General features: G+C 34.6%; 11 protein-coding genes and 2 long non-coding RNA genes across 24 annotated transcripts; 5 read left to right on the forward strand and 8 right to left on the reverse strand.

Moving 5' to 3' along the window:
* Positions 1-1,911: 1,911 nt before the first annotated feature.
* On the reverse strand, positions 1,912-4,902 carry PUB9 (plant U-box 9). Its single transcript, XM_088215843.1, has 3 exons — positions 4,740-4,902; positions 4,357-4,664; positions 1,912-3,201 (listed from the first exon to the last, which is right to left on the reverse strand). The coding sequence occupies exons 2-3, from the start codon at positions 4,639-4,641 to the stop codon at positions 2,113-2,115; spliced, it is 1,374 nt and encodes a 457-aa protein (XP_088071969.1). The 5' UTR covers positions 4,642-4,664; positions 4,740-4,902; the 3' UTR covers positions 1,912-2,112.
* Positions 4,903-14,568: 9,666 nt separating this feature from the next.
* On the reverse strand, positions 14,569-15,510 carry LOC148266708 (uncharacterized). The gene is made up of 2 exons (XM_088216037.1): positions 15,441-15,510; positions 14,569-15,131 (listed from the first exon to the last, which is right to left on the reverse strand). The coding sequence occupies exons 1-2, from the start codon at positions 15,508-15,510 to the stop codon at positions 14,569-14,571; spliced, it is 633 nt and encodes a 210-aa protein (XP_088072163.1).
* Positions 15,511-20,134: 4,624 nt separating this feature from the next.
* Positions 20,135-21,373, reverse strand: LOC110821854 (sulfate/thiosulfate import ATP-binding protein, putative (DUF506)). Its single transcript, XM_022051824.2, has one exon. The coding sequence runs from the start codon at positions 21,265-21,267 to the stop codon at positions 20,395-20,397; it is 873 nt and encodes a 290-aa protein (XP_021907516.2). The 5' UTR covers positions 21,268-21,373; the 3' UTR covers positions 20,135-20,394.
* A 972-nt stretch (positions 21,374-22,345) lies between these two features.
* LOC110821834 (uncharacterized) lies at positions 22,346-24,941 on the reverse strand. Of its 3 annotated transcripts, none has more exons than XR_015817802.1 (5): positions 24,640-24,941; positions 23,809-24,177; positions 23,212-23,369; positions 22,831-23,124; positions 22,346-22,751 (listed from the first exon to the last, which is right to left on the reverse strand). It is a non-coding gene; the product is annotated as an uncharacterized LOC110821834 (long non-coding RNA). The 3 variants fall into 3 exon arrangements; XR_015817801.1 differs by having other exon boundaries at positions 23,212-23,428; XR_002541132.2 differs by lacking the exon at positions 23,212-23,369 and having other exon boundaries at positions 22,350-22,751; positions 24,640-24,938.
* Positions 24,942-33,369: 8,428 nt separating this feature from the next.
* On the forward strand, positions 33,370-36,494 carry LOC110821720 (transcription factor bHLH62). The gene is made up of 8 exons (XM_022051642.2): positions 33,370-34,581; positions 34,707-34,937; positions 35,043-35,108; positions 35,207-35,275; positions 35,405-35,476; positions 35,578-35,802; positions 35,897-35,996; positions 36,078-36,494. Exons 1-8 carry the CDS (start codon positions 33,703-33,705, stop codon positions 36,113-36,115), a joined length of 1,680 nt encoding a protein of 559 aa, XP_021907334.1. The 5' UTR covers positions 33,370-33,702; the 3' UTR covers positions 36,116-36,494.
* A 3,681-nt stretch (positions 36,495-40,175) lies between these two features.
* On the forward strand, positions 40,176-45,449 carry LOC110821845 (Peptidyl-tRNA hydrolase family protein). Of its 10 annotated transcripts, none has more exons than XM_022051799.2 (9): positions 40,176-40,350; positions 41,053-41,189; positions 41,272-41,356; positions 41,462-41,529; positions 42,428-42,478; positions 42,606-42,679; positions 44,265-44,323; positions 44,415-44,491; positions 45,106-45,449. In XM_022051799.2, the coding sequence occupies exons 2-9, from the start codon at positions 41,070-41,072 to the stop codon at positions 45,235-45,237; spliced, it is 666 nt and encodes a 221-aa protein (XP_021907491.1). In that variant the 5' UTR covers positions 40,176-40,350; positions 41,053-41,069; the 3' UTR covers positions 45,238-45,449. The 10 variants fall into 10 exon arrangements, with proteins under 10 accessions (XP_021907491.1, XP_088071975.1, XP_021907494.1 ...); XM_088215849.1 differs by having other exon boundaries at positions 40,210-40,350; positions 41,053-41,209; positions 45,020-45,449; XM_022051802.2 differs by having other exon boundaries at positions 40,210-40,350; positions 41,053-41,209.
* A 1,338-nt stretch (positions 45,450-46,787) lies between these two features.
* On the forward strand, positions 46,788-52,865 carry CSLC6 (Cellulose-synthase-like C6). The gene is made up of 5 exons (XM_022051532.2): positions 46,788-47,732; positions 48,981-49,289; positions 50,391-50,681; positions 50,762-50,875; positions 51,666-52,865. Exons 1-5 carry the CDS (start codon positions 47,022-47,024, stop codon positions 52,302-52,304), a joined length of 2,064 nt encoding a protein of 687 aa, XP_021907224.1. The 5' UTR covers positions 46,788-47,021; the 3' UTR covers positions 52,305-52,865.
* Positions 52,866-55,382: 2,517 nt separating this feature from the next.
* LOC110821826 (small ribosomal subunit protein eS8) lies at positions 55,383-58,145 on the reverse strand. Its single transcript, XM_022051780.2, has 5 exons — positions 58,006-58,145; positions 57,810-57,882; positions 56,481-56,814; positions 55,913-56,085; positions 55,383-55,721 (listed from the first exon to the last, which is right to left on the reverse strand). Exons 1-5 carry the CDS (start codon positions 58,007-58,009, stop codon positions 55,634-55,636), a joined length of 672 nt encoding a protein of 223 aa, XP_021907472.1. The 5' UTR covers positions 58,010-58,145; the 3' UTR covers positions 55,383-55,633.
* Positions 58,146-65,352: 7,207 nt separating this feature from the next.
* On the reverse strand, positions 65,353-70,077 carry LOC110821762 (peptidyl-prolyl cis-trans isomerase FKBP62-like). The gene is made up of 13 exons (XM_022051707.2): positions 69,714-70,077; positions 69,538-69,624; positions 67,860-68,120; positions 67,694-67,768; positions 67,523-67,603; positions 67,242-67,436; positions 67,060-67,149; positions 66,789-66,964; positions 66,571-66,693; positions 66,301-66,447; positions 66,087-66,214; positions 65,866-65,986; positions 65,353-65,634 (listed from the first exon to the last, which is right to left on the reverse strand). The coding sequence occupies exons 1-13, from the start codon at positions 69,892-69,894 to the stop codon at positions 65,584-65,586; spliced, it is 1,716 nt and encodes a 571-aa protein (XP_021907399.1). The 5' UTR covers positions 69,895-70,077; the 3' UTR covers positions 65,353-65,583.
* Positions 70,078-71,254: 1,177 nt separating this feature from the next.
* Positions 71,255-75,922, reverse strand: LOC110821862 (FK506-binding protein 2-like). The gene is made up of 6 exons (XM_088215850.1): positions 75,762-75,922; positions 75,556-75,605; positions 74,958-75,020; positions 73,012-73,102; positions 72,830-72,934; positions 71,255-71,617 (listed from the first exon to the last, which is right to left on the reverse strand). The coding sequence occupies exons 1-6, from the start codon at positions 75,823-75,825 to the stop codon at positions 71,499-71,501; spliced, it is 492 nt and encodes a 163-aa protein (XP_088071976.1). The 5' UTR covers positions 75,826-75,922; the 3' UTR covers positions 71,255-71,498.
* Positions 75,923-76,603: 681 nt separating this feature from the next.
* Positions 76,604-78,579, reverse strand: LOC110821861 (Tetratricopeptide repeat (TPR)-like superfamily protein). Its single transcript, XM_022051831.2, has one exon. It carries the CDS (start codon positions 78,547-78,549, stop codon positions 77,323-77,325), a length of 1,227 nt encoding a protein of 408 aa, XP_021907523.1. The 5' UTR covers positions 78,550-78,579; the 3' UTR covers positions 76,604-77,322.
* A 1,336-nt stretch (positions 78,580-79,915) lies between these two features.
* Positions 79,916-81,982, forward strand: LOC110821866 (O-Glycosyl hydrolases family 17 protein). Its single transcript, XM_022051839.2, has 3 exons — positions 79,916-80,321; positions 80,416-81,717; positions 81,820-81,982. Exons 1-3 carry the CDS (start codon positions 80,273-80,275, stop codon positions 81,855-81,857), a joined length of 1,389 nt encoding a protein of 462 aa, XP_021907531.1. The 5' UTR covers positions 79,916-80,272; the 3' UTR covers positions 81,858-81,982.
* Positions 81,983-115,720: 33,738 nt separating this feature from the next.
* On the forward strand, positions 115,721-118,083 carry LOC148266709 (uncharacterized). Its single transcript, XR_015817484.1, has 3 exons — positions 115,721-116,244; positions 116,326-116,841; positions 117,856-118,083. It is a non-coding gene; the product is annotated as an uncharacterized LOC148266709 (long non-coding RNA).
* The last annotated feature ends 26,096 nt before the right edge of the window (positions 118,084-144,179 follow it).

The raw sequence follows: 144,179 nt of genomic DNA on the forward strand, positions 1-144,179 counted from the left end.
TTTAATTATATATTATCTGCTAATAAAAAATTACAGAAATAATTATTGATGGTCTAATTTTAAAATTAAAATATTAAAATAAAAATTAAGAATAACCACGTGTATTAATTACATAACGAGTAGGTAGAAATTATAGAATTTTAATGTAAAAGAGAAGAAAAAAGGGGGACGACATTCTTGATTTGGTTTGGTAAGTTCAACGGACGAAACATCACGTTTTTAAATTCATTAATTAATTTTATTTTTTAAATAAAAAATATACAAATACACATACACATATACCGTATTGTTGTCTTTTTCTCTGTTTTATCCAATTGAGTATCCGAAAAAAAGGTCACCTGTTTAATTATTAGTCCAATTTGATTTTCATTGTTTAAAAATTTAATTTTGATTATTATTGGGTTTTTTTTTTTTTTTTTTTTGAATGATTTATTAAACTACCATTAATTACATTTTATTTAGTTATTTATGAGTGGTGCATCTCCATACTCTTGCATTTTCAAGTAGATTTAGTTTGATAGCTCTCAAAATTGGTACTTTTATTTATGGCCATCGGACATTCATATCACATACTAATTTGATTACCTAACATGATTTATATCACCTACCTTTTTTCTTTTATAAAACATCATATCATTATCATTCATTTCAACTATATAATAATTAAATATAACTTTTTTAAAAAAAAAATTGAATGATCAATTAATACATTACCCAAATAATCATCTTAAAGATCATGGTTTCTCTTAAAAATTGTGGTTGAAGAAACAAAATTTTAAAATTTAAAATATCAATTGTCATTTGTTGGTCAATAATAAAATAGTTTGAATCACTTAGAAAAATGGTAGAAAACAATAAAATATATTTTAATAAAACCCTTATTCAATAATTCAATCGTCACCCATTACAATTAACTAACAATTACATTTGTCTTGGGGCAAAAAAAAAAAAAAACAAATATAATTAGGGGAACAAGAACAAGTCATCTAGCATTACAAGACAAAAACAAATGGTGTGAGCACCTTCAAATCTCACGGATCTTCGGTAATCATGAGAAGAAAAAGTATTTGACTAAACAAATCAAAGTTTGTAAAAAATATAGTCGGTGTCGGCAGTCCAAAAATAAAAATTAATAACACAAAAAAGAGACAGAGCTACAGCCTAAAAATTAAGGAATTAAAAATGTTAAGAAAATATTCATTCAAGACTCTTTGAGTACTGTTCCTCCATTCAAGACTTGAAACACAAGAGGGGAGGTTAGCTTTGGATGGATGGACCACAACACCAGAAATTACACCACCATTCAATTTGCCCTTTCCTGAACCTTCGTTCATTTATTGCATGACCATGAGGTCCAATCTTTATGCTACTTTTGACTTTAGCCCCTAAACTTTAATCTTAAACGCATGTAGAATTCTATCTCAGATACTTTTATAACTATTAAGCTTCTTAACCTTACTACATCATCTCCGAGTCAAATTTAAAGGAATATTCTATATGAGACATAAATATATTCCATCCGGGAAATATATTCCGTGCAGACAATTTTACAGGTCAAGTAGCAGATAAAAAAATCTGAATGCATGGTCCAGCAGCGACCCACTGGCTTTCCGTGAAATGGAAAGGAGAGACCATTGCAAAGATTCCAATTAAGTTAGAGATGAAATTAATTCTTGGGTAGCTTCTAAATAAGCCATGTGGGTCATGAAGCGCAGGAGAGGACAAAGAGGACGGTGTTTGTCTACACGAGTGAAAAGGAAATAACTCAATAACAGTACAAAGTCGTGCTAGCAAACAAGCAAAGAAGGCAAAAACTGCCGCTAGCAGTAAAATTATAAAGCATCAACATTCTACAAAAAACAAGGAATGCAAAAAGAAGAAGGATTATTTGGACCAAAAAGGAGGAGAAAATTGCATTGATAAAGCTCCCGGTATATTTATTCACATAAAAGACAAACTCATGAACCTGAGTTGGGATTCTGGCAAAGAGAATTTACAAAAATGATTTGATCCAGGATGACTTCTAACATGCCCAGACTTGCAAAATATGACCACAGTTCAGGAATCAGGTAGAATTTACAACTGGTGAGGATGATGCTTGGGAATGGCATCTCATGCAGTATATGTAATATTAACAGACCTCTTCAATCTATCAAGAATACCATTAGCCTTTCTCTTGGCCCTCGAAGTTCCATCTTGAGCAAGCTTGGATATTGTTCCATTGGCATTCTCCTCTTCTCTCATTTCCTTCCACTTGGTTCGATCGCTGAGAAAAATTGTGTGGAGGATTGCAATGCAATTCTCTTTATTGCGTTCACAGTTGCTCTCCCTGATAATTCTAAGCAAGCAAGGAACAGCTCCTAGCTCTCCCATTTCTTCAATAGCCCTTTGGTTACTTGAAAGCATAGCAAGGATGGCTAATAATTCGTCAACATGAATGCCCTCCGTAATCTTCTTCAGGATCACTCTAACTGCACCTTCCTTCACAGCTCTTGCCTTATTTTCATGGATCATGCACAAGTTAAACATTGCAGAAGCAACATCTTTCATTGCCAGTGGATGCCCATCTTCTAAAAGATCAACAAGCGGTTGCAAGGCACCAGCTTTCCCAATAAGTGCTTTGTTGGAATCAAGTGCTGACAATGTAAAAAGAGCTGCGGCAGCATTGCTTCTTGTTTCAACGGTTCCAGACCTCAATGCTTCCATAAGAAGGGGAACCACCACTGGGGTTTCAGCAACAAGCTTCTTGTTGTTGTCATGTATTGAAAGATTCAGAAGTGTTGTGATCACATCTTCCTGGAGATCAGGTTGGATCCCACTATGGGATTTGCTTCCTGAGAGCGGAGCAAGCAACCGAGGAATGCTGTCAACAGACTCTCCAAAAAGTGCCCTAAAAGAAGGCATCTTCTTCGTCAATAACCGAAGCTCCCTCGCAGCTGCCTTTTGTTCAGTGATTGTAGAAGACATCTTCTCTAGCAAGGAAAGAAAATGGTCTCTATCTACTTCTGTGTTACCATCCTCATTAATATGCTGAACAGAATCAGAGAATTCTATGCCCCCCCGGCTCTTGCACCATTGTGAAATCATCTCCCTTATTAGGTGATTGGGAGTCAGAATTGTGTGAGAGAGAACTTGCTGGGTTCTAGGGCATGTTCTGTTGCCAGCTTTCAGCCACTTCTGGATAAAGGGCCGATCATAAGTCTGCATGTAAAGTTTACATAGAAAACATCAAGAACAAGAAGCAGCATAGTAAGCACCAATTGAATCAACATAAACAAAGATGGATCCATGAATAATATAAAACTATTTACTGATGACTCAAGAACTGCCTGTCTGTTATTGCGAAGGAAGATGGATTTATTTAAAGGTCCATCTTCTTCCGTCTTTTTTCCTTTTCAAGAGGAGGCGAAGTAGAATCCTTTTTGTAGCATTCCATCTCTGAAAACAACATATTTAATACCAACATAATAACATTGACAAATTCAGAGGCAAATTGTCCAGAATTCGACATATCAGACAATTACCAATCCTGCTAATAGGCAATAATGAGAACAAAGTGAGCGCCACGCTTTAATGTTCACCAACCATTAGAAGTCAAAATCTCTCACAATAGTAACAAATTTCAAACCAAAAGAGTTGTTACAATAGAACACACTTGCAACAGATAAGCAAATGAACCAAAGCTCCTGTTTCCACCATTTGGAATAAGCAACCAGAACTAGCTACCAATTTGATTTTGGTAATTGGAAATCAAACTGTATCAAAGGTATGCTAAATTTCTTAGAGAATTTAGATTTACTAGGTAAAAAATATTGAGAACTTTAAAAATTACGATAATTAGTCATTTCCACAGAAATATCTCAGAGAGACGGAAGGGAACAACGTTTTAGTATAAATGAACTTCAAAAAGCAGAGTTCATCTCATAAATCGTAGAGATAATTAAAACAAATTATTGAAAGAAAAAGAAAAGAAAAAACTTAATTGAAGAATATAGACTTAATTCCACGCAGAAATGCCCCACAACAATACGTTTGGTTGCTGAGAAATCAAAATCAAAAGAAGATTAACATCTTGATTCTCATTCATTCGTCATATAACTGCAGTTTCAACATAAAGAAGAACAGATACCAATATGTGCAGGTTATCGAGTTAATAGTTATGTTCGCTAAGCCACTCGGAAAAGGGTCTATTCTTCTAAGAATGAAAAGAAAAAACACATTAATTTTAATTTTTTTTTTAAAATAAAAAACGCTCATGAACATCAAATTATTTTATATTCTTTTTTCTCTTTCCAAACCTCTCTCATCAACCAAACTAAAGCAACGCAAACCAATTGCGAAAATCCGAATACTAACCTGACCAGAGGCCAAAATGACAGGATCTCTCATTAGCTCATTGGAAAGCGGGCAACGAAACTCCTCCGGGCAGGGAACCGTGTCCGGTAGCTTCAAGGAGAGGGACCTCTTTCTCGTCTTAAGTTCCTTCAAAGCGGAGAGCGTTTCCAGGGCTTGATCGACGGCTTGGATACTATAATCCTCATCGTCGGAGATAATCCTGACCAATTTCTGCAACTCCTTCTTAAGCTCCGTCGCCTTAGCCATCACCGTCGGATCGGAATCGAATACACCCGTTTTCGCCATGGCGGATCGAAAGGATCAATAGGCTGTTGATTGTGACGAAGGAGGATGTATCAAATGCTGGTCCGAGTGAAAAAACAGAGCAATGGGAAGGAGATTACCTTCTGCTTCATGTTCGTCCACCACTCACTGCCTCATGCTTTCGTATGCCGCTTGCCTTCTCTCTAGTGTTTTTATTTAGAGGAAAAAAAATAGAAAAATTGATGCGGCTCAATCCATTCTCAGTAATTCCATGAAGTAGGAGAGAAAGCAGAAATACCTGTTTCTGTGTAAGAGAGGAAGAAAATTCTGACGAGGACCTTTTAAAAGGGTTGTCAATATTTTATCCTTGCCTTCCCTTGGAATTTTGCCACGTAAGCCCACCGGACTGCCGACTGCTCCACATATTCCCTAATTTTTTTCAATTATTTCTTTTTCATTTTATATTTTATCATAAATTATAAGTGAATCTTAAAAATTAATAATGAATTTTACAATTTGATTCATTTTTTTTAATCTACTCAAATTTAATTTAAAAAATTAAAAAAAATTGTTTTAATATTTATTTTGTTAAATTGAAATTTATTGAGACATCACTTTATTATATTGATTACTTTACAAATATTTTTCTTAAATTGTTTCTTACAAAAAATACTAAACAATCTAATTAAATATAATTGGATCACAATAATTTTTTTTTTTTTTACTTTAAACCTCTATGAATTATATGATTCTGTGTTTATATATTTATTTAAGAAATAATGGGGTATGATTGATTGAACTTTTTTTTTTAATAAAACAAGTCGGTCCACGTATGTCCAGCAAAATTATTTGATAGATCAAATAATGCAGGAGGCAGGAGGCAGGAGGCAGATTATATAGTATGCTAATTATTTAATTCTGTACGAGTGAATTTTGGTTGTAACTTTTACTGAAGGATTTTAAATCCGAATTATTTTCATCATTAAACACTCATATCCCAATTGTATATCTTTTTTTTTTTTTCCTTCTCTATGTAATATCTAATTATATTAATTATTTAATTAATATGATAAATTTATAAATCAAATGAATTTTTTTAAAAAATGGTAAAGAGTATTTCCAGAAATAAACTGTAAAAATAAAGAAGACTGAGGGGGAAGAGTAAATGAACGAGAGGCGGTGTGGAGTGGGACCGTCGACCGACGTGATCCACCATGCACGCAATCACGGAATCCAGGCCAGGCCCTGTACAGCTGGCATAACGCGTGGAAAAAAAATTAGCCCACTGCTCTCGCTAACCCAAATTTTAACTGTTTAATCACCTTAAATTTCTATATTTAAAAATATAATCATTACGCATTTTTAAAATAAAATTTAATTTGCATGTACAAGGAGGTCCTAGATTCACTTATTGCTCTGAATCCAGGTGGCATAATGACTAATTTTCTTTTTGAGAAGAAAAGGAAAAACAAAGACCATGTGTCGTGTCAGAAGACAGAGAAAGAGGACACGTGTCGGAGTATGGCGCTTGCATGGGTGAGCGTTTGGAGGAAGAGAAATGCGTCGGTGGTGGCGGATGTAACGTGTCTAGATGGTGTCAACCAATGGGGTCTGGTCAAATCGCTTCTTATGCACTTTGCAAGCACAAATCCTGGTTCAAGAACCACCTGAAGTTATAAAAAAAAAAAAAAAGTGAATTAAAAAGCTCGATTTTATTTTATTTTTTAAAAAATCGAGTTTAATTTAATTGGCGTGTTACGGAAGATTATAGAATTAAACGTCAAAGTTGGTGACAAATGATGACCGTTTTGAAAACCAACCTAAATTTCAGTCCATGCGTTTTGTGTTTATCATATCATATTATGCTTAAAATGACAAGTTTAACCCTTAACTTAACCACTACGCTTTACTCTTGTTCCTTTTTTTTTTTTTTTTTTTTTTTAAAAAAATTTTTTTTTAAACCTTTTAATTAAAAGATATTTAGCTAAAATTAGCATTTCCATTAATGACATAACCGATCGTATTTTATAAACTAATGAAATGTATTAATTTTAAGAAAATGAAAATAAATAATTGTTTTTTTAAAAAAAAAAAATAGAAATTCCCCGGTATTGTTAGTGGGGGAGGTTCCATGTCACGAATAAAGCCTGATTTTAAATAAAGCATTCCTCATGCTTATCTTGAATCTTGAATTAAAGAATTTATTTTTTCAAATATATTTTTCGATCCCATATGTTCATTCCCTTTCACAATCCTTTTTTTTTTTATTTTCCCTTCTACTAATAATATTCTTTAATAAATGTCAACCGATCAACGATCGGTATATCCCACAACATACATTGATCCTAGAATATGCGTGAATTTGACCGCACAATAACAACCCCCCCTCTTCCCAAACTTTAATTTTTAATTATTAACATAAGTAAGAACTTATCTTTAATTAATTTTTAGTTTTATTAGACTTGCAAAATATATATATATACGGGGGGGAGGAGAGTAAAGATATGCCTTTTGGCGGGAGACAATGATAGTTTAGATGGGGATGATTGGTGTTTCGGCGGCCTATGATAGTTGATGAGGACGAGATACATCAGTCATCACTGGCTTTATTGGAATGAGGTGGAGGTGGGTCCCGTCTGCCAACTAGGATTCATGTCTCGTCCCGTAGGTGGGACCGACGACACCACGTGTACATAATTGGTGTTCCCAGCATGTTCTAACTGTCGAACTTGCCGCTCGTCGTTTTGTGATGACGCGAATCACTCCCCAACGAAACATATCAGAAGATTATTTTTCTTCCTGTGGTGGTTATCTTAAAACCTCATGTGACCAAATTATAATTTGTTTTTTTTTTTTTTTAAAAAAGTGTCTTTTCCCGTAAAAAGTTTTAAAAAAATTAAATTTTCTTTTGTTATTTATATGTTTTTGTTGTTTCGTATATTCTCTGTTATACATTAATGAAGTGTCAATGTTATAACGAGTTTTAGTCTTATTTATTATATGTTAATAAAAGAGCATGTGAAAAAATTAATTAAAAATATCTTATAAAAATAATAAGCGGGGATAATAACTATTAATTTTTTTTTTTTTGTATACATATCAATTTTGTTTTCACTCAAAAAATTTTAATTTATTAATATTAGATTTTTAACTATTTATACGAGTTGCATTGTACTTATTAATGTTGTGTTGCTAACAAAATTCTATTACATTTAATAATTAATTTTTTTTTAAAAAAAAAAAAAAAAAAAAAAACCTAAATTTTGAAATTTAGAAAAACATACATTTATTACAAAGTTAGGCAGTAGGGGCAAAACTTAGCTTTTAATCATACGGCGATTAATTTATGACTTTGGGTCAAAGTTTTGAACGCCAAATCAATGGCTTATTTCACAGTAAGAATTTAATAATTTCCTGAATCCATGGAATCTTAAAGATCAATTATGATATTCCCAATTCCAATAATCTAATTAATGTCGTATATTATTTATTTAATTATTGACAGGAGTATGTAATCATATAATTAATGTACATGTTTTTAAGATTGGACGGTATTATTGGTTTTTAGCCATGTGAGGTGTCTAAACTCGGTAAGATAATCAGTTTTGAAATTTAGTACAAGTAATTTGAGTGCGTTAATTTTCTTTTGGCATGGAAATTTTAATTGATGACAACCAATTCAGAAGATTTAAATTTTGGGTTTGTGTCTAATTATTATCTTCACTAAATATTTGTGGGTGTGAGGAATTGGTTCATTAAAGACGCAATCTCTCCTTTACATATATTTTTATTCTTTACAAAAAAACTTTTAATCTCTCTCTCAATTATTACACTTGAATTCTACAAACCCTAATGTCAGTTTGATTTTAGCAGAAAAAGTATTTTTTGGTAAGCTTTTGTGCATCATAATTAAATTTTTTATAATAAAATTTCGTACATCAATCAAATCAATAAACTACGCGTAATATCTTAATCTTAAAAACTGTTTTTTGCACTCGCAGGCATCAAAGAAGTCTTAAGAAAACAAGGGAATCCCCGGCAACGGAGGAGCACGAGGTTAATACAAAACACAGGCATCATGCCCACAACTCTAACTTATATAACTAATATATATGTATATATGTATGTATGTGAGATGAGAGAGTTTGGATGTTAATTATTATTAAAAGAAGATGAATGTGGATAGGGAAATGTGAAGGAAATTATTAAAAGGATCGTGTAATCCATCATATCATTTTTTATGGACAACTTTTGTTGCCTTTTAAAGCTGTAACAATGATTTTTACTTTGTGTTGTTGTCGTTTTGGAAAATAAATGCACCTATTTAATTTTGAAATCGTCTTAACTTAGTAGATCATATTCGAAATTTTGGAACATCTTATTCACAGATGGAAAAGCGAACCAAATATTATTGGGGTCTCTGTTTTTTCTTTTTTCTTCTTCTTCTTCTTCTTTATACTTGGTAATTATTGATAATCAATTATTTATAATTTAGTCGACAATACAATACAATACAAATCTAGCGTACAAATGAGACAATTGAAGAAAAGTAGCAGATTGAAGAGCAATTAGTGTGATGTTTCTTGGGAGCACCATGCAACATGGGCAGCTATAATATTACCCACTTTTATAATTAAAAAATATCATTTTGCAAAATTAAACTCTATTCTTACCAATCATTATCTCTATACTCATTAATTTATAGTATTATTTCCAAGGTCTTAAAAGGGTAACGTACACCTTAGTTCACTCGCAATTGTTTCCGTTAACTATTAATTTTTTTTTTTTTTTGAGAAAAAATTAAATTAACAATAGACATTTTACGTTGGGACTTAATTAGGATTTTGAGGGAGTAAATAGTTTATATTTATTTATTTATAACGAGATAGATTTGTTTAGGGTAAAACTTGAACTTGACTTATATACTCATCTTCTAACAGTAAAGACATTTAACTATTTTTAATCAATATTCAAACAAAATTAGTCGGATAGAAACATGAATTCCTTCTGTCACTTTAAATACGAAGATAGAAATTAGCCTGATTAGATTAGTTACATTGCCCTCACAAAAAGAGCGATAATTATACAAAGTAAATTACAATTTCTTTTTTTTACTCTATTTGTTTTTGGAAAATAAATATAAATATTCAAATCTGTTTCTCTTTTAAATGGGTAAAAATATAATTTCCTCAGCCCAAAAATGGTTTTAGCCCATTAATGTAGAAGAATTTAGTTTATAGCCTCAACCCAGGAGCCTGAATTCTTTGGAGTCAGAAATGGGCTTTCTTTTTTCATAATTTTCTTATGGGAAGCAAATGATTTTCCGTTTCCAATTTAAAATTTTTACATTCAAACATATATTAGTTAATAGATATGTGGCTAATTATGTCGCCGTCAGTCATACTACACTTACAAAATTGTGAGCTTTATGTATTTGATAATATTAGAATTTATGACTTTTAAATAATATATATATATATTAACTATTATATAATCGGTATTATGAGTAGTATAATTATATTATTGATTAAATATTTTACATTTAATTTTTGTCAATTAAAATAAAAAGTTAGCTTATTTAGTTGAATATGATGGGTTTATTTGTAGTACCCGGTCCCAAAAATCGGCTCAGGATGAATTTTTTTATTTTATTTATTTATAAAAAAATTATAAAAATAATTAATTTAATTTGTTTTAATTTAGTTTTATTACATTTTTGAGAAAAAATAAATAAAGGATGAAATTGAAAATAATTTTAAAAAAAATTGGTAAAATTTTAAATTTGGTAGGTATTTTTTAAAAAAAAATTTAAAAATAAGGGGTTAAAATGAAAAAAAGAAAAGTTTGACCACGTGGGACAGCTCGGTCAGCAGCTCCCAACGAACCAGAGCACGTCGTGTGGCAACCACGCTGACATCGGCACCACGTGAGAAGCCACGCAAGCGCTCCGTGTGTCTAGCGATCCAACGGTCTAGATCTCATCTCCCGCGCGTCAACGGTCTAGATGTGTTCCCCTTTTAGGCGCGATCGAACGGTCATATTTAGCCCGATCATGCGATCCAAATTCATTCTCCGATAAGATAGATCCAATGGACGAGAGAGAGCCATGTATCCCCAAATGAACAGTCCAGATCAACACGGGATGAGTATTTAAATATCGCATTCCAGGGAACCCTAACCCTAGCCGCACCTGCCCTCGCCGGAGAAGAAGAACCAAATACTGGAGAAGGAGATCGACCGCCAACTGCCACTGCATCAGAGCCACCGTTGACCGTCAAAAAAGGAAAAATTTTGACCTCCCCACTCGAAATTCAATTTTGAGCCTTCCTGTGCCCATATCAGAGCAAAAATGGATGACAGATAAGAAGAAAACCGTGGGCAAAGCCCGACATAGCTGTTGCAGCCAAAATCCTGAACCCTATTCGATGAACCCCTTATCGTTTCCCATTTCACATAATTCTTTAACTTTATGTTCACCATCCTTTTCTGTGTAAGTTAGCCAAAGAAGAAATCCCAGCTGCGAAGGAGAATCGGTGAAACCGCTGCACTCGGAAACCCCCTGCTAGTAGGTTTGATTTTTTTATTTTTTTGGTCAATCGAGACTTTCAAACGTATTTTTTCGTAGGGATACGTGTAAAATTGGCCAAAACTGACCAGGTCGAGGCGAACTGCCATCGTGGGCGGCGGAGTCGGCGCCACTGTGCCGGAACCCTAAAATTAAACGGAAAGTGCCGATTTTATATTTTTTAGGTATTTTTGAATACTGACGAGTATTTTGATTTTCACATGGATAATTCAAGAAACTCGAGACCCGTAGGGAAGCGTAGTGGGTAGTACAATACGTCAAAACACTAATCTGAGTAAGGATCACTCACCCTATTCCCTGTTACGGTAAACGGAGGTTTAATAAATCGGTAATCTTGTGTTTTATAAAAATTAGAAAAAACTCTAATAGTAATTACAGATCATTGGTGGAGTTAAAAAATTAGTCAATGTACAATTGCTCTAAGCTCATCTATGTGTCTATTTATTTTTTTATACTGCCTAAATTGCTTATTATTCCGGTGTATGATTAAATTATTACATTTAATTGCTTCCTTGTTATTGATTGTCTGATTGTGATTTTTATCTAATTGATTGATTTGAAATAGAGACCCTAATTACGTTTCTTAATTGTTGAGGTATACAAAAATATATTGTTTGCTTAAATATCGATTGATTGATCTGCGAATATAAAATGAAATGTTAGTAGGCAATTGGTGATTATTTATTGATGGAGATCTATATATAAAGGCTTACTGGGTACCTTAAGAAAGGATGGACGAACCCGGTATATAGAAAAAATCCTACCGTAGACAATATCTCAACTGGACGGAGCAGATAGCTCCCATAGCGGAAGAGTTAGGAGATATGGTTCACCTTCATATCGGACGGCGCATTGAGGTGATGGTGTGTTTGACGCCCATTACCGGACGGGGTACGGAGACTGTCGGGTAAATTAAAAATTTTAAATATTGGGTTTATTAGTAGGGAGATATCTCTATGAACCTCCAAGAGTCCTAGTAAGCAGGTAAAAAGGGAGAATAATCGACTTTACTCACTTGTACGTAAAATTATAAGTGTTATATGAGTATTTGTCTTATAGTTTGGTTTTGAAAAACTCGTAACAATAAGTGTGAAAATAACGTTTTAATGTTAAATGAATTTACTTAAATTAAGAGCTCCATTAGTTATTTTGTAATTTTTACCAACATTTATTTTCTGTATAAGTGATTAGCGTAATATTTTTAGTGGAATAGTGTAACTCACTCTTCTATTAACTATTTCAGATCAAGAGAATCAAGATCCAGATCTCGATCAATAAGAAGGTTGTGTGTAGTTTACTTCCTGAATTCCTTTAAGATCTAGTAAAGTTTAACTTCTATGTTATTTATCTATTTAGTTTAAATCATTCATTTGCTTCTTTTTACGAGACGTTGTATTAGGGACATTCTCGTAACTCTATTAAGCATTCTAATTTACCGTGTAAGAAAGGCAAAACATAACTTTATTGTTTGCTTCTGTCTTTAGATAATAAATTATTTTCTTTTAGTTTAAGTCTTTACATTAGTGGATTATTAATTTATCACGTAGATCTTGTATATCTAAGATATGATTGTTAATTTTTGAAAGAAAAAAAATATTCGAATAAATTATTAATTAGAAATTATATTAAAAGCACCTTTGGGTCAACATATAAATATTTATACAAACCCACCAATGAGTTACTTGCCATAAATAACTTGCGTATATAAAAAATCAATCCACTCTCAACTTTTAAAATATACCAAATGCCATTATTCTAATTGTATAAAATCAGATTGCATCATTGAACGAACATTAAAAAAAAAAAATTATATGTATTTGTATATACATAACTTCCAAGACTTAGCAATACAAAGTAAAAACCCGTATTTGATTTTAGAGAGAGAATATCTTAATTTAAATAATTTATTTTGAGATTTTCCAGACTCCACATATCTTTATTAAATAATAATTATTAAAAATATTTCAGTTGTGAATTATTAATATTTTTAGGTTTGAAGTTAGAATGGAGGAATTCTGTAAAGATTGACTACACGGAGCTTTCAGACTGTATGGCAGGACTTCATTCATAATCCAAATATAAACATGAGGATGAGATGGCCCACGTTCTCTACTCCACTTTTTTTTTTTTCTTTCCTTTTTCAATTGCTTTTATCATTTGTCACTTTTTATTTCCAATAATTTTTATATATTTTTTAAATTATAATAATATCTCCGGTAAAATTTTGTAGTTATCACGGTGACACGTAAGAATTTCAAAATCTAAATCTTAATAGAGTTTAAATTAATATGTAATTTTTTAGAGTTTAATTTATATTTACATTAAAATTGATATATATTAAACTTGTTTGAAGTTTACATTTAAAGATTAAAAAAAAAAAGCTTTATTTAAAATTTTATTAAGTATTAAAGTTTATCCAATTTAATTTTATTTCCATAATTGAAAATTCTATTTTTGCCTCCAATCGATCATACGGATTAAAAATTTAAACAATATCATTACTATGTGAATTTATAAGACTCAAGTATAATAGATTATTTTAACAAAGAAAATAACATCTATTTCCCTTTGCCAAAAAATATAGTAAAATTCAAATTCAATAATATTTTAGTACCTCTTTATCAATTGAGCAATCAAATTTGGTAGTTAACAACAAATTATATCCTCTCTATTTCCTTGCACCATCTTCTACAACCATCTATTGAAAAAAATCAACATCAAGCCATTAATTGATTGATAAAGCACCTAATTGCATGTCAAAAAATCACCAATTATTCAAACTTAGTCAGTTCTTTTTTTTTTTTATATAAAGTTTGTTCATATTCTAGTTGGACTTTTGTTAAAAGCATTTAATGTTTGGTCCCAATCAAAGCTTGAAGAAAAAAAAAATAGGAAAATATTTTCTGCTTAAGGTGAGAAAGAAAATGAGTTGAAATTTTTACCTGCATTCCATCTAAAATTACAGGTTTTAAATAGCCAATAAGTGATTACATGATAATGATAAAATTCTACATTTACTGCATGAAGAATAAAAGGATAAGGATCGTGGTCACTTCTGTTGTGGGGAGCTGCTGCTATGGAGTGGAGCAGTTCTTCAGTTGGAAGTGATATTGTGGGGAGCTGTTGTTGTAGAGCTAGACTGGCTCTTCCGTTATAGGTGGATAAGTGAGGCCGGTTCTGTGGTGCACGTGTTGTTGACCCAGTCATGCTCCATCACAATACTTTGGGTTCTTTGTGGGGACCCGTTGAGATCTATAAATCCTAACATCACTCTCTCCTTTTTTAGTGACCTTATCTTCAAGGTTCGGACATTGGGTGATGGTGTCGGTCGTGTTTTCCCATATGGCATCTTCGGTGGGCAAATTTTTTCAGTGAACCAAGTTTTATTCTACAAATTTACCGCATTTCTTCAGCCAACGTGTGTCCAGGATTTGATGTGGGTGGACTAAGATAGTACCTTCCTCGGTAGTAGTGGGGAGATCCTTGGTGGTGAAAACTGATTTGCCTACTTGCTTTTTGAGTAAGGACACATGAAAAACTGAGTGGATTCGAGTCTCGATTAGTAGTTTGAGTTTATCGGCGACTGGACCAATGCGCCGTTCAACTTGGAAAGATCCATAGTACCGACAAGCCAATTTCTGAAGGGCCCTGCGGAAGACAGTCTGTTGGCGATAAGATTGTAACTTGAAAAAAACCCAGTCTCCTTTCTGGAATTCCAAGTGGCCTTTCTTGGTGTTAGTGTAATGTTGCATGCTATTCTGGGTAGCATGGAGATTGGTTTTCAGTTGTTGCAATAATTCACTTCGCCCCATTAATTGTTGATCTACTTCGTTGACCGAAGTCATCCCTGAATGATAATACGGTATGGCGGGGGGAGGTCGCCAGTAAAGAGCTTGAAAGGAACTCATTTTGATGGCGGCATGATAAGTAGTATTGTACCATGATTCTGCCCATGAAAGCAGGAAGCTCCATTTATTAGGTCTTTGGTGACCTAAACATCTTAGGTACTACTCGAGACATCAGTTGACTACCTCGGATTGGCCATCCGTTTGGGGGTGATAAGTTGAGGTCATTTTTAGTTAAGTGGCTGATATTTTGAAGAATTCCTTCTAGAAGTGACTAACCAATATCAGGTCTCGGTCACTAACTATGGTGCGGGGCATCCCATGTAGCTTAACTATTCTCTCTACAAATTTCTCAGCCACTGTCCTAGCTATATAGGGGTGAGCTAGTGTCAGGAAGTGTGCAAACCTACTGAGGCGGTCGACTATTACCAGAATGGTGCTCTTGCCACTAGAAGAAGGTAAGCGTTCTATAAAATCCATCGTGATATCTTTCCACACTTGTCATGGAATGGGTAAAGGTTGGAGGAGACCTTCAAGTACTAGTGTTTTTTTCTTACTCTCTGACAGGTTTCACAAGCGGACACATATTCTTAGACTACCTTTTTCATAGATGGCTAATAAAATTGCTGGGTCAATCTTTTGTAGGTGCGAAGGATTTCGGAATGCCCCCCTAAGGGTGAATCATGGTAAGCTTGTAGAAGTTGTGATATCAAATGAGACTTAGGGGATAGGATTGCCCGATGCTTATAATAAATCAGTTCATTTCTTGTGGTATATGACCCACCCTTTTACTCTTTTATTAGTTTACTAAGCTTCTGCATAATAGGGGTGTGTTTCTGTTTCTTTCCTTATGTCATCCCAAATCTGATTCTGATGGATGAATAGGGCATTCAAGGACGGCCCTATAACGTTTCTCGAGAGGGCATCTGCTGCTGTATTTTTTTTGTCTAGCTTATACATGATCTCATAATCGTACCCAAATAGTTTAGATACCCATTTATGTTATCCTAGAGTGGTGATTCGCTGTTCAAGTAGGTATTTAAGACTGCATTGGTCTGTCTAAATAAAAAATTTTTGCCCATCATATATGGTCTCCAAGTTTGTACTGCAATGACAATGGCCAACATTTCCTTGGCATAAGTATACCAAGAGTGCTTCGCGACTCCCAAAGCTCTGCTTAAGTAAGCTATGGGTTTCTCTTGTTGACTGAGGATGGCTCTTATCCCTACTCCTGAGGCATCAGTCTCAATAGTGAATGACTCACTAAAGTTAAGTAGAGCCAGTGTGGAGGTGGAGGTCATGGCCTGCTTTATGTTTTTGAAGGTTTTCTCTGCTTCATCGTTCCATTCAAATTGCCCTTTTTTGAGGAGCTGTGTCAATGGCCTGGCAATGAGCCCATAATCTTTTATAAATTTTCTATAGTAGCCGATTAGTTCTAAAATTTATGGAGTTCTATGACAGTGGCCAGGCTTAGCCAATCTAACATTACTTGAATCTTACTCTGATCGACTTATACCCTATTTGGTGTAATGATGTGGCCTAGATATTCTAATTCTTGCTGGCCAAAGACACATTTCTTGAGCTTGACAAAGAACTTATTCTGTCTTAAAACTTCAAGCACTTGTCACACATGCATTAGGTGAGATTGCCAGTCAGAGTTGTATACTAGAATATTATCAAAAAATACTAACACAAATTTGTATAAATATGGCCGAAATATGGCATTCATAATAGCTTGAAAAGTATATGGGTTGTTGTAGAGTCCGAAAGGCATTACCAGATACTCGTAGTGGCCATTGTGAGTTCGGAACATTATTTCATGGACATCCTCATGGTGGACTTTGATCTGGTGGTATTTGGATGTTAGATTTAATTTGGTGAAGTGAGTGGCACCATATAACTCATCTAACATGTCATTGGTCATTAGAATAGAAAAACGGTCTTTGATGGTGACTACGTTGAGTGCCCAGTAGTCGGTGTAGACCTCCAAGTGTTGTCTTTCTTTCTTACTAACAAAACCAATGATGAAAATGGACTAGTGCTGGGTCAGATGAGTCCGGAAGTAATCATCTCGTATACTTGTTTTTTAATTTTGGTCTTTTGGAATTACGCGTACCAATACAGTCGAACATTGACGGGTTCACTTCCTTTCTTGAGGTTGATGTAGTGTGAGACTTCTTTAACTGGGGGAAGTCGATCGAGCTCCTGAAAAAGACTTGAAAACTCAGCCAACAACTTTTGTAATTTTGGCTTGGCAGTGGTAGAATCGGTTGTGCCGATGGAGTACAAGTAAATCGTATACAGAGAAAGTCGTCTACTGGCTTTCTTGTTGATCTCTTCCAGTGAGGTGGCCTGAATAGGAGGGGCATCTAGACCTTGCAAAAGCTACTTCTGATGATTCTATTGGAATGCCATAGTGAGCCTCTTCCAATCACAGGTCACGGTGCCGAGGTTTTCTAATCATTGGACACCCAAAACAACATCCAACCCCATTAGTGGTAAAGAAAAGAGTGTGAGTGAAAATGAGGTACCTTGGATTTATAAGAGAACGTTGTCAAACCATCCTTGGCGCTTCAGGGTGTTGTCGTTGGCCACATTCACTAAAAACGAGGTTGTTGGAACGACCGAAAGCCATAATTGGCTTGCTACCTTTTCACAAATGAAATTGTGCGTGGAGCTGCTATCGATGATAATGACTATTTCCTGATGTCCGATGGTGGCGGGGACTCGCATGGTGTGAGCTGGTGTCCAACCCTTAAAGGTGTATAAGGAGATTTTGGGCTCAAGACCATCTGTTTCTTTGTCTTCTTTGCTGCGTCCTTCAAGTAGCAAGAGCTGCGGTTTGCGACAACGGTGGCTAGCCGTGAAGTGCTAGTCACAGTTGAAGCACAACCCTTGAGATCTCCGTCATTGCATTTCTTCTTAAGTGAGCCTTTTGGGTGCTGTGAGCGTGGCGACTAGGGTTCGTAGAAAAGGATCAGGTAAGGATGACAGGTGCTGGGCTGGTTCGGCTCTCTCGGGTCAGGTCAGTAAGTTTTGTTGACCCACTTGCTCTTTCTGCATTTGGGCCAGGCCCATAGCATCTCTAAGTGTCTTGGGCTTAAACATCCGAATCTCATCCGCTATCTTGGGCTTGAGCCCACCAATAAAGGCTCCAACTAGGGTCCGTTGAGGCCACCCATGGACTTTGTTGCCCAATTTTTTGAACCCCCTCTGGTAATCACAGAGCAGGCTGGTCTGACAGATGTGGGCTAGAGCCTCATCAAAGTCTTCAAACTCGGTCAGTCTGAATCGTGCCCACATCTCCTCTTCAAACCCAGTCCAGGTGAGTTCTCTTCCCTCTTCTTTATAATTTTGGTTCAGCCATTACCACCACTGATTGGCCTCTCCTTCCAGGTGGTAGGCTGTTAGAGACACTTTGTGTTGCTAGGTGGTGCCTTGATAGGAGAAGAATTGGCTGACCTGACACAACCATTCAGTTAGGTCGCCCCTGGCGAAGACCGGGAACTCTAGCTTGGAGATTTTGGAATAGAATGAATTGCTGTTGTTCTCTTCGAGTGGTGGATTTGCATCGTGGTTGGCATGAGGTGAGCTGGGAAGAAAGGGGTGGCAACTACTAGAGTCCTCTCTGCCAAATGCGATGGAGTTCGTGAGTCGTTAGATGAATTCTTCAAGCGCCCGAAATCAGTCGACCATTCTGATTTCCATTCAGCTTAAATGATCTTGCATTCCTCCGAGGCTAGCCTCCAAATTCTCAATCTGTTCCTTGTTGGTCAACATAGTAACTTGCTTTGATACCAATGTTTGGTCCCAATCAAAGCTTGAAGAAAAAAAAACATGAAGATACTTTCTACTTAAGGTGAAAAAAAAACCAGAATCTAAGTTAAAATTTTTACCTATATTCCATCTAAAATTACAGGCTTTAAATTACTAACAAGCGATTACATGATAATGATAAAGTCCTACATTTATTGCATGAAAAATTAAAAGGATAAGGATCATGGTCACTTCCGTTGCGGGGAGCTACTGCGGTGGAGTGGAACAATTCTTCCGTTTTTGGTGGATAAGTGAGGCTAGTTCTATGGTGCACGTGTTGTTGATCCGATCATGCTCCATCACAATACTTTGGATTTTTTGTGGGGGACCCGTTAGGATCTACGGATCCTAACATTTAATATGATTGCTCCTTGTTTCTGTTACGATTGGGATACTTGCTAACAACATATTTTTTTGAATTTTTTTTTTATATTTTAGTATATGTTACAAGAGGAACATTCAACTCAATTATGCTAAAGGGGCATCAAAAGTGAGAATTAGGTGATAAATTCTAAGGGTGAGAAAAAAATCAGATTTAGCACATAGATAGATAGAATTATGTAATATTCAATGGAAAATAATAAAAAAAAAGCCTGATGTATTAGTCTAATTACCATTTACAATTACATAGTTATTCAAAATCCAAATTGGGATTAATTTTTAACCAGCCTAATCCACTCCACATGATGCAATATTCAAAGTTGTTATTATTTATGCTTAGCAACATAAACCATGTCCTTGAAGAAATCAAATGGATGAATCATCAAGTTAGATTTTAAAAAAAGTTGACAAGTGACTCATGAAACACACCGTTTTGAGAAGCCTGTCGTTGTAATTAAAACCAAACACATCCCAATCTGGTACTTGACGACTGCCCGCTTTCTATTGGGCCACTTCACCACTCCTTTACCCCAAAGGACAAAACTCACTCCCACCATAATTACTTTCCCCCCTTATCTTGTCTCTTTAAATCATTTTAAATATAAAAACCTTATCCAAAACTCGCACTCCGTTTTCCACGTCTCCCCCTCATTATTTCGGGGGTTGGGGCCACCTATCAACTACACGACGACCCTCTTCCTATGTTTAATGTCAAGTCCCTATATCCTTTATCTATCGCCACGTCATATCCTTCCCCCTCACTAGATGACATAGGTTTGCCACGTCATCACTTTTCTGGTGTCTCCTCTATAAAACGAAGCTAATTCTTCCTGCTGTTAGTCTGTAGGTTTTCCTATTTACGCAGTCAATTTCTAGCCGTTTGATTGGAGCTTAAAATAATCGTTGGTGAAATCAAGTGGCCAACATTTCTTTAATATCTGATTTTGTTGCATGTATATGATACATCCTATAATGCGCCCGCCATGTGCACATTGTGCATTTGCCGCGTAGCACTATTCCTTTTATCCAATTTATCTCACTTCTCTCCCGTTTTCTTTTTTAAAATTATTATATTTATGAAACAAAGAAAAAATAAAAGAGCGACAATCCTTTTTTTTTTTTTTTCTTTTTTTTTTTAAATGAAGACTTGAAATCTCCGTCGTGGACTCATCTAGTACGGACAAAATGATGGCCGTTGACGGCGTCGTCGAACCCTACCGATCTGCATTTAACGGCGTTGACGGCGGGGATTGACGGGGTGAAAGAGGATGCAGGAGTGGCACTGGAAGTTCGTCTGTACGGACCCAACCACTTATTCTGCATGTAACAGTTCTTCCTCCACGGAGGCTGAGACAGGCCTCTGCTCTTGAGCGATCTCCTAGCTGCGTCGCTCATGATCCGCACGATCCTCTTCAGCTCCTCGCTCGTCGCCACAAAAACCCTGGGAAGCGCCTGCAAGAGACGAGGATACTCATCCGTCGGCCTAGCAATCTCGAACTCCGATGCGAAGTCCACCTCCACGAAGTAACGAACCTGACATGCGGGGCCGCGGGAGTAGACGACATCGACAAACTCGTAGTTTCCGGCGGTAAGCCCGCCCGAGGAGTCCCACTTAGTCTTGCAGATCGCCGCATTGTGGCCCATTTCGCGAAGAAACAACATCAAATTCCGCCTGAAAATGGGTGGTTGTGATCTGAAACACGCAAACATTTCCGTCGCCTTGGAGATGTGTTTCCAGAGCAGGTTCCTGTACGGATCGACATTGCTTGTGGCTACGAATCTCTCAACTTCCTGGATCAGCTCCGTAAAGTCGACGGTGGAATCAATTTTGTCGGAGCCAGAGTCGTAGCCGGAGGGCTCAGCCCTGGGATCGTCCTCAAGGAAGCCATGAACGAGCTCGGAAAGACAAGGGGAGTCATCTTCGGCTGAGTGTTCGCTGCCGCTGCTTCCGTAGCTGAGGTGGTGACCGCCGAAGAGCTGTGCCCTAACCTTGTCGCGAAGAGGGTCGGTGACTCTCTTGGGTCTGGGAAGACCTGCCATTTCCTGTTTGGAAGAATAATATAAATATTATTTAGTGGGTATATCTCGGGGGAGTGGGATGGAGGAAAAGGATTAGGCTTTTATAAAGAGGATTTTTAATTTTGGGAAAGAGAGTCCCGGGGGCGCAGAGGTATTTTGATATGGAATATTCTTGAGACGTGGCAATAGTCAAACCTGGGGAGTTTAATTAAAGAGAAAAGAAAAAGGATATACCGGATAAAACCCGAGTGGGAGCATATCCAACGGCAGCTGTGGATTATTCGAGGTGACGTGGACGGATGTGATTTGATGGGGATGAAAGGAAGTGAAAATAGAAAGAGGGGAAGTGAAGTGACATGAGGGGGGGGGGGGGGGTGGGGCCAAGATGGTGGGGTTTGGCTCTTCATGGAGGGAAGGGTGAGGAAAGCGTGAGGGGTTCATCATGTTAATTGGATTACGATTCAGGATTTAGTTTTCATTTTATGAAAAGTTTTGTTCTAAAAAAATTTATTTTTAATGCAAAATAATGCTAATTGCAATTTTCCTTAATAATAATTTTGGGGATTAATTTGCAATTTTTCTTGTCAAATTAACTCAAGATAAAGTTTTGGATGTTTCATGCTTCTTATATACATTCTTTATATGATTTATTTTTTTACATAATTAAATCCCTCCAAACACAAAAAGAGAAAATGATTTTTCAATAATTATGTTCTTAATTTAATTGTACATATATACATATATATTTCTTAATTCGCCATCTTAGTTTAGTTTAGATTTTATTTTATTCTACTTGAAAATCTTTCGTTCAATTCAATATTGCAAATTCATTATGTATTTTTCTCCACAAATTTCAGATATATAATTCCAAAATAAACAAAGCTCTACGACCTGAAATTAGCAGACGTCTTCAAGTAAACAAAAAGCCCAAAAACCTCGTCAGTCTTCGCCAGGGAGTTCCAACGGTTCAAATTGAATTGATACATTGGATTGAAGAATGAAATATAAAATTTCAAGTTTACTTTTAAAATACAATAATATTTAAACTTTTGTTATAATTCTTTTAAAACATTAATAATAACATACACTTATGTAAAATTAATATTCAAATAAATGTTATTTAAACCAAAAATACCATTTCGTGAATTTCATAAAAACTCAAGGATCCAGATTTTTGGGAAAACAAAAAAGACCATCTTAGTTGGAACAATTTGCAAAAAAGCTTGTAGGATGTTTCCTTCAACAATCCATATCTGATCTGATACTCTTTTGGCCTTTACAACGTTTTCAGTGGTATTAGACTGCATACAAACAGGAAACTTGCTGGGATCCTCAAACTTGAGAGCATCACCAGCTTGACAGCAGTCATGGCGTTTGTTAAGTCTATATCTATTGCCTTCACCACCAGTACAGTTTACAGAGTCTCTCATCAGTGCTCCTACTGCTCCTGTAAGACCTCTCCCTCTTTCCAAGCCAGGTCTGAAGAACTCGTTGCTGTTCATTGACTGAAAAACACAAAACTGCTTCATCTTCAGACCTGTCAACTTATCTATTGTTAATAAAATAACCAGTAGTATTCATTACCTTGCGAAATTTCTCCTCTCAAGGCTATTTTTCCTCTTAAGCATGTCCAGTTTCTGAAAGTAAATCACAAACAGAATATAGGAGTTCAGTTTCATAAGACAGAACATGGTGCATATCCTGAGTTAATTGTCAACTCCTTCACTAACTTCTTTGATTAACACATGCTCCTCTCTCTTTTTCCCAATAATCTGCATTGATTCAAAATGCTTGTGGTCAACTTTTCTCTCCACACCCTTTTCTGAAGATGGTGACTTCCTCTTGATAGAATCTTCATACTCTTTTAAGTGTCATTTGCTGCAAACAATGAGAAATATGCTGGGTTTAGTAAATTGTATGAATCATAAAATGCTGCAAACAGCTTTCAATTGCCACTAACTCTACCTTAGCTTCAGTATTATTCTTTACTTCAAGCTTCCTGCTGTCCGATTTAGGCTTAACGACAGGCATTCTCCGGTAGATCAGATAAGTTATGGGAAATCATTAATCCTACTTCTCATGAAAGCTAGCAAACACAGATCTCCTTCAAAGGTATTGTTTTCCTTCAAATAGTTTCATCACAAAACTCTAAAACACAATGCCTTGATATCCCAAAATGGTGCTGTACATTTATGGAATTTTTAGAAACAACTTGGAAAGGAACAAAGTTTTGGAGGATAAAATTTTAATGTTATATAAACAAAGAGTAGATAGAATTACAGAAATGATTAAAAGAAGTTCCTCCTAATCTCCATGATCAACTAGAAATATAAAAGAACTTGGCAGGTTAATCCATCACTAGTCACAACATTGTTTGCAAGCTGACAACGGAGAAAGTATGAAAACTTCCAAGCATCACACCATTATTCAAAGATTTTGATTATAGTTAACAGATAGCAAAATCTAATTAATTCTATTAATTTGTTAAAGGAATAGTAGTTACAAGAGAATCCAACAAATTTCTACAGCCTGATCTATTATGAGGATAAAGAAGAATTTTACCTTTCAGCATAATTGTAATTTCTTGGCCTCCATTCACATATGCGATTCATACGATTGAGTCCTCGATGGCGACTGTATCTTATTTCCCGTCAACCATCACCATCATCAGTAACTGTTGAATTTCCAGCAAGACCATTGCACCCAGTCTGTTCATTACCAATTGACCTTTCATGGTTCCTCTGGTGCCTCTCTCACTTGCTTCATTATAAGCTTCACCGCTGTTACTTAGATGGTCCCTACCATTATGATTTCCCCGATGGCCATTGCATGATCTGAAACAGCACCGACAACGGTTACCAGGTCCACACCCAGTTTCCGAATCATTAGCCTCGGCACTTATTTGCTGGTCTCCGTGGATTTTGATCTCAGCTGAGCCATAGACATTGCCATTCACGGCAGTTAATAGTCAATAAAAAAAAAAAACCCATGAATTCATAAATACAGTCGTTCCAATGAAAACGCAAGAAAGCAGAACAGTATTGGCATGAAATTGCCAAAAGAATTAAACTTTTTGTTATTTAAATGGAACCCAGAAAGTAATAAGGACCCCTGAAAACCATATATATATGTATATGGAAAACTTTTCTTCCCTTTAAGTTTTCTTTCAATTTCCCAGTAACCAAACAGGAAAAAGAAGAACAAGAACATGATAAGACTTCCATATAACAAGACAGTAACCCTTTTTGTTGCGGATATGGTGAATAAAACAAGCTCTGCATCAAAAAGATCCACAGGCAGGAAAAAGAAAAAAGAATGGTTCTTTCCTTTCTTAATATCGCTTGGAGGCAGCCGAAAACACAGAAGAGATATAGCCAGAAAATGGGTACTTACTTCGAACGGGAAGAATAAGAGACCTAGCACCCATCATCCCATTATCGGGCAGAAACTTTTGTTTCTTGGGTTTTTTGGAGGTGCTTCGTGTATTTTTCATTCTTCTTGACGAGATTCTTCTCGTCAGTAGAAAATGTAGGCCGAGACTCATCTCTCACAGAATCCGGTCCGGGTACGAGCTCGTCGTCGGAGAACGTGGACAACAACAAGGACAGGTTTATAGTTGGGTGTGTGTTAGCGTTATAGAAGAAAGGTCGGTGGTTTTTTGCTTGGTTGGCAAGTATTTATTTGCCCTCGAGAGAATGATTATAAATTAATATTTTATTTCAGTTTACATTTTATTATATAGAATAATGTAGCTTTCATATACTAAAAAAAAAATTAAAATTAATTATATGAATGGTAAAGTTTGAATTAGAATAGTATTTTTGATATAATATATAAGTTGATTTAGTTACATGTGCCATCCATATATTAATAACTTATAATAATTTTAATCTAATTAATTCAGCGGGGAATCAAAGATAAAATTATAAATTTTATTATAATAGATTGGAAAAAGGTAATAAAGAATGATTTTCTTGATGTTAAAGGCAATTGGATCCTCTATTAGATTCTGCTCGGCCCACTTTTTAAATGATTGTGGGTTGGGCCTGGACAAACACATATTAAAAATACATGATACATAATACAAATATATACGTACATATTTGGACTAATTAATTAATAACATATGAATATACAGCGTTAAAAATACGTAAAGAATAAACGCCACGGTCCACGAATATCATACAAGGAGTATTGGGCCTCTCCCAGCCCGAATTATCAGATTTATTTTTTAGTTGGGGATCTGCAGCCTGTGAAGTTCTGTTAATTCTTATCAAGAAATATGTTAATTACATACTTATAGTATAAGCTAAACAAAACTTTAATCCAATGATTATCTATTCTTTTTATTTATATTGAACAGTAAGTTTTAGTCGTGTGTAAATGTTTTATATATTTTTATAGCACAGAATACTAAGTATTATATTTTAAGAAATAAATACTTACAGACATAATAAACAGGTAAGGAAATTTCAAAAGTACATGTATTAATTTATGTATTCCACACTTGATTCAATGATGACCAAAAAGAGAGTAGTGAATTCTTAAAAAACAAGTGAAAAAACTTTCTATGCTTCTCGTCAGTGCTCATAATTTCTCCATCAACAATGTCAATTGTTCTTACATTTTCTTCCCTACCTTTTTTATTTTTAATTTTTTTTCAAAAAGAAATACATATATCATACTAAAAGCACGAGTAAAGAATGTTTGCTTGCTTGCCATAAGCATTTATTTTGTGGGTTAAATTAATTTGTGTTTTAATGGTACATCAGAGTAAATTTAGAAAGACAACAAGAAAATGAAGAGTCTCACTTCCACACGTTGAGTTGAAAAAGTTTCTCTACAAATTTCTCCCGTATTTTTGCCAATTTTAAATTTGGTTTTTGAGTTTTATAACTTTGAAATTTGGAAATAAATGACAAAATATTTTAAAATATTATGTAATAAGATTTTAATTATTTTCGACAACGTAAAAATATTATATATATTTGAAAAATAAATAGTTATGTTGTGTTTAAATTCAGTTGTGAATGTCCTAATTAAAGAAATATAATCAACACAAAATATTTTTAATATTCATAATAATTAAAATAAATTCGTTGAGATTTATCATAATTTAGTCATTACAACTTCAACGATATACTAATAACAATAAAGGTTTTATTATGTCAAGATAGATTCCAACTCAGTAATTACAAATAAAATATAAGACTGTATGTACTAAGAATTAAAATAAAAAATAATATAAATTAAATAGCTAATTTTACAATATAATTAATTAAAAACGTAATTATACGTATTAAAGATAATAAAAAATTGCGGTGCTGACCTTGACCTAGACCTATTAATTTTCCCAGAAACTCCAGACCTGAATGGTCTGCGATGTAGCGTCCCCTACCGAGCAGGAAAAGTTCGTCAGTTCTGATTTCCTCCGCCACTAGTTTTCATCAACCAGTGGTTTTCGACAGGACACCGACCATCTCTTTAATTTCAATAAACAAATATTTAACTTAAATGTATTTTACAAATATATTTAACTTAATTAATCACCCTAATCAAACATTGCATATTTTTCATTATTAAATTACATTTTAAATAATTGCATAATTTAATACATTAAACTATAACAACTCCTCCAAACCAAGTACCAGTTTTTAAATTAATTAAGGTACTGAACCCAATTAGACGAGGAAATTAATTAATTAATTAAAGTGAAAGCTCCATCTAAAATTGTCTTAAACAACACTAGTCATTCTCTTTTTTGTTAATTAAATTTAATTTTTTTATTTGTGGGTTCGTGTTTTTTATTAGCTTACTTTACTTTTTATGTTTGTAGTGGTAAGTACAGGACAGGTGACAGACAAACAGGAAGAGAAGCCATTCATCACTAGCCTAAACTAATATTTTTTGTTAAGGGTGCGTACAAAACATGATGCATGGATACAAGATTAAGAAATAATTATGTTTGCAGAACAATTAGTTTACATATAAGTGATTACAGTGTTGATCGGTATATGTATATGTATTTATACAGATAATGAAGGTGGCATGCACCTGCCTGATGTGTCGGATTTATTGTTGTCGACTGGCTTGACATAAAAGTATCTTGGATTGAACTTTAGCAGCTTCCTTTCAGTTTAATTTAATTGGGTGACTAATTTTTAATTTCTGACAAATTGATGGAATTCAGGAGGGATATATAATTTGATATTAATGTGTTAATCTAAACCAATTATTCTATTAATTATACACACCAAACTAAAATTAACGAGAAGGGTAGGGTTTTAATTAAACTATCAGTACCCAACAACACAGGGGAGCTCAAAGAAACAAGAAATAAGAATACAGAATTATATACCTCGGTATATACATATATAATTGGCAAAATCAATTAATATTGTACGTCACCCAAATTTGAATTTTGATTGTGCATCGAATTGATAAGTGGAAGAGACAAAAGAGCACCCATAAAATTTGACCCATTTAATTTTCTTTCTCAAGATCAAGATGCAGGCGGTTCTTAATAAAATATAAAAAAATTTACCGAATTAAATATCACGAGTTTATAAAATATAATGCAAAAAACATGTATTATAGTTTTTGTAGTGAAAATTATGAAGATGCTAATGTATGGAAAGAAATTCATATCGTGAATGTTTGTTCCCATATTGGTTGAATATTGACTATGGCATACTCAGTTTCAGAGTATGGTTAATTAGCTCGTGCCAAGCCGCAGTGATAATGGACACATACACACACGTGCATGCATTGTGTATATACATAATAATTTACGCATGCAGTGATTAACGTTAACTAATTTGAATGCCATGTGGAATTAGAGTAGTGGCCCAGGCATGGTACGGTAAATTAATCTCGTTTTAAGTGTAGTAAAAATCATTGAATTGGGACAGTTTGGCCCCTCTGGATTGAATTGTTAAGTTGTAACACTCATCAATAAAGCTTCAATTCCACAAGAAGGTTGTTTTTTTTTTTCTTAATTTAATACCAAAATTGTTAAAATAATTCGGAATTTTGTAAATATTGACATTTTTTCAACATTTAAAAAATGATGTTATAACTCTCAGATTTGCAGTAACTTATGTTTTATATATATATATATATAGTTAAAGCGTGTGTATGTGTGTGTGTATATATATGTATATATCATGCATGCATGCATGCATGCAATGCGGAAAGGCAAGAGTTCTTAATCTCATTAATTGTCAAAATCGCATGATCACAACAAGAGATCAGGTTCATCAATAACATGGACGGTGGATTTTCCTGGTCAGCCATGCCAGTGTAGTAGTGTACCCAATATAATTATTATCCGGCATTTATTAACTTTTGACCACATTTCATCAAATATCTTTTATCGTTTTTTTCTTAAAAAAAATCAGAACTTTATCAGCTTCATCAATTCCGTGCATGTATATATATATATAGATATACACGATATTATTATATATATACTGCTCACTAAATTTAAATTAAGTACAATACGATAACTCGGGTGATTTGATTTTTACATATAATACACATCATTTATATTGTAAGCTTTTTAGGTTTGGTAATGGAGGTAGAATTTGAGATCTGGGTGACCCAGAGAAAAATATTCATATAAGTCGGAATATATACTTGAATGTATTCTCATCATCAGAGTCAGGAAATTCTGGCAGACCAATTTTAAAACGTGCATTTTCAATATTCATATATGTATATTTAAATGTGAAGCTGGCCGCCATAACCCCCATGAAGGTTCCCGCTATACACACATCTGTGATCTTCCTGCCTTTGCGACCTATACCTACACCTATAATCACTGTTAAGTTGGTTGGTATACGTAAATTTAGTAAATAGAAAATGCATGCCCCATAAATCGTAAATTTAATTTATTAAAATCAAGTTGTTCGCACATTTATTTTACCAGTCAAAATTGGGAGCCTATACATACATACGTCCACTTCTTTAGAACAATATTCGACACGACAGTACTACCAAATTTTTATATAATTAATTTAATATATGAATTTTCGTTATATATCTAATATTTCTTTATTTTTTTGGTCTTGAGATATATATATATATATATATGTACACTGAATCCCCCTAATTCGTATGACATTCACAAATGATGGACGAGGATGATCACGAGGGTTTGCAAAACTCTCTTATTGAATAGTATTATTTTGAAAATTAATATTTAAAATAATTAAAAGCAGAAAGTATTTCAAGAAAGTGACAAGTAATTAACCAAACAATAATGCCCTGGTCAGACATGCATGAATTAATTCAATTTCCTTTTGAATGAAGTTTTTGGACCATCCATCAAAATCCCAAAAAGATTTTTGCTCCCAACATTAATAATATAAATCATGAATATCATTTATATATATATATATGTGTGTGTGTGTATAAAACATTTTATGTCAGATATACATACATGGATGTTGATCTTCAATTTGTTCAACTTGAAAGATACATGACGGATGCGATTTAAAAAGAAAAAGAAAAGATACGTTGATAAGAGAATTAATGGTGGACATAAAACCAGAATTATTCATAGATATTTTGTATTAATTAAATTTAGTATTTGACAGGCAAATATTAGGTTTTATCATCTTGTGCATACCCACCAGCAGATTAATTTTTAATTTCTTGTTTAATTTTATCTTCGGATCCCATTAATTTAGCAGAACGTAGATCGTATAGATTTGGCTTTAATTAGCTGCAAAATGACCACAAGTGATGTACCTAGAAACAATTTAAGCCAATGTAATTATTTGTGTTTTGTATTTTAGCTAATTATCTTTTTAATCGAGCTCCATGTTGAGATATGGCATTGATTGATTGATTGATATATATTTATATATATATATATATGTACATACAAATACATACTCATATATCCATAAAGAGGTCAGTATCTTTTTTGTGGTTATCCCCAGAGAGTGATCTTAATTAATTCCTAGCTACGTATGTGCCATACTTACAGACAAAATAAAGACGATATAGGAGAGAGAAGATACATATATATATATATATGTATATGTGTTTATGCTTCATAATTTTTATATTTTTAATTAAATTACATTACATTACTTAGTGTTACAATGATTTGTTTAACAATCGGTAAAAAATTATATGAGATCGAATTATAATGTAAAATTTACTTTAATATCATATTATGTATATTATTACTCAAAATATACAGAGTATTGGTATTAATTTCTCGATAAATACATAAATTATTACTAATTTTAAATGTGAGATTGCATTTTATAACAAGAATTATATATGTTGCATTCGTGCAAAGAGATGTTGAAACGACAATCAATGGATAACGAAGAGCAATCTCTTGCAATCATCAAATATACATATATATATATATATATATGGTAGTTCGTGATTTTGGGAAGATTTAGATATCTATTTTATTGATTGATGGCAATTTTTTGAGCATTGTCAGTATATGCACGTAGATATATGGGTGGTTAAAAATTTATTCTTATTTAACATTCTCATTCTTGTTGACTATAATTAAATATATTATATATATATGTATAATTAAGAGATTGAAGGCACATAATTTGACCACAATTAATTTGTCACAAGGCGTGGAGGACAAGTTTTAGTTTTCTTCTGGAGAGAGGATTCAAGATTTAATGCACACTTCCACGCTGGATTTTAGTTACTTGTCTAATCGATCAATGTATATTAATATAATTTTTTTAAAAAAAATAATAATTATTCTACCACTGCAAGAATTTGGAGAGAGAGAGAAAAAAAAAAAAGACTGTAATATCATAATTATTAAATATAAATAAAATTATAATTACATTAATCAGGTCTTGGGATCATAGAGATTAAAGACTGTTGGTGAGTATAATAAAGTAAAGCCTTTTCAAGGCGTCTCCCGTGTATTATTTCAGCGATCAAATAAAGCCCTTTTTTAATTAATGTGTCCAAGTTATATTAATGATTGTGGCACGCCCATTCAGTCAAGCCAACAATGAAGATCACACAATTAATTGCAGATTAGATTAGGCATAATGATGAATGAAGAGAAAATAAAACGAAGAAATCTAAATTGGGTTATTATCATTAATTGACACAAAGAGAATAATCATGATTTTGTTTAAGCTCGCAATCATATTAGGGGGGGGGGCATCCGATACACAATTATATAGATTAATTAAATAATCATGGTTTCACACATTGTTTTTAATCCAGTGTGGCTAATGTTAATACATTAGAATTTTGAAATGTTTTATATTTCGATAATTAAATTGTGTGTTTTAATTTAATCTATGAGTTGGTAAAATTAGGCTTGCTAATGATGACAATAATATTAATCCTATCCCAAGACTGCAAGTGGCTACCTAGTAGATATGATGAAAGGAAATTTTATTATTAGGTTGTTTGATTTCTTATTCCACTAATTGGATTCTGATTACCCATTTTAAGCTACATAAATCAAACCTTAAAAACATTATATATTTCTTAATTAAATTCCATCCCGATAGTCAAATTTTTTATTTTCACTGTACGTGTGAATTTCTAAATTTTGTATTAATTATTATTTTCTTAATATATGTAAAATGTTTGTGAATTTATTACATGTGAAATCTATACAAAATTTCTAACATATAAACTTTGTTTAGGAAATTAGACACGACTTGTTTTACGGGGACATGAATTTCCCGTTAAGGAAAACAGCATATATATGCTTCTTTGATGATACAAACAGTAACAGGGGAAGTGATTGCTTTTAGGCATATTGGCAGTAGCAATACATATGTATGCATGCATACACGTATATACATATACACATACACATACACATATGTATAATCAAACTATATACCGACATGTCCTTGCTTACATATAGGACCACATAATCCTTTTTGCCCCAGCCAAGGCAGCCATTCTCATCATTCCCTTCTCTCATTGCCGTTATACTCGAAACATATATACTTTTTTTTTTTTAAATAGTTATGTATCTCTAACTTTGAATCTATACATTTTTATATATATTTTTTAAAATTTATTTCACAGTAATAATATTTTTATCTGTTTTCAAGGGAGTGTATGTATTTGGGATGACCGCTATATATGGCTGTATATATAATATAAATTAACATATAATAATGAGCTCCCTTAGCGCCTTATAAGTTTCGCCCTCTGGTTAAAAAATTCTATACGTAAATTTATAGTCCCAACCATTATATTGATTAAATGTAGAATATTAAAAAATGTTGCCGTCTTTCTAAATGAAGTGCTTTACAAAAAATAATAATAAAAGTAAGACATAAATATTTTTTTATTGGAACATAATATTTATGATGAATGTTATATACTCCATCTTAATATTATGTTTGTGGAGAGCTTCAGAAATTCAAGATTATTTTACGTGGTTACTTCATATAATAATAATATATATTATATGATTTAGTCGGTCTGATATGTGAACCCGACCAAGGCCGAGCTAACCGGCGAGCTGAGAAATTAATGCAATGATTGACCAAACCCTCAAAACGTTGAAGTTTCTGCATTTTAATTTTTTAGATATATAAGCGTGGATTTAATTATTATTAATTTTTTTTTTTTTTTAAAAAAAAAGAATTTACCCTGAGAATAAAAGAAGGTAGTTTGTATTTTATTTACGTTTGACTTTTATTCCCAGCAAACCAATGGGCTTTTGGTTTGACTCCAATGATTACCAAGTGGGAGAATAGAATTAGGGGGGATAAAAATAAAAATGTATTACCAGCTAATCCATAGTGGGTTCCTTCAAGTGTGTGTAATTAAATTAGGAACACAGATACCACAAAGTCCTATTAACCTAAATCTTAGCCCTAATCATAGTCTTAAGGACCTAATCTCGCAACAACTGTTGAAACCACTAATGGGTTAAGCAAAAAATGCCAAATTATAATTTAACAATAACAAAAAGAATCTATTGAATTAGAGTACTCAGAGAGAATTAATACAATAATGCAAAAACAGAGTGATTATAGAAGAAAAAATATATATATTATATATATATATATATTTTTTAATAATAATAAATATTATTTTTTTATGGGATTAAAAATGTTGAAAGGGAAAAGGGTGCGATGCTTTGACGTCCAAGGCCCGGCAACAACTGCCCTTCTCCGCCTTTTACGGGGGAAATCCACTCAACAATTACCTTTATATACGTACTTATATTTTTATTAACATTAATTATTTTTAAGAAACAGTACCTTTTGTTTTACATCTATATATCTTCCATTGTAACCCAAAACCATCCCCCCTTTCTCTGCTTCTTCTTCCTTCCATTTCTATTCAAATTCAACACAGAAACAAACGGGATTTTTGTTTCTTATCTACTGCTCTTCTTATTCTTCCTGTTTCGAGAACCCAAAGTGAATACAGAAAGGATTTGTGAGGATTAACCGAGAGTCGGACTTAATGGATAGTGAATTCTTTCTAAATGCAGGAATCCCTCCTCAACCACAGCTACCCTCATTGCATTTTGAACCAACCCCATCTTCTTCATCAATGCCGACTTGGAATTCATTCTCTCCCCCCATTGACCAACTCAATTCTGTCGACTGCTTCTTCAACCCCGCATGGGAAAAGTCAACGGACCACACTCTTCATTTCGACTCGGCCCTCAGCTCACTCGTCTCCTCGCCGGTCGCCTCCAATTCTAACGTCTCCACCGACAGCCTTCTTGTCAGAGAGCTCATAGGGAAGCTCGGAAGCATTGGCAAATCCGGCGACATCTCCCCCCATTCCCAACCGCTGTTGGGTACTACTTACATCAACACCCCCAACAGCACCAACACTTCCTGTTACACTACTCCTCTTAGCTCTCCTCCTAAGCTAAGTTTGCCCATGGTGAAGGAAAAAATACCCAGTTTGGGAAAATCAATGCCGTTGACCTCTGAATTCGTAGCTGACCCGGGATTTGCAGGGAGGGCAGCCAGGTTTTCTTGCTTTGGCAGCAGGAGCTTCAATGGCAGAACAGCTCAGCTGGGATTAAACAACCGTGACTTTGCTAACAGATCTAATCCAATCATGGCAAATGGGAAGCTATCGCGAGTCTCGAGCAGTCCCTCTCTCAAAGCAATTGGATCCCAGCCAGGCAACAAGACCACCTCGCCATCGCAGGATCGACCAGAATTGGCGAATTCCCAAGATGAATCCACCATTTCTGAGCAGATTCCAAATGGAGATTCACCTCCCAAAGTCCCCAATGATTTAAATTCCAGGAAAAGAAAAGCTGCCTCCTCTAAAGGAAAATCCAAGGAGCCTGTCGCATCCCCATCACCCAATGCCACAAAGGTATTGTTCAGTTTCCGTTTTTTCTTAACCACTTAATCCAAAAAAAACCTGTCAAATTGTTCAGTTCCCATGTTTGTCAAAACCCGAAGAGTACTGACTGAATACGTCCAAATTTTCCTTTTCAGGCATCTGAACCCAACAATGATTCCAACCCAAAACGGAGCAAGCAAACAGAGTCAAACGGAAATGTGGACAGTCCTGTTAAAACAGAGGAAGAAGCTCAACCAAATACCGGGGACCAGAAACAGAACAAGACGAACAACAACACCACAAAACCTCCCGAGCCACCCAAGGACTACATTCATGTCAGAGCCAGAAGAGGACAAGCCACAGACAGCCATAGTTTGGCCGAAAGAGTAAGAATTTCCATTACCCAATTACCGCAATTTAACCCAAAAAAAAAAAAAAAAAATCAGTCAATTTAACCAGCTAGCAATATGAACATATCTGAATTTGGTCAGGTCCGAAGAGAAAAGATTAGCGAACGAATGAAGCTTCTTCAAGATCTTGTGCCTGGTTGCAATAAGGTACTGCGTGCCGGGTGGATTCTCATTCTCAAATTTCTTTTTTTAAAAATGATTGATATAAAATGGACTTTGATTCCCATATTTTCTTTTGTTAATAGGTTACGGGAAAAGCACTTATGCTTGATGAAATTATTAACTATGTTCAATCATTGCAACGCCAAGTTGAGGTAAGTTGATGAATTAACATTTCTTAATCATCAACTTCCAGGACGAAGACTAATTTTATAACAATATATTAATGGGATTTCTTTTTCTTTTTTTTTTTTTTTTTTTTTTTAATTTCTCCCTAATTGCAGTTTTTGTCGATGAAATTGGCTTCCGTCAATACCAGACTGGACTTTAGCGTGGATACTTTAATCGCAAAGGATGTAAGTCTTAATGATTTTCTTTTATTTTTTGAAATTTTAATACTCCTAATTTTGTCAATTACGTCCAAATTTCAATATGTTGACTTTTTTTTTGGGGGCAGATAATTCAATCAAACAATGGCTTGCCACATCAAGTATTTCCAATAGATTCCTCGGCAGAAGCCTTTTTCGGTCACCCCCCCCTGCAAAATCCACCACTACTACAAGGCAACATTTGTAATGGGTCAGTCCCACCGTGCCCCATGGACCCATCAGAGCCTTCACTATGTCGAAACCTTAACATTCAATTACCCTCCCTCGACCAATTTCTTCCTAATCTTCCTCAGGTACGTTATTATTTAATACGATCTCTTCGGCAAATTTCAAATTATCTATAACTAATTAGTTTTTTTAAAATTTTGTTCTTAAAAATTCATCCAGTTCCCAACTTTCTGCGAGGATGATCTGCAAACCCTTGTCCAAGTGGGTTTTGGTCAAAATCCGATCGGGGGAGCCGATATAAACTCCGAGAATTTTCATGGTAACGAATTAAGCCCAACTAATTGAAATCAAATACTTATATTAATTAGTGATTTAGTGATGTGAAATTGTGATACTGCAGGCTCGAGTAAAGTATCCCATATGAAAATTGAGCTTTAGTCAACCATTTAGTTTGGTCCTGGATTCAAGGTATAAAAGGACAGTAAAAAAGGCCGCTGTAAATACAAGAATTTCATAACGGACCGAAGCATCAGTTACCCACTAGGCCATTTTTATGTTTAGTTTAAGTCTAATGAAGAGGGCTTATTATCTCTACATATATATATATATATATATTATTTTTAATTGGTATATTATGTCATTTTTTTTATGAATTTGTATTCTAATTTTTTTTTCCCCTGTGGAATTTTATCCACTGTAAAATCCTAGAACTGATTATTATGTAATTTGGTGGCAACAAAAATTAAGCCTCCATCGCACCATCACATGTAAGATACCAAGTACAATAATTAGAGGAAGAATTGTTATTATTTTTCAATAGTTGTCAGAATATTTTTTTGAATTTTCTTTTTTTTTTTTTTTTTTTTAATATAATTAAAGACAGATTATTTATATTAATAATTTTATTTGAAAATATAAAATGTGTCCGACAAATTAAATGTTTGGTTATTAATAAATTTTTTGCGCTTTATTCTCAGAAACGTTAACATCAAAATTTAATAGAGAGAATTAAATGTATCAATTGGTCAACATCAATTGAGGTATTATTAGATCGCGTAATCTTGTGGATTTGATTCTTACTAGTGTTAACCAGCTGTATGTGTTGGCCTTTTTATATATATATATAACTATAGTCTAATTTTTTAGTTGTTATTATTATGACATTAGTTTGTTTATGTTGGGCTGGGGGTCAAACTTGATTTCTGGCAATATCTGGGCACCTCATGTAATTATAATTTTTCATAGCTTAAACGATTTATTTTTAAAAAAAAAATAAAACAAGATTAGAAGTTGTAAACGACTCCCTTTTTTTTAAAAAAAAAAAAAATTAATTTATAAAATTAACTTTTTACTAATCTCTTTTTAATTATTTAATTTACTAATGAAGAGCATTAAAAAAGAATCCCAGGTTGGCAATTGGTGAGATTGTGACTAGACCCAATTAATCAATCAAATATTAAAAGTTAATTAAAGGAGGTAGTGGAGTTCAGGTATGGAAAGATGCCCCTAAACAGATAGGGTAATCTTTAATTATGCTGAGAAAGAGGTTTGGTGTGTAAAAAATCCGTCCAGTTTCTGGGCTTCTGGCATTTGCAGCCTTATTCATTATTTTATTAACCACCCTTTCCTTCCATTATTGCTCTGCAGATTAGGGTTTATTTAATTTATCACAATCAAATTTTTTTCCCCCTTTAAAAGATGCTTTGAATCTGCTGCTTAATTGTGTACGCAGCAGTATACAACATATACATATATATTAGTAATGACAGTGTTCATGTGACAGTCTTGTCGTCTCCATCTTCTTCTTTAAAAAAAGACCCCTATGATTTTAGGGATTTATCCCTTAAATCAAAATTTATGGTGCTTTATTATTTATTAAAATCATACACCCATTTATTAACTATTCAATTTGAATTATAATTTGAGGGTCAATGTGAAAATTACATGAACAACACTGTGGATTTCGAGAATTTCATACATTTCTGCAACATATATAATCTTGACAGAGACTGGGCTGAATGATCAGCTGGTACCCAAATAGAAATTAATTTATTAAATTAAGGGTGAATGAAATCTTTGAATAAGATATGGTGTGACCTTCTTCGTGAACCTTGTAAAATCTGAAGGTGACATAAGAAAGTTAAATCAAACAAGCTGTACGTTTATAATGAAATTAATTTCCAAAAATAAGATCTCATGCAAAATTAATTTAGTTGACATGTCAATTCCAAAAAAGTAAGAAACTTTTAAGATATCCTAAAATGATTTTTTTTTTTTTTTTAATAATTACAAAAACTACAGGATCTGGGAGAAGAATTATTTGTATGGGATTAGATGTTTAGATATTCAATTTTTATCATGAATATCACATTTTTGTGTTCCCACAAAAAAGTATATGTGTGCTTATAAATATTGAAATTTATAAATAAGCATATAATAATATCATTATCAATATGAATTCATCACATAATATAAAATTTTATTTGTACTAAAAAGTCAAATTTTCATCACAGACATTACTTATAAATTAAGTTGATAATTCAATTATTTCTTAATGAAGTCAATCTAAAACGTTTTCGTAAATTCTTTATTTATAAGTAGGTAGATTATCTATATGATATATAATTTAATTTCAAACGTAAACGTAATATAACTTATTATAAGATGATACGATAACAAAAAATAACATGATCATCTTATAAATTTTTTGGGATGTAAGATTTAAGTTTCATTTGCTTTCGTTCTCTTTTTTTTTTTTTTTTTTTATCAACATATATATATATATAAATTGAAACATATATAAAAAAAGAACATCATTCATTTTTTTCTCTTTTTCTTTTTCTATTCCCCTTTTGCAATCACTTTTTTGTGTGCGTGTGTGTGTTAATTTAGTTTTCCATCATTCACTTTTTCTCATCTTTTATTTTTCCATGCAACCAAACAATATATTCCAAAATTTAAAAAGCAAACAAATAGTACTCCTGTTTCCTATTTCTTTTTTTTAATAATAAGTCATGAGATCGATTTAAATTGTACTTTTATTTGTGTTATTATTTAAATATTATTTATAATGTATTATAATTAGTATGTGCGTGTATATATATATATATCACTCAATAAATAAATATACTAATTAAAAACTTAATTTTATAACATAATAAAAAATAAATAGTAAAAATTAATATTAGAGTAAGATTATAGAGGAAGTTTAATATAAGGGAGGAGAATTTATTTGGTCAATTGTCATAATCAAATCCTGAAATCCATGTGCTTAATGGAAGGAAAAAGGGTAGGATATATATATATATATATATATCTTCCCCACCATATATATATATATATATATGTACATAGTGAGGTCCCTACCCTCCAACTAAGACACATATTAGGACCATATGGGCTTGGTTGTAGGGTATTATAACGATCATTAGGGTAGGTGCCCTATAATTAACCATTAAAAAAAAAAAAAAAAAAAAAAAAAACATAGTTCCTTGTTTGGATGGTTGTCTTTTTCACCTTGCATTTGAAGCTTTTAGTTTTTAAGGACACTAATATTTTCACTTGGGAGCAATCCAATACATCATTTCTTTCACCAAACACTGCATTATTTCATGCTCTCCACCTGTAAACGTGTTGTTAATTGAAAAAAAAAGTCTGTCTTGCAATATTTCAAAGCTTCTTTTGGTCAAATCTATATGAAATTATAATAGAGATTTGGTCACTATCACTTTGGATTAGTGGAATATAGCTTTTCGGAAGTGAAATAATGCAAATAATGTATTGTTACTACGAATAACCAAATACTTGTTGGACTTACTCGTAGTAATCATATATATATATATATATATATAGATGTACGTGTGTATTATATAATTATGTGGGATTAAATTTTTAATGTTGGTATACTTGCACTTTTCAACACGTGAGATGTATTGTTTGGGTCCCATCCGTGCAAAATTTTGAGATTGAATGTAAGCCTTGATTTGAGGCTTTGACAGCATATTATTGTACTAATGTCATATATTTTGTTATTTTCTTCATCTATTTTTGTTAACAAATTTATTATTTATGTAATTTTTTTGCCATTTTATTAATTTCTCAAACTACAAATATATATATTTTTTTAATCAACCACCCACTGTTTATACTGTACGAATTAATAAGAACACGGTTAATCCAATAGATTTTCACTTTTACTTTTTTTTTTTTACGAATTTATCGATTTCACAGACATGTAAGGTAAAAAACACTAATAAAATGGCCGCTGTACAAGATTAATTTTGAAGGAAGCATTACTATTATTATTAAAAAAAAAACAGAAGTAAAAGACAAGTCCAGAAATGGCCCTCAGAGGCCCAACATTCTAAAACTCGGGCCAGTATGGTCCCAACATTTTAAAATTCGGGCCAGTATAGGCCCAACATTTTTAAAACTCGGGCCAGTAGAAGCCCAACTGCGGCGATCTTCAAATGCTTTCGTTCTTCCTCACTAATTTTTTACTCTCTCCAAAGTCCAACTCCAGTAAGCCCGAAAATACGCAGCTCCAGCAAGCACATCCCCACGAGGCCACCGCTGCAAATCCCTCACGCACAAACACAAGAAAGAATCGGGGAGCCACTTCCGGAATCAGAGGTGAAAATCAAAATCAGGAGAGCTTTTGGGTTGCTCACATGGTGAGACACCTCTACTTGATCCATTGATTTTAAATGAAGAATATTGGATGTTCACTCCTCTGTTCTCACTGCAGCATGTTGCTTTCCGTCTTTAAGTTGTTAATTTTCCTTCTCTTAGCTGGGAGTATCAAATGAGATATTTAGTTTGTAAGCCTTAGTCATAATCAACTACGTACAGGACGTGCTTGTTAAAATGCTTGTAAAAACTTCAACTCGATGCTTTGGTGATACATGGAACTATTTTGCCTTTCATTCTTTTAAAAATTTTGCTGTTTCTTTTTTGGCTCACTCTTTTCTTTATTGCACATATATTAATGTATACTTCTAGGTGTGAAGTTCCATATACTTTCTTGATCATGGAAATGACTTACGTTGTCTCTGTTTTATTTTCTTCATAATGTTTTAGTGGGTAACTTTTGTATATTAAGCATGAATTTGCTGGAATTTTTTTTTTTTTTCCATCGAAAAATTATGTAGGGTCACTGAAACAAGATTTCCTGGGAATTTGGTTTTTAAAACTTGTCCGGAAAGATGTTATTTTGAAGAGGAAACCCTGAATGAGAAACTTTGAATTAACTTTGGCTTATTTTTTTCTTTTATTTCTTCATATATGCTCATATACTATCATAGTTTGCAGTCAGGCATACCAAGGGCGACTGTGAAGGAAAGTGAACTTTTCTTCATTTCTTGTGTTTTATCCAGGCTTACGGAATTTGTGGATGGTGAACCAAATGCTGAAAACATTTCGTAGCCGTCATTTCTGCACTGCTGCCTCACGGCCATGGCTCTTTGTGGGCTTGGGCAACCCGGGTGATAAATACAAAGGAACCAGACACAATGTATAACACGTTACTAGCAGGTACTTGTGAACTATCACTTCACCTTCCCTGACGAAATCTAACTATTTCACAACTAGGGCAGGTGGGATTTGAGATGATTGATGCATTTGTTGAATCACAAGGGATTCCAATGAACACAATTAACTGCAAAGCGATTTTTGGACAAGGTCGGTGAACTAATTCTATCCCACCTCATATATATGTGTGTATTTAACTGCGGAGCAATCTGTTTTCTTTATGCAAAGCTGAGAGGTATTTAGTTGTATTCTCAGGTTTTGTCGGTGATGCTCCCCTTCTTCTTGCAAAGCCCCAAACTTACATGAATTTGAGTGGTGAATCTGTAAGTGGTTAGAACATATTTAAGCTTACTTGCACTGGTTCTGGTAGTTCCCAGATCATAGTTTGTGCATAAATGCATATGTTTACAACAAAACATCAATATAACATAAGCAGGAAACTGCCAGAACCTAATACTTAAAAAATTTTAGGCCATGTTTGAAACAAATACTAAATTTGTACGGAATGATTTGTTGATCTGTATTTATCAACTAGAAGTTATTGAAGTACTCGCATGGAATTCAGAATGTGTTCCTTCAATTCCACATGAAGTTCTATGAGTTCATATAGTATCATGCCTTAATAGAATTTGCATTTGTCATAAGTAGATTAAGTGTGAATTAACTTGCAAATAAATTTTACCAGAATTCTGGATTTGTGCTAAACACCTTAAATACCTCAAATTTTTTCAGAAGTTTTAAATGCCTATATTTTCTTTCATGGTTCCATAAAACTCATGGAATAAGATCTATGGTAGGTTGATGTAAAGCTTCTTCTTTTATATATATAAAAAAAAGATCTATTGTAGGTTGCATTCTAAAAACTTAAGACAAAAAATACGGAACTCATTTACAAGTCCATATTTTATCCACATTCTAAATAAGAAATTGCTGCAAAAGAATCGTGCATTTCTTTTGGTGGAATTCATTTACTGCAAACATAATGTAACTTGAAAAACTAATTTCCTTTCTGTGTTGCACAATTTTTTTTGGGGGCGGCGGGAGAGGGGGGAAATAGTAGAGTAATCTTTGTTGGTTTTTCCTGTTATTACGTTTTTGACCTTCTTGTATTAGAAGACTTTAGGGGATCTGGTGTTATACTTCTTCTTCTCAAGAATAATATTTTTTTCCTTAAAAAAAGTCAGGAAGAGGAACATAACTTTTATTTCTCTCTAAATGCAGACTGGACCTCTTGCAGCTTATTATAAGCTACCTCTTAATCGTGTGATTGTGGTAATTCTACCTTCATTTTGTGTTTATTCCTCTTTAATCTTTTGATAATAATATTGTAGTACTTTGATTTATCTAAGAAGATGGCTCTTGCTGATATTTGGTAGCCTTTTTTGGTTTGAAACTGTAGTTTCATGATGACATGAACTTGCCATGTGGAGTACTTCGTCTTCAGCACAATGGGGGTCACGGAAGCCACAATGGGTAAGATAGAGCTTCAAGTACTTAGTTGCAAGTAAAAAGCACATACATTTATCTTTGGAAAATAAAAGCTTGATCTTGAGGAAACAATTGCTTGTCATATGACTGCTGAGTACCCTACTAAGATTATATGCTCTGCCCGTTTGCTAAATCAAATATCGATATTGACTGATGCAATTAGAAATTGTGGTACCAAACTAAGTAGTGTTCTTATATTTAGATGAAATAATTGCCGTGATTGTCAATGTTATGTTGTTATGACTGGTATTGGTAGTGATTTTTGTTGTCAACGATTTTGATTTTGTGACATATAAGTTTGCTTGAAAACTTTAATAGACACAAACCCTTCAGGTTTCTTTTCCCGTTTTGGTCACTTGAGAATGTTGAGAGAGCAGATTTCACACCTTATAGCATCATTTGTATATATCTGTGTGTTTTTTTGGAAAATAACAATAGGACTTGGCAATCCTTGTGGAATCTGTGTTTAAATATGCATTCACCGTGCAAGATATATTGTGTTCCTTTGTTAAAGAGAGTGTACTGTATGTAAATTAGGTTAAAGGACCTTTTACCCCCTATATAAAAATTATTTATTTCCTTTTCTATTCTAGAAAATTTGTATATATAAGGATTGTATTCGATAAAATACAAGTTGAACCATTCTTATCATCTTTAACCCAGGATCTATTTAGGAATTAAAAGAATAAAAACATTATGTTCCTCAATCCAGGATCTGGTTATAGTCTTTAAGCAGAAAAGTCAGTACAAAGAAATTGCAGGATGCTTCTGTAAATCTTCTCCTTTCATGACCTCTTTTGCCTAAAAAAGTTGGACTCGCTAAGAGAAAACCCAAACAATGTTTAAGAAATAACTTTTCTGAAATATTGCCTACCTTTTTTTTTTCTTTTTTTTCTCCCAGAACTGATTTTAAGTACATATCCTGGTGCGAGATAAGAACATAAAATTATCCCTAAGGAGTTCATAACTTCCAAAATTGAAGTAACCAACTCCCACATCTAAGGAAAAACAAAACTGCTGCAGATAAAGATAAGTAGACAAATCAGATAAATATAATTAAGCAAATCATAAAGTGCTTACACATCAGCAGGCTATAAAGTCATTCCATGTTTGGATGTCCTTATGAAAATACTTTCAACTAATGCATTATTTTTATGGTAGACCACAGCAAACTATTATTGACATATGCTTGAATGGTGAAAATTATCTTATCAAGCCAGTGTATCTGGATACATGTAAAGATTTTGCATTTTTGTCTTGGGAATTAAGTATAAGGCCATGGTTAACGTCCTCAGTATCATTTTGGTTGTGTGTTTAAATGGTGAAAAAATATCTTAGTAGTGGACATGAATTTTCATGAGTGCAAAGTATATATTTATTCTTGAGTTTTTATTGACAAGTGTATTAGGATGCATGTAAGTCTATGTTAGGTAACTCAAGATGGATTTTCCTGTACAACTACACATAAATACTTGTAACTTTGGTATTGTCAAGAATTCTGTTTGATTATTTCTAGAAGTATTTTCAAGGCTAGCTTTTACATTGATTTATTTATTTTTTCTGTGATTAGGCTTAAAAGTGTTATATATCATTTCCGAGGCAATAGAGAGTTTGCTCGACTGAGAATCGGTTAGTTTGCAATCCCATTTAGTATATTTGACTCTGCCAGCTCTATTGATTTTGCCCTAAATAACTGAATTAGACTTGCGTTGGTTGCCAGGTATTGGAAGGCCTCCTGGTCAAATGGATCCAAAAGCATTCTTGCTGCAAAAGTTCAACACAATAGCTCGAGAGCGAGTAAGATTTTACTTATTAGTGGTTAATTATCTTAGAAGTAGCCAAATTCTTCTTCAGATGCTTCACTGGATAATTGAAGCAGATGCTATTGGCTAAGCATAGGATATTTTTATGGTGAAGTTGTATCTGTCTGGAGGCTACTGGGATATCCTCAGTATTGAAAATTTCTTTTCTAGCAATTTCAAATCACATTTTTTGCTTCTTTGGTTTAACACATGGCTAATATACCTTCGTATTTTTGGGTGGTAAGTATTGCTCCTTGGATGTGAGTTTCATTGATGTGTACTTGAAGGAATGAGAATTGTTCATTGGTACATGTATATTCCCTCTGTGTGCATCCACTTTTTAAACGTCATTTTGCCCATGATTGAATTCTGTTTCAAGATGATCATTTTATTTCTGGATCCATGTTGGATTCATTGGTATTATTACAAAATCTAAGAGATTTTGTAGTCATGATCATGTCATATTTATATATATTTTTTCAATAATATCTTTTCATTGTTTACAACATGTGACATATTGCAGAATGGATGTGCGTACAATGCATTTGGTAGAGAACATGGTCTTCACTGTCACTGACTGATAAATGCTGTTTTTGTTTGGTGGGCTAGATTGATACTGCTTTGCAGGAAGGAGTTGATGTATTAAAGTTCCTTTTATCTAAGGGCTTGACAGAGAGTGCAAGACGGTTCAACACAGAACAGAAGTACAAGCATATAAGATTGCAGACGTTGCCAGCATGACAAGCTTTAGGTGTATATTTATTACTCATAAACTTAAGTTTATCCTGTGCTTCTAGGTACAATTTTTAGAAACATAAGGGACCCTTTACAGATTGAAATTAATGTTCAATGTTAGGAAAGTATTCTTGGCATTCTTGGTTAAGAAGATTATTTTTTGACCATGTAAAATTCTCAAACCTGAACAGTAAAAAATCTGACATTGATGGTGCCAAGGTTCAGATCGATGAATTTGGATATGCTGACTTGTTAACACTAGTCTAAGGAGAAGAAGGTGAATGCACTGCATAATGAGGAGACTTATATGTCGGTTATGTATATATATATATATAGAGAGAGAGAGAGAGAGAGAGAGAGAGAGAGAGAGAGTACATCAGTAAGCTTGGGTGAATGTTTCCTGGGCTAAAATAAAGTGAAAATGAGTGATTTATTTACATTTATGGGTTCCCAGATTTAATCCCAATAAAAATGGGAGCTTAAACCACCCAATTATTAGGATTAGTGTTCGTAATAGGGTTGTCTTCGTCTCATCACATGCGTCCCGTGGTAATTGACATCTGTATTGGGTCACAAATTAAATGAGGGAACTTGAAAAGGCATTAACTATTTCTAACAAACCTTTCAAATCAACACCTGCCTCTCTCCTATTTACTTAGGGCTTCCTTTATTTTTGATGAGTTTAAAAAAACAAACCTCATAATTTGTAATTTTTAAGAAATTAAACTCAATATACCTGATCTTAAGTAACTCAATAAATAGGTCTCTCTCTCTCTCTCTCTCTCTCTATATATATATATATATATAAATTTTATGTACATCTCAATATACATACACATATCAATCCATGTAATAAATAACAATAATAAAAGAAAATCATTTTATACTCGATTTACTATTATAATAATATTTTATTATTATTATTATTTTTTGTGAGAGAGGTGGCGGTCATATACGCACATCTTTTTTTGCTTTTCACGAACGACTTGTGTACATTAGTTGGTGACATGAACTCACTCCATTTACGAACATGTCTAAGTGGTCAAAGGAATCAGGTAAAGAAAGCAACAAAATAAGTTTTTCAACTACAAACAACAAAATAAATAAATAAATAAATAAAGACCTGACTTTTCACATTAACCACCCATAAGGAACTTGCTCGAATTCCCATTTTTCACCTTTTCATTTCAACCCAAAAAAATAAAATTTAAAAACATAAATGAAAAATCTAAATTAATTTAAAATATAATTTTTATTTTTATTTTTATTCATTTGAGTTGCCATATTAATCCATTAAACAAAAATTGTTAGGGTTTCTGGATAATATTTACGCGCCGGGTGCTTAAACACTTTTAAAACCAGTTTAGGAAGGAACTAATGCGACAACTGTTGAAATCTAGACGCAGTCACATAACTGTAAAAGCGCACACTATCACGCGCCAATAGTGGCACGCGAGACACATACGTAAGCAAACAACGAAACGACACCGCATCTTCTCCGTGATTAGCGCGTGTAGATCAGAAACCTGGATTTACTAACCAAACCCCGCCCACGACCAAAGCACATGGCCTGCTTCCATCCCGATAACCCACCGTCCTAAATCCAAGAACCCTCTGCACATGCACATATCGCCTACACAACACCCCAAAGTTCCTCTAAATTTGGCTACTCATTTTCCAAATTTAGCTCATTCTCTCCTCCTCACAAAGGGAGATCTACCCACCCAGTTACTTTTTTTTTTTTTTTTTTTGCTTCTTTGTATTCACATTTCTGAGTTTTTCTTCGTTTAATGTCTCGAGCACAAAACTATGAGTTTCAAGAATGGTGGAACAAGCAAAGAGAGAGGGACCGCGAGCTTTTTGCCGACGCTAACCATACCACCAACGCATTCCTTACCGTCGAGATCCGGAGCCCAACTTCCGACCGGGCGCCGGAGAAGGACCGGAACCGGGCTCGGAGCGCCCGTCAGCTCTCGTGGGTTTGTCTCCTTAGGTTCCAGCAACTCGCTAGCTCCCTCGCCTGGATCACAAACTCCTTCCTCAACCTCCTCCGTACTGCCAACCGCCGCATCGCGTCACAGGACTCGGCTTCCGAGTTCTCTAATCCGTCACGGCTCTATCGCATCATAAAGGCCTTCCTGATCGTGGTCATACTCTTGCTCTGTTTCGAGCTTCTTGCATATTTCAAAGGATGGCATTTCAGCCCTCCATCGGTGGAGTCGGCGGAGCTGATGGTGGAAGTGCTTTACGCCAAGTGGCTCGATATCAGGGCGCGTTACTTGGCGCCACCACTCCAGAGCTTGGCCAACGTGTGCATAGTACTTTTCTTAATACAATCGGTGGATCGCGTGATTTTAGTGCTAGGCTGCTTCTGGATCAAGCTTCGCAGAATCAAACCCGAGCCGGCTATGGAGTACCCCGTGGTTGCGGATGCAGAGGCCGGGAGTGTGGAGGATTATCCCATGGTGCTTGTGCAGATTCCTATGTGCAATGAGAGGGAGGTAAGCCGATGTAGGTCTCCAATCCTTCGTTTTTTGTTCTTTTGTGCCGTTGTCATATGCTGATTTTTCTTATTTGAATTCTATGATTTTGTCTCGTTTGGCTTTTTCTTTTTAATCTTTGGATTAGCTTATGTTAACCAAGAATTGAATTTAAATAGTGGAAACATTTAATATGATGAAGCCCATTAATGGCTTCTTATTAAAATTTAGAGTAGGTTATTGGTTTTGCTACGTGTGGATGCGTTCCTTGCTGTTTGCGAGTTAATAGGTTGATCAGTTAGTGTTAAGCGATGATTGGATTATAGCCTTTAAACTTTTAATGATATAAAATTTCTTTCTAATTGCTTAGTAGTTTTCCTGTTGGCATAACAAAGTTTATTTATTTCACGAGTTGACGTATTGATAAGGAATATTAATGAGTTTGCTTATGAAGATTACAAGATCAGTCATTTTGGATCTTGTGGTTATCATTTTGTGTAGATGATAGGGTAACTTGTTTTCTTGATAGATATTCTGATAACTTTTTGACCGGGTGTTTAGAAGAGTCTTTGGTAATTTTCTGTTCCTCATCTTTCAGAGTTTATGCATCAGCAATGAGTTTAACTTCTGGTTTACTGCTTAAGATTACTGCTTTAATTAATCCGTATTTTCTTGTGAATTCAATGAATTGTCTGTAGTGTGTTAGTGACAACGATAACCATCAAAAGACATAGGGTAAGGCAACATAGCTTCTTTCTAGATTTACTAACTTTAAGCCATCAGCAATTGAAACTGGAACAATTCATGTTGGATTGAGAAGAGATTAGGCAGAATCCCACAACCTTCTGCTTTACTAGATATCTCTATTTACCCATGAACTTAATGAGTCATCTTTAGTGTGTAAGTGGCACAAAATTACCATAAATGGAGCAGAAAAAGCAGAGTGATTTTTACATAGCCTCATAATAGTTGAATAATGTTACTTCCTGGTTTCAATAATGCCATTCTTCAGTTATCCAGTTCCTGTGACTGAGAATTTGAATTATTCATCTGGAAGCTCATTGAAGCAGTTGTTAACCAATGAGTGATTCTGCGAGTCTTTCCACCACTAATTTTTTTTTTTACACTGTCATGTACTATTAAGTTTAACTTAATCATCTCTCTCTCTCTCTCTAAAAAAATTCACTTTTTTGCATATAACAGTATTCTCGTTGGTATCAGATGATTGTTTTCTTCAGCCTCCGTAACTTACTCTCTGTGGCCATGCAGGTTTATCAGCAATCTATTGCCGCAGTTTGTATCTTAGACTGGCCAAAGGAAAGAATGATTGTTCAGGTTCTTGATGACTCTGATGACTTGGATGTTCAGCTTCTTATCAAGGCTGAGGTACAGAAATGGCAACAAAGGGGTGTCCGCATATTATATAGACATCGTCTTATACGTACAGGCTACAAGGCAGGGAATCTAAAATCTGCAATGACTTGTGATTATGTTAAAGATTATGAGTTTGTGGCAATATTTGATGCAGATTTTCAGCCAGCACCAGATTTCTTGAAGAAGACTATTCCTCATTTCAAGGTAACTGTAACCTTCTTTTTCTTCAGGCTAGTGTCTGCTATCTCTCAACAGTCTTTTGTGAAATCTCTATGTTTGAACATGTTTACCAATCAAATCTGAACAGGACAATACATAATATAAAATGGAATGCGCTTAGATTCGCAGCATAGCCCTGGTTTATGTGTACATGCCTGATTAGATATATACCGACCTAGCACTTGGAAATCAAAAAGAAGTGGGATATTCCTGGTCTGTAAAACTGAGAGTTGCCTTTTTGTTGATTTTGGACACATGATGTTGATGCCATGCTTACATGGCTGTTCGTTAGGTAGATATCTTATCTATCTATTCATGCACATGGAAGTCATGAAGGAGTCTGTAATTATTCATGATGAGTAGATCATAGTTCCCTGATTGTGTGATGTGTACGTGACTTCATGTTAATGGAATGCATCTTTTTTATATAGTCATCTTCTTTCTTCCTCTTAACAGTATTTAGATGATGAAGTTAGTACAATAATGCAATACATGAGTGCCCCAAATGGAAAAGCTATCTTCTAATGCAGTGGGCATTTCATCACAGTTTCATGTTCTTAGTTAGTGACTGTGTAATCAAACATTGTGTTGCCAAAAGCAAAACCAAGCTTGAATGATTACTTTTGTTGCTTTTATTCAAGCATACAGATGAGTAAGATTAGCTCAATCATGATGGCTCTAATTTTCATTTGATAGAAAAATTTATTCAGCTGATTCTGCCAAATCCCTCAGCTGACTTCTATTTTTATTCTATTTTCTTATGGAAAAATATATCGTGCCCTTCGATATGAGCACATTCTGCATATTGTTTCATGGTTGCATTAACTGCTGAAAAAAGAGTAGGGTTCGGGTTCAGCAGTAATGCTTGCTATTCAAGGTGTGTTTAGGTCTGTTGTTTTTTTTTTGAAGTTATTTTTAATTCTTTGCACAATGGAGCTTTGTGATAAATTCTGCTTCTCTATTGTGATCCTGGTGTCGAAACCATGGTCGTTTGGTGTTCCTTAACCATTATGTAGCAACAGGGTTTTTGCAACCCATGTTTGTACCTTAGTTTGACTAGAGTTTTCTCTAATTTCTTTCTTCAAGGGCAAGGATGACCTAGCACTGGTCCAAGCAAGGTGGGCTTTTGTAAACAAGGATGAGAATTTGCTTACAAGACTGCAGAACATAAACTTATCCTTCCATTTTGAGGTTGAACAACAGGTCAATGGGATATTTATCAACTTTTTTGGTTTCAATGGAACTGCTGGAGTGTGGAGAATAAAAGCACTTGAAGACTGTGGTGGGTGGTTGGAAAGAACAACTGTTGAGGACATGGATATTGCCATTCGTGCTCATCTTTGTGGGTGGAAGTTTATCTATCTGAATGATGTTAAGGTGTGTGATGCCACCATAACTTAATTAGGAAGTTTGTTCAAGTGTTTCAAGAATGAAACTATTTAGATTTTGTTTTACAGTGTCTTTGCGAACTTCCAGAGTCCTATGAGGCCTACAAGAAACAGCAATATCGTTGGCATTCTGGTCCAATGCAGTTGTTCCGTCTATGCTTTGTTGACATTCTTCGTTCAAAGGTACAAATTTTGATATAATTGTTATTTACCCAGAACTATCTCTATCTTTATTGTTGTCTTATTTGCTTTTATAACAAAAAGGAATGTAACTTACTCGTGTCAAAGTTGTTGAATGACATGTAGATATGTCTGCAAATAAATGCACGTCTATTCCCAAGTTGATATGGAACGTTGAAATGAATTTCTAGAGACGTAATTTTCTTGTTCCTTGCTATAGAATTTTGTTGTTCCTGATAACATTCAAGAATTTAAGTAGGTAGTCTTCACTTGTAATATCTGTGACCAACATATTCTCCTCTTGGTCATCAAGGCCTGGAAGCAAAAAGAAGTCTATAAGTATTGACATACAACTCTGGGAGCAGGTGGCATATAAATTTTCAAAATTTTCTGTCCATGAAAAATTTAATGTTCACATCCCACCACTAACATATTGTTTCTTGGTTTGGGAGCTTTCACCATACTATTTTGGCCCTTCACTTTTATGTTAATGAATAGTAGGTGAAAGAAATTAATATGGGATATTGTGTTATTCATAGGCTACCAGACTAAATAAAATCGGAAATATCTGGAAAAATCTCTATTATCTCTTGTGACATGCATACATAATTTTAGATCATTACAGAAGCACTAAAATTAAGCAGGTGCATATATGAGTGGATGTTGTAAGAAAATATTGGTTTTCTTTCTTCAAAGATTCTGGATATTGATGATATATTTTTCCATTTTGGTTGCATGAAGTTACCTTACGGTTGTAACTTTCCATTTTAAATTTACTTTTTCTGTCTTACAGGTTAGTTTTATGAAGAAAGCAAATTTGATATTTCTTTTCTTCCTCTTACGGAAGCTTATCCTGCCCTTCTACTCGTTCACACTCTTCTGCATTATTCTGCCGCTGACAATGTTCATGCCAGAGGCTCAGCTACCAGCTTGGGTTGTCTGTTATGTGCCGGGGATTATGTCTATCTTGAATATCCTTCCAGCACCACGATCATTTCCTTTTATTGTCCCCTATCTTCTGTTTGAGAACACCATGTCTGTTACGAAATTCAATGCCATGATATCGGGATTATTTCGATTTGGAAGTTCTTACGAGTGGATAGTCACAAAGAAATTGGGAAGATCATCAGAGGCAGACCTGGTTGCCTTTGCTGAAAAGGAAACTGAATCTTTAGTTGAAACATCTAGTCTCCTGAGGTCCTCCTCAGATTCAGGTCTTAAGGAGCTGAATAAACTAGAGGTGACCAAGAAAACAGGGAAAACTAAGAGAAATCGCTTATACAGGAAGGAACTTGCTCTTGCTTTTATTTTATTGACTGCCTCCATGAGAAGTTTGTTGTCTGCTCAAGGAATTCACTTCTATTTTCTGTTATTTCAAGGAATCACTTTCCTTGTTGTTGGTCTAGATTTGATTGGAGAACAGGTTAGCTGATTGCTTAGTTAGGGTTGGTGTTTCAAGCTCTCTCCTCGGATATAGCCTGGTCTGCAGATCACATTGACATGGGTTTGATCTGAATCTCCCGGTGCTTTAGTGCATTATTCCTAAATGACTCCTGGTATTTACTGCTCTTGACACCATATAAAGCAATTCTTTCGGTTGTGCTAAGCACATGTTAATACTCTTATTTATTTACCTGTTGAGTGAGGGAGTATGTATCTTTAATAGTTGTCAAGCCTCATGGTTAGACTACAGAGGAAGTTGTGTCAAACGTTTTCAAGGGTAGGAAAGAGACATTGAAAGTTGATAATATTGGAGGAGTGGATTTTTTGTGGGGGCGAGCCCGGGTTTGTTTTTATGTAACACATCGTTCGTCCAGGACAAGTAAGGTGAGGGAGGCATTGTGAGGTTACTGCATGGCATTCTTTGACATACTCTTGATTGTTTCAGTACTAAAAGAAAAATGATTGAATTGTTTCTCAAGCTCATGGTATGGTGCAGTTCCAGTGAGATTGAGCATGTGTAAACTAAATTTTGAAGTGAAACTTTTGATCACTTGACATGTTTGCATATCCTTCCCCTGTTGTGGGTTGTCGGGTCTATTGACGAGGATTTGACATTTTTTTTGGGCAAAAATATATTTTCTTTAAAGAAAAAGAAACATATGGTTTAAACAAAAAGCAAAAAAGAAAAAGAGAAACATGAATAGAACATTAAAAGGTAAAAAAGATTGTAAAATCTGAATGTAGGAGATACGGTTGTCTGGTTAGGTAACGTAACGCCAATCAGATCATTAATCTCCCCTTCCCCAATTTCGTTGCTACAAAGACCAGACAAAGGGCCGGGCCCTGGCTTCCTTTAAACCTTCTTATCAGCCACGTCGTCTTGTGTCGGTTTACATTGACAGAGGCTTTTAAATATATCCAAGATCTTTATGTTATATATATATATATATATTTCTTTTTTGGAAAAGAAACTTTTATACAGACAAGCCAGATACCTGTATCCAAGTTTAAACCACAATAAATGATATTATACCTCGATTAATTTTAACGTACTCAAGGCTAAGAAAGTGATTTGAGAATGTTTTGGAGAAATGTTTATTTTTAAGTTATTTAAAGAAAGTGAAATTCTATCCAAAACACAAGTCTTGGTGTTTGTTAATTTTAAAGAATATCAGGAACCCAATTAGGAGGAAAAAAAAAACATAAAAATTATGGAGAATTTTTTTATCAGTTTATGATGAGAGTAAATATAAATTAACAAATAAATTATATAAAAATTTTAAAATTCTCATGGAGAAATGAATCTAGTGTTTGATGTGGACAATACTGAATGTATTGGAGATGATGCTCTAAGTTTAGCAGCTGAATTCAATACAACATTCCTGCGTCTCATTTCCAGGCAGACAGACCGTGAGAGCTCTGTTATTAATGGTCATCTCCGCCTACAGTATACCCTTTGTGTAAGAGCATCTACGAAAACCTTTAAGCCAACCCACCTCCACATACATACATATATATATATATACACACACACACACTATGATTTTGACATTCCCCCTCTAAAATTTTCATTAAAATATACATATAATATAATATATTAAGAACCTCCGATGCGGGAGAAAAAGCAGCATCTGGAGAACTTCTCAAACACAGTAAATAACATTGTCACTCCTAGCAGCTGGCTCACTTTTGGCTTTTGATTTTTCAGGTGGATTGGTTCAACAATTGACCCATAAGGAAAGATTCTATCAAATAAGATTTCTCTTTCTCACATCACTTCTGCTATTCAAATTGGTTTAACCTATTTTGTCCTTTTATGTTTTTAATCTAAAGTTATACTATTAGCTGATTGAATTGAACTATATGCGCTCTCTCAGCTTTGAGACAAAAAAAAAAATCCCTCGTCCTCAAAATTTTTTTATTTACTCATTATCCATCTTCTGTTCTGCAAATGCTATAAGCTTATGACACTTTATACGTATCCTACATAGAAATATGCACATCTTAAAATTAAAAAAAAAACATCATTTCAATCACGTGGAAACGACACTCATAACTATCGTGAAAATAAGTTCCACCATTACCATAATTATGCTTGAAGCCGCAGAAATACTTTTTAGAAACATGGAAATGCTGTGCCATGAGGAAGAAGCAGATGACAAATATTGATTAAATTTAGGATTTTTGTATGGAGAAGTGTTTTCAGCGGCTATAATAATGATACTACAAAGACACTTTTCTCCTCACATCAATTAATGCTGAAGGAGTTAGGGTCAACCAAGAAAATCTTTTTCTTATTACACCAACAAAGCTCAGAAGAGATTGTCTCAGTCAAAAGGGGCTACAATCCTCAGGCTACATAGTAACTTAAACAAAGGATAACTTTGACCTAGAATGCATCCATATTGCAGTAGACATATACAACTTTTTGTTATATAGTTATCATTTTAACCTCTAATGGGAAGGTTTTACAGCCTAGTTCTGGTTCTCCTTCACCTAAATGATATTAATTTTTCATAATTTATATAAGCTTAAATCAGTCAGTAATCAAATAATAGATTCTTTAAAATATGTTCTTTTACTATTCAAGAATTTACTTCCAGAATTTACCGCCAACTAAAAAAGGAAGATCCTTTTTGCAAAATTTCTGTAAAATTACAAGGAAAGAAGCAAAATCAATTTTGGTTTATGTTACAGTTTGGAACAGATATTTTCTTCTTTAACTGAGTGGACAAATTTTCATCTGAAATCTTACAAATATACAACCAACTAATCCAACCCAGGAGAAAATATATCTAACCTCTACGCGCACATATTGCCCAGTAAAACAATCCCATATGGAATAAAAATTTATCATTATTATGCAAGAGAGGTAAGAGTAAGGACATTATAAAAAAATGGCAATTAAAATATTTCAGGAAGGGGTTTCAAACACATAATAAGGTGGAGATTTGCTCATCTTAGTCTCACATAATTTTGGTCAGTGTTACTGATTCTAAATTTAGAAAATTCGTGGATGAACACAGTAACTTGGTTGTCACTGTAATCATATAATGAAGAACCCAAATAAACAAAAACTTTAGGACCATAAGATTCATGCACTGGTGTATAGGCAATTTCCCTAAAGTAGACATAGCTTAAATAACAGAATAAACAAAAATTTCCAACAAAAACAAAAGCAAGCCACCACAATACCAAAAGATCAATCTATCAATGACCAGTCAAGTACTCAAGAGTATCTAACATCAATGGTTCTGGTCAAACACAAACCTAAAATAAAACAACACTGGAAACTGAAGATCGATCGGAATAATGCACCTAAGCAGCAGCTCCAGCACCACCCTTGCCCTTCTTCCTCTGGAGTTTCTTCATATAGAATTCCAGCTCCTTACCCTCCAATATATACCTATAGATGTACAAATTAAAAAAGAAAATAAAGGCAAGATAAACAATAAAAGAGAATAGTAGTTGAAACTAAAATAAACTAAAGCTCTTGACCCTTCATATATATCCATTAATGTACAAATTAAAAGAGAAAATATAGGTAAGATAGACCGTATAAGAGAATAGAAGTTGAAAACCAAAATGAAAACTTACCCATCAGCTCTGCCACATTGACCAGGTCGGGATGAAATGCACGCCAACAACCTACCAGCTCCAAACTGCTCTTCAATGTGGGGATCAAGTTTGCGATCCTTTTGGCGCTTCTCAAGCTTCTTAAGAACATGGCTGCTTTTCTTAGTTTCCTCAGCTGCAGGAGCTTCTCCCTCCTATCATTAAATAAAATTAGAACATTTAAAACCTAAAACAGATTGGGAAATTAATCTTTGTCATAACTATAGCAAAGATCTCAACCGCCCCTTATAATAGCAAAGATCTATGCATTAAAACAGAAAGGTTAACAACAGATGACAATGTTTTGACAATCAGGTCTGCATCTGCAGCAACAGCTTGAACAGAACATCTTTCTCCAAATAGCCAAATTGCAGGGAAATGAAAAATTTTAGGAGATGCAGAAACCACAATAAAAATAAGTTGAACATAAGTCTGTGACCTCTACTGAACTAAACAGCGATCGAACATATCAGAATGGCATGCTCAAAAGGATCTATAAGGTGAAATAAGAGTGAGCTAAATATAATTATGCAAGACACAAATTTGTTACCTCAGTGCTTTCCTTCTTAGATACTGCTGCTTTCTTCTTCCTACCAATGTCAATACCATAGTGCTGGAGATACCACTGCTTGAATGGTGCTGCATCAACCTGAATGATTGCACTCTTCACCAGAGTTTGGGTCCTGACTAGCTCATTGTTTGATGCATTATAAACCACATCAAGGATACGAGTCTTGCGAGTGACAGCCTCACTACCCCAGGAGTAGTTGCCTGTATCCAGCCTCAAGGCTCTCCACTTCACGTTGCCTCCTCTTACACGAATTCTTCTTACAGTTTTGTTACTTGAGAGCTTTGTATTTGCAGGCTGACGACCAAGTTCATACCTTATCAAAGTATAAACAACATGAACAAGCCAGTTTTTCGGATGTTAAAGAACAAGAATACACCTACAGGTACATTTTCCAATAAAGAATAAAACTAAAAACAACCTCAACTTCAATTACTCATTGCCAAGTTGAGAACCATGTGAAAAGCTTATACACAAGCCCTTAATTTTGTATCATGCGAGAGCGTTTGAGGGCATTGAAACTAATATTATAAACATTAGAAATAGATAGTTTCATACTTTTAGATCTATCTTGTTAGGTCACGATGTGCATGATTGGGAAGTCATTGAATTAGTTATCGACCACTTAATAGATATATAACTATTTTATATATGGGTGGTACCTCCTTGGTACCTTTGTGAATAATATTTCTCTCTTTTATTTTTTTTAAAAAAATTTGCATCATCAAGTACGAAAACAAGTCCATCTTGTTGATGGCTCATTATTCTGATGGACACAAACATCCCAGTTAGATGAGCATGCTATATTATTTACTTAGGTGACTATTTAAGTTTAATCCCATACAAAAAGATAATATTACATATATTTGCTAGATGCAAATGAAAGTTAAGATTTACCCCATGCCAGCTTTTAGATTCAGAACTTAAGCAAGACTACATCAATATGCATACCATTAATAACTGACAGCATTTTATTCCCTTTATGGTCCATTACTATAGTGCGTTCCAACCCCAAAAGCATCCTAAAATACATATCCTATTACTTTCATTGACGAAGTTTTAAAACTAAATTTAAATCAGCAAATAAACTGTGTTAGATTGTCAGCTCAGAGTAAGCTAGACAGCATCGATAACAAAATAAACTGAGCCCTGATGATCTAGAGAATAAGTTGAACATTGAATGTTCTTTTAGATACAAAAAGCCCCGCCGGAATAATAGGATAAGTAAACTAAAAGATGGCCTTATAACGATAAATGCATTCGCCTATAAGTTCACATTCTAGATGATGGAGAAGAATAAAAGCGACATACTTTCTCTTCTTCCTCCATGCTTTCTTCTTGCCACCAGTGGCGCGCCTCTTGTGCATAGAATCTCGAGAAATGCCTGAAAAAACAAGAGAGGAAAGCAAAACATCATAAGGAAAATTCTAGGACGCAGGAATCTTGTTTGGAGACCGATAAAATTAAGTAGCTGGGTACAGGATCATTGAGATCAGCGAAATCCTACCCATCTTTGCTAGCGGCAACGATACTCACTCCTCCCCCTCGCACCCTCTGAAACCCTAGTTGCTTCGGTATTATATATGGCGTTATTTATTTTTTTTTTAAAGAGGCTAAATTCGTCATCTTGTAGCATGGGAACACAATTTACGCTTCTAAGTAAATTTACTTATTTTTTTGCTGAAAGTAAAAATTCAAGAAGTTAATAATGTTCATTATATATATTTATAAGAATTATTAAATATATAAAATATAAGAAAAAATATCTGAATAATAAATCAAAATAAATTTTTGTTTCATCATCTTGAATTGTTAAATTTAGTTTTGTCTTTACCTCCAAAAAAATTATTTAATTTTGTTTGTTATTGATAATAAAAATGTCAAACTTTTTTATCATTTACCATTCTTATGTAACTAGTTAATATAAAAAAATAATATATGATTATTGTGAAATAATTTTTAAGATTTTTTTAAATAATACTGTAGAATAAAAAAATTAATAAAATATTATAATTAATCTCAACAAGACTAATTTTGAAATTAAATTTCTACATAGAAGAAATTGAAGAATTTTTGTATAAAAGAAATTGAAGATCGAAAAATGTAATAACAAAATTACTATAGTGGGAGAGGAAAAAAGAAAACTTCATTTTTGTATAGTTTTTCGTGGAATGAATCAATATATTACTTATGTATTTAATGTCTTAATATAAGTTGAATATAGTGAGTTAAGAAAACAGATTGCCTTGGTTGATTTGAAAGTTTGACAATTCACAACTACTTTGTTTTCATTCATATATAATTTTGTTAGCGGGAGTGATACATTTATAGAGCTCTACAGCTCTTTACAGGGAAATAAAGAAAAACACAAGAATAACACAAGAAAAACAATAAATTTTCACAGCCAATTAATACGGAAGAAACTATAAAATATATGCAGCTTTAACGGTTTTCACTGAGGGACGATTCTGTTATATCAGGAGGATGATTGCATTCCAGTTATCGGCCATGCGTGTTTGTCTGGGAGCTGTGAGATGAGTTGACATGTTGACTGGGACCTTTCACTGATCTGGACAAGTTAGCACACTTATATTCTTGAGTCGACTGTTGCTAGTTGTTTTTCACATTCTCCCTCAAACTTGTCAAGGGAAGCAGTCGATGAACCACTCCAAGTTTTTCCCTGAAATACTTAACCTGTGTTTGTGACAGGGCCTTGGTGAAGCAATTGGCGGTCTGATCATATGACGGCACGTATCTAATATCGAGAGCTCCTTTTTTTACTTTGTCACGAATGAAGTGAACATCAACTTCAATAAGTTTGGTTTGTGAATGAAAAACATGATTGCTTGCAAGAGCCGTGGCACTTATATTATCGCACCAGGCTATCGGAGTTTGTGGAGTAGTGATGTTTATCTTTTTGAGTAAGGAATCCAGCCAGGTGATTTCACAAGCTAGATGGGCCAAGGCTCTGTACTCAGATTCGACACTTGACCTTTATACAACATTCTGCTTCTTTGAACTCTAGGAGATCAAATTCTCTCTAAGATAGATGTAGTAACCCGAGGTCGAGCAGTGATCATCCTTTGAGCAGGCCTAGTCGGCATCTGAATACCCAATAATGTTTAGTCTATCGCTAGGTTTAATGTGGAGACCGACATTAGTCGTTCCTTTGAGATATCAGAGAACTTTTTTCAAGGCTTTCATGTAAAGATCAGTTGGTTCTTGCAAGAATTAGCTAAGTTTGTTGACAATGAACGATATATCTAGCCTTGTGTGAGTTAGATATTGAAGAGATCCTATCATTTTTCGATAAAGAGTCGGATCTTTCAGCTCTTCTCCTTCTCCAGTGGACAAGTTGTTACCGATTACTGCCGGTGTCGGACATGGTTTAGCAGAGAGCATGTTGCCTCTTTTAAGGAGTTCTTTAATGTATTTTGTTTGAGTAAGGAAGAGACCAGTGTCATCCCATGTTGCTTCGATGCCGATGAAGAGATGAATGTTTCCAAGATCTTTTAGTGCAAAAAAATTATGAAGTTGGTTAATGACACTTAGCATCATCTCTTGTCTGTTTCCTGTAATAATTATATCATCAATATAGATTAGGATGAAGATTTTGGTTGTCTCTGTAAGGAAGAAAAAGAGAGATGTATCTGCTTGTGAGTTTTTGAAGCCCTATTCGAGCAGTAAGGATTTGAGCTTGTCAAACCATGCTCTTGGAGCTTGCTTGAGTCCATACAGAGCTTTGTTGAGTTGGCAAACATAGTTAGAGTCTTTAGGATCTTCGAAGCCTTTAGGTTACTTTATGAAAACCGTCTCTTTTAATTTTCTATTTAGGAAGCATTGTTTACATACAGTTGTTTGATATTCCACCCGTTTGTTACTGCTAGAACCAGAATCACTCAAAGGGTTGATGCCTTAATTACTGGGCTGAAGTTTTGATGGAAGTCTATTCCAGGTGTTTGATGAAACCCTTTGCCATTAGTCTAGCTTTACACCATTGGAAGCTTCCATCGGCGTTGGTCGTGATTTTGTAAACCCATTTGTTGCCAACTAGGTTCACAGGATGATGAGGAACCAGCTTCCATGTCTGATTATTCCTTAGGGCAGACATTTCTTCTTCCATGGCCAATTTTCAGTGGGGAATTCTGGTTGCTCCAGTAATCAAAGTAGGTGTTGTAAGATTTCTTACCATGACTGCTTTGAATAGTTGGAAGTCTTGTGGCAGGTTCTTCAATCTAAATATCTCAGCTTGAACTCTGGTCATCATCTGGTGTCTTGGAGCTTCTGTCAGGGTATTTTCGGCTTGTACTCTCTCTTCTTCTTGATCTGATAGTGTAATGCTTTGATTGGGAGAAGACATCGGTTCTTCTTACAATAAATTGTCACTGGTTTGAGGATCTCTTGGTGAGTGTTGCAGTGAGGACTCTGCCATAGGGAAGAAGCTGGTGTTAGAGTTTCTTCAACGACTTGTCTGCTCGAACTCCTTGGGAAAGGAAAGGCTGATGTAGGGTTGGAAAATATATTCAACCAGGAAGGTAATGTGACTCTAGAGACAGTTTTGAGTTGATGTATTTTCACGAAACTATGGTGATAGGGGAATTCAAGTTTGAAGACAACATTTCTGGATACATACATCTCACCGATGGAGCTGAGACATTTGTATCATTTGTTTAGAGAACTGTAACAAAAAAAAATACATTTTATTGAGTTGAAGGTGAGCTTGTGATTCTGATATGGTCGTAGGCAAGGAAAACAGGCACACCCAACAGTTTTTAGCTGTTTGTAGTTAGGTTTTTTGTGGTAAAACTTTTCAAGTGGTGAGGACTGATTCAAGATTGGTGTAGGCATTGTATTAATCAAGAATACAATTGTTTCAAAAACATTAAGCCAATATTTCAATGGCACACCCGACTCGGCAAAGAGGGTGAGACCGGTTTCGGTTATATCCCGATGTTTTCTTTCAGCTTGTCTGTTTTGAGTTGATGAGTAGAGACATGAGTATCTAATCTTAATTCCATTATTTTGAAGAGTCTGGGCCAGACCAGTGAATTTTCTTCCCATGTCTGATTGAAGACACTTTATTTTCTTCCCAAACTGGATTTCTGTTTGGTGTTTGAACAGAGTAAAAGCCTGAAAAACTTCTAATTTTTGTTTCAGTGGATAAAGCCAAGTGAATTGATTGTAATTGTCAATGAAAATTACATAATACCTATGGCTTGAGAGTGAAGGGAGAGTAGATGGTCCCCAGGCATTGGTATGAACAATTTCGAAGGGTGTTTTTGCATGTGATAAAGACAGAGAGTAAAGAAGAAGATGAGACTTGCTTAGTTGACACGCATCACAAAAAATATTTTCATTTAACTTAAATGATTCATTACATTTTTTAAAATGACAGATAAGGTTTTTGAAGATGGATGTTCGAGTCTTCTATGCCACATCAATGTTCTTGATTCAGGGGTTTGGTTGTTTTTGCTAGTGATTAAGGCTTGACAGGGAGGATGATAAAGAGAAATTGGTCTTGAGGAGCCCAAGTAGTATAACCCATCTTTAAGCTTCCCTAATAGCAGCACCTTACTTGTGGTTTTGTCCTTCATAAAACAAGAGGATTAGTTAAAGATAACTTCAACATTGTTAGAAGAGGTAAGTTAAGAAACACTTAGTAAATTCTTATTGATTTTTGGTACATATAGCACTTTGTTTAGGGTTAATTTTTTGTTTTTGGGAGTGTAAATGTTTATCTTACCAATGTGTCTGATCGGCATTTTCTCACAATTTTCAAGTATGAGACTTTCACTTCCTTCATATTGTTGCTTCGACTGCAATATGTTTGCATCTCCAGTTTGCATGGTTGTTAGCACCACTGTCAACATACCAAAATGGATCTTTAAGGTTGTCTTCGGGAGTGGCCGAAAAGGTTGAGCTTTGATAGGAATTTAGGGAGTTTTTTGGGATGGCTCCCATATAGCTGTTGTCATAACGATAATAGCAGTGAGCGACAATGTGTCCAATTTTGCCACACACTTGGCAGATTGGTCTGGAGTTACCACTAAGTCTTACTCATCTTCTGGTGTTGTGACGACCTCTTCCGTTAAAAGGGTTGTTGCATCCTCCTTCTCTGTTAATCGATTGAAAAGGTAAGTTCTAATGAGTTTTGTTATTTCTGAAGCTAGAAAAATGTACTGAGGGACGTCCGAGGTTTAGAGTAGTCGTTGTTATGTTGAGTTGTTCCAACCGTCTTTCATAGTTGAGTAGTTGAGATTGAAGTTCGACCCAACTTATGCATTCTTTTTCCGTGATTTAACACACGAGTGGGTTGTATTCAGAGGAATCTAATCCAGCAAGAACTTGAGAGGTGAGATCTTGCAGTGTAACAGGGTGTCTTGTTAGAGCAAGGTTATCAGTAATTCCTTTGATGGATTTGAGATATTCTTCCATCTTTAAGTTGTCCTTTTGCATTTTAACGAATTCTCTTTTATAATAAATTATATTTGCTCATGTTTTTGCTGTGAAAAGATCCTAGATTCCATCCCATAGGAGTTTTGATGTTTAGTGCCCCATCAGTTCGGAGGCTATGTTTGTTTCAATCGAGCTGTAAAGCCAACCCAGTAGCATATGATCTTGTGCAAACTAGTCTTCGAATTCTGAATTCACTATGATTTCAACTTTAGTGCTTCATTCTGCAATTATTTCTGTGTGTTCTGGTGGGCTTGATTTGGCACTGGTGAGGAAACCTTCAAGTTTGTTTCCTCTTATGATTGGAAGTACCAAATTTTTCCAGAAGAGGAAGTTATCGTGATTGAGTTTCAGAGTACACACAGAGCTCATTGAGCTACTAGACAAAGTTTGAATTTTTTGAGGTGTTGGGCTGAAGGTTGAAGAGTTGTTGTTCTCTCCTGCCATTTTCTGGCTCTGATACTAAGTTAAGAAAACAGATTGCCTTGGTTAATATGAAAATTGAACAATTCACAGCTACTTGATTTTCATTCATATATAATTTTCTTAGCGGGAGTGATATATTTATAGAGCTCTACAGCTCTTTACAGGGAATCAAGGAAAAACACAAGAATAACATAAGAAAAACAAAAAAACTTTCACTGCCAATTAATGCGGAAGAAACCAGAAAATATATGCAGCTTTAACGATTTTCAGTGAGGGACGATTCTATTCTATCAAGAGGACGATTGCATTTCAGTTGTTGGCCATGCGTGTTTGTCTGAGAGCTATGGGATGAGTTGGCATGCTGACTGGGACCTTTCACTGATTTAGACAAGTTGGTACACTTGTATTTTTGAGTCGACTATTGCCCGTTGTTCTTCACACAGCGCACACAATATATGTATGTATATATATATATATATATAGCTTTGAGTCTTTTGATTGGGTTGCCTCATCAGTTCAAATAGGAGACATGATAATTTCGTATATGTTAAACAGAATATAAAGGATCGCTCTATTTTAAGCTCGTAAAATTTACAGAGAAAGTAGAAGACTAAAGCCAAAAAGAAGCTCAAATATATTTCTCCAACATTCTTCTTCACTTTTCTTTTTCTTGCTCGAAATGCTGTGCCAATATCTATGTTTGTATACTATTACATTAAGAATTGTCTCATATGATTTATGAACCTTAATATTTCATTAATTCTCAATCTATTCGAGCTTATCCTAAAAGATAAAATTTTGTGGCATGGAGCTTCATTTCAAAAAATTTCGAGCCCACTAAATAAGATGAAATTTTTAAAAATTTAGATCACAAGTTCATCTTCTTGGGCCTTACTACTACAACTTAAGGTAAGTGATTTTTTTTTTATATAAATTTTTTCTACAATTCAGCACTTTATGTTTTTATATTTTCCCCACAGAAATTATGCTATTGACTCCTTGTCATTTTTTAATACGATAACTTATTGATCTTCATATGAAAAAAAATTGGAAGTACCAAAATTTATCAATAATATTGTCATTTCCTTCAGTGAACAAGCATTCTCAGGTTTATTCATACATAACATTAGATGATCGTAACAAAAGAAAGAAAAAAAGAATTCCTTTGAAATTGAATGGAGACTCTTACTTTTTAGTCTTTAAATTTATCCAAATAATAAGATTAAAACAGTTATTTGACAGTAATAAGATAGTGAAAAATTCTAGTTATTTACCAACTTTTTTCGTTACTCTATATATCTCACCCTTCTCATTCCATGAAATATAGATATACAACCATATTACTTTTATTTATATTTTTTTTGTACTATTTAGTTTTTTTTTTTTTTTTGTCAGCGGTATTTTTGTTAAATTTAGAATTTCACATGTGGTCCTCATTTCGAACTAGTGAACATAGAATTTATAGAATTAAATAAGTTTATAGTTAAATAGATAGAATGATAAAAAATATTCCATCCTCACTCTTTTCAATTTATTGAGATGAAGTACTAATACCACAGCGGCTTATAGAATGACATAATTAAATGATCTGCAAATTGAAGAACAAATTTCGTATTTGTTTTTCATCAATGGGAAATCCCAACTTCAAAAATTTAAACAAAACATTCCATTTTCCATTCCGACTGTTCAATAGTCGTTGAAGCTTCATGCCCATTGTTCCTCAATTGAAATACCAATTATTCAGTTATAATAATAGTTTGCTGGGGACTCTAATCCCCACTCCAAAAATCTACTTCACCATAAACCCAAAACATCATATGCAAAATATTCACTTTGCATTACTTCATAATGCATCTGATGCATAGGAACCATCCACCAAACTGAAAAATGAACGCAATCCAACGTTCATAAAAGATTATGTTCCAAAGGCCAGGCAATAATAACCTTCTGAAGGAAAGAAATAAATACCTAGATGTCTAGCAAAAAGCTTTACTATAACGTTAACAATTCACCAATATATTAAGCCAACAATCCGCACAAGAAAAAGAAAACTCCAGACTACAACAATTTAGCGGTCCTACAAATGAAAGCAGATCTGAAGCAATTAAAACCATGGAAAGTACGTGCTTTAGCACCCCCCAAATAAAAAAAAAATACTGAGTGACCTTGTATATTTTCCAGCCAAAGTTAGAGGCTCGGTTATTAACTAAGCCTTGCTGTCAATGCTCATTGGTTTCGCTTCCTTTGAAGTTGTTTTCTGCAAATCCATAATCAATGATCATGATGAAAATATAATTGAGAACAAATATGATGGTAATGACAAACAAAATGTAAATCTGCATTGTGAAGGAGTATTTCAAAAATAAGATCCCTTAAAAAACTACTGGAAATTTTTGCAAGACAATACCAAAGGAAATTAGCATATCTAACCATTTACCAGAAGCATAAATAGCATATTCTCATCCTTTTCAAGGAATCAGTGTCTTACATTTGATTCAAGAGACTCCAACTTATTCATTTTAGCAAACATGTTTCCATAAAATTTAGCTTCTTTTTTATTGTACTCCTTCATCTTCTCCTTCAAAGTTCTATACTCCAGCTTGACCTCCCTGATACACAAAAACCCGAGAATGACATAAAATGAAACAAGTGGAAGATGGAAATATATTGCACAAACCCAAGGCAGTAAAAAATTTCTGGTGCACACACCTGTTGTCAGGATCAATTTCAAGAGCCTTCTTAATATCCAGCTCGGCCAAATCCAAGTCAGCCAGCTGAATATTGGCCTGGGCTCTTCTGTACAAAGCTTTCACATTTCTACTCTCTAGTTCCAACACCTGTGTAAATGAAAATTAGCTTGGTGCACAGTTTGATATTAGCTTCAGGCTCAAACAAATAAAAACATCCCAACAAAATTTTATACCTTTGTGCACAGCTTCTCTGCCTGCTTGTAATCTTTCAATTTCAACTTGCAAGCTGCATTGTTTAAATTGCAAGCAACCTTCAATGCTTTGGACTGCTTTTTCTCTTCTTCTCCGAAGGAAGTATCATACTCAATGTATTTGACAGCCTATGGGGAAATCAAAAAACATTACACCCAACAAAAACAATTCACTTTTTTTTTTGACATAGTAACATGCTAAGCCTCTTAAAAAATAACATGCCACAAGCTACTTCTTGTTACTTCACGTACCTTCTCATATCTCTTGGAAGCTCTTGCATATTTTCCTGCCTTGAACAATACATTCCCTTCTTCCTTCTTTTTGCCAACTGCCTCAATCTTTTCTTGGGTGTTCATGTCCCAGGATTCCTTGTCCTAGAGAATGCAATAATTAATGAGTGAATGCAATCCCAAATTTTCCATGCAAATGGACATAACTAATGTAATCCAGAAACCTCATAGCTACTAACCTTGACAAAGGACACCAGCTCAACCTCGTAGTTAATAGTTGAGTTTGGTGGCACAACAGCCAACTCCTGCTTTGACTCAGAGGACCCAAATGCATATTCTGGTGCAATGGTCAATAATGCGACCTCACCCTTCTTCATTGTCACAACAGCTCTATCAAGCCCGTCAATGACTTGCTCTGATAAAAAATTCATTTCAAAAGGCAAATACAGTAAAATAGACAATAAAGAGAAAGTAACCCACTGCCGAGATAAGATAAGATATCATCAGTACCCTCTTCTGTTTTGAACTCAAACAACTCATCTTCATCATGGCCTTTCTTCAAGAACACAGTACCATCTTGCAGTTTCCCCATCAACTTCACTGCAAAAACCACAAGAACCTAATTTATCAGAAAATCCTACACTCTTTCAAAATAATTAAATAACAATTCCCATTCCAGCAGTGGAAACCACCTTTAACTACAGCTCCCTCATTAGGACGCTCATATCCTTCACCTTCCTTTAGAATCTTCTTGATAACTTTCTTGTCATCTGTTACTTCTGACACAGTCTTCCATGAAACCAGCTCCAGAGTGATTTGAAGTGTTGCATTTGGTGGAACAGCACCTTCATCGCCAGAGGCCGGCTTTCCCTTTTCCCCAAAACCATCTACCCAATAGATTTTGAGCAAGATCAGAAAGGCAGTCATACAACAGTATTCTAAAGACGATGAAAACCCCAAGATAGTGACTTACATTGTGGCTTCACTGTCAGAATAACCTTTTCTCCGTTCTTCATAGTTTTAACGGCCCTAGCCAATGCAGGGCAAAAGTGGCCTGTTTTAGAAACAAAAAGTGAGTACACTAGTTACACGAGTTAACTAATGAAGCAAATACCATATTATACGAAGGAGAGGAAGTACTAACCATCCTTCACAGTGAACTCTACACCATCAGATTTAGCAACAACTGTGCCATCCTCGAGTTGAGCCTCGTACTTAACTGCATTAGCAATAAATAAAAATGTAATTAATGAACAGAGTTAATTCCAGTTGGCATGAGTGGCATCAACAGGAGTAAGAATGTAACACACCAAACACTTCATCAAGGTCCTTCGGGTTCTCCCATTTATCTCCTTCAGCAAGAATTTTCTTAAATATTCCACCATCCTTGCATATGTCCTTGATGCTACTCCATGATAGCAGCTCAACGTCAAATTGGAGAGTGGCACTGGGAGGAATCGTAGGTGGTGAGCCAGATTCACCATAAGCCAGATTAGGTGGAATGGTAAATATGGCATTTTCACCTTTTTTCATTGTTTTGATACCTATGTCCCATCCTTTAATTACTTGGCCTACAAACACAACCAAAAAGTGTAACAAGAAAGGAGTTCAGTACCAAAAGAGAAGCCATAAAGACTAAATTGTTACTGAAAATGACGCAACTGAAAATCAGAAATCATATATAGTTAATTACTTCAAGTGACATGAAATGGGTCCCGTGAATAGCTATCTGAGTGTAGTAGAATAACACCACAATACCCTATCAAGCACCAAAAGCTGCCTACTTTTCCCTCCACAATTAATTTTTACTATTTGGTTTAACCATCAAAAGAAGATAAAGTGAGGAGACCCAAAATTTTCTGCCTCCAAGTTATGACTAAACAGTAAAAGGAAATACCGGCAGATTTTTGAAGTAAACCAGAATCAGTAGTATAAACAAATTAGTAAAAGAATAACAGCGATTGATTTTCCACCTAAGGACATGATAATATTCTTAAAAATCCAAAATTTGCAAAAATCCCTGTCCCAGGAGATTTATCATTGAGAGGAGTAAGTAAAAAACGAAATCAGATAGCTAAATACAGTTTTCTAAAAACCAAACAGCAGGATAACCAAAACTGGCAAAACTGCTAGTGCGGTGTTAACCAATATGAACAAACGCAGCAACTGTATAATAACATAAGCAGATTCCTAGCAACTACTCAAAAGGACTAGCCGAACAGCTTTGCAACTTGCAAGAATCTTAGTAATTTTTTATAAAAACTAATATGTCATCATCACCAATAACATAATGAGAAAACCTTAAAGAGTCTCACAGATCATATCCAAAGTTACAATCAGTATGTGTCAGACAGATTAAAATGCAGTTCCAAAAAGGCCACAGAAGAGCAAAGGCCATACATGTTGGACTTCTTTGAAGAATTTCCATAAATGCGCTAATCAACCAGTGACCATTACATCAATTTTTTTTTGGGGGCAATTCAGGGTAAGCATGAAAAAAGATAAAATTCATGAAGACAAAACGAGGAAAGAAAGTTAGCATTCTTCAACATTTTTCATACCCAATCATTAGACCACGATACACTAACCTAAGATATCAAACCCCAACAAAATGTATGTGGATAAAACTTTTTATCTCATAATAATTGAAATTAGAGATAAATCTGTGCTAAGCGAAGGAATCGTGTTTTGATGAATCCTCTTATAACAACATAGAGATAGTGCAGCGAACGCCTGCAATTAGCTGATAGATTCATTTCTAGAAAATGCCTCTTTATCACAAAGTGCTAATTTTAGATTAAATGAATCAATTTAGAAACTCTGCATTTGTCCTACCCGCCATGCCTACCTTCACGCAAATCTCAAACAATCAGAACACTCACTGTATTGAATTCCCTACAGGCGCAATATTCAATGAAGTAATAAAATGATAACATTCAGAAAGACGCAGACACTAGCAAAAGCGTCGCAGAAGAATCAGTCAATCACCTTGACCAAGGGTGAACTTGAACGGAGTTCCTCTGTCGCGACTCGAATCAAACTTAGTCCCATCCAACAATGTCCCCGTATAATGCACTGCAAAAGAAAACAAAAGCAGCAAAATAAATAAAAATCTACAACGAAAAAACAAGAAACGCAACAGAAACAAGTGCAAATGCCGTTACCTTCAACTTCGTCGCCGTTGTCAGGCCTGTCCCAACCTTCACCTTCCTTGACAAGCTTCTTCTTCAAACCTTCCTTTCCGATCTCCTTCTCCTCGCCAACCTTCATGATCGGAGGTTCGTCAGGAAGATCCAAGTCCTCGTTCATCTCCTCAGCTGGCGGGATATCGAAATCCTCGTCCATAGCTAATTAGAGCAGGAAATCGCACAGAGAAAGAAAGAATGACGTCGAAGGCTCTGGGAGAGCGAAAGAAGGCAGCGGTATGAGGAGGCGAGGGAGTGAGAGAAGGGATTTATGGTGTGTACAAGTGAGGCGAGTCTGCGTTCTAGAGACTTCTAAAAAGGGTTTGGAGTGTTAAAGAGAGAAATGGGGAGTTTTAAGTTGAATGTACGAAGGGTGAGGATGGTTCCAGATGGGTTTAAGAATTGCATTGCGTTTCGTGTTAGAGTTAAGATGTGATCTGGTGCTTCACGTCCTCGTTGCAGTTAACGCCGTTAAGATAATCAACGGCTGGGATTGTAAACTGCGGATTTTTTGTTTTTGTTTTTTTCAAGGAAAGTTGGGAAAGTGCGGATTATCATTAGTTACTTACTAATACGTGATTAATGATGTGAAGAATCTGCTGAATAACAAGTTTGAATTTATTTTTGGAACAAGTAACTCATTTAAGATTCAATAAAAAATAATCCTAAAAGAACTATTTAAAAATATTATATTAATTATGTAAAGAACCTGTTGGATAACAAGTTTGATTTTTTTTTTTTTTTAGCATAAGATAAAATATGATAATTTTGTTTTTATAAATGAGTCGGACTTTAAATCTATATCTTAAGTTAAAATTCAAATAATTGCAGCACTAAAACCAAGTGATTAAAACAACGGGAGTATAGTTCAAGGCTTCACAGTAAAAAAGTAAAATTTGAATATCACAACTAGTCCATGAATACCAAGTCCTCCTCCCACTTTGCGTATGACAAATTACATAAAGAACTGTCATTAATTTCAATCCAAATCCCACAACATCTTCGTCCTGGTCATTCCATTTTAATCCCCTTCATCTGTTTATTTAAGAAAGCATCTTTCTTTTTGTTCTAATAACTTATTTTGAATAAGCTTCCTTCCTAAAATAATGCCCTCGGTATTTTGTTGGCTGCCCGATCTGTCAGTGCTCTAGTGGCTCGTTTCCTTCAATGGGATGAAGTAGTTGACTGACAACACATTTTAAACAAGTCACAAAGTCTTTACTTTTTAAACAAGTCACAAAGGCTACCAACTCCAAATGTTTTTCTTTTAAATGAAAATTGAAAGAAGAAACAAACTATTAAGGCTGGAGATTTTCTTACTGGCCACCAAAAGCATTGTCCAAAAGTTCATTAGTGGCACTCAGATCGTATGACACCATTCAGGGGCCAATAAGCATAAGTATTAAATGCCAATTCTAACTTAAACTTCTGAAGGGTGTCACAAGTTCTAATCATAACAACTCACAAAAAACAATACGTGACTTTTGTCATATTACCTTGTTAATGTACTAGAGGAGACAAGGCGCAACCCATAGTTTTTTCTAATTTCTTTTGAAGTACGTGATTAATCCAAACTTACAACAACAATTTAAACTTATGACATCCATTTATTTAACTATTTGAGGTCAGCCAACTGTTACAACCACCGGAGATAGAGTTCTGCCTACTTAAAAGAAACAGTCTACTACTGTCAAAAAAGCAACCAGGAAATGATACCTTAAACTAATTGAGTTTTGAGAATGGACTAATGAATTTGATTAATGATCATAACTCATCATCAGGGTCAGTTGCTTTTCCTTCATTGTCAGTATCAGTTGCTTTTCCTCCACTTGTTTTTCCATTCACCGCAACAAGCTCTGTGTCGAATATCAGTGTTGCACCACCTGTAGTTTACAAACAATTCCATGTTGCATTAACCATATTCTATAATCCAAAAAACAAAACCAAGTAGTATAAAGGCAGAGAAGCAAAGTAATTAACTCAAATATAATGCTTTAGGCTTTAACTTATATTATACGGTACAAAACCATCAGTTCTTATCATATACAGTCAAATAGATAGTTCTGTACCTTCTAAACTTGAATAAGCACAATAATGACCAAATCAGCCTTGCCAAAAGCGATAAGCTACTAACACTATATTTGAATTAAGGGATGTGGAGAGAAACAAAAGGAAATAAAGGGATGTTCAATCTTCTTTTTCAATTGTTTGGATAAAAAATAAAAATTAGTAAAGAGAATGTAGAAATTGCAAGCATTCCTCCCTTTACCAAGACTAATTTTTCAATTCTTCTAAATTGGGAAAAGGAGGAAAAAGGAAAAGAAAATTTCAAGAATTTTTTTTTAGTTTATTCTATTAATGTTTAGTCACGCTTACTCCTTCATTTTCAAGGAGCACTCCTCTACTTGAAAAGGGAGAATTCTCACCTCATGAGGTCAGGTGGAATCTAAAAGAAACTAATCAAATTCGGAAGTATTTTTAAAAGAAAGAAATTCCCATTGGGAGGTAGGTAATGTATGCTGAATGACCATTGACTTTTTTCTTACCTAAAGAAAGAGTCACATTATTAGTCTTAATTTCTAATATATGATTTATGATTATTTCAGTAAATTATTGGATCTAGTTGGCTTTGACTCTGCTGCTCTTTCCTAGAACTGCACGAGGTCATCAGTGTGGTTGTTCTGAATAGGCATACTCGCACGTGGATTAGACCTCATTGAATGACTTAATCAGTCACCCTTTCCCTCTATAAAACATTAATTCTTCTTTTCCATTAGAAGAAACTTTTTTTTTTTTCCTTTTCTCTTTCCCATCTTCTACATTCCTTTACTAGTTTTTAACCAAGCTTAGTGTAAATGACTTCAATCAGAGCATCACTAGCAGGGCAGGAGTTGTACTAACCCTTTTTTTTTTTTTTTTTTTTTTGAAATAAGCAGTTTTACTAACCCATTAGAGTAAACAAAAGCTCACTGTTCGCTACTCATGGCTTAGGAAATAGAGATCATCTAATCACTGCCATTACAAAAAGAGACATAAATTTTCTCTTTGAAATAAACAAGAGATTTACATAATAAAAGGAAATGAGAGAATATTACCAGGGATAGTGGGTGGAGCACCCTGCTCGCCATAACCAAGCTTTGCAGGTATTTTCAACTTTCGTTTCTCACCAACACACATTCCCAAGAGTCCTTGGTCCCATCCTGCAAGGGAATTTTTTAGGCATCTAAAAATTAATAAATTACTGGTGTCTTTAAAACACAGAACATAGTGCACACACCTTTGATTACTTGACCTGTGCCAACCTCAAACTCAATGGGATCCCCCCTTTCAAAACTTGAATCAAAAACAGTTCCATCAACAAGTTTTCCCTGTAAGATCATAATGGTTACATGTTCAATATTTTTCTTTCTGTATTTGCAGCAAGAAAATGTACAGTGATTTCAAATTAAAATTGAGAAGTCATAGCAAGCAGCATGACATAAAGATACCCTTGAAAAAGACGATGTTACAGAAACCAAAACAGCTTATGGAAAAAGCATGCCCTACAACAGAAACATCCATGAAGCACAAAAAAGCCAAAAGCCTCCGGTAATAATAACTTCTGTAAAATTATTTGAAATCCAGGGGCTGGAGAAATTAATTAACAAACTAACAAACTCCTTTTTCAAAAATTCAAGAAAAGTTCATACTCACAGAAGCCAGAAGTGAATATACAGATGAAAAATTCAGTCACTTGTTGACGCTGATAAAAATTTCTTCAGAATAACAACCATCTCACATGGCATTCATGCCCAACAAGAAGTTCCCCTGCTCATCCTTTGCGGAAAACTATATGTATCTTGCACTGGTGGGATAAATTATTGCAAGGGATTAGAATTATGATTGGTTAGTACAGGCCCCTCTGAAGGATTACCAAAGATGCAAGACCTGAATAGATTTAAATGTATGGTTGGTAGAAAGTGAAGTGAGTTTAGTTGGTTGAGTGAGTCTAAGGATAGTAGTGGCCATTATTCTGTTATTCTGCTACAGCACGACAAGGCCTATTAATATTCAAATGTCAATAGAATGTAGGGTCCAGCAAAGTACTTACCGAACAAACACTCTTTCTCTCTCTCTCTCTCAATCCTGCTCTTATTCTCTTATTCTCTCTCCCTACTTCTTCTCTCTATCTCTCTCATCCATCTATCGTCACAGCTAATGTCCAAGGCTCTTGACAGATTGGCATACATCAGATGCAAAAGCACCATTCTTTTAAAGAAAAGTATGACAGCCTACAGCAAATACATAAGGGTTTTGTCCTTCCCAACAATCAACGTTCACGTAATGTGATACTAATTTTATGCAAAAGCATTACTGTCAATGGATAAGGTAGGCATATGGAAAGCCTCTTTTCCTATTTGCAATTTTCACTGTACGTGGATATTAAGAGTGAGATGTCCTAATTGGTTTTCCCTCTTCAAATTCATATCTTTATGGAAAGCCTCTTCCCCAACTCACAATTTTCACCACACATGGCTATGAAGAGTGAGATGTCTTGATTGGTTTTCCCTCTCCAAATTCGATCTTTATGATATATAAGGACCATCCTCCTGATAATTCCTTTTCTTAAATATTGGTTGTTCTAGTGATTCTTTTAAAAAGACATAGCTGAAACAGTAACAACATCAACAATCTATAATTCAATTAGCTATTCCATGTGCTTGGTTGAAGCTCTGGCTCGAAACCCTTGCCTGGGAATTGCAGTGACAACACAACTTAAAGAGATGGATTGTCTGATATAATTTCTTTTTTGAAATAAAAAAAAGTGCCATCCTAAAAAAATAACAAGATATTGCTGTATCCTAAAAAAATATAAGCCAATAACTAGTTTACTAAAACAGTCACCCTTAATCCCCATCATGCCTGCTTATAGTTCCAATGTACCATGAAGCTACCTTCACAAGATATTGGAGCAAGTTACTTGCAAACCTTGAACAGAAAACATTATACTCAACAAGCATATAATTACTAACTCCAGTTACTGCAAAAAAGAGTGCCGACCAGAAAAGGTTTAATGAATTTAAACATAAAATTAGACAACTTAACATAAGCCCAGCAACAGAGATGGTCATAAGACAGAGGTCATCATGTCTTTAATTCTTCCAGAATGATATTATTTTGAGAAGAAAAATTATTGAAAAAATTAAAATAAGCAACTGAATCGGAGGCTTCAAAGAATCTCACCCGATAGTGTACTTTGACTTTATCACCTTTATGAGCCTGGAGTTCACAAGATGCAGGCTTATGCTGTAAAAGTTAAAAAGAAAACATAGAATAGAAATAAGTAACAACTACGAAACAAACAAATGATCATGTTAAATAAAGCTTGAGAAAGAAATACTTGCAGAGGCATCCATGCAAGAATAATGCATTCTACTATAATTCTAGAATATGTAAAACTAAAATGAACAAGACAAAAGGAAGGCAGACATCTAATAAAACCTAACGAAAAAAGAAATGGCTTATATGTTGAGATTTCTATCTTTTAAACCGTGAAAAAGAAGGTGCTTTATCTTTCGTATATAAGACGCTTAGGTTAAAAGAAAATTAAGATTTCACCGTATAATTGTTTTTCTACATTAAAAAAAAAAACGATAAACGTGTTACTGTAAAAATTTCTAAAAACATGAAATCTTATACCTTCGTCTATCATCAGAAATCAAAAGTGAAATCACTGAAATGAAAACTAAAATTAAAGTTCCACAGCTTTAAGAAAATGAAATCTTTCAAACCATAGAAGCATTTAAAGTTCATAGCTAAAGCGAGAAAACAAGCAGTATACCATAACGCCGATCTGCAGCTCCGTTACATCGCCTGACTTCTTCGCATAAGCTTAGATAAATAAGAATGAAAGACATTAGTGGAACTAAATTTCTTTGAAGTCTGAAAGAGATCATGACTTCTAATAGGTCCTTACAAAGAGAGATCAGATCTAAAGAAAAAAAATGTTGACATAGAATATTTGATACGAAAGAGATAAAGCAATACCAGGTGATGAGAGAACAAAGAAAAACAAAATAGCAGCGAGCATCAGCGAACAGTGGAAATGCATCTTGTCCAATTCTATCGGTCTCTGTCGAATTTTCCTACTTCTACCTGTTTCTGCCGGGTGCTGCTGCTTCCTTCAGTTTATATGAACGGTGATAGTTGGACTTGCTTGATGGGCAGCCTATAGGAAGTGAGGGTCAAAGCCCATACATTATACACCTGCGACATTTTCGTCACTAGCGCCAACTGTTGGATGAACAAGAATCTGACCGGCCCGAATCAATTCGAATTATACTTTTTTCAAATTTGGTATCCTAGATTGAACTAATTCTTAATTTTATTCAGATTGAACCGGGTTAAGTAAAAAAAAATCGTAAAATTCAATTTGATTTTATGTATAACATATTTTTTAGTTTTAATTAAATATATAGTATATATGGTAATTTAGTGTACATATATAAAATAAATTTTTTAACTTAAATGTATATATTTTAATTTGAAATATAGATAATATGTTTATATATAATTCTGATAGAATTGGATTTTATGACAAAATTTTGATGGAACTAAAGTAAAATAAAATATTGATAAATTATTGAGTTTTAATTCAAATTTTAATCCATCCTTCTTCACTCATTTAAGGTGTGATTTTACAAGACTTGGTTGGAGAAATTAGGCATAAACAACCTTTGCATACTATTACAATCAAGTACATACATATACACATAAATTAAAAAATAAAATACATATATTTTTTATGTAGGACACTGAGCATAAATTCTTCATACCTTGTTTTAGATTGTTGGTTTCTTCAGGGTGAACGTAAAAAATTGGAAACAAAATTTATCCTTCCACACAAATAATTCATATGAGATTAATCATTAACGACGAAAAGAATGACCTTCAAGTCCTCACAGAGTTGTACCATGTATTACCAAACATGAGATAGATCTTCCAAGAATTTTGTTGGAACAAGCCAACTCATTTCGAGAACTTACTCTTTATTTGCAAAGAATTTTGGGTCTGAAAATACAAAGACAAAGGTTTGATCTTTGAATACATACATACCAATCTGCATCTTAAAGTCATATATCCAGCAAGATCTTTCATATCTTAAACACTTAAGCTTGGGTAGTAGAAGAAAAAAATTGCAAGACTCCTCCAACCTTTACCAGGCTACCAATGTCTCCAACAATTTCAGACACGGTTTGGAATTTTGAGCCGTATAAGATGTGTCGTTCACCAAAACAAGTTCTGCTCGATTGAGTCATCTATTATTTCAGCACATCATGTTTCTAGTTTTGTGCTTCCCACAAAAATCCCAGATGATGACCTAAGCAGAGAGAGAATTCCGTAAAACCCAAGTTTTCAAAACATACCAAAATGAGTTAGAAGAGCTGGAAGCATGGAATGAAGTCGTTAGTGGAAGACCTCAAGAACCACCTAGTATGGGTTCCATCAGTCATAAGTTCACCCACAAACTCTTGAACTTTGTCGGTTTCTACTGACTCGGTCATCATTGTATCACTGTTCTAACATTTCTCCTGTGGCTGAAGAGCCACTACTCCCTGTTTAGAAAATGCAACTCATTCAACAAAATCTTGTAATTCTTCTGACCCATCATGACATCCCTCTTCCTCCATTCCTCAAGAAAGGCAAGAGCATCATTCCCCTTCCCTTCCCTGCATAATCCTTCTAACAACGTCTTGTATGTCAGCAAATCCGGAGCCATAGAATTACCCAACATATCAGACACAGCCTCAATTGCATCCTCAAATCTCCTCTCCATTGCAAGACTACATATCAAAATCATGTAACAACTACTAGGCGCCACCAATCCTTTTTTCTTCATTTCCTTGTAAAACCCTAAACCCTGCCCTACTCTCCCCTTTTCACACAATCCCTTCATGATATAACCATAACTATATGCATTTGGCTCACATCCATATAAACCCATCTCACGGAAAACCCTAATAGCTTCATCAAGCTCTAGACACTTAGCATAAGCCTTAATTATCATATTCAACACCAAAGTATCCGGTATAATCCCTAAGGATTTCATTTGCTTGGTTAACGACCTAACCGCGTGGAGATACACATAACACACAGTCAACTTATTAAACCTTCTAAGCAACGAGTTCAACAGCAAAGTGTAGGTCTCAAGAGTTGGCTTACAGTGATCAGACCCCAACATTTTCTTGTAAATGTCAAAAGCACGGTTGAACATGAACTTGCGGCCGCAGCAGAATCTAATCATGTAGTTGTAGAGAGGGACGTTGATTTCGCAGGCTCCAGCGAATACCTCCTCGATAAGGGTCTCCGCTTGGCGATAACGCTTGCCGGAAGCGAGGAGTTTGATCATGGTCAGATAGGTGTCATGGTTGTGTCTGTAACCGCGCTGCTGAGCCGTCCAGCGGAAGATGTCAAGGGCGAGATCGGGGTCCAATTGGGCCCGCAACGCCTCGTCGACGTCGCAGTGGGTGAAGCCGGGTTTGAGTTTGTGGATCCATGTTTCGAACTGGGTTTCGAGTGGAGTACGCGTTTGGGTTCGCACGGCGGCTGTGGGTGAGGAAGGGGTGTCGGGGTCTGTGGTCTGGGTTGGGGAGGAAGAAATGAAACGGTGGAGATAGAGTGACGGGTGGGTGAGGGGGTGGGTGGAGGTGGAGATTATGATGGAGAGTGGACGAGAAAGAAGATTGGATCTTTTGAGAGCGGAGGAGGCGAGCAAGCGATGGAAGATGGCTGGCATTGTCTGGTGCGATTGGGCAAACACTGAGGGGTGAAACATGGAAGATTTAGGCTGTTATTATGGGCTGGGGAAGGTTCAACCCAAACGATTTTGGGCCTAGTGAACTTTGCCTTTTGTGGGTGAGTTATGAAATTATTGGCTTAGCTTAGTGGTGAAAAAATGTTTTCTTTGTTCTTTTTGTGGAGAGTAAGTGGTGGAAAACGCTTGTATGCTCAATAATGTAAGACGCATAGAATTGGGGCTATAGATTTCCCCTACCTGATTTCTTTTTATGATTTGTTTAAGAACATGAAAATAAGACACTGAAAGAACAATTATTTGTATTTAATGGTATTCAAGTATGGAGATGTACCATGACATCATATATATATTTTTTTGGAAAATATATGTAAAAGTGCCTTACCTACTTTACTTTTTTTAGGTATAAAAAATTTTAGATTTCGTTCGGACTATTTTAAGTAAGAGATTTGAGTCATTATGAAATGTTCTCTTCCACTTAAAATTTACTAAATTATCATAGAATATATTTTTTTATATTAAAATTTAAATTCATTACTTTTAAATAAAACGTATAAATTTTAACATTTACATCCCGTTGTTAACAATTAATTAATTAGTTAATTGATTGATTGGTCAATTGTATCCATATAGAGTGGCCGACAACATATATATATTTATTTGTTTATCTCAGTATGGAGAACGAAATACTGTGTTTCATCTAGAATTATTAATTCTTAATGTGTTGTAAAAAGTAGTATGTAGTTTTAAAAAAATAATTTGTTGAAATTTTACCGACTTGGAAATCGGGCCCGCACGATCAGAAAAATAAGCAGACGTTTCAGAGCACTTCTTTTTGGGTGGGTGTGAGAGAGAAATCCAGTAGTAGTAATAAAGTACCCGTCCAAACCAGCTTCCGCTCATGTGCTTTCACTTCAACGTTTCATGCTTTTAGTAATAGAAAGTAATAATCCATCTTTCCTCTTCTCGGCCGAAGAAACTTCCTCATTTTGGGTTTTGCTTTTTTCCACTACATGCTTTATATATATATATATATATATATATGCACACACACCCACAAACAATACACATGTCACCCATCCGATGAAATATTTTTTTAAAGAATGTTTTAATAAAAGAATTTGATGATAATCACTCTGATTAGCTATAAACTTAATTAGTTTTTATTTACTTCTCCACTCCGTAGACTCACAGATTAATTTCGAGAAGATGCGGACAATAAATTTAATCGTTGAGAAAAAAGTGTAAAAAGACAATTAATGAAAAGGCCTAAACCCACAACGGCTATAAATTTCTCTCTTCGTACAGCTCCTACTTTTTCTGGGTATTTATATATTTATTTCTTCCTTCAACTTTTTCTCTCTCATACTTTACTCACCCCTCCCAAGAAACGAAGCAAAGTCGAGGATCTCGCAAAAGAGAAGGCCCACCCACAATACCACTGATGTAATGTAATGCTGTCTCTGTTCTTTCCTTTTATCCTCCCAAAAACTGAAACGAATATAATAAAGTGAAATTCCTCCTTAGATTTCCCTCTAATCTTCACATTCTTATTACTGGTTCACTTCACTTCACTTCACTTCAACTCCCTCCTTATCTTAATCCTTTCAACTCATATTATAATTATACGTGACCTCCACTCAACTCTCTCCCTTCTTCATTTGCTGCTCTGCCTAGTACCTTTTTTTCTTGTTTAGCCGGATTCTCCAAGCTACTACAGAGCAGAAGCAGAGGAACAAGGAGGATGGATGTTGTTCCTCTATTCATACTCTTTCTCTTTATTTCTCTTTCAAGTAAGTTTCTTCCCCTGATGGTGAGATGCTTCCTGTTCTTTTCAGGTTTCTTTTCCCTGACCAATCAAAACCCATATATTTTTTTTTGTTACAGCTGCAGAGATCTCAAGCAAAGTGGGCGTTAACTATGGTGAGCTAGGAAATAACCTGCCGTCTCCTGCACAGTCGGTGGAGCTAATCAAATCGCTGAAAGCTTCAAGAGTCAAAATCTATGGTGCCAACCCGGACATCCTCAATGCTCTCAAGAACACCGAGATGCAGGTTTCTATTATGGTACCTAATGAAATCATCGTCAACGTCTCTAAAAGCCAAGCTTTCTCCGATAACTGGGTCCAAAACAATGTTGTCCCTCACTACCCGAGGACCAAAATCCGGTATCTCCTCGTCGGCAACGAAATCCTCACCGACGGCGCGCCGGAAACGAGATCCAACCTCGTACCAGCCATGCGCAGAATCAAGAATTCCCTGAAAACCCATGGAATCCGTAAGGTGAAAGTAGGTACCAGCTTGGCAATGGATGTCCTTGAATCGTCATTCCCGCCGTCAAACGGGACATTTCGGTCTGATATTGCTCTTCCGATAATGAAGCCGATGTTGCAGTTCTTGAACCGAACCAAATCGTTTCTTTTCGTCGATGTCTACCCGTATTTCGCTTGGGCAACGCAACCTCAAAACATCGATCTGAACTATGCTCTGCTCGAGTCAACCAACATTACCATCACTGACCCGGTTTCAAATCTGACCTACCACAATCTGTTTGACCAAATGATAGACGCTCTAATTTTCGCCATGAAGCGATTAGGATACCCGAACATCCGAGTTTTCCTCGCCGAAACTGGTTGGCCCAATGGCGGGGACTTCGACCAGATTGGAGCCAATATTTACAACGCCGCCACCTACAACCGAAACGTAATCAACAAACTGACGGCGAGACCGCCCGTGGGAACCCCAGCACGACCCGGTTCGGTCCTCCCCGCATTCATCTTCGCCCTTTACAACGAGAACCAGAAACCGGGTCCGGGCACGGAGCGACATTTCGGTTTGTTGTACCCGAGCGGATCCTACATTTACGAAATTGATCTGTCAGGACAGACGGCGAAGTCGGAGTACAAAAGGCCACTGCCGTCGCCGGACAACAACGAACCGTACAAGGGGAAGATATGGTGCGTGGCGGCAAAAGGGGCAAACACGAGTGAGTTAGCGTCGGCTCTGACTTACGCGTGCTCTCAGGGGAATAAAACTTGCGAGGCGCTCCAACGCGGGAGGGCGTGTCACAAACCCGACTCAGTTATTTGGCACGCGAGTTACGCGTTCAGCTCATATTGGGCTCAGTTCAAGAAAAGTGGAGGTAGCTGTTACTTCAATGGGCTGGCTACGCAGACCATTAAGGATCCAAGTAAGTCAATGCATTTTAGTCTATTCCATTAAAATTAGGGAAGAGAGTAATTCATACTTCAAGACTTGTAGGTCAAAAAACTTACTTTGATTCGCATTTCAGGTTATGGATCCTGCAAGTTCCCAAGCGTGACTCTTTGAGGAAGGAGAAGTCAATAGTCTTTTTCCCCCATTAATTTCTTTTTAAATTTTCGATTTTTTCAATCTTGATATTTTTGTATTCTTACTTGAGTCATGGACACAATTAACATCTATTTTGCTTGAAATCATCTACTGGTAACTAAAATATTATTTTTTATGATATTATGTAGTATCATATTTATATTAATAACTTAAACAAAAATTTAAATTAATTTACATTGTCGGGGAGGTCACCAGTTTGGTATATATATTTGTGGTGACGACAGCTTTCGTCATTCACTTTTCTAATATTAGGCTTCTTGTGGGTAATAAAGTGGAGGGGGGAAAAAAGGAAAAGGTGCCATGTGGGTGGTGCGCTGCTGGCCCAACTCGGATTCTTTTTTAATTATTCTGAAAGTGATTTCCTCAGAAACTGCCCCGCACGACATGTGAGAATGTTACTCTGGATTTTTCTTTTTCCTTTTTCACTGCTTCAATTAAACTGGAAGATACTACTAAGAAAATAACGTTCCTAACATACTTTTACCGGACTCAGAGATCTTGTTTGCTCGATGGCTTTAAGAACAAATTGGAAAATCCCCTTTATCTGTTTATAATCCAATCGAAATGTTAATCATTTAGAACGACTGAGTTTTTAGAAGTATAGGAATGAGGTCGGATGAAATATAGTTTGATTAAAGATGGGTTTGATATGAGCAATTTAAACGATATTGAACATGTTGATTTCAACGGGTTTAATGAATTAAAACCTATTTAAAAAGATCGTATGGAAAAATGATTATTTTTGTTAATTCGCTCATTAATCAAACACACCAAGAAGTATTTATAGATATTTTATCGAGATTAATGATAATGGTAAATTAATTAACTTATACATATAATATAAACTTATTGAAAAAATATTGCATTATCAATCACCATTGATAAATATATTCATGTCTCGTACATTAAAAAAAAACACAATTATGTAAATAAATAATAGGACATTTATATAATAATATTAGAGAAAAATTGTTATTTGACAAATAAAAATATTAGATATTCTTTATTTAATAATATTAAAAATGTTGTTTACACATAATTCAAAATTACGAATTTGATAGAGATTATTTAATGGGGATGGGAAATGCCTTTTCCATGACCACTACGACAACAGTCAGCTTTAGAGCAACCTTGATGGTAACGATTAGTCGCAACAGGAAGAACATGAGGATTTTGGTGGCAACTAAGAGGTTTTGGTCCCGGTTTTAGACATGGATCCATAACTCACATATCAATCTATTGAGTCGCTGTCATCGTCACCAACATGCTCATCATCAAAACAAACAAAACAATCAATATCTCTTTTTTCTCTCGGACACCACCGCCATCTTTTCACGATTATTAGATTCTCTCTTTGTATACTTTTACTTGCTGTTGCTTGATTTTTTTTTATGAATGATTTAACTTCATTTTATAGTGTTTTTGTTTGGTCCAAATAAAGTAAATAAGGTTAAATTTAACAGATAATCGCTTTCATAATCTTAAAAATTAATCGCTGTAATCCTCAAGAATACACAAAGATCTTATCCATTTTCTACGGATATCTTTCTTAATTAATTTATGATCACTTTTTTTTTTTCTTTTAGAGGTAATTAAAGAACATTTGACTCAAAATAGAAATTGACATGTTAAGATAGTAATTAATATAATGTTATAATAAGTATTTATATCATATAATTAATCATAAATGTGTGATATTTTTCTCATAATTATGAGCTTAAAATACTAGTTAAAAACTAGTTAAAACTATTTTTAAAGAATTACTTTTTTTTTTTGCAATAATCTAATGTTAAATTAAAAAATTATAAACTCAGTCAATCATTTGAATTAGTACGGACTCTGTCAGTTATTTCTTCAATTTCATACTTTGAATTTTAACAACTTATTAAATTAAGAATTGGTGAAATGGAAGATATCTTTATAAGTTAATGTATAAATAAATTAACAATTAAAATAGTTCTTAATTAATCAATACGTCTTCGACAATCCAACCATATCTTTTTTCTTGCATAATTCAAATAGTATTGATCTAGTGCTGGTGTCTCTACAAATTTATGGAAACAAGTATGTTTCTTGCAGTAAAGTGATGGTAATCACTCTCTCAAATAAAATATTTTAGGATTTATCAATAGATCTATTATAAAATTTTATGGTTCCAATCAGAATATGTTCAATTAATGGATTCGCAACAACTATATAATAATTTCTTAGATTCTAAACTCTATATTAGAAGAAATTTCAAAGAACTCTACTTTTTTTGAGTTTATGTTTGAGATTTGAACCAAATATTTGTGAAGTTATTTGTGGAAAATGCATGTATGGAGGGATTAGTGAACTGAATTCTAAAGGGAGTATGTTTTATCTTTTCTCATGAGATTAAATGATAGTTTATCTCATATGAGAGGATAAATCTTGTTTATGGATCTCCTTCCTCCCATTAATAAAATTTTCTCTCTAGTTTTCCAAGAGGAATGATAATGAGCTAATAATCCTAGTTCTACTTTAAAGCTAATTGAACCATATACAAAAGTGACTTTCATAAATAAAGTTTTTAAAAGCCTAGTAAAAATAAGAATTCGAGAAAGAACATGTCTTCTGGCTATCGACACTATTAACCAAGTGATACAAACAAGGCTAAAAACACTTAAGATACTCAAAGAACATCAAAAAGTGACTTGGAACAAATTTCAAATGATGTAAACACAAATAGAGTTCTAAACCTAGAAAGTTTCAGCGAACCAGTAACAAGATCAAAGGCAAAGAAGTTTAAAGAGTTGCTCCAAGTTTTCATTCAAAAATATATGGATGATGGGCTGACCAATTGTAGAAAGTTCAAATATGAACTTTTTGAACAACCCAAATTTGTAACTTTAATTGGGTTTAAATGATTTGAAATAATTTGGGCTTGTTTGAGTCTTATTGGTAATGGGTGAATAAGCCTTGTGTATGGGTTAGATTAGTTGAGTTGTTTTATTCTAGTTTGAGTTAATTAAGCCCATATAGTCAAGTGTAACTCATTTTGGGCTTAAGTCTTGTCTTGGTGTTATTACAAGAATGAGCCCATAATTATATGGTACCACAAATAATTAGTGGTGTTGGTTAAGAAGATTCGAGTTACAAAGAGTTACATAGCAATTACATGCCTATAATTAGCCTAGTTATTGTTGGAGTTACAATTGTAATTATTACATAATTAACCTAGTTATTATGGGAGTTACAATTGTAGTTATTGTATTATAACTTATCATTGATTTCTTTGGCTATAAATACCAAATGAATTCTTCTTTGTGGACATCAGTTATAATAAAATATTTCAGAATTGAGTTGAGAGCGTTTTGGCTTTCTTTTCACTTTATGCACAATGTGTTGATTTGGAATATAATTGTTATCACTTGTATTTCAATTTTGATTTCTTATTTCAATTGTTCTTGGTGCTTGTTTGGATTTGGTTAGGGGATATCATTTATCTTTTTTGGGTTCTATTTAACTTCTACTATTTGGATGATTGAACAAATTTGATTCCTTTTTACTTGTGATCTAAATTCTATTCTAAACCGATTGAAAAGTTCTAAAGTTCAAGCAAGGGTCTTGGGGTTCCGCATCACTAGGTTATGATGCAAGTTGCAAATAAATGAAAGATAGATCTTCTAAGAAACCCAGTAAAAGATAGAGCTCTCGGTTTTGATTTGAGCAATTTAAGCCATATTTAATCTATTAATTTCAACATGTTTTGTGAATTAAAACCTATTTAAAAGGGCTATGAGAAAAAAAATGATTATTCTCGTTAATTTACTCATTAATTAGACACAACAAGTAATTATAAATACATTATCAAATCAGTGATAAGATAAAATTAATTAACAAAAACACAACTAATTAATCAATTTACACCTCCAGTATTAATCATTTGCAAGTACGTTCTTCTTCATGTATTAGATTGTATTGTAGGAAAGTAATACAACTGACGGTAAAAATAGACACAATTGTGTAAATAAATAGTAGGATATTATATAACAACGCAAGAAAGGTGATGGAAAGAAAAGTTGTTATTTGGCAAAGAACAACAAAAGAAATTCTTCATTCAGTTAAATTCAAATTGTAATTACTAAAAGCATATAGTTACTGATAGAGAACCCAAAATTAAGAATTTGATAAATATTATTTAATGGGGATGGGAAATGCTTTTTCCATGACCACCACGGCAGCGGTGGATTTTGGAGCAACCCCGATGGTAAGGGTTAGCCGCAACAGGAGGAACATGAGGATCTTGGTGGCAACCAGGAGGTTTTGGTCCTGGTCTCAAACATGGATCCATAACCCCCGGATCGATCCATTTGGCTGACGCCGCCACCAGCAACGTGCTCATCATCAAAACAAACAACATAATCAATGTTCGGTTTTTATCGGACACCACCGCCATCTGCCCACAATTATTAGGCTCTCTCTCTCTCTCTGTATATCTCTAATTGTTGTTGTTTGATTTTCTTACAAACGATTTCGGTTCATTTTATATCTAATACAAGTAATTCTGTTTTGTCTGAATTCACGGAAACAATTTAGATTTAGTAAATAAATTTTCTTAATCTTTAAAATTAATGGTTGTCATAATTTATAAACTCATCCAATCGTTTGTATTTAAGAAAATGATTTTTAAAGATAAACGGAAATTTTGGAGAGACAGCCACCCACTGCAAGTTAATATTCACCTTAAATAATATATAATTCTTCAATTTCATAATTCGAATTTTAGTGACTTAGAAAATTAAGAATTACTGAAATGGAAGCTTCCTTTGTATTACATACATGTTCGTGTATAAATAATTTGACAATTATAATAGTTCTTGATTAAACCATTCCATCAGTTATGTACTAAAATTAGGGACTTTTCCAAAATTGGATTAATGCATTCTAAAAATGGATATCTAAATGAAGATTTTTCTTGCAAAAATAAAAAATAAAAATATAGCTTGTACTAATTCATTGAAATATACAAATTAATTATTTTTGTGAAGTTATTAGTTAATTAGTTAATCAATTAATTAATTAGTTCTTTTCTATTAATGAGTTAATTAGTTATTAATTAGTTGTTGATTAATTTACTCCATGATTAACTTTCGCAATATATCAATAGATACCCATTATTGAGTAATTAATGAAAATTGTTTTTTTAATCAGTGTTAGAATTAATTTTTATGTATTTATCTTTAGATAAGAAATTTATATTTACAATTAGTTTTAAAGTATTTATAGAAAATAAAAAATAAAATATACGTTTTTCAGTAGTGAAATAATCTTTGATACATTTCGAATCTACATGTATTCGTATGTAATAGAATTTTTAAATAATTTAGATGAAACTAATCGGAACAAAGAAAAAATAAAACTTGTTAAAAATCTCAGACCAAAAAGTAAAATAAGAGGTAGAAAAGCAAAAGATAAAATTGATGGAAGCACGTGACATTTTCATGCATGATACAATAGTTAGCATGTAACAACCCGAACCCACATATATATGTACACCCCTAAATAAATAAAAGAAAATGTGAAAAATAACTAAAAATTAGAATTTAGATTTAAATGAAAGAGTTTTAAGAATTTTGGGGGGTTTATTTTAATTAAAGGACTTAAATAAAAATAAATAAGAAAAAATGGGGGTAAAAATATATAGAAATAGAAGTGAAAGGGGACAAAAAGAAATCAAGAAACGGACGGTCCTGATCTAACCGTTTGAGAGGATCAAATGGCTTAGATTTAATGGAGAATGGACAGTCTAGATCGAGCTAGCAAGATGCAACGGTTGGGGAGGACATGTATAAAAAGGAAAAGTTTAGGGTGTTTCTTCATTTGGGTGAGTAGCCGAAAAAGAGAGAGGAGGAGAAAAAGAGGTGAGCCGATTAGGTGAGAGGGAAGAGAGGAGATTGTCGTGCGATGGAAGCTGAGAAGAAGAAAAAAGGAGAGGAAAGGAAGAGGGAGGCCAGAGAAAGAGAAGAGGAAGGAGAAAAAACGAGTGGCCAGGCGGGAGAGGGAAGGAGAAGCCGAGAACTACTGACGCAAGGGGAAAAAAGGGAAGAAGAGAGAGGCGGAGGCAGGAGAGCGATGGAAACCGAGGTAAAAGGAAGAAGGAGGAAGAGGAAATGACCCGAGGCACCGTGCGGCGATGGAGACTGACGCGAACAAGGTAAAAAGGGTTTGTTTTGCGTCTTTTCTTCCCCTAATTTCCTTTCAATCTTTTTTTATTTTACACTAATCGATTTTTTAGGCGTGAAAATCATCATTCCAATCGTAAGCAAGCCAGGGAGCCGCAGAGTGGCCGAGAGTAAACTACTGGGAGCCAAACTGAGGCCAAATCGGCCCATGCCGGAAAGGTAAAGCTTTTTTTTTTGTGTGTTTTTGGTAGCTGTTGAGTGACGGGGGAACGGTGGTTAGTGTCGGGCTAGCTGCGGGAGCTCGGCCGGGACACCCACCAGCGCGGGAACTGAGGAGCTTTCCTCGGGATTGGGAAACTAGCCCACCAGTGGAAGCCGAGGGACCTTCCTTGGGAATGGAGACCGGATTCACCCATTCGGGAATCTGATCCGCCGATCGGGAAGTCGAAAGGTCTTCTCCAAGTACAAATCCTGATATTTTTGGGTATTCTGTAGGGTTTTCATTGAAACCCGTGATTTCGGTTAAATTAATTTTGTTTAGTATTTAACATTATTTTAATTAAATTGTATCGTGCGCGTACAGGAAATTAGGACGTTCAAGTGGATCTAGAATGATTGTTGCGTAGGATTGTAAGTATTTCTTATTCTGAACCTGGATTAGGATTTTTAAATTTTCATGTATTTTATTAATTTATGTGTATTTTAAAATTTAAACGAATACTAACCCGATTTTTGAAGAAGAACAGAACTCGAACCTATAAACCAGTGAACCTAAACTATTGAAAATTATGAGGAGACAGAAACTAGAAAACAAACCTAAAGATTGAGAAATACTTGGACTGTGATGAGAAATTAATCTAAAATTAAAAGAAATTCCTAATTAAGTAGAAAGTTGAAAAAGAAAATAAATAATATGAAGAAATAAAAATAAAAAAGAAAAAGAATAATTATGGTTGTGAAATGATTAGTTAAATAAAAGTTCAGAGGAAGTAGTATGAGAGTAAAATAAATAAGAAATCAGAAACGAGAGGATGCGAGTAGTTAGAGTACGGACCCTGATTGCCTTTTTCGTTTAGTCTGAATCGAGAAGGGGAACGTGTGTGTGTGGCTGAAGTTCAGCGGGTATGGTAAACCTTCACATGGATAGAGTTTGAAACCTAATCCAGACGTGGATAAGTGTTTGTGAGTGTGGGTCACCTAGCAAACGTGCCTATGGTCGCCATTGTGAGATTTGTGTGTATGTGCTATCCATGCAATAAGGGAATTCATTTCGTCTCTCCTCGATGACGACATCAATGGAATCGCACGATGAAACTTTAAAAATAACATTTTGAGTGTATATGTGATCTTTCATGTATATGTGATTATATTTGAGATTATAATTGATATTCGAGAGTATATATATGTTCTTTCGAGAGTATGTAGATATACATTCGAGGATTATAAATGATATTCGAGAGAAATTTAAAAATCTGATCAGAAATATATGAAAAGGGTGAAAATAATAAATGAATTTTTCATTGAAACATTACACTACTTTTATCTCATATTGTGTGTTTTACGTAAAATTTTATCTGGGTTGAAAGAACGGAAATATTTATTAAGTCGGTGAAACTTATTAAATTTTATCATGATATTTTTCAGATGAGAAAGAAGAGTTAGAACTGCTGTGAGACGAATAAAACATGTAAAAGGGTTCATGTTTATGTATGTTTTATATATATTCGAGAGATTTTCATTTTGTTTTGTTAAACTCTAAATTTTGGCCTAATGTTTTGTATATATAACTATTGTATCTATCACATGAGATGTTAGGTTGTATGATAAATTTTGAGTTATGCATATGTATATTTTGTGGACCCACTATATAAAAATAATATGAGTAAGAATTGCATCTCATATCGAGTGTAGGGTGTTACGATGGAGTTCTGAAGTTCTGACCGCATGCACACTATAAATGATGAAAGAACCTAAAAACGTAACTATGTGCAGCAATTTAAAATAAAAATTACATCTCTTGTCTGTTAAAATTAAATATTTACTGTGTCAACATAAAAAAAAAAAGAACAAGGAAGAAGGAGAAAGCATTTAGATGAAGGACAAGAAGAAAGGAGGATTCAGAAACTTTGTTCACTTATTGTGTCAACTTTAGTTGAAGTAAATAACATTAATGTTAATGTCCCACTTGATTTAGTTTGATTTGGTATTTCTTTGAATATTTATATTTAAGATTAATTTAATTATGGTACTAGAAGTTTTTAAAATAATTCTTATTTGGACTAAGAAGATAACGTTCCTAATATACTTTTACTGACTCAGAGATCTTGTTTGGTCGATGGCTTTAAGAACAAATTGGAAAATTCCGTTTATACGTTTATAATCCAATTAAAATATTAACCATTTAGAACGATAGGGTTTTTAGAAGTATACAAATGAGGTGAGATAAAATATAGTTTGATCAAAGATGGGTTTGATTTGAGCAATTTAAATGATATTAAACATGTTGATTTCAACGGTTTTAATGAATTAAAACCTATTTAAAAAGATCGTGAGTAAAAATGATTATTTTCGTTAATTTTCTCATTAATCAGACACACCAAGAAGTAGTTATAGATACTTCATCAAGATTAATGATAAGGGTAAATTAACTAATAAAAAGGCAACAACTAATTAATTAACTTGCACATCTAATATTAACTTACTGAAAAAATATTGCATTATCAATCACCATTGATAAATATATTTATGTCTCGTACATTTAAAAAAAGGCACAATTATGTAAATAAATAATAGGACATTATATAATAATATGAGAGAAAAATTATTATTTGACAAATAAAAACACTAGATATTCTTTATTTAATAATATTAAAGAGGTTGTTGACACATAACCCAAAATTACGAATTTGATAGATATTATATAATGGGGATGAGAAATGTGTTTTCCATGACTACCACAATAGCGGTCGACTTTAGAGCAACCTTGATGGTAACGATTAATCGCAACAGGAAGAGCATGAGGATCTTGGTGGCAACCAGCAGGTTTTGATCCCGGTTTCAGACATGGATCCATAACCCGCAGATCAATCCACCGAGCCATTGTCGTCACCACCAACATGCTCATCATCAAAACAAACAACACAACCAATATCTTTTTTTTTTCTCTCGAACACCACCGCTATCTTTTCATGATTATTAGATTCTCTCTTTGTAAGCTTTTTACTTACTGTTGCTTGATTTTCTTATGAATGATTTAACTTCATTTTATAGTTTTTTTGTTTGGTCCAAATTGAAGTAAATAAGGTTAAATTTGACAGATAATCATTTTCATATTCTTAAAAATTAATTGTTCTAATCCTCAGGAATATAAGAAGATCTTATCCATTTTCCACGGATATCTTTCTTAATTAATTTATGGTCACTTTTTTTTTTCTTTTAGAGGTAATTAAAGAACCTTTGACTCAAAATAGAAATTGATACGTTAAGATAGTAATTAATATAGTGTTATAATAAGTATTTATATCATACAATTAATCATAAATGTATGATATTTTTTTCATAATTATGGGCTTAAAATACTAGTTAAAAATTAGTTAAAACTATTTTTAAAGAATTATTTCTTTTTTGCAATAATTTAATGTTAAATTAAAAAATTATAAACTCAGCCAGTCATTTGAATTAGTACGTACTCTGTAAGTTATTTCTTCAATTTCATAATTTGAATTTTAATAACTTATTAAATTAAGAATTGGTAAAATATAAAATATTTTTATACGTTAATGTATAAATAATTTAACAATTAAAATAGTCATTAATTAATCATTATGTCTTCGACGGTCCAACCATTCCTTTCTTCTTGCATAATTCAGATAGTCTTGATCTAGTTCTGGTGTCTCTACAACTTTATGGAAACAAGTATGTTTCTTACATTAAAGTGATGGTAATCACTCTCTCACAAAAAAATAAGTTAGGATTTATCGATAAATCTATTATAAAATTTTATGGTTCTGATCAAAATATTTTAAATTAATGGATTCGCAACAACTATATAATAATTTCTTAGATTCTAAAGTCTATATTAGAAGAAATTTCAAAGAACTTTACTTTTTTTGAGTTTATGTTTGAGATTTGAACCAAATATTTATGACTGCTTCTAACTAAGTAATAGTTTGAGAATTTTTGAACTCAGAAGAGATTTTATCAACCTCATATATAATCAAAACTCTGTCAATATATATTTTACTAAGTTAAAAGCTTTTTGGAAAAAAATAAATAATTTTCAAACTGTCTATATTTATGGAAAATGCATGTATGGAGGAATTAGTGAACTGAATAAATATTTCTAAAGAGAGTATGTTTTATCTTTTCTCATGAGATTAAATGATAGTTTCTCTCATATGAGAGGGTAAATCTTCTTTATTGATCAGCTTCCTCCCATTAATAAAATTTTCTCTCTAGTTTTCCAAGAGGAATGATAATGAGCTAATAATCCTAATTCTACTTTAAAGCTAATCGAACCATATACGGAAGTGGCTTTCATAAATAAAGTTTTTAAAAGCCTAGTAAAAATAAGAATTCGAGAAGGAACATGCCTTCTGGCTATCGACACTATTAACTAAGTGATACAAACAAGGCTAAAAACACTCAAGATACTCAAAGAGCATCAAAAAGTAACTTGGAACAAATTTCAAATGATGTAAACACAAATAAAGTTCCAAACCTGGAAAGTTTTAGCGGAGCAGTAACAAGATCAAAGGCAAAGAAGCTTAAAGAGTTGCTCCAAGTTTTCACTCAAAAACATATGGATGATAGACTGACCAATTGTGAAAAGTTCAAATATGAGCTTTTTGAACAACTCAAATTTGTAACTTTAATTGGGTTTAAATGATTTGGGCTTGTTTGAATCTTATTAGTAATGGGTGAATAAGCTTTGTGTATGGGCTAGATTAGTTGAGTTATTTTAAGTATTTTGAATTATTTTATTTTAGTTTGAGTTAATTAAGCTCATATAGTCAAGTGTAACTCATTTTGGGCTTAAGTCTTATCTTGGTGTTATTACAAGAATGAGCCCATAATTATATGGTGCCACAAACAATTAGTGGTGTTGGTTAAGAAGATTGGAGTTACAAAGAGTTACATAATAATTACATGCCTATAATTAGCCTAGTTATTGTTGGAGTTACAATTATAATTATCACATAATTAACTTAGTTATTGTGGGAGTTACAATTGTAGTTATTGTATTATAACTTATCATTGATTTCTTTGTCTATAAATACCAAAAGAACTCTTCTTTGTGGACATCAGGAGTTGTAATCAAATATTTTAGAATTGAGTTGAGAGTGTTTTGGCTTTCTTTTCAATTTGGAATACAATTGTTATCACTTGTATTTCAATTTTGATTTCTTATTTCAATTGTTCTTAGTGCTTGTTTGGATTGGGTTAAGGGATATCATTTATCTTTTTTGGGTTCTATTTAACTTCTACTATTTGGATGATTGAACAAATTTGATTCTTTTTTACTTGTGATCTAAATTCTATTCTAAACCGATTGAAAAGTTCTAAAGTTCAAGCAAGGGTCTTGGGGTTCCGCATCACTAGGTTATGATGCAAGTTGCAAATAAATGAAAGATAGATCTTCTAAGAAACCCAGTAAAAGATAGAGCTCTCGGTTTTGATTTGAGCAATTTAAGCCATATTTAATCTATTAATTTCAACATGTTTTGTGAATTAAAACCTATTTAAAAGGGCTATGAGAAAAAAAATGATTATTCTCGTTAATTTACTCATTAATTAGACACAACAAGTAATTATAAATACATTATCAAATCAGTGATAAGATAAAATTAATTAACAAAAACACAACTAATTAATCAATTTACACCTCCAGTATTAATCATTTGCAAGTACGTTCTTCTTCATGTATTAGATTGTAGGAAAGTAATACAACTGACGGTAAAAATAGACACAATTGTGTAAATAAATAGTAGGATATTATATAACAACGCAAGAAAGGTGATGGAAAGAAAAGTTGTTATTTGGCAAAGAACAACAAAAGAAATTCTTCATTCAGTTAAATTCAAATTGTAATTACTAAAAGCATATAGTTACTGATAGAGAACCCAAAATTAAGAATTTGATAAATATTATTTAATGGGGATGGGAAATGCTTTTTCCATGACCACCACGGCAGCGGTGGATTTTGGAGCAACCCCGATGGTAAGGGTTAGCCGCAACAGGAGGAGCATGAGGATCTTGGTGGCAACCAGGAGGTTTTGGTCCTGGTCTCAAACATGGATCCATAACCCCCGGATCGATCCATTTGGCTGACGCCGCCACCAACAACGTGCTCATCGTCAAAACAAACAACATAATCAATGTTCGGTTTTTATCGGACACCACCGCCATCTGCCCACAATTATTAGGCTCTCTCTCTCTCTCTGTATATCTCTAATTGTTGTTGTTTGATTTTCTTACAAACGATTTCGGTTCATTTTATATCTAATATAAGTAATTCTGTTTTGTCTGAATTCACGGAAACAATTTAGATTTAGTAAATAAATTTTCTTAATCTTTAAAATTAATGGTTGTCATAATTTATAAACTCATCCAATCGTTTGTATTTAAGAAAATGATTTTTAAAGATAAACGGAAATTTTGGAGAGACAGCCACCCACTGCAAGTTAATATTCACCTTAAATAATATATAATTCTTCAATTTCATAATTCGAATTTTAGTGACTTAGAAAATTAAGAATTACTGAAATGGAAGCTTCCTTTGTATTACATACATGTTCGTGTATAAATAATTTGACAATTATAATAGTTCTTGATTAAACCATTCCATCAGTTATGTACTAAAATTAGGGACTTTTCCAAAATTGGATTAATGCATTCTAAAAATGGATATCTAAATGAAGATTTTTCTTGCAAAAATAAAAAATAAAAATATAGCTTGTACTAATTCATTGAAATATACAAATTAATTATTTTTGTGAAGTTATTAGTTAATTAGTTAATCAATTAATTAATTAGTTCTTTTCTATTAATGAGTTAATTAGTTATTAATTAGTTGTTGATTAATTTACTCCATGATTAACTTTCACAATATATCAATAGATACCCATTATTGAGTAATTAATGAAAATTGTTTTTTTTTAATCAGTGTTAGAATTAATTTTTATGTATTTATCTTTAGATAAGAAATTTATATTTACAATTAGTTTTAAAGTATTTATAGAAAATAAAAAATAAAATATACGTTTTTCAGTAGTGAAATAATCTTTGATACATTTCGAATCTACATGTATTCGTATGTAATAGAATTTTTAAATAATTTAGATGAAAATAATCGGAACAAAGAAAAAATAAAACTTGTTAAAAATCTCAGACCAGAAAGTAAAATAAGAGGTAGAAAAGCAAAAGATAAAATTGATGGAAGCACGTGACATTTTCATGCATGATAGCATAGTTAGCATAAATTAAATAATCAGTTAAACAAAACAAATAAACAACTAACTAGTTCCAGCTCTATTAGTGACCTGTAATTATTCTTAAGAATTTTTTCTAAATTTCACAAAATATAATTTTTTTTATTATTAAACTTCAATTCTGTAACAGGGAATAGGGTGAGAGATTCTTACTCAATCGGTATGTGAAATATGGAACTTTCTACTGCACCTACTAGCGGTCCTCGAATTTTCTGAATTTTTATGCGGATATTAAACACGCTTTACATACTTAAAAATATCCAAAAAATTTAAAATTGGAGTTAAAAATCTTTTTCGGCCAATTTCAGAGTTCCGGCATGGGTGCACCATCGTGCTTCGGCGACGTCACCGCTGCCCGCGATGGCAGTTTGCCTTGGCTTGACCGTTTTCAGCCAGTTTTGGCCGCTTTTATACATATTCCTGCCAAAAAATGTATTAGGGGGCTTCGGTTGGCCAAAAAAATTAGAAAACGGAAACCCACCAATGGTGGAATTTTTCGGGTACAAAGCTTCGCCGGCTCACCTTCACGGCTGGACCATTTTCTTCGATCAACCTATAGAAAATAGAATAGTGAACATAACGGTGAAAATATTGCACGAAATAAGAAACAGAAATGGGCTCATCAGAGGAGGTTGTGTGTTTTACCTGCGGCGGCTTCGTCGGGCTTTGCTCGCAGTTTTTGGCTCACCTGCATTTGTTTTTCTCCGATATAGCCACAGGAGTGCTTGGAATCAAATTTCAAGCGGGTAGGAGAGTTTTTTTTTACCTTTTTTGGCGATCAAAGGTGCGTCCGGTGCAATAGCAGTTGACGGTCGGCTCCCTTCTCCGGCAACTGGTTCTTCTTCTCTAGCGGGAGGCTGGTGGCTAGGGTTCGGGTTCGGTGTGATGCGAAATATTTATACCCATCTTGCGTTAATCTGAGCTATTCATCGCATTTAATCTCGATCATTCAATCGCGCTTAAGGAGAAAACGAATCTGGACCGTTCATCGCGTTTGATCTCGACCATCCGATCGCACCTAAAGGGAAACAGATTTGGAATGTCCACGGGCGTGGGATTGCTTCTGTGTCGTCAGATTGCGGGGCACGCAGATCGCCAGCGTGGCCTCCCCCGTGGCACCAAGTCAGCATATCTTGCCACGCAGCGCGTTTCGATTCGTCGAGACTACTGACTGGGTGGTCTTACGTGGCTAAATTTTTCTTATTTGTACTCTGACCCACATTTTCTGATTTTCTTTCAAAAACACCATCCGAACCCAAATTTTTACTCTTTTTTTCCAAAATTATTTTCAATTTTAGCCATAAACTATTTTTTTTCCATAATTCTATATTAAATTAAAATTTATTAATTTTAAAAATAGATTTTTATATATTTTAGAATGTTAAAATTAATCCCAAACCAAATTCTGGGCTCGGGTATTACAACTCTCTCCCTCCTTTAAAAAAAATTTGGTCCCTCAAATTTGTCACCCTTTCACTAAATTAAACAGTTAAGGATACTAGGCTTTAAAGTCTAATTTTAGCTCTCATGTGGCCTCTGTGTGTGTGTGATTCTGCCATAGGACTTTAACAAAGGAAATTTTCTCGCTGCGGAGTACTCTGCTCTTTCGGTCTACAATATCCACCGGTACCTCCTCATAAGACAGATCCTCCTGGAGTAAAAGGAGCTCGTGGCCCAAGATGTGAGAGGGGTCCGAGTTGTACTTGTATAGCATGGACACATGAAATATATTGTAGACTCTGGACAGTTCTGGAGGTAGTGCCAGTATGTAGGCGGCGGTACTAATTTTATTTAAGATATCAAATGGCCCAATAAAATGGGAATTTAGTTTTTTCCTCTTGTCAAACCTACTGATTCCCTTGAAAAGGGTGAACTTGAGGAACACTCGATCACCTTTCTCAAATTTTAAATCTCTTCTCTAGATATTTGCATAACTCTTCTGCTTGCTCTGAGCCATCTGGATATTTTTCCTGGTATTAACTATTTTGGTTGTAGTCTTCTCCACAAGATCTGGATTGAACAATTTCTATCACCCACCTCTTTTCAACAGATTGGTGATCTGCATGAGCAGTTATATAACGTCTTAGACGGAGTCATGCCGATACTCGCTTGCTATCTTTTGTTATAAACGAACTCTATTAAAGGTAAATGATCATCCCAATAACCCTCGAAGTCAAGAACACAAGCTCAGAGCATATCCTCCAGTGTGCGGATCGTTCTTTTTGATTATCCATCGGTCTGAGGGTAGAATACGGTACTAAGAGACAGTTTCGTTCCCATGACTTGTCTAAAATTAGATTAGAACTGAGAAGTGAACATGGGGTCCCTGTCGAATACTACTGTCATCGACACTCTATGTAACCTGACTATCTCCCGGATATACATTCTTGCTAGTTTATCCAAGGGGTTGGTAATCTTGATGGCTAAGAAGTGAGAAGACTTGGCGAGTCGGTCAATAATTACCAAAATAACATCATATCCTGAGCGTGCCCTAGGCAATCATGTCACGAAATCCATCGTGATGTGTTCCCACTTCCACTCCAGAATCGGTAATGGCTGAAGTAGGCCGTCTGAGCGTTGATGCTCTAACTTGACATAGTGAAACACTAGACACTTAGAAATAAAGTCAGTTACCTCTCTTTTTATCCCGTTCTACTAAAATCGGAGTCGCATACTTTGATTTATTTTAGTGCTTCTGGGATGCATGTCAAATTTTGAGCTATGAGCCTTTGTCATGATATCTTTTTTCAGCTCACTGTTACATGAAACACACACCATGTTCTGAAATCTGAGTAACCCATCGATAGAGTCTCAAAATTCTGAACTTATCCCTTATTCTGCATCTTTCCTAAGAGCTACTAGGGTAGAATCGGTGAATTGCGCTTTCTTTATTTTCTGGATCAACTCAGGTTGAACAGTTAGGTGGCCCAAACATGTAACTCTCTTCAGGTCCTGAAGTCGTATATATTGTGCGGCCCCTATTACCTTGCATTATGAAACCATTAAGTGAGCTAACATACCTGTATTTTTTCTGCTGAATGCGTCGATTACCACATTGCCATTGCCCGGGTGATACAAAATGTTGTAATTATAGTCATTGAGGAGTTCTATCCATCATCTTGATGTATGTTGAGATCTTTTTGAGTGAATATGTGTTTCAAACTCTTATAGTTGGTATAGATATGAAAAATTTCCTCATACAAGTAATGACGCCAAGTTTTCAGGGCGTGGATAATCGCGACAAGTTCTAAGTCATTGATGGGGTAGTTTTTCTCATGACTCTTCAACTGTTTTGGACCCATAGGCTATGACCTTCCCATACTGCATCAAAACACAACACAACTCCAGGTATGAGGCATCACTATAAACTGTGTATCTACTTGTCCCACTCAGCAAGGCCAACACAGATGCTGTAGTCAATCGATTCTTTAGTTATGAAAAGCTCATTTTACAGTCCTCGTTCCACTTAAACTTGATGTTCTTTTTTGTAAGTTGGGTCAAAGGAGTAGTTAGGCTAGAAAATCTTTTTACAAATCTGCGGTAATAACCTGCCATTCCCAGAAGTTACGAATCTCCTTGATCGATGTCAATTTCTCCCAACCAAGTACTGCCTCAACTTTTTTCGGGTTCACTGACACTCCATCCCTTGATATGATGTGCCATAGGAAGGTAGTCTACTCGAGGCAGAACCCACACTTACTCAACTTTGTATACAACTTCTTTTCTTTTAGAACCTGTAAAACCTGAGTAAGATGAAGAGCGTGTTCCTCTTTGATTTTTGAATAGACTAGGATATCATTAATAAATATAATGACGAACTGATCCAGGAATTATATGAAAATTCTGTTTATCAAATCCATAAAGATGGTTGGTGCATTGGTTAGTCCAAATGGCATGACCAGGAACTCATAGTGTTCGTACTTGGTTCGAAAAACTATTTTAATAATGTCCTCTATTTTGATCTTTACTTGATAGTAACCTGAACAAATGTCTATTTTAGAGAACACCTAGGCACCCTACAATTGATAAAAAATATCATGGATCCTGGGGAGGGGTACTTGTTCTTGATCGTGACCCTGTTCAGTCTCCTGTAGTCAATACATAACCTTTACATCCCATCCATTTTCCTTACAAATGTGACTCCAGTACCCTAAGGGGACACACTATGTCAGATGAACCCACTATCCTGTAATTCATTGATCTATTTTCTCAGCTCTTCCATCTCAACATGGCTCATGCGGTAAGGGGCGACCGAGATAGGGTGGGTGCCTGACTGAAGATTTATGGTGAATTTAACTTCTCTGTCCACTGGCAGTCCGGGTAATTCATAAGAAAGCACATCCGAGAAGTCTCGAGCTACCAGAATTTCTTAAATGCAATTTTTTTTTCATAGGTTTACCTAGTTAGAAAAAATAGCTGAGTTAAATTACTTTGTATTAAGAAAATTTCCATGAAAAAATAATATTTAAAAATTTTATTAATTTGTAAATGTTTCTTCATTATTAGGGTTGAATACAAGTTTTTTTGTGAAAATAATCTACATTGGCGTGACATGCCGCTAGCTAGTCCATTCTTAGGATTACATCAAATTTTTCCGGGTCAATCTCTATTAGGTCCACACTCAATTTTCTATTTACTATATCTATAATACAAGCTTTGTATATAACCTCCTATAGTAGTGTTCTACTCCCAGGAATAAACACAAACAACACAGAATCAAGTTTTTTAGGTAATACATTCAAGTTTGGTATAAAACATATGAGACAAATGAATGTAAGGTACCAGTATCAATCAAAACATATGCAATAATATTACAGATAGTGTACGTACTATGTATCACGTCTGTGTTGACTTTTGTATCTTACTGAGTGAGGTTGTAAGCTCTACTCTGGATAGGAGGTTTAATTTCTCAAGCACTCTCTCGCGTAGTGTTGGGCACTCCCACATAAACGATAAGTATTGGTGAAGTGATAACAGGGTCGGTCCCTATGATCCTTGTCATAGTGCTGGCAAGTCCTACCGCATCTTGTTACCAGAATCTGAGGAGGAGTCTGAGTCATTGGCCTAGGTCTTTCGTTCTGTTGAACAGGTGCAGTGGGTGCTGGTCTGCAGTGTGAAACCAGAGGCCTTATATTCCCCACTGCTGGAGAAAAAATGCGAAGGTTCCTCTCCACTAACTGTACCTTGGCTAGAACGGCTGAGTAAGTTTTAAGCTCGAACACATACAACTACTATATAATCTCAGGACGGAGGCCCCATTCGAACTTTTTTGCCTTTATGCCTTCATTCATCATGCTCTCAGGGGAATACCGACCTAATTGTAGGACTTTCGGGCATATTCTAACACAGTCATATCACCCTAGACTAGGTGTGCAAACTCTATTTCTTTCAAATTTCGGAGGTTCTCTGGGAGGTACTCTGCATTAAAAGCCATTAGGAACTGTTCCCAAGTGACTGAAACGGGAAGGGTGGCTTGCTTGAGCTATAACCAGCGACTTGCCTCTCCCACCAGCATGTAAGTGGCAAGTATAACTCTCTGTTCAGGGACCACTCCAAGAATCGTGAAAATATTCTCTGTCTCCGCTAATCAGTATTCAGCCTCTTCAAAAGAGGATGCCCCTACAAAAGTATATGTGTTTAGTCTTTTATACCTCTCAATGTAGCCTGGGTCCATCATAGGTGGAACTAGGTCTCGTGGAAGAGGGACTGAATTGTGCTGGAGAGGGACCAGATGACCATATGGTGGTACTGGATGATACGGTGGAGGCACATGATTGTATTATGGTGGTGTTGGTGATGCGATGGGGGCATCGAACTATACTGTGATGGTGCCGAATAGTACTGTGGAGGAGCATGGTTGTACCGGAGTGGCTCAGGATCCTCCTGCTGCAAGGTGGCTCAAACTGTGGCAGTGAGGGAGGGTCAGGTGGCTTCATCCTTTTCTCCCGAGTCTGTTGGGCAGCGATGAGTCTCTCTAGCATTTCAAATAGTCGGTCAACATCCTCTCGAAATGAACTGTCCCGGGCTGCTCGGTTTAGTGGGGGTCCTTCTCTCCTCATCTATATGTACCAACATTTCACAAGGAATGGTTGAGCAATAATTCATTTTTGGTGTTTCCTTAGGCCTATGTGTAATGAATGATTTCGAAGAATACAACTCTAATACCAACTGTAGAGACTCAGAACTTAAAAAGAAATAACGTCATAAATTAAATGCGGAAGTGTATAATAACGTTAGAGTTACATTCCTTATACATAAATTAGCATACCCAATAGGGCTACAAAAATGTTCATTTCACAACGGTTCATAAAAAAATATAATAACATATGAAAATAATAAATAAATATTATAAGGAGGTTAACCTCCACTAGCTCTTGATAAGATCCGAGGGGCCACCTACTCACAGCCCTTTTACTGATCAGGATCTGGATCCTGATTTTCTTGATATAAAATGGTTAATAGGGGTGGGGATGAGCTAAACTAGCCCAATAAGAATATCACACTACTCACCGATATAAAAACTGAAGGTTGGTAAAAATAATAAAAACAACAAATAGAGCTCTTAATTTAAGTAAATTCATTTATTGTAATGAAAATTATTTATTGCATACTTACCATTGCGGGATTTTCAAAATCAACCTATAGAGACAATAACTCAAATAACATTATGATTTCATATTCAAGTGAGAAAGAACAACAACTTTCTTTTTTATCTGCTTATTGGTATCTCTGGAGGTCCATAGCGATGTCCCACTACGCATGAACCTAATATCTAAACTTGTCAACTAATCGACCGTCTCTATACTCATCCGTTATGAGCGCCAAAAATACCATCCCTCGATATCCTGTCTAGTTTGAGGGTGAATTAGGTCGTCCCCATACCCCATCTGGTATGAGTGCCAAAAATATCATTTCTCGATACCCGTCCAGTATAAGGTAACGTTCACAGTAGGGTTCCCTATGTACCCAGTCTGTCCACCATCTCTCAGGATATCTAGTAAGCCAACCATTCGTTAATTCACAAAACCAAACAATTTTCTGTTGCATATTAATTTCAAGTTTCACAAATCAACTGTAAATCATGCAAGACAAGCAATATATACATCAAGGAAGCACAACAATATCATTTAACAATTCTAATATATTTTCATGTATTTAAAGCTATAAAATCAAATAATCAGTTAAACATGACAAATAAATAACTAACCAATTTCAGCTCCATTAGTGACTTGTAATTATTATCAAATTTTTTTTCTAGATTTCACAAAATATAATACTTTTTATTATTAAACTTCAATTCTGTAATAGGGAATAGAATAAGGGATTCTTACCCGAATATTTGTTCAAAACACCGAACTCTCACCTGAATTTTTGTTCAAAACAACAAACTCTTTACTGCGCTTACTGGCAGTCTCCGAATTTTTTGAATTTAATTGTGGAGATTAAACATGCTTCACGTACCAAAAAATACTCGAAAAATCTAAAATAAGTGTTAAAAATCATTTTTGGCAAATTTTGGGTTCCGACACAGCGGCATTGCCGTGTTTCAACGATGGCACCATGATGCTTCGACGATGGCACCGTTGCTCGCAATGGTGGTTTTTCTCGGCTTGGTCATTTTCGGCCGATTTCGGTTGGTTTCGGCCACCTTTATACATATTTCTGCAAAAAAAACATGTTAGGGGGTTCAGTTGACTGAAAAAATAAAAAAATTAAAACTTACCAATGGTGGAATTTTCGGGTGCGGCGATTTCGCCGGCTCACCTTCGCGGCTTGGTTTTTTTTCCATAGTCAACCTATAGAAAATAGAATGGTGAATATAACAGTAGAAAAATCGTACGAAACAGAAAATGGAAAGGGGCTCATTGAAGGAGGTTATAAGTTTTACCTATGACAGCTCCGTCGAGCTTTACCTGCAGTTTTCGACTCATCTGTAATTCGTTTTGCTCTGATATAGCCAAAGAGGTGCTCAGAATCAGATTTCGAGCGAGTAAGAGATTTTTTACAATTTTTTTTACGATCGGAGGTGACTCTGGTGCAGTGGCGGTCGGTTTCCTTTTTCAGTGACTGGTTCTTCTTCTTCGATGGGAGGCTAGCGACTAGGGTTCAGGTTTGGTGTGTTACAAAATATTTATACATATCTCGTGTTAATCTGAACCGTTTATCACGTTTAATCTCGACCGTTCGATCGCACTTAAGAAGGAAACAAATTTGAACTGTTCATCGCGTTTGATTTTGACCGTCCGATCGCGCCTAAGGGGAAAACAGATCTAGACTGTCTACGCGCACGAAATCGCTTCTTTTCAAAAACACCTTACGAACCCAAATTTTCACCCCTCTTTCCCAAAATTGTTTTAAATTTCATCCACAACTTATTTTTTATAATTCTACATTAAATTAAAATTTATTAATTTCAAATATAGATTTTTATATATTTTAGAACAATAAAATTAATCCCTGACCAAATTTCGGGTCTAAGTATTGTAGGTAAAAATACAAATAAATAGAAGTGAAAGGGGGGGGGGGGGAAGAAATAAAAAAACGGACAGTCCTGATCGAATCATCTGAGAATATCAAATGGCTGAGATTTAATGGAGAATGGACAGTCCAGATCGAGCTAGCGAGATCCAACGGTTAGGGAGGACATGTATAAAAATGAAACGTTTAGGGTTTTTCTTCATTTGGGTGAATAGCCAAAAAAGAGGGTGTAACGGCCCCGGAAATTTAAAATGAAATGTATTAAAAATATCAAATGCGGAAGCGAAGTCAAAAATTCGATTAACATCCCTTACACTAAAACCAAAAACGTGCTCACAAAATATAAAAGATCAAACTACCTAAAGGAGAAACTTGAAAGTAAAAGCTACGAATATGACTATGGAGTCTTTAGGCGTCCCCTTCGTCGTCCTCCTGCGGAACCGGCTCGGGAACGATGTCTTCCTGATCTGAAATGATTAAATAAGGGATGAGCTACACTAGCCCAGTAAAGACATCACGATATCTCACCGTCACGGAGGTAAAGGTGGGTAGAAAACACAAAAAGACCAATGGAGCATAATTTACAACAAATTCTTTTATCAATAATAAATCCTTCACCATCCACTTACCTCGGTGAAATCCATAAAACAGTATACGAAAGCAATAACATTATCATCATCATGAAATCATATATGAACTGTATAACATAATACTTATTAAGCCTTCTGTAATTCAATCGTTGCACAACATATTTTCCTCATTTACCAGCCCACTAGTATCCATGGGGATCCATAGGGGTCCCGCTACCCGTTAACCCTTAACACTTGAAATCAAATTCCAGGGCCGTCCCCATACCCCGTCCGGTATGGGCGCCAAAACTATAAACCTCATTACCCCGTCCGGTATGAGGGTGAAATGGGCCGTCCCCATACCCCGTCCGGTATGGGCGCCAAAACACATAAGATCTCCATACCCCGTCCGGTATGGGAGACCACGATCCCGGTAGGGTTCCCTACGGACTCGGTCCGTCCACCATCTCTCAGGATATCTAGTCAGGCTGACCACATTATACAATTACCCATTTACATAATCTTTCATTCTCTTTTCCCTCAGTTAGCATCATCAATCCACATACAAACAAGGAAAACGGTAATTTATGCCAAACAGACAACATACAGCATCAATATCCCAGTCATTCAATCCATAATCAGTAAAACAGTAAAATATGCACACGAAACTATAAAATGAAAACATCAAACCTCATACTGCATTTAAAACTGTAAAACAGGTCAAATAACAGTTAACCGACAAACACACTAGACTCGGGCTCCATTAGCGACCTTAAGCAATTTCACACATTCGTTGATTCATGAAATACCGTTTTATCATTTATTGAACTTTAATACCGTGATAGGAAATAGGGTGAGGGATCCTTACTCGTTTCGGGGTTCGAACATGGCTTCACAGTGCGCCTACGAGCTGTCCCTAATTTTCTCTGAATTTTTCCCGGGGAACTGAAACGCACTACTGGTACCTGCACGTGTTTCAAAAAATCCCAAATTAGGCCCCGGGCCCCTTTCGGCCAATATCGCAATTCCGGCACGGCGGCTCCGCCGTGCTCCGGCGACGGCGCCGCCGCAAACAGCGGCTCCGCCGTGCTCTGGCGACGGCACCACCGCAAACAGCGGCGATTCGCCTCGGTTTGGCCGTTTTCAGCCAAATTCGGCCATACTTGCATCGATCCTTGCGATAAAACAATCCTAGGGCCCTCGGGGGGCCAAAAAATTACAGAAAACCGAAGCTTACCGGCGGCGGTGCTCTCGGGTGCGGCGGCTCTCCGGTGAAGTTCGTGTTTTGGTGATTCGGCTCCGATCAACCTGTAGAGAAAAGAATGGTGATCACGGTGATATAAAAATTGCATTAAACGGAGGCCGGGAATGGCCTCATCGGAGGTATACCTTTTTGCCTTTTGATCTCAGCCGTCCATTTTGTTTTAATATTGGCCGTCCGTTTTTTGATTAAATCTGGGCCGTCCGTGCGATTTTATCTGGGCCGTCCGATCGCGCGTACGCGGATTGCCAACGTGGCCCGTCCCCGATCGACGTGGTTTTGCCACGTGGCAGGTCCTGGTTGGCCGGGACTGCTGACTGGGTCTGCTGATGTGGCTGCTGACGTGGCCCCCCCCTTTTTTTTTCCTTTTTCAATTTCCCGGGCGCTACAGAGGGAGGAGGAGAGAAAGAGAACTCGATCGGATGAGAGGGAAGGTAGGAGATTATCGCACAGGGGAAGCTGAGAGGAAGAAAGAATGAGAGGAAAAGAATGGGGGGGCTGGAGAAAAAGAAGAGGAAGGATAAAAAAAAGTGGCCAAGCAGGAGAGGGAAGGGAGAACCGAGAACAACAGCCACAAGGGAAAAAAAGGAAAAAAAAAAAGAGGCGGAGTCAGGTGAGTGGTGGAAGACGAGCCAAAAGAAAGAAGAAGAAAGAGGAAATGACTCGAGGCACTGTGCAACGGCAGAAACTGATGCGAGCAAGGTAAAAAGGGTTATTTTTTCGTCTTTTTTTCCTCTAATTTCCTTTCAATTTCTTTCTATTTTACACTAATCGATTTTTTAAGCGTGAAAATCATCATTCTAATCGTAAGCAAGCAAGGGAGTTGCAGGGTGGCCGAGAGGAAACTACTAGGAGCCAGACCGAGGCCAAATCACCCCACACCGAAAAGCTAAAGCTTTTTTGTGTGTTTTTGGTAGTTGTTGAGCGACGGGGGAGCGATGGTTGGTGTCAGGCTAGCTGCATGAGCTCGACCGGGACACCCACCCGCGTGGGAACTGAAGAGCTTTCCTCGGGAGTGGGAAACTGGTCCATTAGTGGAAGCCGAGGGGCCTTCGTTAGGAATGAAGACCATATTCACCCATTCGGGAATCCAATTCATCGTTCGAAAAGCTAAAAGACTCTTCCTCGAGTATAGGAATATGATCCCCCGAATGGGAAGCTGAAAGGTCTTCCCCAAGTACGAATCTTGATATTTTTGGATATTCCATCGGGTTGTCATTGAAACCTATGATTTCGGTTAAATTAGTTTTATTTAGTATTTAAAATTATATTAATTAAATTGTGTCCTACGCGTACAGAGAATTAGGACATTCAAGCAGATTCGGGATGATTGTTGCATAGGAGTGTAAGTATTTTTTATTTTGAACTTGAATTAGGATTTTTAAATTTGCATGTATTTTATTAATTTATGTGTATTTTAAAATTTAAACGGATACTGACTTGATTTTTGAGAAGAACAAAGCCTGAAGCTATAACCAGTAAACCTAAGCTATTGAAAATTATGAGGAGACGAAACCAGAAAACAAACCTAAAGATTGAGAAATACTTGGAGTGTGATGAGAAATTAATTTAAAATTAAAAGAAATTCCTAATTAAGTAGAAAGTTGAAAAAGAAAATAAAATAATATAAGGAAATAAAAATAAAAAGGAAAAAGAATAATTATGGTAGTGAAACGATCAGTTAAATAAAATTTCAAAGGAAGTAGAATGAGAGTAAAATAAATAAGAAATAAAAAATGAGAGGATGCGAGTAATTAGAGTACGGACCCTGAATGCCGTTTTCGTTTAGTACGAATCGAGGAGAGGAGCGTGTGTATGTGGCTGAAGTTCAGCGGGTATGGTGAACTTTCACATAAATAGAGTTTAAAATCAAATCCAGATGTAGATAGGTGTTTGTGAGTATAGGTCACCTAGTAGACATACTTGTTGTGGCCATTGTGAGATTTGTGTGTGCGTGCTATCCATGCGATGAAGAAATTTATTTTGCCTCTCCTCGATGACGACATCAATGGGATCGCACGATGAAACCTTAAAAATGACATTTCGAGTGTATATGTGATCTTTCCTATATATGTGGTTATGTTTTGAGATTATAATTGATATTCAAGAGTATATATGTGTTCTTTCGAGAGTATGTGGATATACATTCGAGGATTATAAATGATATTTGAGGAAAATTTAGAAATTCGATCAGAAACATGTGAAATAGTGAAAATAATAAATGAATTTGGCATTGAAACATTACTACTATATTTATCTCATATTGTGTGTTTTATATAAAATCTTATCTGAGTTGAAAGAACTAAAATACTTATTAAGTTGGTGAAACTCATTAAATTTCACCCTAATATTTTTTAGAGGAGAATAAAGAGCACCGCTGTGAGATGAATAGAACATGTAAATGAGTTCCTGTTTATGTATATTTAATGCGTATTCAAGAAATTTTATTTTATTTTATCAAACTCTAAATTTTGATCTCATGTTTTGATATATAACTACTGTATACATCACATAGGATGCTAGGTTGTATGATAAATTTTTGAGCTATGTATATGTATATTTTGTGGACTCATTGTATGAAAATAACATGAGTAGGAATTGTGCCTCATATCGAGTGTGTGGTGTTATAATGGAGCTCTAAAATTCTGACCGCATGCACACTATAAATGATGAAAGAACCTAAAAACATAACTTTGCGTAGCAATTTAAAATAAAAATTACATTTCTTGTCTGTTAAAATTAAATATTTATTGTGTCAACATACAAAAAAAGAACAAGGAAGAAGGAGAAAACATTTAGATGAAGTTCAAGAAGAAATGAGGATTCAGAAACTTTGTTCACTTATTGTGTCACCTTTAGTTAGTAAATAATATTAATGTTAATGTTCCAATTGATTTAATTTGATTTGGTACTTCTTTGAATATTTATATTTAAGATTAATTTATTTATGATACTAGAAGTCTTTAATGTAAAGGCCCGAAACTTAAATGGAAATAAATTTATAAATTAAATACAAAAGCGAAATAATAGAGTTAGGGTTTACATTCCTTACATTATAATTTAGAATGTCCAATAGGGCTATGAGAATGTCCATTCTAAACGAACAAATAGAAATTAAAGAAATAAACGAAAAATAAATAACTAAGCATCATAGGACGACCTTCACTAGTTTTTGAAGGGAGTCCAGGTGGTGAACTATTCACAACCCTCTTGTTGATCGGGATCTGAATCTTGATCCTCTTGATATGAAATAGTTAATGAAAGGGTGAGCTACACTAGCCTAATAAGAATATTACACTAATCACATATACGAAAAATTGAAGATTGGTAAAAATCAGAAAAATAACCAATTAAGCCCTTAATTTAATGTAAATTCATTTGCTAAAAAAAAAACCATTTATTCTATATTTACGTAACAAGTTTTTTCAAAAATAACATATAAAGACTCATATCCATACATTTTTTATTTTTACATATAAGATAATAAGAGACAATCACTTTTTATTTTTACCTGCTTACTGGTACCCTTGGGGGTCTATAGGGATGTCCTCCTACTCGTAAACCCAATATCCAATTTAACAATTAACCAGTCGTTCTCATACTCCGTTCGGTAATGGGCGCCAAATATTCCATTACCTCGATATCTTGTCCGGTATGAGAGTGAGCCATATCTCCCAAACCTTACTAGTAAGGGACTTTCCAACCCCCTTCGACTGAGATAACATTCATGGTAGGGTTCATTTCCTGGGTATCCAGTAAGTCTTTTTCGTACATATTTCCATCAGCATAACAATCAATCATGCAATATTAATAACTCATTTTATACTCACAGTTCACTTAAACAAATAATATAGTTTAACATAGCCAAATAACTAATAACTGGAATACCGACAAATAATACAGGGTAACTAAATAACCAAATAACCAAAAAGATCCTAAAAACCATCAATTCAATTACGCACAGTATAATAATAAATAAATATAAGTAAAACAAGAAAGTAAATAGGAAATCAAAACGATCGTGAACTAACCGGTTCTGCCTCTACTAGTGACCTGTAATTATTTTTAGGGTTCTCTAATTTTTTATAAAAATACACAATTATCGATGATTAAAACTCAATTTGCCATAACGGAGAAAATGTTGAAGGATCCTTACTCGGGTCAGTATTTCAAGACGTCGTACTATCTACTACGCTTCCTAACGAGTACTAAATTTTTTAAATTTTTTCTGCGGAATTCAAAACACTTGTCACGTACCTAAAAATACTCTAAAAATCTAAAATCGGTGTCCAAAACTCATTCTGGCCAATTTTGGAATTCTGGCATGGTGGTGCTACCGTGCTCCGGCGCCGGCTCTGCCGCCTATGGTAGCAGTTCGCCTTGGCCTAGCCAGTTTTGGCCGTATCCCTACAGAAAAATATGTTAGGGGTCTCGGTTGGCCGAAAAATCATAAGAAACCGAATCTACCGGTGGCGAGACCTCCGGGTGCAGTGGCTCCATCAGTTTTCCATCGTGGCTGAGGGTCTTTCTTCTGCTAACCTAGACAGAAAAGGATGGTAAACATAATATTCAAAAAATCATGTGAAATGGGAATCGAGAATGGACTCATCGGAGGGGTTTTAGGACTTTGACCACGGCAGCTCCGTTGGGCTTTACCGGCATTTTTCGACTCACTCACTATCCCTTTTTCTTCGATTTGGCCATGGGGGTGCTCAAAATAAAATTCGGAGCGGGTAGGAAATTTTTTTACCTTTTTTGGCAGTCAGCGGTGGCTCCGGTATGGCGACAGTCGACCTCCTTCTCCGATGGGGGCTCGCGGCTAGGATTTGAGTTTCTGTGTAATGTGAGGTATTTATATCCATCCTGCTTTGATCTAGACCATCTATCGCGATCGATCTCGTTCGTCTGATCGCGTATAAGGAGGAAATGAATCTAGGTCATCCATCGCAATTTTATCTTGACTGTCCGATCGCGTTTAAAGAAAAAATAAATCTAGATTATCCATCGCGATTTGATCTCGATCGTCCATCACGATTTGATCTCGATCGTCCGATCGCATGGGATCGATCCTAGACCGTCTAATCGCGGGGCATGCAAATTGCCTGTGTGGTATCCCGTGTGGCACCGATGTCACCGTACCTCGCCATGCGGCGTACTCTAGTTCATCAGGGTTGTTGATTGGGTGGTCCTACGTGACACAATTTTTTCTATTTGCACTCTGACCACTTGTCTCCAATTTTTCTTTCAAAAATACCCACCGAACCTAAGTTTTCACATATTTTTTCCAAAATTGTTTTTAATTTCATCCCTAACCTATTTTTTTTCCATAATTTTAACAAAAATTAAAATAAATTAATTTAAAAATAAATTTTTATAAATTTTAAATTGTTAAAATTGATCACGGACCAAATTCTTGGCCCGGGTATTACATTTAAAATAATTCTTATTTGGACTAAGAAAATAACGTTCCTAACATACTTTTACCAGACTCAGAGATCTTGTTTGCTCGATGGCTTTAAGAACAAATCGAAAAATCCCCTTTATCTGTTTATAATCCAATTGAAATTATAACCATTTAGAACCACAGGGTTTTTAGAAGTATAAGAATGAGGTGGGATGAAATAAGTTTGACTAAAGATGGCTTTGATTTGAGCAATTTAAATGATACTGAATCTGTTGATTTCAACGGGTTTAATGAATTAAAACCTATTTTAAAAAATCGTGAGGAAAAATGATTATTTTTGTTAATTTGCTCATTAATCAGAGACACCAAGAAGTATTTATAGATACTTCATCAAGATTAATGATAAGGGTAAATTAACTAATAAAAAGACAACAACTAATTAATTAACTTAAACATAAAATATTAACTTACTGAAAAAATATTGCATTATCAATCACTATTGATAAATATATTCATGTCTCATACATTAAAAAGAAGACACAATTATGTAAATAAACAATAGAACATTATATAATAATACAAGAGAAAAATTGTTATTTGACAAACAAAAACCTAGATATTTTTTATTTAGTAATATTAAAAAGGTTGCTTACACATAACCCAAAATTACGAATTTGATAGACATTATATAATGGGGATGGGAAATGCATTTTCCATGACCACCATGACAGCAGTCGGCTTTAGAGCAACCTCGATGGTAACGATTAGCCGCAACAGGAAGAGCATGAGGATTTTGGTGGTAACCAGGAGGTTTTGGTCCCGGTTTCAAACATGGATCCATAACCCACAGATCAATCCACTGAGCCGCTGTCTTCGCCACCAATATACTCATCATCAAAACAAAAAACACAATCAATATCTTTTTTTTCTCTCGAACACCACCGCCATCTTTTCACGATTATTAGATTCTCTCTTTATATACTTTTATATGTTGTTGCTTGATTTTCTTATGAACGATTTAACTTCATTTTATAGTGTTTTTGTTTGGTCTAAATTGATGTAATAAGGTTAAATTTGACAGATGATCGTTTTCATAATCTTAAAAGTTAATCGTTGTAAACCTCAGAGATACACAAAGATCTTATCTATTTTCCATAGATATCTTTCTTAATTAATTTATGGTCACTTTTTTTTTCTTTTAGAGGTAATTAAAGAACATTTGACTCAAAATAGAAATTAACACGTTAAGGTAGTAATTAATATAGTGTTATAGTGAGTATTTATATCATACAATTAATCATAAATGTGTGATATTTTGCTCATAATTATGGGCTTAAAATACTAGTTAAAAACTAGTTAAAACTATTTTTAAAGAATTATTTCTTTTTTGCAATAATCTAATGTTAAATTAAAAAATTATAAACTCAGTCAGTTATTTGAATTAGTACGAAATCTCTCAATTATTTCTTCAATTTCATAATTTGAATTTTAATAACTTATTAAATTAAGAAGTGATGAAATGGAAGATATCTTTATATGTTAATGTATAAATAATTTAACAATTTAAATAGTTCTTAATTAATAGTTATGTATAAATAATTTAACAAATAAAATAGTTCTTAATTAATAGTTATGTCTTCGACAATCCAACCGTTCCTTTCTTCTTGCATAATTAAGATAGTCTTGATCTAGTAATGGTGTCTCTACAACTTTATGGAAACAAGTATGTTTCTTATAGTAAAAAAATAATTTAGGATTTATCGATAGATCTATTATAAAATTTTATGATTCTGATCAGAATATTTTCAATTAATGGATTCGCAATAATTATATAATAATTTCTCAGATTCTAAACTCTATATTAGAAGAAATTTCGAAGAACTTTACTTTTTTTGAGTCTATGTTTGAGATTTGAACCAAATATTCGGGATTGCTTCTAACTAAGTAATAGTTTGAGAATTTTTGAACTCATAAGAGATTTTATCAACCACATATATAATCAAAACTCTGTCAATATATATTTCACTAAGTTAAAAGCTTTTTGGAAAGAATTAAATAATTTTCAAACTGTCTGTATTTGTAGAAAATGCATGTATGGAAGAATTGGTGAACTGAATAACTATTTCTAAAGGGAGTATGTTTTATCTTTTCTCATGAGATTAAATGATAGTTTCTCTCATATGAGAGAGTAAATCTTCTTATTGATCTGCTTCCTCCCATTAATAAAATTTTCTCTCTAGTTTTCCAAGAGGAATGATAATGAGCTAATAATCCTAGCTCTACTTTAAAGCTAATTGAACCACATACAGAAGTGACTTTAATAAATAAAGTTGAAATTTTTAAAAGCCTGGTAAAAATAAAAATTCAAGAAGGGACATGCCTTCTAGCTATCAACATAGACAAAAGAATCCAATCACTATTAACCATGTTAAGACGGAAGTTGCAAATAAATGAAAGATAGATCTTCTAAGAAACCCAGTAAAAGATAGAGCTCTCGGTTTTGATTTGAGCAATTTAAGCCATATTTAGTCTATTAATTTCAACATGTTTTGTGAATTAAAACCTATTTAAAAGGGTTGTGAGAAAAAATGATTATTCTCGTTAATTTACTCATTAATTAGACACAACAAGTAATTATAAATACATTATCAAATCAGTGATAAGATAAAATTAATTAACAAAAACACAACTAATTAATCAATTTACACCTCCAGTATTAATCATTTGCAAGTACGTTCTTCTTCATGTATTAGATTGTATTGTAGGAAAGTAATACAACTGACGGTAAAAATAGACACAATTGTGTAAATAAATAGTAGGATATTATATAACAACGCAAGAAAGGTGATGGAAAGAAAAGTTGTTATTTGGCAAAGAACAACAAAAGAAATTCTTCATTCAGTTAAATTCAAATTGTAATTACTAAAAGCATATAGTTACTGATAGAGAACCCAAAATTAAGAATTTGATAAATATTATTTAATGGGGATGAGAAATGCTTTTTCCATGACCACCACGGCAGCGGTGGATTTTGGAGCAACCCCGATGGTAAGGGTTAGCCGCAACAGGAGGAGCATGAGGATCTTGGTGGCAACCAGGAGGTTTTGGTCCTGGTCTCAAACATGGATCCATAACCCCCGGATCGATCCATTTGGCTGATGCCGCCACCAACAACGTGCTCATCGTCAAAACAAACAACATAATCAATGTTCGGTTTTTATCGGACACCACCGCCATCTGCCCACAATTATTAGGCTCTCTCTCTCTCTCTCTGTATATCTCTAATTGTTGTTGTTTGATTTTCTTACAAACGATTTCGGTTCATTTTATATCTAATATAAGTAATTCTGTTTTGTCTGAATTCACGGAAACAATTTAGATTTAGTAAATAAATTTTCTTAATCTTTAAAATTAATGGTTGTCATAATTTATAAACTCATCCAATCGTTTGTATTTAAGAAAATGATTTTTAAAGATAAACGGAAATTTTGGAGAGACAGCCACCCACTGCAAGTTAATATTCACCTTAAATAATATATAATTCTTCAATTTCATAATTCGAATTTTAGTGACTTAGAAAATTAAGAATTACTGAAATGGAAGCTTCCTTTGTATTACATACATGTTCGTGTATAAATAATTTGACAATTATAATAGTTCTTGATTAAACCATTCCATCAGTTATGTACTAAAATTAGGGACTTTTCCAAAATTGGATTAATGCATTCTAAAAATGGATATCTAAATGAAGATTTTTCTTGCAAAAATAAAAAATAAAAATATAGCTTGTACTAATTCATTGAAATATACAAATTAATTATTTTTGTGAAGTTATTAGTTAATTAGTTAATCAATTAATTAATTAGTTCTTTTCTATTAATGAGTTAATTAGTTATTAATTAGTTGTTGATTAATTTACTCCATGATTAACTTTCGCAATATATCAATAGATACCCATTATTGAGTAATTAATGAAAATTGTTTTTTTAATCAGTGTTAGAATTAATTTTTATGTATTTATCTTTAGATAAGAAATTTATATTTACAATTAGTTTTAAAGTATTTATAGAAAATAAAAAATAAAATATACGTTTTTCAGTAGTGAAATAATCTTTGATACATTTCGAATCTACATGTATTCGTATGTAATAGAATTTTTAAATAATTTAGATGAAACTAATCGGAACAAAGAAAAAATAAAACTTGTTAAAAATCTCAGACCAAAAAGTAAAATAAGAGGTAGAAAAGCAAAAGATAAAATTGATGGAAGCACGTGACATTTTCATGCATGATACAATAGTTAGCATGTAACAACCCGAACCCACATATATATGTACACCCCTAAATAAATAAAAGAAAATGTGAAAAATAACTAAAAATTAGAATTTAGATTTAAATGAAAGAGTTTTAAGAATTTTGGGGGGTTTATTTTAATTAAAGGACTTAAATAAAAATAAATAAGAAAAAATGGGGGTAAAAATATATAGAAATAGAAGTGAAAGGGGACAAAAAGAAATCAAGAAACGGACGGTCCTGATCTAACCGTTTGAGAGGATCAAATGGCTTAGATTTAATGGAGAATGGACAGTCTAGATCGAGCTAGCAAGATGCAACGGTTGGGGAGGACATGTATAAAAAGGAAAAGTTTAGGGTGTTTCTTCATTTGGGTGAGTAGCCGAAAAAGAGAGAGGAGGAGAAAAAGAGGTGAGCCGATTAGGTGAGAGGGAAGAGAGGAGATTGTCGTGCGATGGAAGCTGAGAAGAAGAAAAAAGGAGAGGAAAGGAAGAGGGAGGCCAGAGAAAGAGAAGAGGAAGGAGAAAAAAAGAGTGGCCAGGCGGGAGAGGGAAGGAGAAGCCGAGAACTACTGACGCAAGGGGAAAAAAGGGAAGAAGAGAGAGGCGGAGGCAGGAGAGCGATGGAAACCGAGGTAAAAGGAAGAAGGAGGAAGAGGAAATGACCCGAGGCACCGTGCGGCAATGGAGACTGACGCGAACAAGGTAAAAAGGGTTTGTTTTGCGTCTTTTCTTCCCCTAATTTCCTTTCAATCTTTGTTTATTTTACACTAATCGATTTTTTAGGCGTGAAAATCATCATTCCAATCGTAAGCAAGCCAGGGAGCCGCAGAGTGGCCGAGAGTAAACTACTGGGAGCCAAACTGAGGCCAAATCGGCCCATGCCGGAAAGGTAAAGCTTTTTTTTTGTGTGTTTTTGGTAGCTGTTGAGTGACGGGGGAACGGTGGTTAGTGTCGGGCTAGCTGCGGGAGCTCGGCCGGGACACCCACCAGCGCGGGAACTGAGGAGCTTTCCTCGGGATTGGGAAACTAGCCCACCAGTGGAAGCCGAGGGACCTTCCTTGGGAATGGAGACCGGATTCACCCATTCGGGAATCTGATCCGCCGATCGGGAAGTCGAAAGGTCTTCTCCAAGTACAAATCCTGATATTTTTGGGTATTCTGTAGGGTTTTCATTGAAACCCGTGATTTCGGTTAAATTAATTTTGTTTAGTATTTAACATTATTTTAATTAAATTGTATCGTGCGCGTACAGGAAATTAGGACGTTCAAGTGGATCTAGAATGATTGTTGCGTAGGATTGTAAGTATTTCTTATTCTGAACCTGGATTAGGATTTTTAAATTTTCATGTATTTTATTAATTTATGTGTATTTTAAAATTTAAACGAATACTAACCCGATTTTTGAAGAAGAACAGAACTCGAACCTATAAACCAGTGAACCTAAACTATTGAAAATTATGAGGAGACAGAAACTAGAAAACAAACCTAAAGATTGAGAAATACTTGGACTGTGATGAGAAATTAATCTAAAATTAAAAGAAATTCCTAATTAAGTAGAAAGTTGAAAAAGAAAATAAATAATATGAAGAAATAAAAATAAAAAAGAAAAAGAATAATTATGGTTGTGAAATGATTAGTTAAATAAAAGTTCAGAGGAAGTAGTATGAGAGTAAAATAAATAAGAAATCAGAAACGAGAGGATGCGAGTAGTTAGAGTACGGACCCTGATTGCCTTTTTCGTTTAGTCTGAATCGAGAAGGGGAACGTGTGTGTGTGGCTGAAGTTCAGCGGGTATGGTAAACCTTCACATGGATAGAGTTTGAAACCTAATCCAGACGTGGATAAGTGTTTGTGAGTGTGGGTCACCTAGCAAACGTGCCTATGGTCGCCATTGTGAGATTTGTGTGTATGTGCTATCCATGCAATAAGGGAATTCATTTCGTCTCTCCTCGATGACGACATCAATGGAATCGCACGATGAAACTTTAAAAATAACATTTTGAGTGTATATGTGATCTTTCATGTATATGTGATTATATTTGAGATTATAATTGATATTCGAGAGTATATATATGTTCTTTCGAGAGTATGTAGATATACATTCGAGGATTATAAATGATATTCGAGAGAAATTTAAAAATCTGATCAGAAATATATGAAAAGGGTGAAAATAATAAATGAATTTTTCATTGAAACATTACACTACTTTTATCTCATATTGTGTGTTTTACGTAAAATTTTATCTGGGTTGAAAGAACGGAAATATTTATTAAGTCGGTGAAACTTATTAAATTTTATCCTGATATTTTTCAGATGAGAAAGAAGAGTTAGAACTGCTGTGAGACGAATAAAACATGTAAAAGGGTTCATGTTTATGTATGTTTTATATATATTCGAGAGATTTTCATTTTGTTTTGTTAAACTCTAAATTTTGGCCTAATGTTTTGTATATATAACTATTGTATCTATCACATGAGATGTTAGGTTGTATGATAAATTTTGAGTTATGCATATGTATATTTTGTGGACCCACTATATAAAAATAATATGAGTAAGAATTGCATCTCATATCGAGTGTAGGGTGTTACGATGGAGTTCTGAAGTTCTGACCGCATGCACACTATAAATGATGAAAGAACCTAAAAACGTAACTATGTGCAGCAATTTAAAATAAAAATTACATCTCTTGTCTGTTAAAATTAAATATTTACTGTGTCAACATAAAAAAAAAAGAACAAGGAAGAAGGAGAAAGCATTTAGATGAAGGACAAGAAGAAAGGAGGATTCAGAAACTTTGTTCACTTATTGTGTCAACTTTAGTTGAAGTAAATAACATTAATGTTAATGTCCCACTTGATTTAGTTTGATTTGGTATTTCTTTGAATATTTATATTTAAGATTAATTTAATTATGGTACTAGAAGTTTTTAAAATAATTCTTATTTGGACTAAGAAGATAACGTTCCTAATATACTTTTACTGACTCAGAGATCTTGTTTGGTCGATGGCTTTAAGAACAAATTGGAAAATTCCGTTTATACGTTTATAATCCAATTAAAATATTAACCATTTAGAACGATAGGGTTTTTAGAAGTATACAAATGAGGTGAGATAAAATATAGTTTGATCAAAGATGGGTTTGATTTGAGCAATTTAAATGATATTAAACATGTTGATTTCAACGGTTTTAATGAATTAAAACCTATTTAAAAAGATCGTGAGTAAAAATGATTATTTTCGTTAATTTTCTCATTAATCAGACACACCAAGAAGTAGTTATAGATACTTCATCAAGATTAATGATAAGGGTAAATTAACTAATAAAAAGGCAACAACTAATTAATTAACTTGCACATCTAATATTAACTTACTGAAAAAATATTGCATTATCAATCACCATTGATAAATATATTTATGTCTCGTACATTTAAAAAAAGGCACAATTATGTAAATAAATAATAGGACATTATATAATAATATGAGAGAAAAATTATTATTTGACAAATAAAAACACTAGATATTCTTTATTTAATAATATTAAAGAGGTTGTTGACACATAACCCAAAATTACGAATTTGATAGATATTATATAATGGGGATGAGAAATGTGTTTTCCATGACTACCACAATAGCGGTCGACTTTAGAGCAACCTTGATGGTAACGATTAATCGCAACAGGAAGAGCATGAGGATCTTGGTGGCAACCAGCAGGTTTTGATCCCGGTTTCAGACATGGATCCATAACCCGCAGATCAATCCACCGAGCCATTGTCGTCACCACCAACATGCTCATCATCAAAACAAACAACACAATCAATATCTTTTTTTTTTCTCTCGAACACCACCGCTATCTTTTCATGATTATTAGATTCTCTCTTTGTAAGCTTTTTACTTACTGTTGCTTGATTTTCTTATGAATGATTTAACTTCATTTTATAGTTTTTTTGTTTGGTCCAAATTGAAGTAAATAAGGTTAAATTTGACAGATAATCATTTTCATATTCTTAAAAATTAATTGTTCTAATCCTCAGGAATATAAGAAGATCTTATCCATTTTCCACGGATATCTTTCTTAATTAATTTATGGTCACTTTTTTTTTTCTTTTAGAGGTAATTAAAGAACCTTTGACTCAAAATAGAAATTGATACGTTAAGATAGTAATTAATATAGTGTTATAATAAGTATTTATATCATACAATTAATCATAAATGTATGATATTTTTTTCATAATTATGGGCTTAAAATACTAGTTAAAAATTAGTTAAAACTATTTTTAAAGAATTATTTCTTTTTTGCAATAATTTAATGTTAAATTAAAAAATTATAAACTCAGCCAGTCATTTGAATTAGTACGTACTCTGTAAGTTATTTCTTCAATTTCATAATTTGAATTTTAATAACTTATTAAATTAAGAATTGGTAAAATATAAAATATTTTTATACGTTAATGTATAAATAATTTAACAATTAAAATAGTCATTAATTAATCATTATGTCTTCGACGGTCCAACCATTCCTTTCTTCTTGCATAATTCAGATAGTCTTGATCTAGTTCTGGTGTCTCTACAACTTTATGGAAACAAGTATGTTTCTTACATTAAAGTGATGGTAATCACTCTCTCACAAAAAAATAAGTTAGGATTTATCGATAAATCTATTATAAAATTTTATGGTTCTGATCAAAATATTTTAAATTAATGGATTCGCAACAACTATATAATAATTTCTTAGATTCTAAAGTCTATATTAGAAGAAATTTCAAAGAACTTTACTTTTTTTGAGTTTATGTTTGAGATTTGAACCAAATATTTATGACTGCTTCTAACTAAGTAATAGTTTGAGAATTTTTGAACTCAGAAGAGATTTTATCAACCTCATATATAATCAAAACTCTGTCAATATATATTTTACTAAGTTAAAAGCTTTTTGGAAAAAAATAAATAATTTTCAAACTGTCTATATTTATGGAAAATGCATGTATGGAGGAATTAGTGAACTGAATAAATATTTCTAAAGAGAGTATGTTTTATCTTTTCTCATGAGATTAAATGATAGTTTCTCTCATATGAGAGGGTAAATCTTCTTTATTGATCAGCTTCCTCCCATTAATAAAATTTTCTCTCTAGTTTTCCAAGAGGAATGATAATGAGCTAATAATCCTAATTCTACTTTAAAGCTAATCGAACCATATACGGAAGTGGCTTTCATAAATAAAGTTTTTAAAAGCCTAGTAAAAATAAGAATTCGAGAAGGAACATGCCTTATGGCTATCGACACTATTAACTAAGTGATACAAACAAGGCTAAAAACACTCAAGATACTCAAAGAGCATCAAAAAGTAACTTGGAACAAATTTCAAATGATGTAAACACAAATAAAGTTCCAAACCTGGAAAGTTTTAGCGGAGCAGTAACAAGATCAAAGGCAAAGAAGCTTAAAGAGTTGCTCCAAGTTTTCACTCAAAAACATATGGATGATAGACTGACCAATTGTGAAAAGTTCAAATATGAGCTTTTTGAACAACTCAAATTTGTAACTTTAATTGGGTTTAAATGATTTGGGCTTGTTTGAATCTTATTAGTAATGGGTGAATAAGCTTTGTGTATGGGCTAGATTAGTTGAGTTATTTTAAGTATTTTGAATTATTTTATTTTAGTTTGAGTTAATTAAGCTCATATAGTCAAGTGTAACTCATTTTGGGCTTAAGTCTTATCTTGGTGTTATTACAAGAATGAGCCCATAATTATATGGTGCCACAAACAATTAGTGGTGTTGGTTAAGAAGATTGGAGTTACAAAGAGTTACATAATAATTACATGCCTATAATTAGCCTAGTTATTGTTGGAGTTACAATTATAATTATCACATAATTAACTTAGTTATTGTGGGAGTTACAATTGTAGTTATTGTATTATAACTTATCATTGATTTCTTTGTCTATAAATACCAAAAGAACTCTTCTTTGTGGACATCAGGAGTTGTAATCAAATATTTTAGAATTGAGTTGAGAGTGTTTTGGCTTTCTTTTCAATTTGGAATACAATTGTTATCACTTGTATTTCAATTTTGATTTCTTATTTCAATTGTTCTTAGTGCTTGTTTGGATTGGGTTAAGGGATATCATTTATCTTTTTTGGGTTCTATTTAACTTCTACTATTTGGATGATTGAACAAATTTGATTCTTTTTTACTTGTGATCTAAATTCTATTCTAAACCGATTGAAAAGTTCTAAAGTTCAAGCAAGGGTCTTGGGGTTCCGCATCACTAGGTTATGATGCAAGTTGCAAATAAATGAAAGATAGATCTTCTAAGAAACCCAGTAAAAGATAGAGCTCTCGGTTTTGATTTGAGCAATTTAAGCCATATTTAATCTATTAATTTCAACATGTTTTGTGAATTAAAACCTATTTAAAAGGGCTATGAGAAAAAAAATGATTATTCTCGTTAATTTACTCATTAATTAGACACAACAAGTAATTATAAATACATTATCAAATCAGTGATAAGATAAAATTAATTAACAAAAACACAACTAATTAATCAATTTACACCTCCAGTATTAATCATTTGCAAGTACGTTCTTCTTCATGTATTAGATTGTAGGAAAGTAATACAACTGACGGTAAAAATAGACACAATTGTGTAAATAAATAGTAGGATATTATATAACAACGCAAGAAAGGTGATGGAAAGAAAAGTTGTTATTTGGCAAAGAACAACAAAAGAAATTCTTCATTCAGTTAAATTCAAATTGTAATTACTAAAAGCATATAGTTACTGATAGAGAACCCAAAATTAAGAATTTGATAAATATTATTTAATGGGGATGGGAAATGCTTTTTCCATGACCACCACGGCAGCGGTGGATTTTGGAGCAACCCCGATGGTAAGGGTTAGCCGCAACAGGAGGAGCATGAGGATCTTGGTGGCAACCAGGAGGTTTTGGTCCTGGTCTCAAACATGGATCCATAACCCCCGGATCGATCCATTTGGCTGACGCCGCCACCAACAACGTGCTCATCGTCAAAACAAACAACATAATCAATGTTCGGTTTTTATCGGACACCACCGCCATCTGCCCACAATTATTAGGCTCTCTCTCTCTCTCTGTATATCTCTAATTGTTGTTGTTTGATTTTCTTACAAACGATTTCGGTTCATTTTATATCTAATATAAGTAATTCTGTTTTGTCTGAATTCACGGAAACAATTTAGATTTAGTAAATAAATTTTCTTAATCTTTAAAATTAATGGTTGTCATAATTTATAAACTCATCCAATCGTTTGTATTTAAGAAAATGATTTTTAAAGATAAACGGAAATTTTGGAGAGACAGCCACCCACTGCAAGTTAATATTCACCTTAAATAATATATAATTCTTCAATTTCATAATTCGAATTTTAGTGACTTAGAAAATTAAGAATTACTGAAATGGAAGCTTCCTTTGTATTACATACATGTTCGTGTATAAATAATTTGACAATTATAATAGTTCTTGATTAAACCATTCCATCAGTTATGTACTAAAATTAGGGACTTTTCCAAAATTGGATTAATGCATTCTAAAAATGGATATCTAAATGAAGATTTTTCTTGCAAAAATAAAAAATAAAAATATAGCTTGTACTAATTCATTGAAATATACAAATTAATTATTTTTGTGAAGTTATTAGTTAATTAGTTAATCAATTAATTAATTAGTTCTTTTCTATTAATGAGTTAATTAGTTATTAATTAGTTGTTGATTAATTTACTCCATGATTAACTTTCACAATATATCAATAGATACCCATTATTGAGTAATTAATGAAAATTGTTTTTTTTAATCAGTGTTAGAATTAATTTTTATGTATTTATCTTTAGATAAGAAATTTATATTTACAATTAGTTTTAAAGTATTTATAGAAAATAAAAAATAAAATATACGTTTTTCAGTAGTGAAATAATCTTTGATACATTTCGAATCTACATGTATTCGTATGTAATAGAATTTTTAAATAATTTAGATGAAAATAATCGGAACAAAGAAAAAATAAAACTTGTTAAAAATCTCAGACCAGAAAGTAAAATAAGAGGTAGAAAAGCAAAAGATAAAATTGATGGAAGCACGTGACATTTTCATGCATGATAGCATAGTTAGCATGTAACAACCCGAACCCACATATATATGTACACCCCTAAATAAATAAAAGAAAATGTGAAAAATAACTAAAAATTAGAATTTAGATTTAAATGAAAGAGTTTTAAGAATTTTGGGGGGTTTATTTTAATTAAAGGACTTAAATAAAAATAAATAAGAAAAATGGGGTAATGTAAAGATTCGAAACTTAAAAAGAAACAAGATCATAAATTAAATACGGAAGTGTATAATAATGTTAGGGTTTACATTCCTTACACATAAATTAGCATACCTAATAGGGCTATCGAAATGTTCTTTTCACAGCGGTTCATAAAAAAAAATAATAATATATTAAAATTGTAAATAAATGTTGTAGGTAAATTAACCTCTACTAGCTCTTAATCGGATCCGGAAGGACAGCTACTCATAGCCCTTATGTTGATCAAGATCTGAATTTTGATCTTCTTGATCTGAAATGGTTAATAGGAGAGGGAGTAAGCTATACTAACCCAATAATAATATCACATTATTTATCGATACAGAAACTGGAGGTTGGTAAAAATTATAAAAATAATAAATGAAGCTCTTAATTTAAGTAAATTCATTTATTATAATAAAAACTATTTATTGCATACTTACTGTTACGAGATTTTCAAAATCAACCTATGAGAAAATAACTCAAATAACATTATGATTTTATATTCAAGTGAGCAAGAACAACAACTTTCATTTTTATCTGCTTACTGGTATTTCTAGGGGTCTATAACGATATTCCACTACGCGTAAACCTAATATCTAAACTTGTCAACTAACCGGTCGTCCTCATACTCCGTCCAGTATGAGCGCCAATAATACTATTCCTCGATACCCTATCTGGTATGAGAATGAATCGATCCGTCTCTATATCCCGCCCGGTGTTAGCGCCAAAAATATCATCTCTCGATAACCCGTCCGGTATGAGGTAACATTAATAGTAGGATTCCCTATGTACCCAGTCCGTTCACCATCTCTCAAGATATCCAGTTAGACAATCATTGTTAATTCATATAGCCAAACAATTTCTCGTCTGCATGTTAATTTCAAATTTCACAAATCAACCGTAAATCACACAAGACAAACAATATATACATCAAGGAAGCACAACTGAATTATTTTACTATTTTAATATATTTTCACGTATTTAAAGCTATAAAATTAAATAATCAGTTAAACAAAACAAATAAACAACTAACTAGTTCCAGCTCTATTAGTGACCTGTAATTATTCTTAAGAATTTTTTCTAAATTTCACAAAATATAATTTTTTTTATTATTAAACTTCAATTCTGTAACAGGGAATAGGGTGAGAGATTCTTACTCAATCGGTATGTGAAATATGGAACTTTCTACTGCACCTACTAGCGGTCCTCGAATTTTCTGAATTTTTATGCGGATATTAAACACGCTTTACATACTTAAAAATATCCAAAAAATTTAAAATTGGAGTTAAAAATCTTTTTCGGCCAATTTCAGAGTTCCGGCATGGGTGCACCATCGTGCTTCGGCGACGTCACCGCTGCCCGCGATGGCAGTTTGCCTTGGCTTGACCGTTTTCAGCCAGTTTTGGCCGCTTTTATACATATTCCTGCCAAAAAATGTATTAGGGGGCTTCGGTTGGCCAAAAAAATTAGAAAACGGAAACCCACCAATGGTGGAATTTTTCGGGTACAAAGCTTCGCCGGCTCACCTTCACGGCTGGACCATTTTCTTCGATCAACCTATAGAAAATAGAATAGTGAACATAACGGTGAAAATATTGCACGAAATAAGAAACAGAAATGGGCTCATCAGAGGAGGTTGTGTGTTTTACCTGCGGCGGCTTCGTCGGGCTTTGCTCGCAGTTTTTGGCTCACCTGCCATTTGTTTTTCTCCGATATAGCCACAGGAGTGCTTGGAATCAAATTTCAAGCGGGTAGGAGAGTTTTTTTTTACCTTTTTTGGCGATCAAAGGTGCGTCCGGTGCAATAGCAGTTGACGGTCGGCTCCCTTCTCCGGCAACTGGTTCTTCTTCTCTAGCGGGAGGCTGGTGGCTAGGGTTCGGGTTCGGTGTGATGCGAAATATTTATACCCATCTTGCGTTAATCTGAGCTATTCATCGCATTTAATCTCGATCATTCAATCGCGCTTAAGGAGAAAATGAATCTGGACCGTTCATCGCGTTTGATCTCGACCATCCGATCGCACCTAAAGGGAAACAGATTTGGAATGTCCACGGGCGTGGGATTGCTTCTGTGTCGTCAGATTGCGGGGCACGCAGATCGCCAGCGTGGCCTCCCCCGTGGCACCAAGTCAGCATATCTTGCCACGCAGCGCGTTTCGATTCGTCGAGACTACTGACTGGGTGGTCTTACGTGGCTAAATTTTTCTTATTTGTACTCTGACCCACATTTTCTGATTTTTCTTTCAAAAACACCATCCGAACCCAAATTTTTACTCTTTTTTTCCAAAATTATTTTCAATTTTAGCCATAAACTATTTTTTTTTCCATAATTCTATATTAAATTAAAATTTATTAATTTTAAAAATAGATTTTTATATATTTTAGAATGTTAAAATTAATCCCAAACCAAATTCTGGGCTCGGGTATTACAACTCTCTCCCTCCTTTAAAAAAAATTTGGTCCCTCAAATTTGTCACCCTTTCACTAAATTAAACAGTTAAGGATACTAGGCTTTAAAGTCTAATTTTAGCTCTCATGTGGCCTCTGTGTGTGTGTGATTCTGCCATAGGACTTTAACAAAGGAAATTTTCTCGCTGCGGAGTACTCTGCTCTTTCGGTCTACAATATCCACCGGTACCTCCTCATAAGACAGATCCTCCTGGAGTAAAAGGAGCTCGTGGCCCAAGATGTGAGAGGGGTCCGAGTTGTACTTGTATAGCATGGACACATGAAACATATTTTAGACTCTGGACAGTTCTGGAGGTAGTGCCAGTATGTAGGCGGCGGTACTAATTTTATTTAAGATATCAAATGGCCCAATAAAATGGGAATTTAATTTTTTCCTCTTGTCAAACCTACTGATTCCCTTGAAAAGGGTGAACTTGAGGAACACTCGATCACCTTTCTCAAATTTTAAATCTCTTCTCTAAGTATTTGCATAACTCTTCTGCTTGCTCTGAGCCATCTGGATATTTTTCCTGATATTAACTATTTTGGTTGTAGTCTTCTCCACAAGATCTGGATTGAACAATTTCTATCACCCACCTCTTTTCAACAGATTGGTGATCTGCATGAGCAGTTATATAACGTCTTAGACGGAGTCATGCCGATACTCGCTTGCTATCTTTTGTTATAAACGAACTCTATTAAAGGTAAATGATCATCCCAATAACCCTCGAAGTCAAGAACACAAGCTCAGAGCATATCCTCCAGTGTGCGGATCGTTCTTTTTGATTATCCATCGGTCTGAGGGTAGAATACGGTACTAAGAGACAGTTTCGTTCCCATGACTTGTCTAAAATTAGATTAGAACTGAGAAGTGAACATGGGGTCCCTGTCGAATACTACTGTCATCGACACTCTATGTAACCTGACTATCTCCCGGATATACATTCTTGCTAGTTTATCCAAGGGGTTGGTAATCTTGATGGCTAAGAAGTGAGAAGACTTGGCGAGTCGGTCAATAATTACCAAAATAACATCATATCCTGAGCGTGCCCTAGGCAATCATGTCACGAAATCCATCGTGATGTGTTCCCACTTCCACTCCAGAATCGGTAATGGCTGAAGTAGGCCGTCTGAGCGTTGATGCTCTAACTTGACATAGTGAAACACTAGACACTTAGAAATAAAGTCAGTTACCTCTCTTTTTATCCCGTTCTACTAAAATCGGAGTCGCATACTTTGATTTATTTTAGTGCTTCTGGGATGCATGTCAAATTTTGAGCTATGAGCCTTTGTCATGATATCTTTTTTCAGCTCACTGTTACATGAAACACACACCATGTTCTAAAATCTGAGTAACCCATCGATAGAGTCTCAAAATTCTGAACTTATCCCTTATTCTGCATCTTTCCTAAGAGCTACTAGGGTAGAATCGGTGAATTGCGCTTTCTTTATTTTCTGGATCAACTCAGGTTGAACAGTTAGGTGGCCCAAACATGTAACTCTCTTCAGGTCCTGAAGTCGTATATATTGTGCGGCCCCTATTACCTTGCATTATGAAACCATTAAGTGAGCTAACATACCTGTATTTTTTCTGCTGAATGCGTCGATTACCACATTGCCATTGCCCGGGTGATACAAAATGTTGTAATTGTAGTCATTGAGGAGTTCTATCCATCATCTTGATGTATGTTGAGATCTTTTTGAGTGAATATGTGTTTCAAACTCTTATAGTTGGTATAGATATGAAAAATTTCCTCATACAAGTAATGACGCCAAGTTTTCAGGGAGTGGATAATCGCGACAAGTTCTAAGTCATTGATGGGGTAGTTTTTCTCATGACTCTTCAACTGTTTTGGACCCATAGGCTATGACCTTCCCATACTGCATCAAAACACAACACAACTCCAGGTATGAGGCATCACTATAAACTGTGTATCTACTTGTCCCACTCAGCAAGGCCAACACAGATGCTGTAGTCAATCGATTCTTTAGTTATGAAAAGCTCATTTTACAGTCCTCGTTCCACTTAAACTTGATGTTCTTTTTTGTAAGTTGGGTCAAAGGAGTAGTTAGGCTAGAAAATCTTTTTACAAATCTGCGGTAATAACCTGCCATTCCCAGAAGTTACGAATCTCCTTGATCGATGTCAATTTCTCCCAACCAAGTACTACCTCAACTTTTTTCGGGTTCACTGACACTCCATCCCTTGATATGATGTGCCATAGGAAGGTAGTCTACTCGAGGCAGAACCCACACTTACTCAACTTTGTATACAACTTCTTTTCTTTTAGAACCTGTAAAACCTGAGTAAGATGAAGAGCGTGTTCCTCTTTGATTTTTGAATAGACTAGGATATCATTAATAAATATAATGACGAACTGATCCAGGAATTATATGAAAATTCTGTTTATCAAATCCATAAAGATGGCTGGTGCATTGGTTAGTCCAAATGGCATGACCAGGAACTCATAGTGTTCGTACTTGGTTCGAAAAACTATTTTAATAATGTCCTCTATTTTGATCTTTACTTGATAGTAACCTGAACAAATGTCTATTTTAGAGAACACCTAGGCACCCTACAATTGATAAAAAATATCATGGATCCTGGGGAGGGGTACTTGTTCTTGATCGTGACCCTGTTCAGTCTCCTGTAGTCAATACATAACCTTTACATCCCATCCATTTTCCTTACAAATGTGACTCCAGTACCCTAAGGGGACACACTATGTCAGATGAACCCACTATCCTGTAATTCATTGATCTATTTTCTCAGCTCTTCCATCTCAACATGGCTCATGCGGTAAGGGGCGACCGAGATAGGGTGGGTGCCTGACTGAAGATTTATGGTGAATTTAACTTCTCTGTCCACTGGCAGTCCGGGTAATTCATAAGAAAGCACATCCGAGAAGTCTCGAGCTACCAGAATTTCTTAAATGCAATTTTTTTTTCATAGGTTTACCTAGTTAGAAAAAATAGCTGAGTTAAATTACTTTGTATTAGGAAAATTTCCATGAAAAAATAATGTTTAAAAATTTTATTAATTTGTAAATGTTTCTTCATTATTAGGGTTGAATACAAGTTTTTTTGTGAAAATAATCTACATTGGCGTGACATGCCGCTAGCTAGTCCATTCTTAGGATTACATCAAATTTTTTCGGGTCAATCTCTATTAGGTCCACACTCAATTTTCTATTTACTATATCTATAATACAAGCTTTGTATATAACCTCCTATAGTAGTGTTCTACTCCCAGGAATAAACACAAACAACACAGAATCAAGTTTTTTAGGTAATACATTCAAGTTTGGTATAAAACATATGAGACAAATGAATGTAAGGTACCAGTATCAATCAAAACATATGCAATAATATTACAGATAGTGTACGTACTATGTATCACGTCTGTGTTGACTTTTGTATCTTACTGAGTGAGGTTGTAAGCTCTACTCTGGATAGGAGGTTTAATTTCTCAAGCACTCTCTCGCGTAGTGTTGGGCACTCCCACATAAACGATAAGTATTGGTGAAGTGATAACAGGGTCGGTCCCTATGATCCTTGTCATAGTGCTGGCAAGTCCTACCGCATCTTGTTACCAGAATCTGAGGAGGAGTCTGAGTCATTGGCCTAGGTCTTTCGTTCTGTTGAACAGGTGCAGTGGGTGCTGGTCTGCAGTGTGAAACCAGAGGCCTTATATTCCCCACTGCTGGAGAAAAAATGCGAAGGTTCCTCTCCACTAACTGTACCTTGGCTAGAACGGCTGAGTAAGTATTAAGCTCGAACACATACAACTACTATATAATCTCAGGACGGAGGCCCCATTCGAACTTTTTTGCCTTTATGCCTTCATTCATCATGCTCTCAGGGGAATACCGACCTAATTGTAGGACTTTCGGGCATATTCTAACACAGTCATATCACCCTAGACTAGGTGTGCAAACTCTATTTCTTTCAAATTTCGGAGGTTCTCTGGGAGGTACTCTGCATTAAAAGCCATTAGGAACTGTTCCCAAGTGACTGAAACGGGAAGGGTGGCTTGCTTGAGCTATAACCAGCGACTTGCCTCTCCCACCAGCATGTAAGTGGTAAGTATAACTCTCTGTTCAGGGACCACTCCAAGAATCGTGAAAATATTCTCTGTCTCCGCTAATCAGTATTCAGCCTCTTCAAAAGAGGATGCCCCTACAAAAGTATATGTGTTTAGTCTTTTATACCTCTCAATGTAGCCTGGGTCCATCATAGGTGGAACTAGGTCTCGTGGAAGAGGGACTGAATTGTGCTGGAGAGGGACCAGATGACCATATGGTGGTACTGGATGATACGGTGGAGGCACATGATTGTATTATGGTGGTGTTGGTGATGCGATGGGGGCATCGAACTATACTGTGATGGTGCCGAATAGTACTGTGGAGGAGCATGGTTGTACCGGAGTGGCTCAGGATCCTCCTGCTGCAAGGTGGCTCAAACTGTGGCAGTGAGGGAGGGTCAGGTGGCTTCATCCTTTTCTCCCGAGTCTGTTGGGCAGCGATGAGTCTCTCTAGCATTTCAAATAGTCGGTCAACATCCTCTCGAAATGAACTGTCCCGGGCTGCTCGGTTTAGTGGGGGTCCTTCTCTCCTCATCTATATGTACCAACATTTCACAAGGAATGGTTGAGCAATAATTCATTTTTGGTGTTTCCTTAGGCCTATGTGTAATGAATGATTTCGAAGAATACAACTCTAATACCAACTGTAGAGACTCAGAACTTAAAAAGAAATAACGTCATAAATTAAATGCGGAAGTGTATAATAACGTTAGAGTTACATTCCTTATACATAAATTAGCATACCCAATAGGGCTACAAAAATGTTCATTTCACAACGGTTCATAAAAAAATATAATAACATATGAAAATAATAAATAAATATTATAAGGAGGTTAACCTCCACTAGCTCTTGATAAGATCCGAGGGGCCACCTACTCACAGCCCTTTTACTGATCAGGATCTGGATCCTGATTTTCTTGATATAAAATGGTTAATAGGGGTGGGGATGAGCTAAACTAGCCCAATAAGAATATCACACTACTCACCGATATAAAAACTGAAGGTTGGTAAAAATAATAAAAACAACAAATAGAGCTCTTAATTTAAGTAAATTCATTTATTGTAATGAAAATTATTTATTGCATACTTACCATTGCGGGATTTTCAAAATCAACCTATAGAGACAATAACTCAAATAACATTATGATTTCATATTCAAGTGAGAAAGAACAACAACTTTCTTTTTTATCTGCTTATTGGTATCTCTGGAGGTCCATAGCGATGTCCCACTACGCATGAACCTAATATCTAAACTTGTCAACTAATCGACCGTCTCTATACTCATCCGTTATGAGCGCCAAAAATACCATCCCTCGATATCCTGTCTAGTTTGAGGGTGAATTAGGTCGTCCCCATACCCCATCTGGTATGAGTGCCAAAAATATCATTTCTCGATACCCGTCCAGTATAAGGTAACGTTCACAGTAGGGTTCCCTATGTACCCAGTCTGTCCACCATCTCTCAGGATATCTAGTAAGCCAACCATTCGTTAATTCACAAAACCAAACAATTTTCTGTTGCATATTAATTTCAAGTTTCACAAATCAACTGTAAATCATGCAAGACAAGCAATATATACATCAAGGAAGCACAACAATATCATTTAACAATTCTAATATATTTTCATGTATTTAAAGCTATAAAATCAAATAATCAGTTAAACATGACAAATAAATAACTAACCAATTTCAGCTCCATTAGTGACTTGTAATTATTATCAAATTTTTTTTCTAGATTTCACAAAATATAATACTTTTTATTATTAAACTTCAATTCTGTAATAGGGAATAGAATAAGGGATTCTTACCCGAATATTTGTTCAAAACACCGAACTCTCACCTGAATTTTTGTTCAAAACAACAAACTCTTTACTGCGCTTACTGGCAGTCTCCGAATTTTTTGAATTTAATTGTGGAGATTAAACATGCTTCACGTACCAAAAAATACTCGAAAAATCTAAAATAAGTGTTAAAAATCATTTTTGGCAAATTTTGGGTTCCGACACAGCGGCATTGCCGTGTTTCAACGATGGCACCATGATGCTTCGACGATGGCACCGTTGCTCGCAATGGTGGTTTTTCTCGGCTTGGTCATTTTCGGCCGATTTCGGTTGGTTTTGGCCACCTTTATACATATTTCTGCAAAAAAAACATGTTAGGGGGTTCAGTTGACTGAAAAAATAAAAAAATTAAAACTTACCAATGGTGGAATTTTCGGGTGCGGCGATTTCGCCGGCTCACCTTCGCGGCTTGGTTTTTTTTCCATAGTCAACCTATAGAAAATAGAATGGTGAATATAACAGTAGAAAAATCGTACGAAACAGAAAATGGAAAGGGGCTCATTGAAGGAGGTTATAAGTTTTACCTATGACAGCTCCGTCGAGCTTTACCTGCAGTTTTCGACTCATCTGTAATTCGTTTTGCTCTGATATAGCCAAAGAGGTGCTCAGAATCAGATTTCGAGCGAGTAAGAGATTTTTTACAATTTTTTTTACGATCGGAGGTGACTCTGGTGCAGTGGCGGTCGGTTTCCTTTTTCAGTGACTGGTTCTTCTTCTTCGACGGGAGGCTAGCGACTAGGGTTCAAGTTTGGCGTGTTACAAAATATTTATACATATCTCGTGTTAATCTGAATCGTTTATCACGTTTAATCTCGACCGTTCGATCGCACTTAAGAAGGAAACAAATTTGAACTGTTCATCGCGTTTGATTTTGACCGTCCGATCGCGCCTAAGGGGAAAACAGATCTAGACTGTCTACGCGCACGAAATCGCTTCTTTTCAAAAACACCTTACGAACCCAAATTTTCACCCCTCTTTCCCAAAATTGTTTTAAATTTCATCCACAACTTATTTTTTATAATTCTACATTAAATTAAAATTTATTAATTTCAAATATAGATTTTTATATATTTTAGAACAATAAAATTAATCCCTGACCAAATTTCGGGTCTAAGTATTGTAGGTAAAAATACAAATAAATAGAAGTGAAAGGGGGGGGGGGGGAAGAAATAAAAAAACGGACAGTCCTGATCGAATCATCTGAGAATATCAAATGGCTGAGATTTAATGGAGAATGGACAGTCCAGATCGAGCTAGCGAGATCCAACGGTTAGGGAGGACATGTATAAAAATGAAACGTTTAGGGTTTTTCTTCATTTGGGTGAATAGCCAAAAAAGATGGTGTAACGGCCCCGGAAATTTAAAATGAAATGTATTAAAAATATCAAATGCGGAAGCGAAGTCAAAAATTCGATTAACATCCCTTACACTAAAACCAAAAACGTGCTCACAAAATATAAAAGATCAAACTACCTAAAGGAGAAACTTGAAAGTAAAAGCTACGAATATGACTATGGAGTCTTTAGGCGTCCCCTTCGTCGTCCTCCTGCTGAACCGGCTCGGGAACGATGTCTTCCTGATCTGAAATGATTAAATAAGGGATGAGCTACACTAGCCCAGTAAAGACATCACGATATCTCACCGTCACGGAGGTAAAGGTGGGTAGAAAACACAAAAAGACCAATGGAGCATAATTTACAACAAATTCTTTTATCAATAATAAATCCTTCACCATCCACTTACCTCGGTGAAATCCATAAAACAGTATACGAAAGCAATAACATTATCATCATCATGAAATCATATATGAACTGTATAACATAATACTTATTAAGCCTTCTGTAATTCAATCGTTGCACAACATATTTTCCTCATTTACCAGCCCACTAGTATCCATGGGGATCCATAGGGGTCCCGCTACCCGTTAACCCTTAACACTTGAAATCAAATTCCAGGGTCGTCCCCATACCCCGTCCGGTATGGGCGCCAAAACTATAAACCTCATTACCCCGTCCGGTATGAGGGTGAAATGGGCCGTCCCCATACCCCGTCCGGTATGGGCGCCAAAACACATAAGATCTCCATACCCCGTCCGGTATGGGAGACCACGATCCCGGTAGGGTTCCCTACGGACTCGGTCCGTCCACCATCTCCCAGGATATCTAGTCAGGCTGACCACATTATACAATTACCCATTTACATAATCTTTCATTCTCTTTTCCCTCAGTTAGCATCATCAATCCACATACAAACAAGGAAAACGGTAATTTATGCCAAACAGACAACATACAGCATCAATATCCCAGTCATTCAATCCATAATCAGTAAAACAGTAAAATATGCACACGAAACTATAAAATGAAAACATCAAACCTCATACTGCATTTAAAACTGTAAAACAGGTCAAATAACAGTTAACCGACAAACACACTAGACTCGGGCTCCATTAGCGACCTTAAGCAATTTCACACATTCGTTGATTCATGAAATATCGTTTTATCATTTATTGAACTTTAATACCGTGATAGGAAATAGGGTGAGGGGTCCTTACTCGTTTCGGGGTTCGAACACGGCTTCACAGTGCGCCTACGAGCTGTCCCTAATTTTCTCTGAATTTTTCCCGGGGAACTGAAACGCACTACTGGTACCTGCACGTGTTTCAAAAAATCCCAAATTAGGCCCCGGGCCCCTTTCGGCCAATATCGCAATTCCGGCACGGCGGCTCCGCCGTGCTCCGGCGACGGCGCCGCCGCAAACAGCGGCTCCGCCGTGCTCTGGCGACGGCACTGCCGCAAACAGCGGCGATTCGCCTCGGTTTGGCCGTTTTCGGCCAAATTCGGCCATACTTGCATCGATCCTTGCGATAAAACAATCCTAGGGCCCTCGGGGGGCCAAAAAATTACAGAAAACCAAAGCTTACCGGCGGCGGTGCTCTCGGGTGCGGCGGCTCTCCGGTGAAGTTCGTGTTTTGGTGATTCGGCTCCGATCAACCTGTAGAGAAAAGAATGGTGATCACGGTGATATAAAAATTGCATTAAACGGAGGCCGGGAATGGCCTCATCGGAGGTATACCTTTTTGCCTTTTGATCTCAGCCGTCCATTTTGTTTTAATATTGGCCGTCCGTTTTTTGATTAAATCTGGGCCGTCCGTGCGATTTTATCTGGGCCGTCCGATCGCGCGTACGCGGATTGCCAACGTGGCCCGTCCCCGATCGACGTGGTTTTGCCACGTGGCAGGTCCTGGTTGGCCGGGACTGCTGACTGGGTCTGCTGACGTGGCTGCTGACGTGGCCCCCCCTTTTTTTTTTTCCTTTTTCAATTTCCCGGGCGCTACAGAGGGAGGAGGAGAGAAAGAGAACTCGATCGGATGAGAGGGAAGGTAGGAGATTATCGCACAGGGGAAGCTGAGAGGAAGAAAGAATGAGAGGAAAAGAATGGGGAGGCTGGAGAAAAAGAAGAGGAAGGATAAAAAAAAGTGGCCAAGCATGAGAGGGAAGGGAGAACCGAGAACAACAGCCACAAGGGAAAAAAAGGAAAAAAAAAAAGAGGCGGAGTCAGGTGAGTGGTGGAAGACGAGCCAAAAGAAAGAAGAAGAAAGAGGAAATGACTCGAGGCACTGTGCAACGGCAGAAACTGATGCGAGCAAGGTAAAAAGGGTTATTTTTTCGTCTTTTTTTCCTCTAATTTCCTTTCAATTTCTTTCTATTTTACACTAATCGATTTTTTAAGCGTGAAAATCATCATTCTAATCGTAAGCAAGCAAGGGAGTTGCAGGGTGGCCGAGAGGAAACTACTAGGAGCCAGACCGAGGCCAAATCACCCCACACCGAAAAGCTAAAGCTTTTTTGTGTGTTTTTGGTAGTTGTTGAGCGACGGGGGAGCGATGGTTGGTGTCAGGCTAGCTGCATGAGCTCGACCGGGACACCCACCCGCGTGGGAACTGAAGAGCTTTCCTCGGGAGTGGGAAACTGGTCCATTAGTGGAAGCCGAGGGGCCTTCGTTAGGAATGAAGACCATATTCACCCATTCGGGAATCCAATTCATCGTTCGAAAAGCTAAAAGACTCTTCCTCGAGTATAGGAATATGATCCCCCGAATGGGAAGCTGAAAGGTCTTCCCCAAGTACGAATCTTGATATTTTTGGATATTCCATCGGGTTGTCATTGAAACCTATGATTTCGGTTAAATTAGTTTTATTTAGTATTTAAAATTATATTAATTAAATTGTGTCCTACGCGTACAGAGAATTAGGACATTCAAGCAGATTCGGGATGATTGTTGTATAGAGTGTAAGTATTTTTGATTTTGAACTTGAATTAGGATTTTTAAATTTGCATGTATTTTATTAATTTATGTGTATTTTAAAATTTAAACGGATACTGACTTGATTTTTGAGAAGAACAAAGCCTGAAGCTATAACCAGTAAACCTAAGCTATTGAAAATTATGAGGAGACGAAACCAGAAAACAAACCTAAAGATTGAGAAATACTTGGAGTGTGATGAGAAATTAATTTAAAATTAAAAGAAATTCCTAATTAAGTAGAAAGTTGAAAAAGAAAATAAAATAATATAAGGAAATAAAAATAAAAAGGAAAAAGAATAATTATGGTAGTGAAACGATCAGTTAAATAAAATTTCAAAGGAAGTAGAATGAGAGTAAAATAAATAAGAAATAAAAAATGAGAGGATGCGAGTAATTAGAGTACGGACCCTGAATGCCGTTTTCGTTTAGTACGAATCGAGGAGAGGAGCGTGTGTATGTGGCTGAAGTTCAGCGGGTATGGTGAACTTTCACATAAATAGAGTTTAAAATCAAATCCAGATGTAGATAGGTGTTTGTGAGTATAGGTCACCTAGTAGACATACTTGTTGTGGCCATTGTGAGATTTGTGTGTGCGTGCTATCCATGCGATGAAGAAATTTATTTTGCCTCTCCTCGATGACGACATCAATGGGATCGCACGATGAAACCTTAAAAATGACATTTCGAGTGTATATGTGATCTTTCCTATATATGTGGTTATGTTTTGAGATTATAATTGATATTCAAGAGTATATATGTGTTCTTTCGAGAGTATGTGGATATACATTCGAGGATTATAAATGATATTTGAGGAAAATTTAGAAATTCGATCAGAAACATGTGAAATAGTGAAAATAATAAATGAATTTGGCATTGAAACATTACTACTATATTTATCTCATATTGTGTGTTTTATATAAAATCTTATCTGAGTTGAAAGAACTAAAATACTTATTAAGTTGGTGAAACTCATTAAATTTCACCCTAATATTTTTTAGAGGAGAAAAAAGAGCACCGCTGTGAGATGAATAGAACATGTAAATGAGTTCCTGTTTATGTATATTTAATGCGTATTCAAGAAATTTTATTTTATTTTATCAAACTCTAAATTTTGATCTCATGTTTTGATATATAACTACTGTATACATCACATAGGATGCTAGGTTGTATGATAAATTTTTTAGCTATGTATATGTATATTTTGTGGACTCATTGTATGAAAATAACATGAGTAGGAATTGCGCCTCATATCGAGTGTGTGGTGTTATAATGGAGCTCTAAAATTCTGACCGCATGCACACTATAAATGATGAAAGAACCTAAAAACATAACTTTGCGTAGCAATTTAAAATAAAAATTACATTTCTTGTCTGTTAAAATTAAATATTTATTGTGTCAACATACAAAAAAAGAACAAGGAAGAAGGAGAAAACATTTATTGTGTCACCTTTAGTTAGTAAATAATATTAATGTTAATGTTCCAATTGATTTAATTTGATTTGGTACTTCTTTGAATATTTATATTTAAGATTAATTTATTTATGATACTAGAAGTCTTTAATGTAAAGGCCCGAAACTTAAATGGAAATAAATTTATAAATTAAATACAAAAGCGAAATAATAGAGTTAGGGTTTACATTCCTTACATTATAATTTAGAATGTCCAATAGGGCTATGAGAATGTCCATTCTAAACGAACAAATAGAAATTAAAGAAATAAACGAAAAATAAATAACTAAGCATCATAGGACGACCTTCACTAGTTTTTGAAGGGAGTCCAGGTGGTGAACTATTCACAACCCTCTTGTTGATCGGGATCTGAATCTTGATCCTCTTGATATGAAATAGTTAATGAAAGGGTGAGCTACACTAGCCTAATAAGAATATTACACTAATCACATATACGAAAAATTGAAGATTGGTAAAAATCAGAAAAATAACCAATTAAGCCCTTAATTTAATGTAAATTCATTTGCTAAAAAAAAAACTATTTATTCTATATTTACGTAACAAGTTTTTTCAAAAATAACATATAAAGACTCATATCCATACATTTTTTATTTTTACATATAAGATAATAAGAGACAATCACTTTTTATTTTTACCTGCTTACTGGTACCCTTGGGGGTCTATAGGGATGTCCTCCTACTCGTAAACCCAATATCCAATTTAACAATTAACCAGTCGTTCTCATACTCCGTTCGGTAATGGGCGCCAAACATTCCATTACCTCGATATCTTGTCCGGTATGAGAGTGAGCCATATCTTCCAAACCTTACTAGTAAGGGACTTTCCAACCCCCTTCGACTGAGATAACATTCATGGTAGGGTTCATTTCCTGGGTATCCAGTAAGTCTTTTTCGTACATAGTTCCATCAGCATAACAATCAATCATGCAATATTAATAACTCATTTTATACTCACAGTTCACTTAAACAAATAATATAGTTTAACATAGCCAAATAACTAATAACTGGAATACCGACAAATAATACAGGGTAACTAAATAACCAAATAACCAAAAAGATCCTAAAAACCATCAATTCAATTACGCACAGTATAATAATAAATAAATATAAGTAATACAGGAAAGTAAATAGGAAATCAAAACGATCGTGAACTAACCGGTTCTGCCTCTACTAGTGACCTGTAATTATTTTTAGGGTTCTCTAATTTTTTATAAAAATACACAATTATCGATGATTAAAACTCAATTTGCCATAACGGAGAAAATGTTGAAGGATCCTTACTCGGGTCAGTATTTCAAGACGTCGTACTATCTACTACGCTTCCTAACGAGTACTAAATTTTTTAAATTTTTTCTGCGGAATTCAAAACACTTGTCACGTACCTAAAAATACTCTAAAAATCTAAAATCGGTGTCCAAAACTCATTCTGGCCAATTTTGGAATTCTGGCATGGTGGTGCTACCGTGCTCCGGCGCCGGCTCTGCCGCCTATGGTAGCAGTTCGCCTTGGCCTAGCCAGTTTTGGCCGTATCCCTACAGAAAAATATGTTAGGGGTCTCGGTTGGCCGAAAAATCATAAGAAACCGAATCTACCGGTGGCGAGACCTCCGGGTGCAGTGGCTCCATCAGTTTTCCATCGTGGCTGAGGGTCTTTCTTCTGCTAACCTAGACAGAAAAGGATGGTAAACATAATATTCAAAAAATCATGTGAAATGGGAATCGAGAATGGACTCATCGGAGGGGTTTTAGGACTTTGACCACGGCAGCTCCGTTGGGCTTTACCGGCATTTTTCGACTCACTCACTATCCCTTTTTCTTCGATTTGGCCATGGGGGTGCTCAAAATAAAATTCGGAGCGGGTAGGAAATTTTTTTACCTTTTTTGGCAGTCAGCGGTGGCTCCGGTATGGCGACAGTCGACCTCCTTCTCCGATGGGGGCTCGCGGCTAGGATTTGAGTTTCTGTGTAATGTGAGGTATTTATATCCATCCTGCTTTGATCTAGACCATCTATCGCGATCGATCTCGTTCGTCTGATCGCGTATAAGGAGGAAATGAATCTAGGTCATCCATCGCAATTTTATCTTGACTGTCCGATCGCGTTTAAAGAAAAAATAAATCTAGATTATCCATCGCGATTTGATCTCGATCGTCCATCACGATTTGATCTCGATCGTCCGATCGCATGGGATCGATCCTAGACCGTCTAATCGCGGGGCATGCAAATTGCCTGTGTGGTATCCCGTGTGGCACCGATGTCACCGTACCTCGCCATGCGGCGTACTCTAGTTCATCAGGGTTGTTGATTGGGTGGTCCTACGTGACACAATTTTTTCTATTTGCACTCTGACCACTTGTCTCCAATTTTTCTTTCAAAAATACCCACCGAACCTAAGTTTTCACATATTTTTTCCAAAATTGTTTTTAATTTCATCCCTAACCTATTTTTTTTCCATAATTTTAACAAAAATTAAAATAAATTAATTTAAAAATAAATTTTTATAAATTTTAAATTGTTAAAATTGATCACGGACCAAATTCTTGGCCCGGGTATTACATTTAAAATAATTCTTATTTGGACTAAGAAAATAACGTTCCTAACATACTTTTACCAGACTCAGAGATCTTGTTTGCTCGATGGCTTTAAGAACAAATCGAAAAATCCCCTTTATCTGTTTATAATCCAATTGAAATTATAACCATTTAGAACCACAGGGTTTTTAGAAGTATAAGAATGAGGTGGGATGAAATAAGTTTGACTAAAGATGGCTTTGATTTGAGCAATTTAAATGATACTGAATCTGTTGATTTCAACGGGTTTAATGAATTAAAACCTATTTTAAAAAATCGTGAGGAAAAATGATTATTTTTGTTAATTTGCTCATTAATCAGAGACACCAAGAAGTATTTATAGATACTTCATCAAGATTAATGATAAGGGTAAATTAACTAATAAAAAGACAACAACTAATTAATTAACTTAAACATAAAATATTAACTTACTGAAAAAATATTGCATTATCAATCACTATTGATAAATATATTCATGTCTCATACATTAAAAAGAAGACACAATTATGTAAATAAACAATAGAACATTATATAATAATACAAGAGAAAAATTGTTATTTGACAAACAAAAACCTAGATATTTTTTATTTAGTAATATTAAAAAGGTTGCTTACACATAACCCAAAATTACGAATTTGATAGACATTATATAATGGGGATGGGAAATGCATTTTCCATGACCACCATGACAGCAGTCGGCTTTAGAGCAACCTCGATGGTAACGATTAGCCGCAACAGGAAGAGCATGAGGATTTTGGTGGTAACCAGGAGGTTTTGGTCCCGGTTTCAAACATGGATCCATAACCCACAGATCAATCCACTGAGCCGCTGTCTTCGCCACCAATATACTCATCATCAAAACAAAAAACACAATCAATATCTTTTTTTTCTCTCGAACACCACCGCCATCTTTTCACGATTATTAGATTCTCTCTTTATATACTTTTATATGTTGTTGCTTGATTTTCTTATGAACGATTTAACTTCATTTTATAGTGTTTTTGTTTGGTCTAAATTGATGTAATAAGGTTAAATTTGACAGATGATCGTTTTCATAATCTTAAAAGTTAATCGTTGTAAACCTCAGAGATACACAAAGATCTTATCTATTTTCCATAGATATCTTTCTTAATTAATTTATGGTCACTTTTTTTTTCTTTTAGAGGTAATTAAAGAACATTTGACTCAAAATAGAAATTAACACGTTAAGGTAGTAATTAATATAGTGTTATAGTGAGTATTTATATCATACAATTAATCATAAATGTGTGATATTTTGCTCATAATTATGGGCTTAAAATACTAGTTAAAAACTAGTTAAAACTATTTTTAAAGAATTATTTCTTTTTTGCAATAATCTAATGTTAAATTAAAAAATTATAAACTCAGTCAGTTATTTGAATTAGTACGAAATCTCTCAATTATTTCTTCAATTTCATAATTTGAATTTTAATAACTTATTAAATTAAGAAGTGATGAAATGGAAGATATCTTTATATGTTAATGTATAAATAATTTAACAATTTAAATAGTTCTTAATTAATAGTTATGTATAAATAATTTAACAAATAAAATAGTTCTTAATTAATAGTTATGTCTTCGACAATCCAACCGTTCCTTTCTTCTTGCATAATTAAGATAGTCTTGATCTAGTAATGGTGTCTCTACAACTTTATGGAAACAAGTATGTTTCTTATAGTAAAAAAATAATTTAGGATTTATCGATAGATCTATTATAAAATTTTATGATTCTGATCAGAATATTTTCAATTAATGGATTCGCAATAATTATATAATAATTTCTCAGATTCTAAACTCTATATTAGAAGAAATTTCGAAGAACTTTACTTTTTTTGAGTCTATGTTTGAGATTTGAACCAAATATTCGGGATTGCTTCTAACTAAGTAATAGTTTGAGAATTTTTGAACTCATAAGAGATTTTATCAACCACATATATAATCAAAACTCTGTCAATATATATTTCACTAAGTTAAAAGCTTTTTGGAAAGAATTAAATAATTTTCAAACTGTCTGTATTTGTAGAAAATGCATGTATGGAAGAATTGGTGAACTGAATAACTATTTCTAAAGGGAGTATGTTTTATCTTTTCTCATGAGATTAAATGATAGTTTCTCTCATATGAGAGAGTAAATCTTCTTATTGATCTGCTTCCTCCCATTAATAAAATTTTCTCTCTAGTTTTCCAAGAGGAATGATAATGAGCTAATAATCCTAGCTCTACTTTAAAGCTAATTGAACCACATACAGAAGTGACTTTAATAAATAAAGTTGAAATTTTTAAAAGCCTGGTAAAAATAAAAATTCAAGAAGGGACATGCCTTCTAGCTATCAACATAGACAAAAGAATCCAATCACTATTAACCATGTTAAGACGGAAGTTGCAAATAAATGAAAGATAGATCTTCTAAGAAACCCAGTAAAAGATAGAGCTCTCGGTTTTGATTTGAGCAATTTAAGCCATATTTAGTCTATTAATTTCAACATGTTTTGTGAATTAAAACCTATTTAAAAGGGTTGTGAGAAAAAATGATTATTCTCGTTAATTTACTCATTAATTAGACACAACAAGTAATTATAAATACATTATCAAATCAATGATAAGATAAAATTAATTAACAAAAACACAACTAATTAATCAATTTACACCTCCAGTATTAATCATTTGCAAGTACGTTCTTCTTCATGTATTAGATTGTATTGTAGGAAAGTAATACAACTGACGGTAAAAATAGACACAATTGTGTAAATAAATAGTAGGATATTATATAACAACGCAAGAAAGGTGATGGAAAGAAAAGTTGTTATTTGGCAAAGAACAACAAAAGAAATTCTTCATTCAGTTAAATTCAAATTGTAATTACTAAAAGCATATAGTTACTGATAGAGAACCCAAAATTAAGAATTTGATAAATATTATTTAATGGGGATGAGAAATGCTTTTTCCATGACCACCACGGCAGCGGTGGATTTTGGAGCAACCCCGATGGTAAGGGTTAGCCGCAACAGGAGGAGCATGAGGATCTTGGTGGCAACCAGGAGGTTTTGGTCCTGGTCTCAAACATGGATCCATAACCCCCGGATCGATCCATTTGGCTGACGCCGCCACCAACAACGTGCTCATCGTCAAAACAAACAACATAATCAATGTTCGGTTTTTATCGGACACCACCGCCATCTGCCCACAATTATTAGGCTCTCTCTCTCTCTCTCTGTATATCTCTAATTGTTGTTGTTTGATTTTCTTACAAACGATTTCGGTTCATTTTATATCTAATATAAGTAATTCTGTTTTGTCTGAATTCACGGAAACAATTTAGATTTAGTAAATAAATTTTCTTAATCTTTAAAATTAATGGTTGTCATAATTTATAAACTCATCCAATCGTTTGTATTTAAGAAAATGATTTTTAAAGATAAACGGAAATTTTGGAGAGACAGCCACCCACTGCAAGTTAATATTCACCTTAAATAATATATAATTCTTCAATTTCATAATTCGAATTTTAGTGACTTAGAAAATTAAGAATTACTGAAATGGAAGCTTCCTTTGTATTACATGTTCGTGTATAAATAATTTGACAA

This window comes from Carica papaya, chromosome 3, assembly GCF_054855325.1.
Source record: "Carica papaya isolate Zhongbai chromosome 3, ASM5485532v1, whole genome shotgun sequence".
Lineage (NCBI taxonomy): Eukaryota > Viridiplantae > Streptophyta > Magnoliopsida > Brassicales > Caricaceae > Carica > Carica papaya.

Bases quoted from the DNA above. Each gene is read 5' to 3' on its own strand.
- PUB9 (XM_088215843.1), bottom strand. From the start codon at position 4,641: ATGGCGAAAACGGGTGTATTCGATTCCGATCCGACGGTGATGGCTAAG. The intron at 3,202-4,356 runs GTTAGTATTCGG...CTTTACATGCAG, and splicing joins TCATTTTGGCCTCTGGTCAG to ACTTATGATCGGCCCTTTAT.
- LOC148266708 (XM_088216037.1), bottom strand. From the start codon at position 15,510: ATGGATTTTATAGAACGCTTACCTTCTTCTAGTGGCAAGAGCACCATT. The intron at 15,132-15,440 runs GTAGGTTTGCAC...TTTCATGGGCAG, and splicing joins GGTAATAGTCGACCGCCTCA to AATCATGGTACAATACTACT.
- LOC110821854 (XM_022051824.2), bottom strand. From the start codon at position 21,267: ATGGCAGGTCTTCCCAGACCCAAGAGAGTCACCGACCCTCTTCGCGAC.
- LOC110821720 (XM_022051642.2), top strand. From the start codon at position 33,703: ATGGATAGTGAATTCTTTCTAAATGCAGGAATCCCTCCTCAACCACAG. The intron at 34,938-35,042 runs GTAAGAATTTCC...GAATTTGGTCAG, and splicing joins GCCATAGTTTGGCCGAAAGA to GTCCGAAGAGAAAAGATTAG. The intron at 35,109-35,206 runs GTACTGCGTGCC...TTTTGTTAATAG, and splicing joins TTGTGCCTGGTTGCAATAAG to GTTACGGGAAAAGCACTTAT.
- LOC110821845 (XM_088215844.1), top strand. From the start codon at position 41,070: ATGGTGAACCAAATGCTGAAAACATTTCGTAGCCGTCATTTCTGCACT. The intron at 42,680-44,264 runs GTAAGATAGAGC...TTCTGTGATTAG, and splicing joins GGTCACGGAAGCCACAATGG to GCTTAAAAGTGTTATATATC. The intron at 44,324-44,414 runs GTTAGTTTGCAA...GTTGGTTGCCAG, and splicing joins GTTTGCTCGACTGAGAATCG to GTATTGGAAGGCCTCCTGGT.
- CSLC6 (XM_022051532.2), top strand. From the start codon at position 47,022: ATGTCTCGAGCACAAAACTATGAGTTTCAAGAATGGTGGAACAAGCAA. The intron at 50,682-50,761 runs GTGTGTGATGCC...TTTGTTTTACAG, and splicing joins TCTATCTGAATGATGTTAAG to TGTCTTTGCGAACTTCCAGA. The intron at 50,876-51,665 runs GTACAAATTTTG...TCTGTCTTACAG, and splicing joins TTGACATTCTTCGTTCAAAG to GTTAGTTTTATGAAGAAAGC.
- LOC110821826 (XM_022051780.2), bottom strand. The intron at 56,086-56,480 runs GTAACAAATTTG...ATTTAATGATAG, and splicing joins CTAAGAAGGAAAGCACTGAG to GAGGGAGAAGCTCCTGCAGC. The intron at 55,722-55,912 runs GTAAGTTTTCAT...GTACATCTATAG, and splicing joins CAATGTGGCAGAGCTGATGG to GTATATATTGGAGGGTAAGG.
- LOC110821762 (XM_022051707.2), bottom strand. From the start codon at position 69,894: ATGGACGAGGATTTCGATATCCCGCCAGCTGAGGAGATGAACGAGGAC. The intron at 68,121-69,537 runs GTGATTGACTGA...TTGTGTTTGTAG, and splicing joins CAAGTTCACCCTTGGTCAAG to GCCAAGTAATTAAAGGATGG. The intron at 66,965-67,059 runs GTACTGATGATA...ATTTTTTATCAG, and splicing joins TGAGTTCAAAACAGAAGAGG to AGCAAGTCATTGACGGGCTT.
- LOC110821862 (XM_088215850.1), bottom strand. From the start codon at position 75,825: ATGCATTTCCACTGTTCGCTGATGCTCGCTGCTATTTTGTTTTTCTTT. The intron at 73,103-74,957 runs GTGAGATTCTTT...ATGATCTTACAG, and splicing joins AAGTCAAAGTACACTATCGG to GGAAAACTTGTTGATGGAAC. The intron at 72,935-73,011 runs GTGTGTGCACTA...ATTCCCTTGCAG, and splicing joins CACAGGTCAAGTAATCAAAG to GATGGGACCAAGGACTCTTG.
- LOC110821861 (XM_022051831.2), bottom strand. From the start codon at position 78,549: ATGTTTCACCCCTCAGTGTTTGCCCAATCGCACCAGACAATGCCAGCC.
- LOC110821866 (XM_022051839.2), top strand. From the start codon at position 80,273: ATGGATGTTGTTCCTCTATTCATACTCTTTCTCTTTATTTCTCTTTCA. The intron at 80,322-80,415 runs GTAAGTTTCTTC...TTTTTGTTACAG, and splicing joins TCTCTTTATTTCTCTTTCAA to CTGCAGAGATCTCAAGCAAA. The intron at 81,718-81,819 runs GTAAGTCAATGC...TTCGCATTTCAG, and splicing joins GCAGACCATTAAGGATCCAA to GTTATGGATCCTGCAAGTTC.